General features: G+C 45.0%; 9 protein-coding genes and 2 long non-coding RNA genes across 15 annotated transcripts in view; 9 read left to right on the top strand and 2 right to left on the bottom strand.

The window, feature by feature from the left end:
• Positions 1-27,119: 27,119 nt before the first annotated feature.
• On the top strand, positions 27,120-57,075 carry LOC309525094 (uncharacterized protein). Of its 2 annotated transcripts, none has more exons than XM_082210482.1 (2): positions 27,120-27,170; positions 55,797-57,075. In XM_082210482.1, the coding sequence occupies exon 2, from the start codon at positions 55,887-55,889 to the stop codon at positions 56,931-56,933; it is 1,047 nt and encodes a 348-aa protein (XP_082066608.1). In that variant the 5' UTR covers positions 27,120-27,170; positions 55,797-55,886; the 3' UTR covers positions 56,934-57,075. The 2 variants fall into 2 exon arrangements, with proteins under 2 accessions (XP_082066608.1, XP_082066609.1); XM_082210483.1 differs by lacking the exon at positions 27,120-27,170 and adding an exon at positions 55,390-55,694.
• LOC309526207 (uncharacterized protein) lies at positions 28,348-50,126 on the top strand (the record flags this gene model as incomplete). Its single annotated transcript, XM_082212121.1, has 3 exons — positions 28,348-28,942; positions 45,174-46,098; positions 49,237-50,126. The coding sequence occupies exons 1-3, from the start codon at positions 28,445-28,447 to the stop codon at positions 50,124-50,126; spliced, it is 2,313 nt and encodes a 770-aa protein (XP_082068247.1). The 5' UTR covers positions 28,348-28,444.
• Positions 39,876-44,889, bottom strand: LOC309526353. Its single transcript, XR_014216730.1, has 2 exons — positions 41,648-44,889; positions 39,876-41,144 (listed from the first exon to the last, which is right to left on the bottom strand). It is a non-coding gene; the product is annotated as an uncharacterized lncRNA (long non-coding RNA).
• Positions 57,076-57,683: 608 nt separating the features above from the next.
• On the top strand, positions 57,684-59,762 carry LOC309526119 (uncharacterized protein). Its single transcript, XM_082212027.1, has one exon. The coding sequence runs from the start codon at positions 57,689-57,691 to the stop codon at positions 58,598-58,600; it is 912 nt and encodes a 303-aa protein (XP_082068153.1). The 5' UTR covers positions 57,684-57,688; the 3' UTR covers positions 58,601-59,762.
• A 5,896-nt stretch (positions 59,763-65,658) lies between these two features.
• Positions 65,659-70,318, top strand: LOC309526206 (uncharacterized protein; the record flags this gene model as incomplete). Its single annotated transcript, XM_082212120.1, has 3 exons — positions 65,659-67,017; positions 67,721-68,506; positions 69,432-70,318. Exons 1-3 carry the CDS (start codon positions 65,979-65,981, stop codon positions 70,316-70,318), a joined length of 2,712 nt encoding a protein of 903 aa, XP_082068246.1. The 5' UTR covers positions 65,659-65,978.
• Positions 70,319-87,521: 17,203 nt separating this feature from the next.
• Positions 87,522-91,487, top strand: LOC309526204 (uncharacterized protein; the record flags this gene model as incomplete). The annotated part of the gene is made up of 3 exons (XM_082212118.1): positions 87,522-88,292; positions 88,497-88,557; positions 89,254-91,487. The coding sequence occupies 3 exons, from the start codon at positions 87,522-87,524 to the stop codon at positions 90,570-90,572; spliced, it is 2,151 nt and encodes a 716-aa protein (XP_082068244.1). The 3' UTR covers positions 90,573-91,487.
• An 8,857-nt stretch (positions 91,488-100,344) lies between these two features.
• Positions 100,345-105,861, top strand: LOC309525157 (uncharacterized protein). The gene is made up of 3 exons (XM_082210618.1): positions 100,345-100,535; positions 102,583-102,709; positions 104,626-105,861. The coding sequence occupies exons 2-3, from the start codon at positions 102,589-102,591 to the stop codon at positions 105,387-105,389; spliced, it is 885 nt and encodes a 294-aa protein (XP_082066744.1). The 5' UTR covers positions 100,345-100,535; positions 102,583-102,588; the 3' UTR covers positions 105,390-105,861.
• Positions 105,862-109,948: 4,087 nt separating this feature from the next.
• DNAAF6 (dynein axonemal assembly factor 6) lies at positions 109,949-119,429 on the bottom strand. Its single transcript, XM_082213327.1, has 6 exons — positions 119,230-119,429; positions 117,134-117,188; positions 114,943-115,051; positions 112,792-112,888; positions 111,424-111,509; positions 109,949-110,396 (listed from the first exon to the last, which is right to left on the bottom strand). Exons 1-6 carry the CDS (start codon positions 119,335-119,337, stop codon positions 110,267-110,269), a joined length of 585 nt encoding a protein of 194 aa, XP_082069453.1. The 5' UTR covers positions 119,338-119,429; the 3' UTR covers positions 109,949-110,266.
• Positions 119,430-119,551: 122 nt separating this feature from the next.
• On the top strand, positions 119,552-137,949 carry LOC309524817 (nuclear pore glycoprotein p62-like). 4 transcript variants are annotated; one of them, XM_082209903.1, is made up of 13 exons: positions 119,552-119,751; positions 121,553-121,852; positions 123,677-124,071; positions 124,333-124,437; positions 125,675-125,803; positions 126,072-126,197; positions 127,886-127,988; positions 128,940-129,084; positions 130,380-130,429; positions 132,123-132,257; positions 133,449-133,560; positions 135,057-135,123; positions 137,755-137,949. In XM_082209903.1, exons 2-13 carry the CDS (start codon positions 121,569-121,571, stop codon positions 137,844-137,846), a joined length of 1,743 nt encoding a protein of 580 aa, XP_082066029.1. In that variant the 5' UTR covers positions 119,552-119,751; positions 121,553-121,568; the 3' UTR covers positions 137,847-137,949. The 4 variants fall into 4 exon arrangements, with proteins under 4 accessions (XP_082066029.1, XP_082066026.1, XP_082066028.1 ...); XM_082209900.1 differs by having other exon boundaries at positions 125,672-125,803; XM_082209902.1 differs by having other exon boundaries at positions 119,574-119,609; positions 125,672-125,803.
• LOC309525435 lies at positions 130,436-132,116 on the top strand. Its single transcript, XR_014216279.1, has 3 exons — positions 130,436-130,894; positions 131,350-131,475; positions 131,696-132,116. It is a non-coding gene; the product is annotated as an uncharacterized lncRNA (long non-coding RNA).
• A 3,412-nt stretch (positions 137,950-141,361) lies between the features above and the next one.
• The window catches only part of RBM41 (RNA binding motif protein 41), an 8,183-nt gene continuing 7,925 nt past the window's right edge, over positions 141,362-141,619 (top strand). The window contains exon 1 of the mRNA XM_082210470.1: positions 141,362-141,446. Within this exon, the coding sequence (XP_082066596.1) occupies positions 141,439-141,446 (8 nt within the window). The 5' untranslated portion in view covers positions 141,362-141,438. The remainder of the gene's footprint in view (positions 141,447-141,619) is intronic.

The raw sequence follows: 141,619 nt of genomic DNA, 5'->3' as shown, positions 1-141,619 counted from the left end.
GACTCTGGGATTGACCTTGAGTCTCTTAAGTGTTATGGCAAATGGAAAGGAAAAAATAGACGGAATGTCGACAGCAGAGACCTTAGCGGCCGTATTAGTGAAAATAAACGATTCACTGGAACAACTTCACAAGAAAACAGATGTTATGAATGTGAAAGTAAATGCTGCAAATATTAAAATAGACTTAATGGTAGAAAGTTTAAATAATCTGGGACAAAAGGTGAATACCAACACAGAAACCATCCAGAAATTGATACAGGAATCTACTCTGATACGGCAAACTGCGGATGAAGTTAAAGAGAAAACACTTGCCGCTGAATTTAAAGCAATTCAACTGGAGAGAGAGAGAGTTCCGTCCATACAAGGACAACTTGATGAACATAAGCTGACATTTGCTATGATTGAACTTAAAGAGAAACTGATGAATTTGAGGATCAGAGCCCCACCTGAGGAAAAGGAAAGCTTGACAGAGTTCCAGGAGGAGACAGGACTAACATCGGCTGAGAAAGAGAGGTTTTTGGGGGTTAGTATGACTGCCAGAAATGTGAATCTATTCAAGGACAACTGTGAAGGACATTGGGTTGAAGAGAAGGGGGATTTGGAAATATGGTCAAATCTGAAGTTGTTATTGTCGGGCTGAGTTGCTGTGGTGGGAATGAGGGTTGCTGTGTTGTTGGGGATGTTGCTTTTGTTTCAAACATTGCAAGCTTTGGATGGGATGGATTGTTTCAGGAGGTGGCAGAGGGACGTCTCTAGATTTGTCTGGCAGGGCAGGAAGCCACGAGTAAAATTCAAGATATTGACGGATGCCAAAGAAGGAGGTGGACTTGCCCTGCCAGACCCCTAAACTTTGTTGTGAACCATCTGCTTTTTGCTGGCTGAGAGAATGGTTGTTTTTTGAAAGCACTGAAGTGTTGGATAATGGCAGATGAAGTTGATGGACTATATGGAATTGGCGGAAATGATTGGCAAGATCCGAGACCAGGGAGAAGAGTCGGGGGAAGAAGACTGGAAAAAGTTTAGACTATGTATAGAAATAGGGTAAAATTAATGAATGTTAGAAGAATGTTGGAATGAAGTTATACGGCTTTAGTAGAAATGTTATAAGGAACTAAGTATAAATAGATTAATAGAGTATTAAAGGGAAAATAAGGTTAAAATGCGTTAAGATAATTATAGGATAGAAAACAGGAAGATGGAAAGGAATTGCTGAAATAATAAATAGAAGTGGAATACAAAAAGGGAGGTGTGAGGAGGTCGTTGGAAATAAGCAAATGAAAGAGAGGGTATTGAAAATGTTTGAGGTGTTTTTTTAATTGTTTTTGCATGTTTTTGTTTTGTTTTGTATGTAGAGTTTTTGTATTGTATTTGTATTGTTCTTTTTTTTCTTATTTCTTTTCTCTTTTTTCTTGTAGTGCTGTGTTCGAATTGTTTGAAAAGTAATAAATATCATTAAAAAAAAAAAGAATGCCACCCAAATCTGTTATCATAACCTTCCAAGTCTAGTAAATCCGTATTTTCCAATGTTATCCACTCTTTCAACCAACACAGGCAGGATGCCTCGTAATAGAGTTTCAAATCTGGCATTGAGACTCCACCTCTTTCTTTTTTTATCTATTAAAAGTTTAGATTTTATCCTTGGTTTTTTCCCTTGCCAGATGAACCTCGGTAGTACTTTTTCTCATTCCATAAATTGCCCTGGTCCTTTAATTACCAGAATCATCTGGAATAAAAACAGGAGCTTGATTTTTATATATATGTAAGGCTACTGGGAGAGCGTTCCGGGCTATCTGCAGCCCCCCCCCTCCCGGATCTCCGAGCGTCCTCTGGAAAGCATAGCTCTGGAAAATATATTCCCTTATTCTCCAGGGCGCTCCAGCGACATAAACCAACTTGATTTATGCATGCTAATCTTCTGGCAATGCACAGCAAGAAGAATGAACCATCCGTAGATCTAAACTATGTATTTATTTACACTATATTACACAGACACAGAATCATGATGCTCTCTCTCATTCAGCTCCAAAAGAGAACAGGCAAAAGTGAAAGTACATCACATAATACATATAGATAGGATTATATCTGGTTCTCACGCTTTATTATCTGTACAACCTATCTTACAGTGCAGAGTGTCACAAGTCCATGTCTGCTCAGTCGCTAGCAGAATCTGGGAGTGGGCAGTCCTTATACCTTACCCAGCATAACAGTCGTGTGACCCCCATCCTTCTCCTCTCTCTGTCTGTGCACAAACCTACTGTACACGTGGACACTGGCAAAGGGGTACTTGCCTCCCCTCCCCTTTGCTCAGGCTTGGTGTTGAGGCTCTCCCTAGCATCTTCTGATCCCTGCGCCCTGCACCCCTCTCCCACTGGAAGCAGGGCTTCCCTCCTTGCAGAGGAAGAACTGATTCACAAGATCTTTGGAGGCTCCCGGTAACACAACTGCTCTTCCACCACTCGCCTCTGAGCTGATGGCAGTTCCCTCACAGTTTCAATGCATCAAGAATCAGAAATCTTGCTCTAACCAGGATGAACAACATAGCTATGCTCCCTAAAGCCAATCTAAGCTTGCAATTGGAGACTGGTGAAACTTTGGCTCTGTCATAGAACCCACTCTATTTAGGTTCTGCTTGCTGGGGAAACAGCAGGACTCTTTACTGGGGAAACTGTACTGTTCTTGGGTTGTACACAGTGTGTGTGTGTGTATATACACACCGTATTTTTCGCTCTATAAGATGTACCAGACCATAAGACACACCTAGTTTTTGGAAGAGGAAAACAAGAGGGGGAAAATTCTGAATCCAGCCAGCGGGATCGCAGCACTTTTCCTCCTCAGGGAAAAGCCCCCAACACACACTCCACACGGCTCTTTAAGGTGAGCGCTGAGCAGAGCCTCCCACCTGCATTCGCTCCATAAGACACGCACACACTTCCTCTTACTTTTTAGGAGGGTGGAAGGGCATCTTATACAGCGAAAAATACGGTAAGCCTTGTAGACAAATTTTTCACTTTAGCTGGGTACTTTTTGGTTTTTTGTTATTTCTTCACAACTACTTTCCCTATGTTCATAGTCTGCTACTTTGGCTGTATTGTCTGCTCATGAGCACTAGAAAAGTTTCAAAGCACCAAGAATTAGAAATCTTGATCTAACCTCATGATGGACAAAAAATATAGCTATGCTTCCTGAAGCCAATGTAAGCTTCCACCTGCAGACTGAGAAAATATTTGCTCTAAAGATTAGGAACCTGCTGGTGAATCTGACGCAATGGCAAAACCAGACTCAGGATATTGAGCAGAGTGGAAAGAAAGGTCACCCATGATGGCAACTCATTGCCCGCTTTGGCAGCAATGGCCCCAAAAGTGTAACAAAATACAAAATATATTAGATTGAATCACTCTGTTTCCATCTCTCTATGACATCCATGTTTTCCTTCTCTCTTTATCCAGCAGGTGTTGTGCAGTGGAGACAGAACAGAAGGAAAACTTTGAAAACAGCACAGGATGAGATGGTGGAGCAGAACCTCCTGAGTCACCATGGACCAAGGAGGGAAAAGAGAAGCCACAGAAAACAGAAGACAGACAAATCCATCGTTCCTCAAAGTAGCTTCTTCACTGAGCAAGGAGAACAACCAGAAAACAGAGATTCTTTGAGAATATCCAAAAAGGAGAAAACAATTCAAACGGCAGAATCTGGAGAAATAAGCAGTGGGAGCAGAAACAATGGAAACAGCCCCACATGCCCTACAGAGGTGAAGCGATTTACTTGTTTGGAGTGTGGCAGGAGCTTCAGGAATCAGAGGCAGTTTGCTGACCATCAGAAGATTCACACAGGACAGAAATCACATAAATGTGCAGACTGTGGAAAGAGCTTCCGCAATAAATGGAACCTTAAAGTACATAAAAGAACCCACACAGGGGAGAAGCCTTTCAAATGTACAGTGTGCAAGAAAAGCTTTAATGTGAGATCAAACCTTACTGCACATCAAAGAATTCACACAGGGGTGAAGCCCTACAAATGTTCTGTGTGTGGGAAACGTTTCGCACGCAGCTCATACCTTAATGCACATCAAAGAACTCACACAAAGAAGCACTACAAATGTTCTCAGTGTGGGAAATGTTTCGCACACAGCTCATACCTTACAGTACATAAGAGAACTCACACAGGGGAGAAACCTTTCAAATGTTCAGTCTGTAATAAATGTTTTTCTAGGATGTCAACCCTTACTAATCATCAGAGCATTCACAAAGGGCAGAGACCCCATGAATGCTCAATATGTGGAAAGAGCTTCACCCGTAAATCAAACCTCAAGAGGCATCAAAAGCACCACACAAGGGAGACGCCCAACCAGGGTTCAAATCTCAGTCAGAGTTTAGATGATGAATTGAGACCTTATGTAGGTGAGAACACACAGCGGATTTAAACCATGTAACTTCAACTATGGTAAGAAGGTCGCATCCACACAATACTTTTAAAGCTTCCCCCCCCCCAAGGAATCCTGGGAACTTCAGTTCTTAAGGGAGCTGGCAATTGTAGGTCTATGAAGTACAAACTACTGTTTCCAGAATTATTTTAACAAACCATAGAAAAGCTATAAATGTGCTTTAAAGGGGTGGTGCAAATGTGACCTCAGCCTCGGTGTCCATCTTTTGGGCGTCACAGGAGCCACCCAGAGGCCTGTCCCCACCTGAACCTCCCAATACACACACATAATACATGCTTTGGGCAGGTTCTTGAGTCTTTTAAGTGACTAAAACTCATTGCCTCAACTGGCTTGTTGTTTATTGTTTGTGTGGATTCCATGTGATTGTTGAAAAGTTTTTTTACATATAATAAAGTGCCTTCATTTTAATAAGTTATGCCATGAAAATTGCTCTTGGGAGAATCTAGAGAAAACTCAGCTCTTTCCTTGGCCAGAGCAAAGTCAACCAGCACCTTTCTCTCTTGACCCTGGGAATTTCTCCCCAATAAATTCATCCGGCTGAATTAACCATGTTGGGGATAATTTACGTGATTCTTTAGGCTTTTGAAACCAAAGAGAAGGATTGACCCAAGGAAGGAAGGGAAGTTTGAAAGGCTTCAGAGGCTTCCCTGTTGGAAATGTAAAATTGGCACAGTAGCTGCTTCTGCTTTTTAGATTTGTTTTGAGACTACCAATCCTGAATAATAAAGTTGTATAAATATTACATTTTGTACTCTTCTGTTTTCTCTGGCTCCTCACAACAAAAAATGGATGCAGCTTTCCAATTTAGGTTGCAGTTTGCAGCACACTTAGCACACATTCACAACATAATAGTTATAAATAATAATAATAATTTTTTTTTTTATTTATACCCCGCCCATATTGCTGGGTTTCCCATACAGTGGAAGCAATGTGATACTGCTTTAAACAGTCATGGCTTCCCCCAAGGAATTCTGGGAGCTAAAGGTTAAGAGTGCTGAGATGGGTTAGGGGAGACCTGCTGTTCTCCTCACAGAGCTACAGTTTCCAGCATTACTGGGGGAGAAGAACTGATGGTTAAACCACTTTGCCCTAGATGCTCAAAGAACCCTAAAAGATTGGTGAATTGCAGAAGACAAGTTGGATTTTATTTAGTAAGACTCGGTCCTCTGAATATATGAAGATTTTATCAACCATAAATCATTGTCCGCACCTGTAACTGAAATTGTGGCAGACAGAATGAGAAAGCTTCCCCATAGTTCTATTTCCCTTTGAGAAATAGCTTAACCTGTTGAAATTCTGCCTGCTACACAGCTGTTAAAGGCACAAGGATCAGAATAAGTACACTCGAAGGGAGAAGCAGCTTTTGAGGACTCGGAGGATTCCTATTGCCTGGTATCTAAACCACTCACAAATCACTCCCAGCTCTGCATTCACTCATTGGCTGAAAGGCTGGTGCCTAAAAATAAGGAAGGAAGGCACCAGGAGAACCTCCCTGGGAAGAGCGTTCCAGGAGCGAGGAGGCACCTCAGGAAAGGCCTGTTCTCAGGTTCCCTAAATGGTACTGCTGTCAATAGCCCACATTTTTGCAACACCCTCTTACAGCCCAATTGATAAAACAAGGTCCAGAATGTGGCCGGCTACATGCCTCGGGCGGCGACATGTGGAGACAGACCCATGGTCATCATGACATCCACAGCCAGTTGCATTGGTGCTGATGGTTGGAAAATGCCCTGGGGGTACCTGCAAGCCCCCCGAACTCTGAGCGTCCTCCGGTACGCTCAGCTCTGGAAAAGGCATCTCTCTTCTCTCCAGTGTGCTTCTAGCGACATGCGTCATAATGATATATGCACACTAAGCTTTTGGCAAAACACAGCAAGAAGCGTGAGACATCGTAGAGCTAATCTACTATTTATTCACACACTAGGTACAGACAAAAGCATAATGACGTCCGTTCTCTCCAGCTCTGAGAGAACAAACAGAAAGAAATAAAAGCGAAAGTACAGTATAATAGGACCCACAGCAGAAGAGATAAGACTGTCTTCCTTTCCCACCATCGTCCCAAACAGGCATGTGATTTTCAACAATCTCATCTGCAGTATCGGAGGAGTGAAATTGCTCACATTGATGTCCCCCAAAACCAGCAGTTCTCTCAACCATCATCCATTCCCCAGGTTGGGGAACTCAGAGCGTCCTCCGGTACACCCAACTCTGGAAAAGGCATCTCCCTTGCGTGGCGAGTTCCCGCCTCCCACCAGTGGTAAATAACGACATAAGACACCATAATTAAGGTTAATGGGCTAAAATTGGCCACAACTTTATATGTTACAGGTAAGAGCGGTATTGGCTTAGGCATTGGTCCTATCCATCTATCTGGCTTCAGCCTGATGGCTTGAAGACCGGCAAGGGTTAACACCAGCAGGGGGAGCCGTGCTGATGCACATCAACTAGGCACTCCCCCGGGGTCACTGCTTGGGGGCGTGCTTTAGGCCCTGACCTCTATAGGCTTCGGACAAGGCAACGCCCCCCGGAATCCTTTACCGAACTACCCTTCAATATTTGGGGGATGGCACTCCTCCCCCCATCTCATCTACATAACAATCCCCCTACCAATGCCTAACTGCCAAGACCAGAGAAGTTGTGACGATTTGCTACGAGGTAGGCAAAAAACCAAATGGCCGGTGCCAATTTGCTAAGTGGAAAAAACTCCTACCAGGCCCCAAGGTAGGAAGTGGCTTTGCGTGGTGAGTTCCCGCCTCCCACCAGTGGTAAATAATGACACAAGACACCATAATTAAGATTAATGGGCTAAAATTGGTAACAACTTTATTGGTTACAGGTAAGAACAGTATTGGCTTAGGCACTGGTCCTATCCGTCTATCCGGCTTCAGCCTGATGGCTTGAAGACTGGCAAGGGTTAACACCAGCAGGGAGTGTGCCATCTGGGCATAACCCAGTCTCCCTCACCTCTCCCTACCCTGAACCACTATGGTGGGGGACTCTGCTATTCTTCCCAGCTCCTCTCCTTCCAGACACATCTCCACTCCCTCAATAATAACAGAGAACAACCAAACACACAAATGTCAAACAGTTAAAACCATTGGAGCAGCAGGCCTGTCTCCAGCTGCCTGAGCCCAAATAACCCTCCCCAGACCTAGACATTTCCTTTAAAAAGAAAGTCTTCCCAGGTTGTCATGTTGCGCCCCCAAAGAGGACATGTCCAGGTTTTCCCAGACATATGGCAACCCTACAGTGTATAAAATTCATTGCTACAAAAGGTTTGATGCACAATAGCACCATCATGTTCAGGACCCCTCAACTTCTCAACACCAGATTCTGGGTCTTCTACGTCCAGTAACTGGTCTTCCTAGAGCTATCCGATTGGCCACTGTAGAAAATAGAATGCTGGACTAGCTTATGGTCAAGCTAACATTATCAGGGTCAAAATCTTTTTTTAAAAAAACCACAAAAGTTGATGTTATTATATTGACAGTATGTGAAACTGGGCCACAGTTTAAACAAAAACAAAAAACAAGAAAGTTATAACTCAAAGTGCAGGAGGGGAAAAGAGGGCATTTTGGTCTTTCTCTCTCTGCTGTTTAATTTCTCTTTTCAGATCACACTTCCGGCCTGCCACAGTTTGTTTTTCTGTGAACTCCAATTCCCAGCAGCCTTTGCACTTCCCACATAAACGATCAACACCTGGATCCATTTCTCTGAGCAAACACCCAAGTGGGACAGTGAAGGGGCTTGAGATGAAGAAGGAAAGTCTGTGAATTCACCAATGTCTACCAGAACGGGTGAGCTGGAGCCTACCAAGAACTCAAGATAGGACCCATGTGAGTCAAAGGATGACAGGCCTTTGGAAGAATGAGAAAGTGAAAGCAAGGGATTTCTCATTGTGCAGGAGGAGGAATGTGGGTAGCAATCCTTATCTCACAATCACTGGTGTATGGCTCTCAATCTTGTTTAACAAAGCCCATATATCTGTTAACATGCAAGAGGCAAATTTTATTCCATGTTGATCTCTTTCAGTTGCTTTTAAAACACAGTCCTCCCAATGGCCCCTTCTTTCGCTCCACTGCTTTTAGCTCCAAAGACTCTGGGCTCTCTTCCATGACTCCTTCAACTGATAAATTTTATGACACGGCAATCTTTCTGATCTCTTAACCAGCCGATGTTTCACTAAAAAACAATGCCATGGAGCATACTTCACAATCAGTATTTATGTTTGAAATCAAACCTTTATTAGGCATTATGCAAATAAAAACCGTAAGAAGGATAATAACATGTAAAAGCCTTGAAATATATATAAAAAGGCAGCAGTTGGCTACAATCATATATATATATATATACATATAAAATCAGTGGGTTTCCTTGTTAACCTGCTCCTTGGAGGACTGCAGCCAAAAACTCGGCTACCCCCGCCGTTACCCTTTGGTCAACGTCGGATAGGCAGAATCCCGCACATTCACCTTGCTGGGGTTCCAGACCACCCAAAAGAGGGGACAGCACGCGTTGACGGAGCGTACTGTACAATGGGCAATGAAAGAGAATATGCTCTACAGTGTCCGGGACATTCATAGAGCATCTGCAGAATCTCTTGTTTCTAGGGATGTTTTGATATCTTCCCCGGACAAATGCTGAGGGAAAGACATTCAACCGGGCCAGCATAAAAGCCCTACGTTGGGCTGGGATTATTAATTTGGTGACGTAATTGACTCTGCTATCTAAGATATTTAAATCATAGAATATGGGGGAGCAAATTTTGTTTACAGCTGCCATAATATTTTGTCTCTCCACGTCCTTTAGTCTAGCTAGGATATTATGGAAAATGTATTGCTCATTAGAATTATACAGGGGCTCCAGCTCGATGCCTAAAGATTCAATCTTTTTTTCGAGGTACTGATACCATCTTGATTTATAGGAGTCTTTGAGCAGATCAGCGAGCAGGCTTGATGGAGAGCAGCGAAAATGGCAGCGTAACCAGTACTTTATTGAGGTGGACCAGGCCCAGTATTCCATTGTGTGTATGCCTATTTCTGCACACATTGTTTCATATTTGATCGCAGCTGGGAGTCCAAGAATACGTCTCAGAAAGCTGGAGTGAATCTTATTTAAATCACTGTTATATGCTTGAATCCGTAGCGGGATTCCATAGAATATCTGGGCTTGCACTTTTGTTTGAAAAATCTGATTGGCCGCAGGAATAAATTGATTACCTTTCTGATAATAAAAACGGGCAACTGCTGATGAGGTGCACTTTGCCTGTTTTATGGCATTTGTGCGATGACTTGCCCACCCTAGATTGCTCTGGAATAAGATTCCCAGATACCTATAGATTTTTACTTGTTGGATTTCTTGCCCTCTTATTTTCCATTTCTCTAGTTTCCAACCATTTGAGAAGACCAAAATTTTTGTCTTCTCGTAATTTATAGAGAGTTTATTACATTCGCAGTAAAGGGTCAGAGAAGATATAAGACGTTTCAGACCCAAGCTCGTTAATGATAGTAGGACTGCATCGTCTGCGTATAATAAGAGAGGAACTGGTTTCTGATTAAGTTTAGGGGCATGTGATTCTATTTTTTGAAGGTGATCTGGCAAGTCTGATAAGAATAAGTTAAATAGAAAGGGGGCAAGAATACATCCTTGTTTTACCCCTTTCGAGATTGGGATGTCTGATGAAAGATGACCTATGGTGTTAAGTTTGACTTGACAGACATTGGAAGAGTATAGATTTTGTATTAGAATCAATAAGCGCTGATCAATTTTTAGTTCTGCGAGTTTCCTCCACAGCTTTGGGCGGTCAATTGAGTCGAATGCACCACGAAAATCTACAAAAGCAGCATATATCTTAGATTGCCTTTGGGATCTATATTTTTCAACCAAATGCATAAGTATAAGGCAGTGGTCTAATGTAGAGCAACCTTTAGAGAAACCTATTTGTTCTTTCCCTGGTAAATTTAAATTTTTCATCCATATAAGGAGTTTAGATAGGAGGTGCTTAGCGTAGATTTTCCCTATCACTGATAGTAAGCTTATCGGTCTGTAATTCTTTGGTTCTTTTGGGTCGCCATTTTTAAAGATTGGGATAATTATTGATCTTAACCATATCTCCGGTATGATCCCATCTTTGTCTATGAGAGTAAACAATTGAGCTAGGGGTTCTGCCCACCAATCTATATAGGTCTTAAATAATTCTATTGGTAGACCGTCTGGCCCAGGCGATTTCCCCGATTTGAAATTTTTAACTATCTCTCTAATTTCCACTTCTTCTACCCTTGGCCACTCCTGGAGTTTATTGATTTTATTTATAGCGGTCTCATTTCCTTTAAGTTCACTGTGTAGATTGTTAAATACAGATGTAAAGTATTGGGACCATTTGGATTCTGCAATTGGTGGTTGGGTTAGTTGATTTTCGGCTTTCAGTCCTCCGTACACTAGGTTCCAGAACGCTTTGTTGTTTTTACTCTGAATTGAGTCAAATAGTTGTAGCCATTTTTGGGTTGCATATTTCTGTTTCTTTTCGGCCAGAATGTAATGATATTTTCTTTTTTCATCAAGATAAGAGGGCTCTAGTTTAATGCGATTATTTTTAAATGTTTGACGCAGTTTTCTTTTTAGCTGGAAACATTCATCGTCAAACCAGGGGCTAGCGCTATGTTTAAGTATCCAACCTTTAAGTGGAGTACTAAGCTCTACAAACATTTGGAAGATTTCATTATAAGTTTTCAGAATATCACTGCAGGGATTAGTGGTCTTTAAATTGGATAATACTTGTTTTCTCAGGTTGGCTGTAAGTTTTTGCCCCACTGCTGCACTCATTTCCTGAGACCATTTTAATTGAGTCATTTGTTTGTATTGCGAAGGTTCTATGATATTGTACTTAGTTATTTTGATTTCGTTCTTTAAGTTTATAGACAGCGATAGTGGCTGATGGTCGCTTTCAGTACGCGTTCCAATTTTGAGGTCCATGATCGAATTTATAATATTATAAGGGGCAAGAATATAGTCGATGACACTGCATCCTCGGGGGGAGAAGTATGTAAACTCCCCGCTTCTATCGCCTTCTGTTGAGCCGTTCACAATCTGCAAATTAAAGTTGTTACATAATTCAAGTAGGCGTAAGCCTTCGTTGTTTACAACCCTATCTCTGGAGAAACGTCCTATTTTCAGGGCATGTGCGATATCATTATCAGTATTCCAATTTAATTTGCTACATAGTTGTTCATTGTTGGTTCCCACTCTAGCATTAAAATCACCTGCTATTATCAGTGAAGCATTTGGGTATTTATCGGTCAAATTTTCTATATAGAGGGTTAGCTGTGACCAATTTTCACTGCTGCTGTTGTTTTTGGTTGGGGGGATGTAGACATTTACAAGTAGCAAGGTATCGTCTTTTTGTGTTAAAAGTAGAGCTTGTGCAAGTGGAAAGCATTTTTCTAGCTGCTTGATCTCAAACCCTAAGTTGTCTTTGATCATACAACAGAACCCTGCTTTCGGCCGGCCCTTCGTGTTTGTTTTCAAAGCGGGTTTCGTATAGGAGGTGAATCCATTAATTTTAATATCTCTAGTTGACCATGTTTCTTGTAGAAGTATTAATTCAAAATCTTTGAAGAAGTTCATTAGGTCTGGGTCTCCGCCTTTGTTTCCCCACCCTGCAATATTCCAGGACAGTAAGCGTAGAATCCGTTTTTGAGTTGGTGGCTGGTTAACAGCATTTAGTCATTCTAGTTCTGTTATTGAGTCCAGCGAGGAATTTTGTCTTTTGCAAATACAGCCATTTGTCGCTGCTTTCGGTGGGGAGGGTAATGGTGGGTCTTTTAGATTCTTTTTTAAAGTGCGGGGAATTATTTCCTCCCTTTCTTGATTTTCTTCCTTAGCTGTTCCTTGTTCCTGGGGGATTTCTGTGCTTGGTGGACTGTTATGGGCAGTAGGGCTGTTTTCGGTCTCTACTTCCATTTCTTTGGCCTCATTTGGCGTTAGGCTCAGTGTGCCAGGTCTGTTGGAGGTCATCTTTTGTTCGGCAATGTTAGAGTCCTTTGTAGTACTTAAATAAAGGGTACCTATTTCGTTTGGAGCTAGTATTTGATATCCCAGCCAGGAATTTGTGGTCTCTTTACTGGAGTTTTTCCTTGCCATTTCATATTTTAGAGGAGGCTGGATTTGAAGCTCTGCATCTATACATTTGAAAGTTCCATTAGTAGCTCTCTTTTGGACTATGCATTTTGGGGAGAGGGCAGGTAAGTGTAGAGTTTGATTGTGTATTGTTTCTACTGCATTTTGCTGATCTTGTTGGTGAATTTCGGTCAATCTGGCCTGTAGTTTCGTCAGTTTACTGAGTATGTTTATTTGTTCTTTATCTGGTAGCTTAGTAAAATTGCTTAGCAGATCTTCTTCTTCTGGGACGGTCCAGTCTATTGTGTCAAAAGCGAGGCTGTTATTTGATGCTACAGTCGCTTGGTTTGGGAGCTTGGGTTTTTCTTGCGTGATTTCCCGGGAAGCTGGCTGCGGCTTCACCCATCTATTGAGTTCTTCCACGGGAGTAGGGCAGGTGTCGGCTTCTGGTGGAATGGCCTTGTTCATCTTATTTTGTCTTTTAGATGCAATCAATGGACTGAGTGATATATCTTCGAAGTGTCGACGCGGAATAATTCCTTTCTGGACTAAATGAGCCTTTTCCCTTAAGATTTTGGTTGGGATTCTGTGACTACCAAATCTTAGTAGTACTTTTTTGGAGTATCCATCGTTAGTGAGCCTCTTGACTGCTTTTAAGTCAATACTTCCACCCTCAAGGCCTAGGAGCAGATTTAGATGATGTCTGGCCCAGAAGGATGACTCCCAGTAAGGTAGGGGCCCTCTATATGGAAAAATGTGGAGAACAATCTCACACGGCCTCAATATCAGGTTGAATGAATGAGGGGGGCTTCCTCTGGCTTTTGGCTGGTTTAGAGGTATAAATTTGTATTTGCTCTGTTTGCTTCCAGGGCTTGTTAAGGATGTCAAAAAAGGAGTGGGTTGCCTCCTTTCATCTGGGTTATCCAGCTTCTTGGAGATGTTTTGTAGTTGTTCAAAGATTTTTTGAACTGTTTGAGCAGTCAATAGGCAGCATTCCTCCAGCAGCTCCACCTTTCTACCAATTAGTACTTGTGCCTCGATTATGGGAGTAGTAGCCTTGTCCTCATTTATCCCTGAGGATATCTCTTCAACTGTCTCTCCGTGAAAAGAGTTGGGGAAAGTTTTGGGAGGGAATGTGTGCTGTTTTTGGGGTAGCAGGTAATTATCTAGATTACTCTGTTTGAAGCCAGAGGGCTCTGCGTCGGTTTCTATATCAGGGCACCTGGTTCTTTTGGCTCTTCTCATTGCTAGATTCTTCTTAAATCAATGAGATCAGACTTCTAAATAGAGTGATAAAGTGCTAAAGTTTTCAGGTCGCAATCTCATTCGATTCTCGTTCGGTCCTGGCTGGGCTGCTGCTAGGAGTTTTAAAGCTGGGTCCAATTAGAGCACTCCTTTAAGGTATCCCCCCCCCCTTCGTCTCAGTTTGTTGAGACAACTGGGTTGTTTGGGGGGTCCATGAAGTTTGAGGTGGGGAAAAGAATTTGTAGTTTTATGAATTTGTAGTTTTTAGAGTTGAAAGCCCACTAGAAGTCCTTAAAGATCCTTGGAGTAAATTTATCACGAAAAGTCAATGAGAAACTGGGAGGGAGTGCCTTAATGCCCGGGAGGGAATGGCTGGGAGCCTTCGTTAAGACTTCATTAACTTCATTGGGTCCTGGCACCGAGGAGGATAAAATAAGATGTTCAAAAGCACAGCGAGATAATGAAAGGAAATAAAATCCAAAGGAAGGAGGGGAGTCGGCAACAAAGGGCATTTAGTTAAAAGAGTTCTTTGAGCTCCGATAAGAGCGTCTTACCTCGGCGCCATCTTGAACATCCCTTCATCAGTATTTATGTAGAGACTGTTTTCAGTTCCTCTAAAATCCAAGCCAGCTTTCCACAGGCCTTAGGAAAGCCAGCAGAAATCCAGTAGTCACCGTCACTTTCTTCTTAATCCATATATGAGAATAATCCATTCAGACAAATCGAATTTTGTGTGGAATACCCCCCCTTTTTAGTCCATCAAATATCTCGAGCGCACACACACACCCCACCATAGGGGAGGCCGTTTATTTTTCTTCCTGTGCAACAGCAGTCTCCATTTTTTCCCCATCAGCCTGAGCCGCTTTCATATCTGATCTTGTTTTGCCAGTTCTAATTGGGGCTCTCTCCCGGGGACTGGGCAGCCATGTATCCAACTAATTTTTACACGTCCTCCTGCAATTCCTTTAGATATTTGATTATTTCTTGGCGCGGTTCGCCATATCATGAAATAGCAAATATAAAGAATGTACAAAAACGGCTGCTGCTCACCTCATAAATCAAAACACAAAGATGAGAGTCCTTTTCAAGTCCAAACCTTGGCATCCAGTGATTGGTTAGTTTAGCAGATCTTTTCTATCTCTTTCTTTCCAGAACATGCCTGTTTCTTAGTCCGAATTGAATAATTTTTAAAAACAGGGATTTCCTGGCTCATGCCGAATGGCTCTGGAGAGTTCCCAGTTCATGCAGGGCACACCCAGCGGCCCTGCCCCCACATTCTGAAGCGAGTGGCAGATAACGGATGATCTGTGGGTCATGGCCTGTCCCCCCTTACGCTGGGGTGTCAGCAGAGATAATCACTGCCATATCAACCCTTATAACCTGCACAGTTGAGGTCCGATGTTATAAGGAAAGCACCCATTTCCCAGGGCCAGGAAACCAGAATTCCAAGAGGGTGGCTTGTTTAAGGCAGAGCTACAGCCCAGAATCCACAAAGGAAAGGAAAAGTGGGACAAGATGTGCATTAGGGCTTCTGCACGTGGAGGTTGCAACATGTCCTGGAGCAAAGATCAAAAGAGTCTTAGGAGGAAGGAACACAGCTCAATGCTAGAGTGCCTGCCTTGCATTGCAGAAGGTGGCAAGTTCAATCCCCAGTATCTCCATGTAGGGCTTGGGGGAGGCTTCCCATATGAAACCCTGGAGAGCTGCTTCCAGTCAGTGTAGACAGTACTGAGCTAAGTGGCCTAAGTTACTATTCTCTTGTGTATATGAGGATCATGAAGGAAAACATTCATTTCTGAGCTATTTTCCTAAAACAGTAAGATGGAGAGTGTCTAGTGTGCATATGGGGCACACGATATATCCTCTGAAGGCTGAGCTGAACAGGATACTTCTTATGTTTCTAATTCTCTGCATCTCCTGTTTCTCAAGATGCCTTATTTCAAACAATCTACTTTCTCAAACAGGCAAAGGGAAAGTGGAAGCCAGTAAATGAAGCAGAAGACGCCCGTGCATACGAAGAAGGTTGCAAGGAGCCCAGTTGGACCACAGCCAGGATGATGATGTTTGATACTTGCAAGGAGCCAGACCTGTGCATTGTCTATGGGGAACCCTTTCGGCAAAAGCCCCTTATCCATATGAGAACAAAGGGACAGAAGAAAACCCACCCAGCCCATCCAGTTGAGGAGGGTGTATCCGTTTTTCCGGGAGGAAGTTGCAGAGCCTCCTGGGAAATCACGGTACAGACAATTCCTAGTGCTGCTAAGGAGCAGGATGTGTGCATTGTGGGTGAGGAGAACATCTGGCACCACCCCAACACCTGCGATCGAAAGACGTGTTTGCAGAAAATCAGCTCAGGGGAGGGTCCAGTTTACAGCAAAGGAGACTCCAGTGTACCAAGTAAAACGCCAGCCCAGGGTGTTGTTGATGCCACAGCCAGGATGATGATGCTTGATACTTCTAGGGAGCCAGACCTGTGCATTGTCTATGGGGAACCCATCAGGCCAAAGGCCATCGTCCATAAGAGAACTGAGGGTCAGCAGGAAGCCCGCCTAGTCGAGGAGGGGAAGGATGTACCCCTTCTTCGTGGAGGAAGTTGCAGATCCCCCTGGGAAATCATGTTGGAGACAGTTCCTGGTGCTGCTGAGGAGCAGGATGTGTGCATTGTAGGTGAGGAAAACATCTGGCAGAACCCCAACATCTGTGAGAGAAAGGAGTGGTTGCAGGAAACGCTCTCAGTGGAGAGTCCCATTCACAGCAAACTAGACTCCAGGGTCCCCAGGGAACCTCCAGCCCAGACTGTTGGTGATGCTGCTAAAGGACAAGACATCTGCATTGTGTCTGAGCAACGTGTCCTCCAAAAGCCCATCATCCATATCAGAACTGGGTTTCCTGAGGAAACACACCCAGGGAAGGATGTAGTTAAAGCTATTGCTGGTAGAAGAGATTGGAAAGGCCCCAAGGAATCCACCTTCCAGCCTGCTGCTGATGCCCCCAAGGAACAAGACTCCTGCATTGTGCGTGAGGAAATGGTTAGTCAGAAGCCCATTTTTGAAGGAACAGCCCCCTGTGAAGCCACAGCTCAGAGAGATATGGATGCTGGTAAGTAATGGGGCTCCTGGATAATGCATATTGGGGAGGGAAGCCCCAGGCAGAATTCCTCATGAGCTCCAGGTCTTAATGACAAGCACACAAGGCTATTTTTGAGGTCATCCCATGCTACACCAACTTACAGTAGACCCACTAAAAGTAATGGACATAGAACCCACTCTATGTAGGTTTTGTTTGCTGGGGAAACCGTACTGCTCTTGAGTTGTATATATTTATATATAAGCCTTGTGCAGAAATTTTTCAATTTCGCTTTGTACTTTTTGTTGTTTTGTTTGTTGTTCACAATGCCCATTCCGAACTTCAGGAGGAGGGGGGGTTGCGGGCTCACGACCCCGCCCACACTCACTCCCGCGAGGCTGCCGCCAGCCTCGCGGGAAGCAGGGAATTCCCTTAATTTGCATCCCCTGCAGCGCCAGCCAATCGGATGGCGGCAGGGGCGGGCCTCCCAGAGGCCACTTAAGGTCAGGGCAGCCTCGGCTCGCCCCTTTTCTCCCTAGCAGCTGATGCGGTTTCCCACCCACCCGCCCTTTAGTTTTTCTCACTGACCTTGCTATGGGCTTCGGGTGGTCGCCGCAAGGGGCCTGGTAGGAGTTTTTCCATTTGGCGAATTGGCTGGTTTTCGGAAGCCACTTGGTTTTTTCACCTACCTCGTAGCAAATCGTCACAACTCCCTCGGTTTTGGCGGTAGGCATTGGCCGGGGTATTGTTATGCAAATGAGGTTGGGGGGAGGAACGGCACCACCTCCCCCAATGCTTGAAGGGTAGTTCGTTAAAGGACTCCGAGGGGTGACGCCTCGTCCGAAACCTACGGAGGCTAGGGCCTAAAGCGCGCCCCCGAGCGGTAACCCCTCGGGGAGCGCCTAGGGATATGCATCTCGGGTGGCTCCCCCTGTTGGTGTTTAACCCTTCCCGGTTAGACCGGATAGTCGGTTAGGGGCCAATGCCTAAAGCCAATACCCTTCTTACCTGTAATCAATAAAGTTGTGGCCATTTACGCCCATTAACCTAAATTTCTGTGTCCGTTGTCTTTATTTATTCCACCTGTGGGGGGAAGGGAATAGCCATGCAACTACTTTCCCTATGCTCGTAGTCTGTTACTTTTGCTTTATTGTCTGCTCTTGAGCATTAGAAAAGTTTCAATGCATCAAGAATTAGAAATCTTGATCTAACCTCCTGAGGGACAAACAATAGAGCTATGCTTCCTAAAGCCAATGTAAGCTTCCACCTGCAGACTGAGAAAATATTTCCTCTCGAAAGTAAAATCTCTACAGGTAGAAACTGTGAGAAGAATCAGAACTTACAGGGTTAAACAGTTCTGTGTGACGTCTCACATTCTGAGGCGTGGTTATGTTCACATACGGAAATCTTTCTCTGTGTGTAAGTTCTCTTTCGTTTTTGGCTGAGAGACGAAAGGATGTCTGCTCTCTCGCCGGGCTGATTTATGATGTTTTCTTTCACATTAAAGACTGTTGGAGATTAGCAAGAAGTCTGCTTTCGGTCTGATTTATTACCCACACACGGCAACAGTTTCTCCCGCTGCTGAACTCTGCTAGGACTATGCTAAGAGAGCAAAAGAGAGCTCGGCACAGAAGCGCAGTGGCGCAGCAGAAACGTGCCGGACGCCATCTTATCTTCACAGAAAGTTGCTGGTGAATCTGACGCAATGGCAAAACCAGACTCAGGATCTTGAGCAAAGTGGAAAGAAAGGTCACCCATGATGGCAACTCATTGCTCGCTAAGACAGCAATGGCCCAAAAATGTATCAAAAAGACAAAACATATTACATTGAATGTCTCAGTTTCCATCTCTCTCTCTGACTTCCAAGTTTTTCTTCTCTCTTATCCAGCAGGTGTTGTGCAGTGGAGACAGAACAAAAGGAAAACTTTGAAAAAAGCACGGGATGAGATGGTGGAGCAGAACCTCCTGAGTCACGATGGACCAAGGAGGGAAAAGAGAAGCCACACAGAACGGAAGACAGCCGAATCCATCGTTCCTCAATGTGGATTCTTCACTGAGCAAGGAAACCAACCAGAAAACAGAGACTCTTTCAGAGCGTCCACAGAGGAGAAAACAATTCAAACGGCAGAAACTGGAGAAATAAGCAGTGGGAGCAGAAACAGTGGAAACAGCCCCACATGCCCTACAGAGGTGAAGCGATTTACCTGTTTGGAGTGTGGAAGGAGCTTCAGGAATCAGAAGCAGTTTGCTGCCCATCAGAAGATTCACACAGGACAGAAATCACATAAATGTGCAGACTGTGGAAAGAGCTTCTGCACGAAATGGAACCTTACAGTACATAAAAGAACCCACACAGGGGAGAAGCCTTTCAAATGTTCAAAGTGTGAGAAAAGCTTCACTGACAGCTCAAACCTTACAGTACATAAAAGAACTCACACAGGGGAGAAACCTTTCAAATGTTCAGAGTGTGAGAAAAGCTTCACTGTGAGAACAAACCTTACTAACCATAAAAGAACTCACACAAGGGAGAAGCCTTACAAGTGTTTGGAGTGCGATAAATGTTTCGCACAGAGCTCACACCTTACAGTACATAAAAGAACTCACACAAGAGAGAAACCTTACAAATGCCCTGTGTGTACAAAAAGCTTCCGTGAGAGCGGAGGTCTTTCCAGACATACAAGGTCTTGCCATACAGGGGAGAAACTGTACAAGTGTGAACAATGTGGAAAGAGCTTCACCCATAAATCAGACCTCAAGAGGCATCAAGAGCACCACACAAGGGAGACGCCCAACCAGGGTTCAAATCTCAGTGAGAGTTTAGATGATGAATCGAGACCTCATGAAGGTGAGAACGCACAGCGGATGGAAACCATGTAACTTCTTCAACTATGCTAAGAAGGTCGCTTCCACACAATACTTTTAAAGCTTCCTCCCAGGGAATCCTGGGAACTTCATTTCTTAAGGGAGCGGGCAATTGTAAGTCCATAGACTTACAGTACAAACTACTTTTCCCATTATTCTTTGGATGAAGCCATGGCAACAGTTATAAATGTATGGTGTGAATGTGACCTCAGTCTCGGCATCCATCTTTTTAGCATCACTGGAGCCACCCAGAGGCTACATTCCCCAAACCTTCAAATACACACACATAATCCATGCTTTGAGAGGGTTCTTGGGTCTTTTTAGTGACGAGAACTCATTGCCTCAGGTTTTGTTGTCCATTTGTGCTGTGGATTTCTTATGACTTTTTTTTTTTAAAAAAAAAAGAAGCTTAATCCACACGAAAGAGAAGCATTTTAAATGCTCAAAATGTGAGCAGGGCCTCCAGTTCAGCACACAGCTCAACACACATCAGAGAACCCATGAAGTGGAGAAAACATACAAATGCTCAAAATGCGACAAGGACTTTAATTCTCCTTTTGATCTCGTTAAATATAACAGGATGCACATTGAAGAAGGACCTCACAAATGCTCAGAATGCGGAGAGAGCTTCAGGTGCAGCACCTCCCTTATGGCACATCAGAGAATTCATAGAGGAGAGGAGCCAGATTTTGGCCTGAGCCATGCTTCTTGAACAAAATGTAACCCGCCCTGAAAAGAAATGTTTTGTATGTTTCAAGTGTTCCTGCGGAAGCCTTGGTTACATCAACTGAAGCATAAATAGGAGATATCGCAGAGCTTCTCAGGCTGATCCAAGACTCTTTTTAAAATATCCAATTAATCAGCACAAGGCAATTCCCACTGAATAACCCACAAGTGTGGGGAAAGCTTTTATGATTTCACGTCAGTTTAATCGGCACAAGACAGCAATGGAGAGGCAGAGAAATGTTGCAAATGCTTCTGTTTCTCCATTCTTCTACTTCAGTGTATTTTTCCTGTCATGGTACTTCTTTTTAAATGCATGTTTTATTTGGGACTTGCTTCAATAAGTATTTTAATGTGTTTGCTCTATTCATCAATAAATTTTGTATGTTTTTTATTCCTTTTGCTTCTCTTTTTATTACTCTTGCCTCCTGTCAAGGTTGCAGTTTTAAATATGCTTCTGCAGCATTTATTAAATTGTTAGTTTGGGGTTTTTGGTACGGCTTTTCTCATAGCACATGGCTGCAAAACCTCTGGCCTGCCAGACTTTAAACTTTACTATGAATCAGCAACTTTCTGCTGGTTGAAAGAATGGCTGCTTCTTGAAAATACAGATATTTTGGATCTAGAAGGTTTTAACAATGTATTTGGATGGCATGCATATCTGTGGTATGATAAGGTCAAAGCACATAAAGCATTTAAGAATCATATTGTCAGGAAAGCATTGTTTAATGTTTGGATAAGATATAAGGATTTATTGGAAAACAAAACCCCAAGGTGGTTGTCACCGATGGAAACAAAAGCACAGAAAAAGCTCAATATGGAGGCCAAGTGGCCGAAATATTGGGAAATTCTGGAACAAGAGGGAGATAGACTCAAATTGCAGAGTTTTGAGAAATTAAAAAACAAAGTGCGAGACTGGTTTCATTATTATCAGATAATTGAGGCATACAATTTGGACAAGAAAATTGGCTTCCAATTACAAAATAACCCAACAAGAAATTGAAGGTGCCATTCAGAATATGCAACTGGGCAAGTCTCCAGGGCCTGACGGGCTTACCTCCAAGTACTATAAGATACTGAAAGACTATCTGATACAACTATTAACGGAGGTTTGCAATGAGATTATGGAGGGGGAAAAGGCACCGGAATCGTGGAAAGAAGCTTTCATCACGCTGATACCCAAATCGGAAACTGAAAAGACACAACTCAAGAACTACCGTCCCATCTCTCTCCTGAATGTGGATTACAAAATTTTTGCTGACATTCTGGCAAGTAGACTCAAAAAAGTGTTAAATGAAGTAATTCATAAAGACCAGGCAGGGTTTCTCCCAGGTAGACATTTGTTTGACAACACTAGGAACATTATTGATATTTTGGAACTTTTGCAAACGAACATTAATACAAAAGCAGTATTGATTTTTATTGATGCGGAGAAGGCCTTTGATAATATTTCTTAGAAGTTCATGAAGAAAAACCTTGAAGGGATGGGAGTGGGACGGGGGTTCGAGAATGGTATAGAGGCAATCTATTCAGAACAAAAAGCTAAATTGATAGTTAACAATGTGGTGACAGAAGAGTTTAAGATTGAGAAAGGAACACGACAAGGTTGCCCTATTTCCCCTTTGTTATTTATTTCGGTCCTGGAGGTGCTCTTGAATATGATTAGAGGGGACCGGTTGGTGGAAGGAATTCAGGTCGGAGCCAAACAGTACAAACTTAAAGCTTTTGCAGATGACTTGGTTTTGACATTACAGGAGCCAGAATCTAGTACGAAAAGGGTTCTAGAACTGATTCATGAGTTTGGTCGGGTGGCGTGATTTAAATTAAACAAGCAAAAAACTAAGGTTTTGGGAAAAAAATTGACATCTTTGGAATCAGAAAGGTTTCAGAAAGAGACAGACTTAAACGTGGTTAAAAAGGTGAAATACCTAGGGGTGAACATGACTGCTAAAAACCTGAATTTATTTAAGGACAATTATGAAAAGTGTTGGTCAGAAATCAAAAAGGATTTAGAAAGCTGGTCAAGACTGAAACTTTCCTTGTTGGGCCGAATTGCTGCTATAAAGATGAATGTATTGCCAAAAATGCTGTTTTTGTTTCAGAGCCTACAGATTGTGGACAAGGTGGAATGTTTTAGAAAGTGGCAGAGAGACATCTCTAAATTTGTCTGGCAGGGCAAAAAGCCCAGAATAAAATTTAAAATACTAACTGATGCTAAGGAGAGAGAGGGGTTTGCCCTGCCAGACTTAAGACTGTATTATGAATCTGCAGCTCTCTGCTGGATGAAAGATTGGCTTCTTCTTGAGAACACTGATGTCCTGGATCTGGAAGGGTTTAACAATGCTTTTGGATGGCATGCTTATTTGAGGTACGACAAGGTAAAAATCCATAAGACTTTCAAGAACCATATTGTCAGGAAAGCAATATTTAATGTCTGGATAAAATACAAAGACCTACTAGAAAATAAGACCCCAAGGTGGCTGTCACCAATGGAAGCTAAGGCTCGGAAAAGAATATGGAGGCCAAATGGCCGAAATATTGGGAAATACTAGAAAAAGTTGGAGATACTTGGAGGTTGCAGAGTTTTGAGAAATTAAAGGATAAAGTGCAAGATTGGCTACATTATGCTCAGATTAGGGAGATCTTTAAACTGGATAAAAAAAATAGGTTTCCAGGTGGAAAAATCGAAACTAGAAACAGAATTGTTAGAACCCAAGACAAAGGTACTTTCAAAAATGTATAACTTGCTGTTAAAATGGAATACTCAAGATGAAACAGTTAAATCAGCCATGATAAAATGGGCACAGGACATTGGGTACAACATTATGTTTGCTGACTGGGAAAGGTTATGGACCACCGGTGTGAGGTTCACGGCATGTAATGCCTTGAAAGAAAATATTATGAAAATGATATACAGGTGGTACATGACCCCAAACAAGCTTGCAAAAATATATCATTTGCATGATAATAAATGTTGGAAATGTAAGGAGACTGAAGGAACATTCTTTCATCTTTGGTGGACTTGCCCGAGAGTTAAGGCCTTTTGGGAAATGATCTATAATGAGTTTAAAAAGGTATTTAAGTATACCTTCCCTAAGAAACCAGAGGCCTTCCTTTTGGGCATTGTCGTCCAGAAGGTGTTAAAGAAGGATCGAACTTTTTTTATGTATGCAACAACAGCAGCAAGAATATTCATTGCAAAACATTGGAAGACCCAAGATTTGCCCACGCTGGAAGAATGGCAGACGCAACTGATAGATTACATGGAGTTGGCTGAAATGACTGGCAGAATTCGAGACCTGGGAGAAGAGACGGTGGAAGAGGACTGGAAAAAGTTTAAAGACTACTTACAAAAACATTATAAGTTGTATGAATGTTAAGAAAATGCACGATAGAAAACAACATGGCATCAGTAATTCAGTTGAAAGATATATGAGAATAAGTGATGGTTAAGAAATTGATGTAATTTGAAGTAATATTATGTCTAAATTAAGCAGTTCAGTATTTGGAAAAATATTTAAAGTTTGGGACATAATATTTAAGAACTACAAAAAAAGAATTGAAATAAGGTAATAAATTGCTGCTTATAATTTTATTATTAAGAACGCAGGAAAGGGAGATGTGAGGAAGTCCAAAGGTTATGGAAATTTGATCTATGAACAGCTGTTTTTGTTGTACTTTTTCTATTCTATGTTTAATTTCTTGTTGCTTTCTGTCTTTCTTCGTTTGTTATATTGTGGTGACGGTGTTATGTATGTTTGGTGTTTTTCTTTTTTCTGTTTAAAAATTTGCAATAAATATCTTATAAAAAGAAAAAGAAAATTGGCTTCCAGGTGGAAAAATCAAAATTAGAAACAGAACTGCTAGAACCCAAAACTAAGATTTTGTCAAAGATGTATAACTTGCTGTTGAAATGGAATACTCAGGATGAAACGGTGAAATCTGCTATGATTAAATGGGCACAAGATGTTGGACATAATACTTATCACAAAATATTGGAAGACACAAGATTAATCCACCCTGGAAGAATGGCAGATGAAGGTGGTGGACTATATGGAACTGGCGGAAATGACTGGCAGAATCCGAGACCAGGGAGAAGAGTCGGTGGAAGAAGATTGGAAGAAATTTAAAGACTATTTACAGAAATATTGTAAAATTAATGAATGTTAGAATGATGTTGGATAGAAATTAAGTGGTTTTCAGCTGTAATACTATAAGGGAATATGAAAAATGGATTACTAACAGGTAAAAATTTAATGTTACAATATTTTAAGATTAAAAGACTAGGATAAACAAAGAGGGGAAGGATTTGCTGAACCAACAAACCGAACTGGAATACAAAAAAGGGAGGCGTGAGGAGGTCTGGGAAACAAGCTAATGAAAAATAAGTAATGGAAAGATTGAGTTCTTTTTAACAATTTTTATTTTGTATTTTTCTCTTTTTTATTTTTATTTTGTAATATTTTGAAAATCTTAATAAATATCTTATTTAAAAAAAGGAATGATGGATGTTGTGGTCATACAAACATTGGAAGAGCCACAGGTCCCTCAACACAAGTATATATGTTTACGCTCGTACTGTATGTACTGTTACAGGCTTTGCGGAAGTCAGTCTGGATGATACCCATGAGTGCCTTTCATTTTTTTAGAATAATTTTTATTGAATTTTTCCATATTTCATTTAATTCAATACACATATTCACAACTTGTATTATTTGCTCAAAATGAGCTTAGACTTCCTTCTATCTCTCTTTCTGACATCCCTATAGTCTATAAGTTATTTTTCGCATTCCCGAAGTCATTTCTTTATCGTATAGTCACCTTAAAATATCACATTCATGTTTACAAATCAACATCTTAATTTCATATTACAAAACATTTCACGTTAATGCTACAAATGTTTTTAAATGAGTACAATTTTCTTTCAGGTAAATAATAAATTTGCTCCAGTCCTTTTGATATTTTTCTTCGGGCCAATTCCTGATTCTCCCCGTCAGCTTCACCAACTCCACAAATTCTACCATTTTTATTCTCCAGTCTTCCAGTGTAGGGAGTTCTTGCTGCTTCCGCCTTTGAGCCAGGAGGGTTCTCGCTGCTGTTGTGGCATACATAAATAAATTTACATCTTTTTTTATAAATTTCTTCCTCAGTTAGCCCTAATAAAGATGCCTCTGGTTTTTTACTGAAGTTATATTTTAGTATCTTTTTTAGTTCATTGTAAATAATGTCTCCAAAAGCCTTAACCTTAGCACAGGACCACCACATATGTAGGAAGTTCACTTCCTTCACCTTACATTTCGAACATCATTTGTCCTGGCGCCTATACATTTTGGCCGGCTTACCCGGGGTGATGTACCAATGGTACATCATTTTCATTAGATTCTCTTGAAGAGCCACACATGCAGTAAATTTAATTGTTTTATTCCACATTACCTCCCATCTCTCAAAAGCAATATTGTGTCCCAAATCTTGTGCCCATCTTATCATTGTGCTTTTTACCTCCTCATCCTATGTGTTCCATTCTAATAATACTTTATACATTTTGACATCACTTTCTTTTTACTGCCCAACAATTCTGTTTCTATTTTAGATTTAGTATTGCTAAATCCATTACTTTTGTAATCTTTCCTGAAAACATCTTGTAGTTGATGATATTGTAGCCAATCAGTTAGTTTTCCCCTCAATTCTTCAAATGATTTTAGTTTTAGTTTGCCGTCAAATTCTTCCCCTAAGTCTCTATATGTCACCCACTCCTTCCCCATATTCTTCTTTTTTACAGCAAATGCCTCCAATGGCGAAATCCACCATGGAGTTTTTCTTTCTAACAGGTTTTTATGTCTATTCCATACTCATACAGGGATTTTCTAATAAAATGGTGCAGAACTCCTTTATGTACATTCACTTTCCTGTACCACATGCCATCCGAACCTGTTATCAAAACCTTCTAGATCTAATATCTCCTCATTGTCAAATGTCATATAATCTCTCAACCAACTCAGACAAGCTGCTTCGTAATAAATTTTTAGATCTGGCTGGGAAAAACCGCCTCTTTCTTTTGCATCAGTCAGGATTTTATATTTAATCGTGGGCTTTTTTCCCAGCCAGATAAATTTAGATATCCGCTTTCTCCAAGTTTCGAAATGCTTTGTTCCACATATTAACCCTTGAGTGCCTTTCAGGTCTACGATCCTGTACCTGTGAGTTTAAAATCTAGTAGAAGCTGCTGCCGCTGCTGAACCAGTCTGACCACTCTGTTTCTAAGGTAATGGACTAAGCTGGCCAGTTAAATACCGCCATCTACATGTCCAATGAGATGGCTGAATGCTGCATCATCCTAGGGTGGAGAACAATAGCCCTGGCAACAACAAATTCAAAACAAAACAAAACAAGAAGGCCATAAACCAATGTGCACAGGGAAAAGAGGATCTCTATCATCTATCTATCTATCTATCTATCTATCTATCTATCTATCATCTATCTATCATCTATCTATCTATCATCTATCTATATCTCTATCTCTATATCTCTTTTCAGATCACACTTCCTCCCTGCTGCAGTTGGCTTTTCTGTGAACTCCAATTCCCAGCAGCCTTTGCACTTCCCACATAAACAATCAACACCTGGCCTCATTTATCTGAGCCAACACCCAAGTGGGACAGTGAAGGGGCTTGAGATGAAGAAGGAAAGTCTGTGAATTCACCAATGTTTACCAGAAGGGGTGAGCTGAAGCCTACCAAGAAATCAAGAGAAGACATGCTGGGATTTGGGTAGAAAATTCTGAACTGGGGGTCCCTGTTTTCCCCCTCACCTTTGTGGCATTTAAATGCAGACTTGATCTCACAAGGGGCTGCTGCTCTGGGCCTCGAATGTAGACCTGCCTTAGTCCTAAGGGGACCTGGGTGAGTCAAAGGAGGAAGCTGGCATTCCTCCGGAGCAGACACGTCCAACAGGTAGAGTGTGATCTACCGAACGTCTGTGGTAGCTCACTGGTAGATCATGGGTAAACTGGGGTGGGGTCAAGAAGGTAGCCTCTTGCCTTTTGCATTAATTAAACATATCACTAAGGGGGAGCGTCCAAGTAGAAGCATGATTGCTTAAGGGAGAGTCCTTGGGGAGATGCGATCCAGAGTCAATAACAGAAGGGAAAAGAGGGAAAGGGTGTGTTTTAGGTCTTCTGCAGATGGAGGAATCTACATTTCTGGAGCAAATATCAACAGTGTCTTAGGGGGAAGTGAAAACAAGGGATTTCTCATTGTGCAGGAGGAGGAATGTGAGTGGCAAGGAAGGGTGCAAGAGAGAGATTTCTTCCCCTGGGAAGTTGAGATGGGGTGGGGTCCAGAAAGCAGCCTCTTGCCTTTTGTGTTCTGCGTTATTTACATTTTTCACTAAGGGGGAGCTTGTTTAAGGAAGAGCTGCAGCCCAGAATACACAACGGAAAGGAAAAGACGGACAGGATGTGTATTAGGGCTTCTGCAGGTGGAGGTTGCGACATTTCCTGGAGCAAAGATTAAAAGCGTCTTAGGCGGAAGAAACGCAGCTCAATGTTAGAGTGCCTGCCTTGCATTGCAGAGTGTGGCAAGTTCAATCCCCAGAATCTCCATGTAGGACTTGGGAGAGGCTTCCTGTATGAAACTCTGGAGAGCTGCTGCCAGTCAGTGTAGACAGTATGGAGCTAAGTGGCCAAAGTTACTATTCTCTTGTGTATATGAGGGTCATGAAGGAAAAGAATCATCTGTGAGATATTTTCCTAAAACAGTAAGATGGAGAGTGTCTAGTGTACATATGGGACACAAATGCATCCTTTGAAGGCAGAGCTGAACAGGATACTTCTTATGCTTGTAATTCTCTGTATTTCCTGTTTCTCAAGATGCCTTGTTTCAACCAATCTACTTTCCTAAATAGGCAAAGGGAAACTGGCAGGCAGTAAATGAAGCAGAAGACGCCCGTGCATACGAAGAAGGTTGCAAGGAGTCCAGTTGGACCACAGCCAGGATGATGATGTTTGATACTTGCAAGGAGCCAGACCTGTGCATTGTCTATGGGGAACCCATCAGGCAAAAGCCCATCATCCACAAGAGAACGGGGGGTCAGCAGGAAGCCCACCCAGTTGATAAGGAGGATGAACCCCTTTTTCATGGAGGAAGTTCCAGAGCCTCCTGGAAAATCACAGTACAGACAATTCCTGGTGCTGCTAAGGAGCAGGATGTGTGCATTGTGGGTGAGGAGAACATCTGGCACTACCCCAACACCTGCGAGAGAAATATGTGTTTGCAGAAAATCAGCTCAGGGGAGGGTCCAGTTTACAGCAAAGAAGACTCCAGTGTCCCAAGTAAAACTCCAGCCCAGGGTGTTGTTGATGCCACAGCCAGGATGATGATGCTTGATACTTGCAAGGAGCCAGACCTGTGCATTGTCTATGGGGAACCCATCAGGCCAAAGGCCATCATCCATAAGAGAACTGAGGGTCAGCAGGAAGCCCACCCAGTCGAGGTGGAAGAGGATGTACCCCTTCTTCGTGGAGGAAGTTGCAGATCCCCCTGGGAAATCACGGTGCTGACAGTTCCTGGCGCTGCTAAGGAACAGGACCTGTGCATTGTGGGTGAGGAAAACATCTGGCAGAACCCCAACATCTGTGAGAGAAAAGCGTGTTTGCAGGAAACCCACTCAGTGGAGAGTCCCGTTCAGAGCAAACTAGACTCCAGAGTCTCCAGGGAACCTCGAGCCCAGACTGTTGGTGATGCTGCTAAAGGACAAGACATCTGCATTGTGTCTGAGCAACGTGTCCTCCAAAAGCCCACCGTCCATATCAGAACTTGGTATCCTGAGGAAACACACCCAGGGAAGGATGTAGTTAAGCCTATTGCTGGCGGGGAAGATTGGAAATGCCCCAAGGAATCTACTTTCCAAGCCGTTCTTAATGCTACCAAGGAACAAGACTCCTGCGTTGGGTACGAGGAAATGGTTAGTCAGAAGCCCATTTTTCAAGGAAGGGCCCCCAGTGAAGCCACAGCTCAGAGAAGTATGGATACTGGTAAGTAATGGGACTCCCGGGTAATGCATATTGGGGAGGGATGTCCCAGGCTGAATTCCTTCTGAGCTCCAGGCCTTGCCTGTCATAGAACCCACTCTATGTAGGTTCTCTTTGCTGGGGAAACAATACTGCTCTTGAGTTGAGTTGTGTGTGTGTGTGTGTGTGTGTGTGTGTGTGGCTTGTGCAGAAATTTTAAAAAAGAAATTATATACAGTGGTACCTCAGGTTAAGTACTTAATTCGTTCCAGAGGTCCGTTCTTAACCTGAAGCACCACTTTACCTAATGGGGCCTCCTGCTGCCGCTGCACCGCCGCACAGTAATTTCTGTTCTCATCCTGAAGCAAAGTTCTAAACCCAAGGTACTATTTCTGGGTTAGCGGAGTCTGTAATCTGAAGTGTATGCAACACAAGGTACCACTGTATTACATCTCTGATAGCAATTTAACTTTGAGCTCCAACAATTCAGTTTGAAATCTAGATTTTTTATTTTCAAAATCTAAATTTCTTTTATCTCCATTAAATATATCATTTACTTGATGATATTGCAACCAACCCATAAGCACTTCTTCTATTTGATTATATGATTGAAGTTTTAATCCTTTATCGGTTTCCATCCATATCTCACCGTAGGTGGCCCACCTTACCTCCATATTTAATTTTTTAACACTCAATGCCCCTATTGGCGATAGGCACCATGGTGTTTTCCATTCTAACAGATTTTTATATTTGTCCCAAACGTCATAAATTGACTTTCTTATCGCGTGATTTAGAAACCCTTTAGAAACTTTTACTTTGTCATACCAAAGGTAAGAATGCCACCCAGATCTGTTATCATAACCTTCCAAGTATAAATCCGTATTTTCCAATGTTATCCACTCTTTCAACCAACCCAGGCAGGACCCCTCATAATAGAGTTCAAATCTGGCATTGAGAATCCACCTCTTTCTTTTTTTATCTATTAAAATTTTATATTTTATACTTGGTTTTTTCCTTTGCCAGATGAACCTCGGTAGTACTTTTTATCATTCCATAAATTGCCCTGGTCCTTTATTTACCAGAATCATTTGGAATAAAAACAGGATCTTGAGTTTTATATATATGTAAGCCTGCTGGGAGAGCATTCTGGGCTATCTGCAGCCCCCCCCCCCCCCCGATCTCCGAGCGTCCTCTGGAGAGCATAGCTCTGGAAAAGGCATTCTCTTCTTCTCCAGGGTGCTCCAGCGACATAAACCAACTTGATTTATGCACGCTAATCTTCTGGCAATGCACAGCAAGAAGAATGAACCATCTGTAGATCTAAACTATGTATTTATTTACACTATATTACACAGACACAGAATCATGACGCTCTCTCTCATTCAGCACCGAAAGAGAACAGGCAAAAGTGAAAGTACATCACATAATACATATAGATAGAACTATATCCGGTTCTCACACTTCCTCTCCGACAGACCGTGTGATTTCCACTAATTACAAAATGCAGCCTCAGAAGAGTGAAATTGCTAACAAAGGCTTGTGCAGAAATTTCTCAATTTAACTATGTACTTTTTGATGTTTCATTTGTTGCTCATAGTATTTTGCTGTATTTTCTACTCTTAAGAACTAGAAAAGTTTCTGTCAGGAGATGGTGTTGTTGCTCAAGAGCAAGCAGGCAAGACTCCAACCTGTCTTTTCCAGGCTTTATTATCTGTACAACCTATCTTACAGTGAAGAGCGTCACAAGTCCATGTCTGCTCAGTCGCTAGCAGAATCTGGGAGTGAGCGGTCCTTATACCTTCCCCAGCATAACAGTCGTGTGACCCCCGTCCTTCTCCTCTCTCTGTGTGCGCAAACCTACTGCACAACATGGACACTGGCAAAGGGATACTTGCCTCCCTTCCCCTTTGCTCAGGCTCAGTGTTGAGGCTCTCCCTAGCATCTTCTGATCCCTGCGCCCTGCACCCCTTTCCCACTGGAGGCAGGGCTTCCCTCCTCGCAGAGGAAGAACTGCTTCGCAAGATCTTTGGAGGCTCCCTTTAACACAACTGCTCTTCCACCACTCGGCTCTGAGCTGATGGCAGTTCCCTGACAGTTTCAATGCATCAGGAATCAGAAATCTTGCTCTAACCAGGATGAACAACATAGCTATGCTCCCTAAAGCCAATCTAAGCTTGCAATTGGAGACTGATGAAACTTTGGCTCTGTCATAGAACCCACTCTATTTAGGTTCTGCTTGCTGGGGAAAACAGCAGGACTCTTTGCTGGGGAAACTGTACTGTTCTTGGGTTGTACACAGTGTGTGTGTGTGTGTGTGTGTGTGTGTGTGTGTATACACCGTATTTTTCGCTCTATAAGATGTACCAGACCATAAGACACACCTAGTTTTTGGAAGAGGAAAACAAGAGGCAAAAAATTCTGAATCCCAGAAGCCAGGAAAGCAAGTGGGATCACTGTGCAGCCCTGGCTTATGGGGTAGCCACGCACAACCTCTGCCTGAGAGAGGCTGCAAGAAGCCAGGACAGCCAGCGGGATCGCAGTGCTTTTCCTCCTCGGGGAAAAGCCCCCAAGAGCCGCACACACGCTCCACACGGCTCTGTAAGGGGAGCGCTGAGCAGAGCCTCCCACCTGCATTCGCTCCATAAGACGCACACACACTTCCTCTTACTTTTTAGGAGGGGAAAAGTGCGTCTTATAGAGCGAAAAATACGGTAAGCCTTGTAGACAAATTTTTCAATTGTGCTGGGTACTTTTTGATTTTTTGTTATTTCTTCACAACTACTTTCCCTATGTTCGTAGTCTGCTACTTTGGCTGTATTGTCTGCTCTTGAGCACTAGAAAAGTTTCAAAGCACCAAGAATTAGAAATCTTGGTCTAACCTCATGATGGGCAAAGAATATAGCTATGCTTCCTAAAGCCAATGTAAGCTTCCACCTGCAGACTGAGAAAATATTTGCTATAAAGATTAGGAACTTGCTGGTGAATCTGACGCAATGGCAAAACCAGACTCAGGATATTGAGCAGAGTGGAAAGAAAGGTCACCCATGATGGCAACTCATTGCCCGCTTTGGCAGCAATGGCCCCAAAAGTGTAACAAAATACAAAATATATTAGATTGAATCACTCTCTTTCCATCTCTCTATGACATCCATGTTTTCCTTCTCTCTTTATCCATCAGGTGTTGTGCAGTGGAGAGAGAACAGAAGGAAATCTTCAAAAAAAGCACAGGATGAGATGGTGGAGCAGAACCTCCTGAGTCACGATGGACCAAGGAGGGAAAAGAGAAGCCACAGAAAACGGAAGACAGACAAATCCATCGTTCCTCAAAGTAGCTTCTTCACTCAGCAAGGAGAACAACCAGAAAACAGAGATTCTTTGAGAACATCCAAAAAGGAGAAAACAATTCAAACGGCAGAATCTGGAGAAATAAGCAGTGGGAGCAGAAACAATGGAAACAGCCCCACATGCCCTACAGAGGCGAAGCGATTTACTTGTTTGGAGTGTGGAAGGAGCTTCTGCAGCAAATGGAACCTTAAAGTACATAAAAGAACCCACACAGGGGAGAAGCCCTACAAATGTTCTGTGTGTGGGAAACGTTTCGCACGCAGCTCATACCTTAGTGCACATCAAAGAACTCACACAGCGGAGAAATCTTTCAAATGTTCAAAGTGTGGGAAACGTTTCGCACACAACTCATACCTTACAGAACATATAAGAACTCACACAGGGGAGAAACCTTTCAAATGTTCAGTCTGTAATAAATGTTTTGCTAAGATGTCAAACCTTACTAGACATCAGAGTATTCACAAAGGGCAGAGACCCCATGAATGCTCAATATGTGGAAAGAGCTTCACCCGTAAATCAAACCTCAAGAGGCATCAAAAGCTGCACACAAGGGAGACACCGAACCAGGGTTCAAATCTCAGTCAGAGTTTAGATGATGAATCGAGACCTTATGTAGGTGAGAACACACAGCAGATTTAAACCATGTAACTTCAACTATGGTAAGAAGGTCGCATCCACACAATACTTTTAAATTTCCCCCCAAGGAATCCTGGGAACTTCAGTTCTTAAGGGAGCTGGCAACTGTAGGTCTATGAAGTACAAACTATTGTTTCCAGAATTCTTTTAACAAACCATAGAAAAGCTATAAATGTGCTTTAAAGGGGTGGTGCAAATGTGACCTCAGCCTCGGTTTCCATCTTTTGGGCGTCGCAGGAGCCACCCAGAGGCCTGTCCCCACCTGAACTTCCCAATACACACACATAATACATGCTTTGGGCAGGTTCTTGGGTCTTTTAAGTGACTAAAACTCATTGCCTCAACTGGCTTGTTGTTTATTGTTTGTGTAGATTCCATGTGATTGTTGAAAAGATTTTTTACATATAATAAAGTGCCTTCATTTTAATAAGTTATGCTATGAAAATTGCTCTTGGGAGAATCTACAGAAAACTCAGCTCTTTCCTTGGCCAGAGCAAAGTCAACCAGCACCTTTCTCTCTTGACCCTGGGAATTTCTCCCCAATAAATTCATCCAGCTGAAGTAACCATGTTGGGGATAATTTACGTGATTCTTTAGGCTTTTGAAACCAAAGAGAAGGATTGACCCAAGGAAGGAAGGGAGGTTTGAAAGGCTTTAGAGGCTCCCCTGTTGGAAATGTAAAATTGGCACAGTAGCTGCTTCTGCTTTTTAGATTTGTTTTGAGACTACCAATCCTGAATAATAAAGTTGTATAAATATTACAGTTTGTACTCTTCTGTTTTCTCTGGTTCCTCACAACAAAAATGGATGCAGCTTTCCAATTTAGGTTGCAGATTCCAGCACACTTAGCACACATTCACAACATAATAATTATAAATAATAATATTAATAATAATTTATTCTTTATACCCCGCCCATATTGCTGGGTTTCCCATGCAGTGGAAGCAATGTGATACTGCTTTAAACAGTCATGGCTTCCCACAAGGAATTCTGGGAGCTAAAGGTTAACAGTGCTGAGATGGGTTAGGGGAGACCTGCTATTCTCCTCACAGAGCTACAGTTTCCAGCATTACTGGGGGAGAGAAACTGATGGTTAAACCACTTTGCCCGAGCTGCTCAAAGAACCCTAAAAGATTGGTGAATTGCAGAAGACAAGTTGGATTTTATTTAGTAAGACAGCTGTTAAAGGCACAAGGATCAGAATAAGTACACTCAAAGGAAAGGAGAAGCAGCTTTTGAGGACTCGGGGGATTCCTATTGCCTGGTATCTAAACCACTCACAAATCACTCACAGCTCTGCATTCACTCATTGGCTGAACGGCTGGTGCCTAAAAATAAGGAAGGAAAGAACCAGGAGAATCTCCCTGGGAAGAGCGTTCCAGGAGTGAGGAGGCTCCTCAGGAAAGGCCTGTTCTCAGGTTCCCCATTTTTGCAACCCCCTCTTAAACCCCAATTGATTAAGCAAGGACCAGAGTGTGGCCGGCCACATGCCTCGGGTGGTGACATGTGGAGACAGACCCATGGTCATCATGATATCCACAGCCAGTCACCTTGGTGCTGATGGTTGGAAAATGCCCTGGGGGTGCCTGCAAGCCCCCCGAACTCTGAGCGTCCTCCGGTACGCTCAGCTCTGGAAAAGGCATCTCTCTTCTCTCCAGTGTGCTTCTAGCGACATGCATCATAATGATATATGCACACTAAGCTTTTGGCAAAACACGGCAAGAAGCGTGAGACATCGTAGAGCTAATCTACTATTTATTTACACACTAGGTACAGACAAAAGCATAATGACGTCCGTTCTCTCCAGCTCTGAGAGAACAAACAGAAAGAAATAAAAGTGAAAGTACAGTATAATAGGATCCACAGCAGAAGAGATAAGACTGTCTTCCTTTCCCACCATCGTCCCAAACAGGCATGTGATTTACAACAATCTCATCTGCAGTATCGGAGGAGTGAAATTGCTCACATTGATGTCCCCCAAAACCAGCAGTTCTCTCAACCATCATCAATTCCCCAGGTTGGGGAACTCTGAGTGTCCTCCGGTACACCCAACTCTGGAAAAGGCATCTCCCTTGTGTGGCGAGTTCCCACCTCCCACCAGTGTCGGGGGCGTGAGCCTGCAACACCACCTCCTCCCAAGGTCGGAAGTGGCTTTGCATGGCGAGTTCCCGCCTCCCACCAGTGGTAAATAACAACACAACACCATAATTAAGGTTAATGGGCTAAAATTGGTCACAACTTTATTGGTTACAGGTAAGAGCAGTATTAGGACGCGGGTGGCGCTGTGGGCTAAAGCCTCAGCGCCTAGGGCTTGCCGATCGAAAGGTCGGCGGTTCGAATCCCCGCGGCGGGGTGCGCTCCCGCTGCTCGGTCCCAGCGCCTGCCAACCTAGCAGTTCGAAAGCACCCCCGGGGGCAAGTAGATAAATAGGTACCGCTTACCAGCGGGAAGGTAAACGGCGTTCCGTGTGCGGCTCTGGCTCGCCAGAGCAGCGTTGTCACGCTGGCCACGTGACCCGGAAGTGTCTCCGGACAGCGCTGGCCCCCGGCCAATAGATGTGAGATGGGCGCACAAACCCCAGAGTCTGTCAAGACTGGCCCGTTCGGGCAGGGGTACCTTTACCTTTACCTTTTAAGAGCAGTATTGGATTAGGCACTGGTCCTATCCGTCTATCCGGCTTCAGCCTGATGGTTTGAAGACCGGCAAGGGTTAAAACCAGCAGGCAGTGTGCCATCTGGGCATAACCCGGTCTCCCTCCACTCCCCCTACCTTGAACCACTGTGATGGGGGACTCTGCTATTCTTCCCAGCTCCTCTCCTTCCAGACACATCTCCACTCCCTCAATAATAACAGAGAACAACCAAACACACACAAATGTAAAACAGTTAAAACCATTGGAGCAGCAGGCCTATCTCCAGCTGCCTGAGCCCAAATAACCCTCCCAAAACCTAGACATTTCCTTTAAAAAGAAAAAGTCTGCCCAGGTGGGCATGTTGCGCCCCCAAAGAGGACATGTCCAGGTTTCCCCAGACATATGGCAACCCTACAGTGTATAAAATTCATTGCTAGAAAAGGTTTGATGCACAATAGTACCATCATGTTCAGGACCCCTCAACTTCTGAACACCAGATTCTGGGTCTTCTACGTCCAGTAACTGGTCTTCCTAGAACTATCCGATTGGCCACTGTAGAAAATAGAATGCTGGACTAGCTTGTGGTCAAGCTAACATTACCAGGGTCAAAAAATTTTTTTAAGAAAACCACAAAAGTTGATGTTATTATATTGACAATATGTGAAACCGGGCCACAATTTAAACAAAAACAAAAAACAAGAAAGCTATAGCTCAAAGGGCAGGAGGGGAAAAGAGGGCATTTCTGTCTGTCTCTATGCTGTTTAATTTCTCTTTTCAGATCACGCTTCCTCCCTGTTGCAGTTTGCTTTTCTGTGAACTCCAGTTCCCAGCAAACTTTGCACTTCCCACAGAAACGATTAACAGCCGGCCCCATTTCTCTGAGCAAACACCCAAGAGGGACAGTGAAGGGGCTTGAGATAAAGAAGGAAATTTTGTTAATTCACCACTGCCTGTCTGAAGGGGTGAGCTGGCCAGTTAAGTAGCGCCATCTACATGTCCAATTAGATGGCTGAATGCTGCATCATCCTAAGATGGAGGACAATAGCCCAGGCAACAACAAATTCAAAACAAAACAAAACAAGAAAGCAATAAATCAAAGTGCACAGGGAAAAGAGGATCTCTACCTACCTATCTATCTATCTATCTATCTATCTATCTATCTATCTATCATCTATCTATCTATCTATCTATCTATCTATCTATCATGATCTATCTATCTATCTATCTATCTATCTATCATCTATCATCTATCCATTGCTCTATCTATCTATCTCTGCTGTCTGAGTTCTCTTTTCAGGTCATGCTTCCTCACTCCAACAGTTTGTTTTTCTGTGAACTCCAATTCCCAGCAGCCTTTGCACTTCCCACATAAACGATCAACACCTGGATCCATTTAGCTGAGCAAAAACCCAAGTTGGACAGTGAAGGGGCTTGAGATGAAGAAGGAAAGTCTGTGAATTCACCAGTGTCTACCAGAAGGGGTGAGCTGGAGCCTACCAAGAACTCAAGATAAGACATGCTGGAATTGGGTAGAAACTTCTGAACTGGGGGTCCCTGTTTTCCCCCTCTTTCTTCCCCTTTGTGGCATTTGAAATGCAGACTTGATCTCACAAGGGGCTGCTGCTCTGAGTCTCAAATGTAGACCTGCCTTAGTCCTAAGATGACCTGGGTGTGTCAAAGGAGGCTGCCATTCCTCTGAAGGAATGAGAAAGTGACAACAAGGGGCTCTCCAGTTTTGTGGGAGGAGGACAATGGTCAGCAAGGAAGAGTGCAAGAGAGGGAATTCTCCCCGTGGATGGGTAAACTGGGGTGGGGTCAAGAGGGTAGCCTCTTGGCTTTTGCATTAATTAAATATTTCACTAAGGGGCAGTGTCCATGTAGGAGCATGATTGCTTAAGGGAGAGTCCTTGCAGAGCTGCAGCCCAGAGTCAATAACAGAAGAGGAAAGAGGGACAGGGTGTGTTTTGGGGCTTCTTCAGGTAAAGGTTGCTACATTTCAGGAGCAAATATCATCAGAGTCTTAGGCAGAAGGAATGAAGTTCAGCGATAGGCGGGGATCGTGAAAAAAGGTTGGCGTGTTTGTGTGTTGATCATGTGCAATATCCAGACTATTTATATTTCAAATAGCTTTACTTTCAGAAACGTAACTGAGAAGATCATTTATATACAATCTCACTGTCAGAGCTGCTTCAAGATCCTAGCTCACAGAGGATCACGCTAGCCAGCGATCATTAAGTAAAAGTCTTTATTGAGTTACAGTTTCCATTCTCAAGCTGCTGCGTGCAACTCTACGTCTAGTGGCTAGATCGGCGAAGCTCCGTCTGAGTCTCCGCCCCTTGTGCACCAACTTAATATCCTAGCCCTGCTCCACCTTTTCCGCCTGACTGTTCTCCTCTGGGTCCCTCTGCCCCCCGGGGTCTCTTCCTTCCTGGATTCTTCTGACGCCGACCCCCCGGACTCTCCTGTCTCCTTGCGCCGGGCTTTAGGACCTGGCTCTCTTTCAGGGCTGCCTACTGCGTCACTTCCCTGTGCATTTGAACTTGGCGCGCGCGCCCAACCTTCCACTTTCCGTCTGACCGTTTCTTCGCTCCCCGATGGAGGTGTGGCCACTCCTGACTCATGCCCTCCCCCCTGTTGTGAGCTGCCAGTGCTTAATCCCTGGCTCCCTTCCTCTTCCCTGCTCTCTGGCGGTGACGCTGGTCCCGATTTCCAACTGCTCTCCTCTGAGTCCCCTCTGGCTCTATCTCCCTGGGGTGTCCCCCTAGGCTCCCCCCTTGCCCTGGCCACTGGTGCTCCTTTCTGTGAATCTTCTGATTCACTGGAAAGACTCGGAGATCTCGGGTCGTCGTCATCACTCATCTTTTCCTCTGCCTCCTCCCCCTCGCTCTCTGTTTCCTCCCTTGCCCTTGCCTCTGCTCCTGAACCCCTGACATCCACGTTTAATCACTCTGTCCCTTGTAGAAAGCACAGATTTCTCCCTATTAACGATTAGGGATCTTCCTTTGTCTGTTTTACTTCAAACTTCAAATCACACGGACACAACACTGCCCTCGGCAGCATCCCTAAGGGGACCTGGGTGAGTCAAAGGATGACAGCCCTTTGGAAGAATGAGAAAGTGAAAACAAGGGATTTCTCATTGTGCAGGAGGAGGAATGTGGGTATCAAGGAAGGGTGCAAGAGAGAGATTTCTTCCCCTGGGAGGTTGAGATGGGGTGGGGTCCGGAAGGCATCCTCTTGCCATTTGTGTTTTGCGTTGTTCACATTTTTCACTAAGAAGGGGGATCTTGCTTAAGACAGAGCTGCAGCCTGGAGTCCACAACAAAAAGGAAAAGAGGGACAGGATGTGTATTAGGGCTTCTGCAGGTGGAGGTTGCAACATTTCCTGGAGCAAAGATTGAAAGAGTCTTAGGGGGAAGGAACGCAGCTCAGTGGTGGCGTGCCTGCCTTGCATTGCAGAAGGTGGCAAGTTCAGTCCCCAGTATCTCCATGTAGGGCTTGGGAGAGGCTTCCCATATGAAACCCTGGGAGCTGCTGCCTGTCAGTGTAGACAGTACTGAGCTAAGTGGCCAAAGTTACTATTCTCTTGTGTACATGAGGATCATGAAGGAAAAGATTCATTTCTGAGCTGTTTTCCTAAACCAGTGAGTGTCCAGTGTGCATACGGGGATGCTCCTGTGCTTCTAATCATGGAACTTTGGAGTGTCAGGCATAGCCCTATTGGCTTTAGCCCAAACGTAGCAGAGTTTTCCTGCACAGCAAAGAAGCTAGTTGCGGCGGTAATGACTAGTCAGCTAGACTCAGAATAACTATTTACAGGATTTATTAAAAGGAGAAAATAAAACCAGCAGAGTTTCTGCATACAAATAAAAGCAAAATAAATCCTCTCTTTCTCTCTCTCTCAAAACCATACACAGCACTTCTACTCCTAACACACCTCACATCAAACTGAGCTAGCAATCCCTAGATAAGAGTTGAGTGCTGGTCGTTAACCAATCAGAGTAAGCAGTTTCTAGGTCAAGCAGACCTGGGCTTTCTGCCAAGAGTAAATTGACACTGCCTTGAGTTAATTGTGTGACGCCAGAATCTGCAAGTTTCCCATGAGAATCAATTAACAGAAACTGAACACCCCCTCACAGATTCTGATGAACAATTAACATCAAATACACCTATGTAGGAGATCATTTTTCCAGCAAACCTAAACCTTTGCACATTCGCTTGTTCTTTACCTTTGCCAATGGTTTAGTTAATACATCTGCTACATTTTCTTCACTTGATACATAAGTACATGTGATTATATTGTCCTGTACACAGCAACGTACATTTTGGTATTTTACAGAGATATGTTTGGAACGCGATTTGAAACCCTCTGTTTTACTTAAGGTTATACAAGCTTGATTATCAATGTAAACTTGTACTGGTTCTTCACAATTTACATTTAAATCTGCTAACAAATGCTTGAAATAAATCACCTCGTTGCACAATTCACTCAATGCGGCGTACTCTGATTCCGTTGATGACACACTTACAACGTCTTGCTTGCGTGACCGCCAGCTGATTAAAGCTCCACCGACCATTATGACTAGTCCTGTGACAGATTTTCTATCCGGCAAATTTCCCCAGTCACTATCACAGAAGCAACTCAACATTTCATCCTCTGAAGAATTTAATTGTAACATATAGCCAATTGTCTGTTTGAGATACCTCAGAACTTGTTTTACCCCTTTCCAGGCATTTAGTGTGGGTTTTGAGACCAATCTACTTAATATGCCTACTGCATAACTAATATCAGGTCTGGACCACTGTGCTAGATACAATAAACTTCCAATTACAGAGTGATATACATCAGGATGTTCAAATTCAGGACTCTCATCTACATGAAGTGTTTTTATGAAACCTGGATCCATAGGCACCACTGCCCCTTTGCAATCCTGCATCCTGTATGTAGTCAGTAGTTGTTTAACTTTGTTCTGCTGACTAATTAGACAGCTGCCATCTTGGGCCCAGCACACTTCCAACCCTAGATATGTCCTAACCGGGCCTAAGTCTTTCACTTTGAACTTACTGGACAATTGCTTGGCAAACCTTTTAGTTTGTTTATCTGTTTTGCAGGCATACAATACATCATCTACATAAATCAGACAAAACTCTTGATCACTGCCTGTACCACGTACATAAACACAATTGTCAGCTGTACTCTGCTTGAAACCAAATGACACTAAGGCCTCATGGAAACATTTGTTCCAAGATCTTGCAGCCTGTTTGAGACCATATAGAGCTTTGTTTAATTTCAACACTCTATTGGAACCTGTCTCATAACCAGGCGGTTCGGCTAGATACAGGTCTTCTGATATTGATGCATGTAAATATGCAGTCTGGATATCAAAATGGTTTAACAGGAGTTTTCTCTTTGCTCCAAGCGTTAGGATCAGCCTTACACTGTCCCCCTTGGCAGTAGGGGAAAAAATCTCGTCATAATCTTTTCCAGGCCTCTGAGAATATCCTTGAGCCACTAAACGAGCTTTGTATTTGTACTCTCCTGTCACCAGAGGTTTAAGTTTGTACACCCACCTGCAGCCTACAATCTTTGCCCCCTCAGGCGCTGCTACTGGTGTAAAAACCTTGTGCTCATTCAGAGAGGACATCTCTTCCTCCATTGCCTGTTTCCAGCACTCTGCCTCCTCTTTTGGTAACTTTAACACTTCCTGAAAACTCTTGGGCTCTGCAATCACACTAAACACATTTGCAGCATCTGGAGAAAAACGCACCGGAGGCACTCCTTTGTTTTGTCTTTTAGATCTTCTGGGAGAAAATTTTTCTTCTGACCCACTTTCCTCCTCAGAACTACGACCTCTCTTTTGTTGCTTAGCAACTGGTCTTTGGCTAACTTCACTTTCCTGAGAGCTCTTATCTGAACTTTCCTCCCCCTCAGACTCTGACTCCCTGTGTCTACCTTTAGAGTCATGAAGCTCCTGGGAAGGTTCAAACCAAACCTCAGTATTGGCATGTAGTCTCTCCCAGCCACTATGTTCACAAAAACTGGCATTCCTGGAGATCACAATGCCATTTGTCCCTTCAGCAAAGCGGAAACCTTTTCCCAGCTCCTGGTAACCCACAAACACTAACTGTTTGGTCTTAGGATCTCCCTTCTTCCTCATTTGTTTCGGAATTAATACCCAGGCCTTTGATCCAAACACATGCAAATGGTCAATTTTGGGTTTTTTCTGAAACAATTTAAAGTACGGGGTTGTACCTATTGTTTGATGAAAGAGCCTATTTTGGAGATAACACGCGGTGAGCATGCTCTCCCCCCAATAAGACATGGGCAAATCAGCATCTTCAAGCATGGCAAACATCATATCTTGTAAAGATCTGTTTTTTCGCTCTGCAACGCCATTCTCCTCTGGGGGAAAAACGTTCGTTTTTCTATGCCCAATGCCACGCTTCTGTAACCAATCTCTAAAGGCATTTGACATAAATTCGCCACCTCTGTCCGTCTGAATCCTTTTAAGTTTAGTGGATAGAAATCTTTCCACAGATGCCACCCAGCCTTTAAACTTAGTGAACACATCACCCTTATTCTTCATGGGAAAAACCCAAGAATAACGTGTAGCGTCATCCACAATTGTTAGTGAAAAACGCGATCCACCCCTGCTTACAGCAAATGGACCAATTACGTCCATGTGAACCAGCTGTAGCGGTGACTCACTATCTCTGTCACTTCTGGGGTAAGAGACTCTGTGGGTTTTAACCTTTTTACACACATTACAATCAAGGTACTTGTTACAACTCTTTAAATTACCCCCATCAGCCAGTTCAGACATTTTTAGTACACTTTTCCAGCCAGCATGCCCCAATTTCCTATGCAATAAGTGCACACAGTTGTCATGTATAGCTTTGTTGTTCACTGCAGGCTGAGATTTACTGACTACTGCTGCAACTTGAGATCCTGCTTTAAGCCAAAACAAGCCTCCCTCTGACTTAGCAGTGCCTAAAATCTCACCAGCCTTCTTAATCATGCAACTGTCTCCTTCAAAATGCACTTTAAACCCAGCTTTTAGCAAACAATCTACAGACATCAGATTGCTCCTTAATGAAGGCACACACAGTACATTTTGCAGGCATTCACGAAGACAAGGAACAAAAACTGCACCCCCTGAAATCACTTCGGAAGTACTTCCATCTGCTAGAGCCACCTGGCTGCGCTGTGCTGAGTTCTTGGAAACAAACAAGTCATCTGAGTTCACGATGTGGCGAGATGCTCCCAAATCGACCACCCAGACAGCTTGTTTCTCATCAGCAATCTTCACCTCGCCGGTCACCAGCTGAGTCGACTGTTTTCGTTTGAAGAATTTCTTTTTACGCTGCTGCTGCTGCTGATCTCGTCTCTGCTCTTGCACCGGCCACTGAGACTTGACCAACTCCGGACATTGTCGTTTTAGATGCGCTGAGGACCCACATCGGAAACAACGCCTAACAGCAAACGCTGACTCCTCACCGGTACGCTGCTTTTGCTTCACCTCTGGCACGGCATGAGAACTCCTTCCAAACCGCCCGCCTGTAGAAGCCTCTGCAGCCAACGACCTTTCTTGCCTCTTCTGCCATTCTTCAATCAAACGCCCAGTAACGTAACTGACTGATAAATCATGCTCCTGTATGCCTTCTAGAGACAAAACTAAATTATCCCAGCTTTCCGGGAGAGAACTCAAAATAATAGCCACCTTCTCCTGCTGGTCTAACGCACAGTCTCTTTCCTGTAGCGCTGCAAACTTTAACTGTAAACTGTGTAGGTGTTCCTGCATTGTAACCCCAGGCTGTAACATTGCCTTGTACAATGCCTTGTGAATGAACAGCTTGGAAACCGCTGTCCCACGCACATGGAGTTCTTTAAGTGCTTGCCACACACCTCTAGCTGTATTGATTCCCCTCACATACGGCAACTGGGAATCTTCCAGCCCCAAGACAATTGTGGCCCTTGCTCTTTGGTCTTTATCGAGGTCTTCATCATCAGGCTTCGCAGGAAACTTACTCACCACTTGCCAGAGACGATCCCTCTGCAGCACTGCCTGCATGCGTTCCGACCACAGCAAGTAATTGGAGTCATTCAGACGCTCAAAAGCCACCTGAACTGGTTGTGAGGCCATCTTGAGAGCGATGTCCCTGGAACCCGGAACCAGCTACTCACGACCACCGAGAGAGAAAACAGGAACCACAGCACCCAGCACTCACACGCTGCAGCTGTTGTCCTTCTGTCCGCTGCGTCACCAGCTCACCACGGTCAGGAACCAGCCAGGAACAACAACCTCTGGAACTACTGGAACCAACGCCGTTGATGCTGACACCACCGCAACTCAGGCTGGCAGCACAATGCCCATAACCTCATGGAACTTTGGAGTGTCAGGCATAGCCCTATTGGCTTTAGCCCAAACGTAGCAGAGTTTTCCTGCACAGCAAAGAAGCTAGTTGCGGCGGTAATGACTAGTCAGCTAGACTCAGAATAACTATTTACAGGATTTATTAAAAGGAGAAAATAAAACCAGCAGAGTTTCTGCATACAAATAAAAGCAAAATAAATCCTCTCTTTCTCTCTCTCTCAAAACCATACACAGCACTTCTACTCCTAACACACCTCACATCAAACTGAGCTAGCAATCCCTAGATAAGAGTTGAGTGCTGGTCGTTAACCAATCAGAGTAAGCAGTTTCTAGGTCAAGCAGACCTGGGCTTTCTGCCAAGAGTAAATTGACACTGCCTTGAGTTAATTGTGTGACGCCAGAATCTGCAAGTTTCCCATGATAATCAATTAACAGAAACTGAACATCTAATTCTCTGTATTTCCTGTTTCTCAAGATGCTTTGTTTCTAACAATCTACTTTCCTAAACAGGCAAAGGGAAAGCGGCAGCCAGTAGATGAAACAGAAGACTCCTGTGGCTAAGAAGGTGGTTGCAAGGAGCCCAGTTGGACCACAGCCAGGATGATGATGTTTGATACTTGCAAGGAGCCAGACCTGTGCATTGTCTATGGGGAACCCATCAGGCCAAAGCCCATCACCCATAAGAGAACGGAGGGTCAGACGAAAGGCCACCCAGCCCACCCAGTCGAGGAGGAGGAGGAGCATGTACCCCTTTTTCCTGGAGGAAGTTGCAGATCCCCCTGGGAAATCACGGTACAGACAATTCCTGGTGCTGCTAAGGAGCAGGATGTGTGCATTGTAGGTGAGGAAAACATCTGGCAGTACCCCAACACCTGCAAGAGAAAGGTATGTTTGCAGGAAACCCACTCAGTAGAGGGTCCAGTTGATAGCAAAGGAGACTCCAGTGTCCCAAGTAAAACTCCAGCCCGGACCGTTGTTGATGCCACAGCCAGGATGATGATGCTTGATACTTCTAGGGAGCCAGACCTGTGCATTGTCTACGGGGAACCCATCAGGCCAAAGCCCATCGTCCATAAGAGAACTGAGGGTCAGCAGGAAGCCCACCCAGTCGAGGTGGAAGAGGATGTACCCTTTCTTCGTGGAGGAAGTTGCAGATCCCCCTGGGAAATCACGGTGCTGACAGTTCCTGACGCTGCTAAGGAGCAGGACGTCTGCATTGTGGGTGAGGAAAACATCTGGCAGAACCCCAACATCTGTGAGAGAAAAGCGTGTTTGCAGAAAACCCTCTCAGTGGAGAGTCCCATTCACAGCAAACTAGACTCCAGGGTCCCCAGTCAACTTCCAGCCCAGACTGTTGTTGATGCTGCTAAGGGACAAGACATCTGCATTGTGTATGACCAAGGTGTCCTACAAAAGCCCACCGTCCATATCAGAATTGGGTTTCCTGAGGAAACACAACCAGGGGAGGATGTAGTTAAGCCTGTTGCTGGCGGAGAAGATTGGAAAGGCCCCAATGAATCTACTTTCCAAGCCGTTCTTAATTCCACCAAGGAACAGGACTCCTGCATTGGTTACGAGGAAATGGTTAGTCAGGAGGCCATTTTTCAAGGAAGAGCCCCCTGTGAAGCCACAGCTCAGAGAAGTATGGATACTGGTAAGTAATGGGACTCCCGGGTAATGCATATTGGGGAGGGATGTCCCAGGCTGAATTCCTTCTGAGCTCCAGGCCTTGACTGTCATAGAACCCACTCTATGTAGGTACTCTTTGCTGGGGAAACAATACTGCTCTTGAGTTGTGTGTGTTTGTGTGTGGCTTGTGCAGAAATTTAAAAAAAGAAATTATATACAGTGGTACCACAGGTTAAGTAGTTAATTTGTTCCAGAGGTCCATTCTTAATCTGAAACTGTTCTTAACCTGAAGCACCACTTTAGCTAATGGGGCCTCCTGCTGCCGCTGCACCGCCACACAGCAATTTCTGATCTCATCCTGAAGCAAACGTCTTAACCCGAGGTACTATTTCTGGGTTAGCAGAGTTTGTAACCTGAAGCGTATACAACTCGAGGTACCACTGTATACATCTCTGATAGCAATTTAACTTTGAACTCCAACAATTCGGTTTGAAATCTAGATTATTTATTTTCGAAATCTAAATTGCTTTTATCTCCATTAAATATATCATTTACTTGATGATATTGCGACCAACCCCTAAGTACTTCTTCTATTTGATTATATGATTGAAGTTTTAATCCTTTATCGGTTTCCATCCATATCTCACCATAGGTGGCCCACCTTCCCTCAATATTTAATTTTTTAACAGTCAGTGCCCCTACTGGAGATAGTCACCATGGTGTTTTTCGTTCTAACAGATTTTTATATTTGTCCCAAACTTCATAAATTGACTTTCTTATCACGTGATTTAGAAACCCTTTATAAACTTTACTTTGTCATACCAAAGATAAGAATGCCACCCAAATCTGTTATCATAACCTTCCAAGTCTAGTAAATCCGTATTTTCCAATGTTATCCACTCTTTCAACCAACACAGGCAGGATGCCTCGTAATAGAGTTTCATATATGGCATTGAGAATCCACCTCTTTCTTTTTTTATCTATTAAAAGTTTAGATTTTATCCTTGGTTTTTTCCCTTGCCAGATGAACCTCGGTAGTACTTTTTGTCATTCCATAAATTGCCCTGGTCCTTTAATTACCAGAATCATTTGGAATAAAAACAGGATCTTGAGTTTTATATATATGTAAGGCTGCTGGGAGAGCGTTCCGGGCTATCTGCAGCCCCCCCCCCCAATCTCCGAGCGTCCTTCGGAGAGCATAGCTCTGGAAAGGCATTCCCTTCTTCTCCAGGGCGCTCCAGCGACATAAATGAACTTGATTTATGCACGCTAATCTTCTGGCAATGCACAGCAAGAAGAATGAACCATCCGTAGATCTAAACTATGTATTTATTTACACTATATTACACAGACACAGAATCATGACGCTCTCTCTCATTCAGCTCCAAAAGAGAACAGGCAAAAGTGAAAGTGCATCATATAATACATATAGATAGGATTATATCCGGTTCTCATGCTTCCTTTCCGACAGACCGTGTGATTTCCACTAATCACAAAATGCAGCCTCGGAAGAGTGAAATTGCTAACAAAGGCTTGTGCAGAAATTTCTCACTTTAACTATGTACTTTTTGATGTTTCATTTGTTGCTCATAGTATTTTGCTGTATATTCTACTCTTAAGAACTAGAAAAGTTTCTGTCAGGTGATGGTGTGGTTGCTCGAGAGCAAACAAGCAAGACTCCAACCTGTCTTTTCCAGGCTTCATTATCTGTACAACCTATCTTACAGTGCAGAGCGTCACAAGTCCATGTCTGCTCAGTCGCTAGCAGAATCTGGGAGTGGGCGGTCCTTATACCTTACCCAGCATAACAATCGTGTGACCCCCATCCTTCTCCTCTCTGTGTGTGTGCAAACCTACTGCACAACGTGGACACTGGCAAAGGGGTACTTGCCTCCCCTCCCCTTTGCTCAGGCTTGGTGTTGAGGCTCTTCCTAGCATCTTCTGATCCCTGCGCCCTGCGCCGCTTCCCCACTGAAAGCAGGGCTTCCCTCCTCGTAGAGGAAGAAATGCTTTGCAAGATCTTCGGAGGCTCCCTCTAACACAAATGCTCTTCCACCACTCGCCTCTGAGCTGATGGCAGTTCCCTGACAGTTTCAATGCATCAAGAATCAGAAATCTTGCTCTAACCAGGACGAACAACATAGCTATGCTCCCTAAAGCCAATCTAAACTTGCAATTGGAGACTGATGAAACTTTGGCTGTCATAGAACCCACTCTATTTAGGTTCTGCTTGCTGGGGAAACAGCAGGACTCTTTGCTGGGGAAACTGTACTGTTCTTGGGTTGTACACAGTGTGTGTGTGTGTGTGTGTGTGTGTGTGTGTACACACTGTATTTTCCGCTCTATAAGATGTACCAGACCATAAGATGCACCTAGTTTTTGGAAGAGGAAAACAAGAGGAAAAATTCTGAATCCCAGAAGCCAGGAAAACAAGTGGGATCACTGCGCAGGCCGGGCTCATGGGGTAGCCACGCACAACCTCTGCCGGAGAGAGGCTGCGTGCGGCTAAGCCAGCGGGATCACAGCGCTTTTCTTCCTCGGGGAAAAGCCCCCAAGAGCCGCACACACGCTCCACACGGCTCTTTAAGGGGAGCGCTGAGCAGAGCCTCCCACCTGCATTCGCTCCATAAGATGCACACACACTTCCCCTTACTTTTTAGGAGGGGGAAAGTGTGTCTTATAGAGCGAAAAATACGGTAAGCCTTGTAGACAAATTTTTCAATTTAGCTGGGTACTTTTTGATTTTTTGTTATTTCTTCACAACTACTTTCCCTATGTTCGTAGTCTGCTACTTTGGCTGTATTGTCTGCTCTTGAGCACTAGAAAAGTTTCAAAGCACCAAGAATTAGAAATCTTGATCTAACCTCATGATGGACAAAAAATATAGCTATGCTTCCTAAAGCCAATGTAAGCTTCCACCTGCAGACTGAGAAAATATTTGCTATAAAGATTAGGAACTTGCTGGTGAATCTGACGCAATGGCAAAACCAGACTCGGGATATTGAGCAGAGTGGAAAGAAAGGTCACCCATGATGGCAACTCATTGCCCGCTTTGGCAGCAATGGCCCCAAAAGTGTAACAAAATACAAAATATATTAGATTGAATCACTCTCTTTCCATCTCTCTATGACATCCATGTTTTCCTTCTCTCTTTATCCATCAGGTGTTGTGCAGTGGAGAGAGAACAGAAGGAAATCTTCAAAAAAAGCACAGGATGAGATGGTGGAGCAGAACCTCCTGAGTCACGATGGACCAAGGAGGGAAAAGAGAAGCCACAGAAAACGGAAGACAGACAAATCCATCGTTCCTCAAAGTAGCTTCTTCACTGAGCAAGGAGAACAACCAGAAAACAGAGATTCTTTGAGAACATCCAAAAAGGAGAAAACAATTCAAATGGCAGAATCTGGAGAAATAAGCAGTGGGAGCAGAAACAATGGAAACAGCCCCACATGCCCTACAGAGGCGAAGCGATTTACTTGTTTGGAGTGTGGCATGAGCTCCAGAAATCAGAAGCAGTTTGCTGCCCATCAGAAGATTCACACAGGACAGAAATCACATAAATGTGAAGACTGTGGAAAGAGCTACCGCAATAAATGGAACCTTAAAGTACATAAAAGAACCCACACAGGGGAGAAGCCTTTCAAGTGTACAGTGTGCAAGAAAAGCTTTAATGTGAGATCAAACCTGAATGCACATCAAATAACTCACACAAAGAAGAAGCCCTACAAATGTTCTAAGTGTGGGAAATGTTTCGCACACAGCTCACACCTTACAGAACATAAGAGAACTCACACAGGGGAGAAACCTTTCAAATGTTCAGTCTGTAATAAATGTTTTGCTCAGAAGTCAAACCTTACTAGACATCAGAGTATTCACAAAGGGCAGAGACCCCATGAATGCTCAATATGTGGAAAGAGCTTCACCAGTAAATCAAACCTCAAGAGGCATCAAAAGCACCACACAAGGGAGACGCCCAACCAGGGTTCAAATCTCAGTCTGAGTTTAGATGATGAATCGAGACCTTATGTAGGTGAGAACACACAGCGGATTTAAACCATGTAACTTCAACTATGGTAAGAAGGTTGCATCCACACAATACTTTTAAAGCTTCCCCCCCAAGGAATCCTGGGAACTTCAGTTCTTAAGGGAGCTGGCAATTGTAGGTCTATGAAGTACAAACTACTGTTTCCAGAATTCTTTTAACAAACCATAGAAAAGCTATAAATGTGCTTTAAAGGGGTGGTGCAAATGTGACCTCAGCCTCGGTTTCCATCTTTTGAGCGTCGCAGGAGCCACCCAGAGGCCTGTCCCCACCTGAACCTCCCAATACACACACATAATACATGCTTTGGGCAGGTTCTTGGGTCTTTTAAGTGACTAAAACTCATTGCCTCAACTGGCTTGTTGTTTATTGTTTGTGTGAATTCCATGTGATAGTTGAAAAGTTTTTTTACATATAATAAAGTGCCTTCATTTTAATAAGTTATTCCATGAAAATTGCTCTTGGGAGAATCTAGAGAAAACTCAGCTCTTTCCTTGGCCAGAGCAAAGTCAACCAGCACCTTTCTCTCTTGACCCTGGGAATTTCTCCCCAATAAATTCATCCGGCTGAAGTAACCATGTTGGGGATAATTTACGTGATTCTTTTGAAACCAAAGAGAAGGATTGACCCAAGGAAGGAAGGGAAGTTTGAAAGGCTTCAGAGGCTTCTCCGTTGGAAATGTAAAATTGGCACAGTAGCTGCTTCTGCTTTTTAGATTTGTTTTGAGAATACCAATCCTGAATAATAAAGTTGTATAAATATTACAGTTTGTACTCTTCTGTTTTCTCTGGCTCCTCACAACAAAAATGGATGCAGCTTTCCAATTTAGGTTGCGGTTTCCAGCACACTTAGCGCACATTCACAACATAATAATTAATAATAATAATAATAATAATAATAATAATAATAATAATAATTTATTCTTTATACCCCACCCATATTGCTGGTAGTAGATAGGTAGCCGTGTTGGTCTGCCATAGTCAAAATAAAAAAAAATTCTTCCAGTAGCACCTTAAAGACCAACTAAGTTAGTTCTTGGTATGAGCTTTCGTGTGCATGCACACTTCTTCAGATACACTGAAACAGAAGTTGCCAGATCCTTCTATATAGTGAGAAGGTGGGGAGGGGTGTTACTCAGAAGGGTGGTGGGAATGGGAGATTGGCAGATAGCTGAGAGAGCCTGTTGACGACTCTTAACGACTGTAATAGGTCTTACAGGAGAAGGCAAGGGGTGAGGAGGTGAGAAATGGTTTAGTCATGTATAGTGAGATAAGAATCCAATGTCTTTGTTCAGCCCAGGTTTTTCCATTGTTTTAAGTTGGTAATGAGTTGTAATTCAGCAGCTTCTCTTTCCAGTCTGTTTCTGAAATTCCTTTGTAGTAAAACAGCTACTTTGAGATCTTAAAACAATGGAAAAACCTGGGCTGAACAAAGACATTGGATTCTTATCTCACTATACATGACTAAACCATTTCTCACCTCCTCACCCCTTGCCTTCTCCTGTAAGACCTATTACAGTCGTTAAGAGTCGTCAACAGGCTCTCCCAGCTATCTGCCTATCTCCCATTCCCACCACCCTTCTGAGTAACACCCCTCCCCACCTTCTCACTATATAGAAGGATCTGGCAACTTCTGTTTCAGTGTATCTGAAGAAGTGTGCATGCACACGAAAGCTCATACCAAGAACTAACTTAGTTGGTCTTTAAGGTGCTACTGGAAGAAATTTTTTTTATTTTGACCATATTGCTGGGTTTCCCATGCAGTGAAAGCAATGTGATACTGCTTTAAACAGTCATGGCTTCCCCCAAGGAATTCTGGGAGCTGAAGGTTGTTAAGAGTGCTGAGATGGGTTAGGGGAGACCTGCTATTCTCCTCACAGAGCTACAGTTTCCAGCATTACTAGGGGAGAGGAACTGATGCACATCAACTAGGCACTCCCCCCGGGGTCACTGCTTGGGGGCGTACTTTAGGCCCTGACCTCCATAGGCTTCAGACAAGGCAACGCCCCCCGGAATCCTTCACCGAACTACCCTTCAATATTTGGGGGATGGCACTCCTCCCCCATCTCATCTACATAACAATCCCCCTACCAATGCCTAACTGCCAAGACCAGAGAAGTTGTGGCGATTTGCTACAAGGTAGGCAAAAAACCACATGGCCGGTGCCAATTTGCTAAGTGGAAAAAACTCCTCCCAGGCCCCTTAACGGCGACCAACCAAAGTCCATAGCTAGGTCAGAAGGAAACCTTGAAGGGCGGGCGGGTGGGAAACCGGTCAGCTGAGCGATCTGAAAGAGGGCGATCCCCGGGCTGCGCTTGCCTTAAATGGGGCAAACCACACACCCCGAGCCAGCCAATTGGCTGGCTCAGAGGATGACGCGGCCCGAGGATTCCCCAGTTCACGTGGGGCTGCAAGCCAGCCACCGCGCACGTGTTGGGGGCGTGAGCCTGCAACACCACCTCCTCCCAAGGTCAGAAGTGGCTTTGCGTGGCGGGTTCCCGCCTCCCACCAGTGGTAAATAACAACACAAGACACCATAATTAAGGGTAATGGGCTAAAATTGGTCACAACTTTATTGGTTACAGGTAAGAGTGGTACAGGGACGCGGGTGGCGCTGTGGTTAAAAGCCTCAGCGCCTAGAGCTTGCCGATCGAAAGGTCGGTGGTTCGAATCCCCGCGGCGGGGTGCGCTCCCGTCGCTCGGTCCCAGCGCCTGCCAACCTAGCAGTTCGAAAGCACCCCCGGGTGCAAGTAGATAAATAGGGACCGCTTACTGGCGGGAAGGTAAACAGCGTTTCCGTGTGCTGCGCTGGCTCGCCAGATGCAGCTTTGTCACGCTGGGCACGTGACCCGGAAGTGTCTGCGGACAGCGCTGGCCACCGGCCTCTTGAGTGAGATGGGCGCACAACCCCAGAGTCTGTCAAGACTGGCCCGTGCAGGCAGGGGTACCTTTACCTTTACTTAAGAGCGGTATTGGCTTAGGCACTGGTCCTATCCGTCTATCCGGCTTCAGCCTGATGGCTTGAGGACTGGCAAGGGTTAACACCAGCAGGGGGTGTGCCATCTGGGCATAACCCGGTCTCCCTCACCTCCCCCTACCTTGAACCACTGTGATGGGGGACTCTGCTATTCTTCCCAGCTCCTCTCCTTCCAGACACATCTCCACTCCCTCAATAATAACAGAGAACAACCAAACACACACAAATGTAAAACAGTTAAAACCATTGGAGCAGCAGGCCTGTCTCCAGCTGCCTGAGCCCAAATAACCCTCCCAAAACCTAGACATTTCCTTTAAAAAGAAAAAGTCTGCCCAGGTGGGCATGTTGCGCCCCCAAAGAGGACATGTCCAGGTTTCCCCAGACATATGGCAACCCTACAGTGTATAAAATTCATTGCTAGAAAAGGTTTGATGCACAATAGTACCATCATGTTCAGGACCCCTCAACTTCTGAACACCAGATTCTGGGTCTTCTACGTCCAGTAACTGGTCTTCCTACAGCTATCCGATTAGCCACTGTAGAAAATAGAATGCTGGACTAGCTTGTGGTCAAGCTAACATTACTAGGGTCAAAAAAAATTTTTAAGAAAACCACAAAAGTTGATGTTATTATATTGACAGTATGTGAAACCGGGCCACAGTTGAAATAAAAACAAAAAACAAGAAAGCTATAACTCAAAGTGCAGGAGGGGGAAAGAGGGCATTTCTGTCTTTCTCTCTCTGCTGTTTAATTTCTCTTTTCAGATCACACTTCCGGCCTGCCACAGTTTGTTTTTCTGTGAACTCCACTTCCCAGCAGCCTTTGCACTTCCCACATAAACGATCAACACCTGGCCCCATTTCTCTGAGCAAACTCCCAAGGGGGACAGTGAAGGGGCTTGAGATGAAGAAGGAAAGTCTGTGAATTGACCACTGCCTGTCTGAAGGGGTGAGCTGGAGCCTACCAAGAACTCAAGATAGGACCCGGGTGAGTCCAAGGATGACAGGCCTTTGGAAGAATGAGAAAGTGAAAACAAGGGATTTCTCATTGTGCAGGAGGAGGAATGTGGGTAGCAAGGAAGGATGCAAGAGAGAGATTTCTTCCCCTGGGAGGTTAAGATGGGGTGGGGCTTGGGAAGGGCGTCTCTTGCCTTCGTGTTTTGCATTAATGAAATATTTCCCTAAGGGGGGACTTGTTTTTTGTTCACTCATTTACGATTAAAAACCTTCTAATTGGTGACAAATCAAATCTTGCCAAATCATAATACAAACAGTACAGCCAAATATACAGTGCAACTTAAAAAAAATTCAGAAGGGGACCTCCTATGTTCTGGATCTCAAGAGAAAATGTCTTTTATTTTCTGCTTTCTTCTCTCTTGTTGTTTTCCAATTTCATATTTCCGATCTTAACCATCCTTATCTCACAATCACTGGTGTATGACTCTCAATCTTGTTTAACAAAGTCCATATATCTGTTAACATGCAAGAGGCAAATTTTATGCCATGTTGTTCTCTTTCAGTTGCTTATAAAACACAGTCCTCCCAATGGCCCCTTCTTCCGCTCCACTGCTTTTAGCTCCAAAGACTCTGGGCTCTCTTCCAAGACTCCGTCAACTGATAAACTTTATGGCATGGCGATCTTTCTGATCTCTTAACGGGCCAATGTTTCAGTAAAAAACAATGCCATGGAGCATACTTCACAATCAGTATTTATGCAGAGACTGTTTTCAGTACCTCTAAAATCCAAGCCAGCTTTCCACAGGCCTTAGGAAAGCCAGCAGAAATCCAAGAGTCACCTCACTTTCTCCTTAATCCATATATGAGAATAATCCATTCAGACAAATCCAATTTTGTGTGAAATACCCCCCTTTTATAGTCCATCAAATAGCTCCAGCCCCCCCCCCCACGCCCGGTAGGGGAGGCCATTATTTTTTTCTTCCTGCACATCAGCCATCTCCATTTTTTTTTCCCTCAGCCTGAGCCGCTTTCATATCTGATCTTGTTTTGGCAGTTCTAATTGGGGCTCTCTACCGGGGACTACGCAGCCATGTATCCAATTAATATTTACAGTTTCTCCTGCAATTCCTTTAGATATTTGATTGTTTCCTGGTGAGGTTCGCCATATCATGAAATAGCAAATATAAAGAATGTACAAAAAGGGCTGCCGCTCACCTCATAAATCAAAGCACAAAGATGAGAGGGTGGCTTGTTTAAGGCAGAGTTGCAACCCAGAGTCCACAACGGAAAGGAAAAGAGGGATAGGATGTGAATTAGGGCTTCTGCAGGTGGAGGTTGCTACATTTCCTGGAGCAAAGATCAAGAGTCTTAGGAGGAAGGAAGGCAGCTCAGTGGTGGCATGCCTGCCTTGCATTGCAGAAGGTGGCAAGTTCAGTCCCCAGTATCTCCATGTAGGGCTTGGGAGAGGCTTCCTGTATGAAACCCTGGAGAGCAGCTTCCAGTCAGTGTAGACAGTACTGAGCTTAGTGGCCAAAGTTACTATTCTTTTGTGTACATGAAGGAACATGAAGGAAAAGATTAATTTGGGAGCTATTTTCCTAAAACAGTAAGATGGAGGGTGTCTAGTGTACATATGGGACACACAATGTATCCTTTGAAAGCTGAGAAGGATACTTCTTATGCTTGTAATTCTCTGTATTTCCTGTTTCTCAAGATACCTTGTTTCAAACAATCTACTTTGCTATATAGGCAAAGGGAAAGTGGCAGCCAGTAAATGAAGCAGAAGACACCCTTGCCTACGAAGAAGGTTGCAAGGAGCCCAGTTGGACCACAGCCAGAATGATGATGTTTGATACTTGCAAGGAGCCAGACCTGTGCATTGTCTATGGGGAACCCATCAGACCAAAGCCCATCATCCACAAGAGAACGGGGGGTCAGCAGGAAGCCCACCCAGTTGATGAGGAGGATGAACCCCTTTTTCATGGAGGAAGTTCCGGAGCCTCCTGGAAAATCACAGTACAGACAATTCCTGTTGCTGCTAAGGAGCAGGATGTGTGCATTGTGGGTGAGGAGAACATCTGGCACTACCCCAACCCCTGCGAGAGAAATATGTGTTTGCAGAATATCAGCTCAGGGGAGGGTCCAGTTTACAGCAAAGGAGACTCCAGTGTCCCAAGTAAAACTCCAGCCCAGGCTGTTGTTGATGCCACAGCCAGGATGATGGTGCTTGATATTTCTAGAGAGCCAGACCTGTGCATTGTCTATGGGGAACCCATCAGGCCAAAGCCCATCGTCCATAAGAGAACTGAGGGTCAGCAGGAAGCCCACCCAGTTGAGGAGAAGGAGGAGGTACCCCTTCTTCATGGAGGAAGTTGCAGATCCCCCTGGGAAATCATGTTGGAGACAGTTCCTGGTACTGCTAAGGAGCAGGATGTGTGCATTGTAGGTGAGGAAAACATCTGGCACAACCCCAATATCTGTGAGAGAAAAGCATGTTTGCAGGAAACGCTCTCAGTGGAGGGTACTGTTCACAGCAAACTAGACTCCAGTGTCCCCAGGGAACCTCCAGCCCAGACTGTTGGTGATGCTGCTAAAGGACAAGACATCTGCATTGTGTATGACCAAGGTGTCCTACAAAAGCACACAGTCCATATCAGAATTGGGTATCCTGAGGAAACACACCCAGGGGAGGATGTAGTTAAACCTATTGCTGGTGGAAGAGATTGGAAAGGCCCCAATGAATCCACCTTCCAGCCTGCTGTTGATGCCACCAAGGAACAAGACTCCTGCATTGTGCATGAGGAAATGGTTAGACAGAGGCCCATTTTTCAAGGAAGAGCTCCCAGTGAAGCCACAGCTCAGAGAGGTATGGATACTGGTAAGTAATGGGACTCCCGGGTAATGCATATTGGGGAGGGAGGTCCCAGGCAGAATTGCTTCTTAGCTCCAGGTCTTAATGACAAGCACACAAGGCTATTTTTGAGGTCATCCCATGCTACACCAACTTACAGTAGACCCACTAAAAGTAATGGACATAGGACCCACTCTATGTAGCTTTTGTTTGCTAGGGAAACTGTACTGCTCTTGAGTTGTATATATTTATATATATGCCTTGTGCAGAAATTTTTCAATTTCGCTTTGTACTTTTTGTTGTTTTGTTTGTTGTTCACAACTACTTTCCCTACGTTCATAGTCTGCTACTTTTGCTGTATTGTCTGCTCTTGAGCATTAGAAAAGTTTCAATACATCAAGAATTAGAAATCTTAATCTAACCTTTTGATGGACAAACAATATAGCTATGCTTCCTAAAGCCAATGTAAGCTTCCACCTGCAGACTGAGAAAATATATCCTCTCGAGAGTAAAATCTCTACAGGTAGAAATTTGCTGGTGAAACTGAGGCAACAGCAAAACCTGATATTGAGCGGAGTGGAAAGAAAGCTCACCCATGATGGCAACTTACTGCCCGCTTAGACAGCAATGGCCCAAAAGTGTATCAAAAAGACAAAACATATTACATAGAATGTCTCAGTTTCCATCTCTCTCTCTCTCTGACATCCATGTTTTCCTTCTCTCTTATCCAGCAGGTGTTTTGCAGTGGAGACAGAAGAGAAGGAAATATTTGAAAACAGCACAGGATGAGATGGTGGAGCAGAACCTGCTGAGTCACGATGGACCAAGGAGGGAAAAGAGAAGCCACAGAAAATGGAAGACAGACAAATCCATCACTTCTCAAAGTGGCTTCTTCACTGAGCAAGGAGAACAACCAGAAAACAGAGGTGCTTTGAGAACATCCACAAAGGAGAAAACAATTCAAACGGCAGAATCTGGAGAAATAAGCAGTGGGAGCAGAAACAATGGAAACAGCCCCACATGCCCTACAGAGGTGAAGCAGTATGGAAAGAGCTTCAGGAATCAGAAGCAGTTTGCTGCCCATCAGAAGATTCACACAGGACAGAAATCACATAAATGTGCAGACTGTGGAAAGAGCTTCCGCAAGAAATGGACCCTTACACTACATAAAAGAACCCACACAGGGGAGAAGCCGTACAAATGTTTGGAGTGCGATAAAAGCTTCAATTACAGCTCACACCTTACTAGACATCAAAGAATCCACACAGGGGAGAAGCCTTTCAAATGTTTGGAGTGTGAGAAAAGCTTCACTGACAGCTCAAGCCTTACAGTACATAAAAGAACTCACACAAAGGAGAAGCCTTACAAATGTTTGCAGTGCGATAAAAGCTTCACTGACAGCTCAAACCTTAGAGTACATAAAAGAACTCACACAGGGGAGAATCCCTACAAATGTTCTGTGTGTGGAAAACATTTCTCACATATCTCGAACCTTAAAGTACATGAAAGAACTCACACAGGAGAGAAACTGTACAAGTGTGAACAATGTGGAAAGAGCTTCACCTGTAAATCATACCTGCAGAGGCATCAAAAGCACCACACAAGGGAGACACCCAACCAGGATTCAAATCTCAGTGAGCGTTTAGATGATGAATCGAGACCTCATGAAGGTGAGAACGCACAACGGATGGAAACCATGTAACTTCCTCAACTATCCTAAGAAAGTCACATCCACACAATATATTTAAAGCTTCCCCCTAAAGAATACTGGGAACTTAAAGGTGTTCGTAAAGGTGTCCGGAATTTAGACCTATGAGGTTGAAACTACTGTTTCCAGAATTCTTTTGAGAAAGCCATATAATAGCTACAAAGGAGCTGTAAAGGTTTGGTGCGGATGTGACCTCAGTCTCGGCGTCCATCTCTTGGGCATCGCAGGAGCCACCCAGAGGCCACATCCCCCCTGAATCTCCCAATACACACACATAATCCATGCTTTGGGTGGGTTCTTGAGTCTTTTAAGTGGCTAAAATACATTGCCTCAGGTTTTGGGTCCATTCTTTGTGTGGATTCCATGTGATAAGTGTGTGTGTGTGTGTGTGTGTGTGTGTGTGTGTGTGTGTGTGTGTAATAAAGTTGCTTTATCGTAATCACTTAGGCTATGAAAATTGCTCTTGGGAGAATCTAGAGAAAACTCAGTTCTTTCCTTGGCCAGAGCACACTCAACCAGCACCTTTCTCTCTTGACATTGGGAATTTCTCTTGGCACCCCAATAAATGTGAGGGCTCTTCTGTTCATCCGGCTGAGTTACCCAAGTTGGGGATAATTTAGGCTCTTGAAACCAAAGAGAAGGATTGACTCAAGGAAGGAAGGGAAGTTTGAAAGGCTTCAGAGGCTTCCCCGTTGGAAATGTAAAATTGGCACAGTAGCTGCTTCTACTTTTTAGATTTGTTTTGAGACTACCGATCCTGAATAATAAAGTTGTGTAAATATTATGCTTTGTGCTCTTCTGTTTTCACTGGCTCCTCAGAACAAAAATGGATGCAGCTTTCCAATTTAGATTGCAGTTTCCAGCACACTCAGCCCCCATTCACACCATGCAGTAAAAGCAATGGGATACCGCTTTAAACAGTCATGGCTTCCCCCAAGGAGATCTGGGAGCTGAAGGTTGTTAAGAGTGCTGATATGGATTAGAGGAGACCTCGTATTCTCCTCACAGAGCTACAGTTTCCAGAATAACTGGGGGGGTGGGGAGAAACTGATGGTTAAACCACTTTGCCCGAGCTGCTCAAAGAACCCTAAAAGATTGGTGAATTGCAGAAGCCAAGCTGGAGTTTATTCAGTAAGACTTGGTCCTCTGTATAGATGAAGACTTTATCAACCATAAATCAGTGGTTGCACCTGCAACTGAAATTGTGACACCATGTGAAAGCTTCACTAAAGTTATATTTCCCTTTGAGAAATAGCCTAACCTGTTGAAATTCTGCCTGCTACACAGCTGTTAAAGGCACAAGGATCAGAATAAGTACACTCAAAGGAAGGGAGAAGCAGCTTTTGAGGCCTCGGGGGATTCCTATTGCCTGGTATCTAAACCACTTACAAATCACTCGCAGCTCTGCATTCACTCATTGGCTGAATGGCTGGTGCCTAAAAATTAGGAAGGAAGGAACTAGGAGAACCTCCCTGGGAAGAGCGTTCCAGGAGTGAGGAGGCACCTCAGGAAAGGCCTGTTCTCAAGTTGCCAGGCTCCTGGCGTCTCGTGTCGGAGGCACACGGAGGAGTCTTTTTTTAAGAAAACCACAAAGGTTGATGTTATTATGTTGACAATATGTGAAACCAAGCCACAATTTAAAAACAAAAGCAGAAAGCTATAAATCAAAGTGCAAGAGGGGGAAAGAGGGCATTTCTTTTTCTCTCTCTGCTGTATAATTTCTCTTTTCAGATCACACTTCCGCCCTGCACCAGTTTGTTTTTTTGTGGACTCCAATTCCCAGCAGCCTTTGCACTTCCCACATAAACGATTAACACCTGGCCCCATTTAGCTGAGCAAACACCCAAGTGGGACAGTGAAGGGGCTTGAGATGAAGAAGGAAAGTCAGTGAATTCACCAGTATCTACCAGAAGGGGTGAGCTGGAGCCTACCAAGAACTCAAGACAAGACATGCTGGGATTGGGTAGAAAATTCTGAACTGGGGGTCCCTGTTTTTCGCCTCTTTCTTCTCCTTTGTGGCATTGGAAATGCATACTCGATCTCACAAGGGGCTGCTGCTCTGGGCCTCGAGTGTCGACGTTCCTTATCCCTAAGGGGACCTGGGTGAGTCAAAGGAGGAAGAGTGCAAGAGAGGGAATTCTTCCCATGGATGGGTAAACTGGGGTGGGGTCGGGCAGGTAGCTTCTTTCCCCTTGGCTTTTGCATTAATTAAATATTTCACAATGATTGCTTAAGGGAGAGTCCTTAGCCCCAAGGGGACCTGGGTGAGTCAAAGGATGACAGCCCTTTGGAAGAATGAGAAAGTGAAAACATGGGATTTCTCACTGTGCAGGAGGAGGAATGTGGGTAGCAAGGAAGGGTGCAAGAGAGAGATTTCTTCCCCTGGGAGGCTGAGATGGGGTGGGGTCCGGAAGGCAGCCTCTTGCCTTTTGTGTTTTTATTAGTTTTTCAATTAGATACTCCACATACACATATTGTGCTACATTTTTCATTTATACTTGCTCTTCAGTGCTGACTTGCCTCCTTCTTTCTTCTGCTTTTTTATACCACATATAATGTTATCGCATTATTTTCTTCCATTTTATATATTGTTATCATTTTCCATTTTTGAGCATAGTGTCCTCAGGTTTATACAATTCTTGTTGTCAATCTGTATTCATTTACCACTACTGTTAGTTATAATAGTTTCCTTATACATTTTGCTTCTTAATATTTTCATTATCCATCAGAGCCAGTGTGGTGTAGTGGTTAAGAGCGGTAGTCACGTAATCTGGGAAACCGGGTTCGTGTCTCCGCTCCTCCACTTGCAGCTACTGGGTGACCTTGGGCCAGTCACACTTCTGTGAAGTCTCTCAGCCCCACTCACCTCACAGAGTGTTTGTTGTGGGGGAGGAAGGGAAAGGAGAATGTTAGCCGCTTTGAGACTCCTGAAGGGGAGTGAAAGGCGGGATATCAAATCCAAACTCTTCTTCTTCTTCTTCACTTTTCTTAATCTTTCCCATTATGAGGTTTGTTTCCAATTCTACTAGTTTTACTATTTCATCTTTTCTTTTTTAAATGATATTTATTCACAATTTCAACAATACATAAAGGATCCCCGACCCTAGCCCCCAAAAAAGAAAAAAATAGAAAAAAGAATAAAAAGAAAAAATACAAATCTCCAATTACAGTTTTTCAATTGCTTAGTTCTTGAACCTCCTCACACCTCCCTTTTTGTATTCTAGTTTAGTTCGTTATTTCAGCAAATTCTTCCCATATTTCTCAATCTTAATTTATATAGTTAATCTCCACATTCTATCTTACATTATTAAGCAACATTCCCTTTCCCTCTTTTAAAATAATCTATTATTCAATTTACCTTATCCCATTCAACCTTATCTTATGTTAAAAATCTTAAAATTTCAAAAACACAACATATCCATACATTTTTCTTTAGAAACATTTCTACTAAAGCCAATTTAGTTCCTTTCCGGCAAATCCCTCAAATTTCAGTAATATTGCATTAATTCCAAAATTAACATAAACAATTTCTAATTTTCATCCCAACGTCCCTTCATCCTGGTTTCGGGTCATATCAGTCCTTTCTGTCCATTACTTAGTCCATCAATCCGGTGTTCTGATGTCCGAGGCTCTTAAATCTCTTGTAGGCCCCTTCTGCAGATTTTTTTGTTCTTGTTTGTACTTACGCAGTTCTTTGACTGTTGTTAGTTTCTGGGGGAGTGGGTCTCTGGAGGGTTCTATCCTGTAATAATTTCCATTTTTCTTCATCTGGTTGTCTCCTTCCCCCCAGTTCCACTCCCCATCCTCATCTTTATAGTCCAAAAAGTATTTGTCCAAGTAGTTGATCACCTGTATCAGAGTCCCACTAGAGTAGAAAACTTCCTTGACTTCAAGTGCTTCCCAGCACTCTCCAAATTCCATCATCCAAGGCAAAAGCTTTTGTTCCTGTAGAACTTTGGGTCTTACCATTTGTGTAGTATAGGAAATAACTGCTGCCTCTTCCTTCTCCGTCTGCCCTTGAACTTGCTTTGTCAAGCCGGATTCCTGAGTTGATCGCTGTGTAACTTCTTTATCCTTGGTCCCTGTTAAATCATATTCACTGGCCACAGCACTCATAAGGTCTAATTTTTCGTTCATCAGGCTCATTTTCCCAGACAGCTGCTCAAGGAGAGCATTAGTCCTGTCAAGGGCAGACACCAAACCTTCCTGCCAAAACATTACTGTTCAAAAACAAAGTCAGACGGGTTCCCACGGTGCAAAGGCTCACGTATGTTAGCTGAGACCACAAACTAACAAGCTCCCTCTAGGGGACACAGTTTCTATTTGTATCCATTTTTCCGGAGAGTATCAAACAAAAAAGTTACTTTCGATTTCAAAGTCCCTTAAGTTTCTAATACTTTCTTTCTTTAAAGCAAAAAAGCAGAAGGTGGCGTTGAAGTTAATTTGTTTCTCTTTTCTTTTATTTTTCCCTATCTGTCAAAGTTCTCCACTTTCAGTCGATGGACGTCTCAAGCAAATTCTGTCCCGATACACCGTCCCCAGGTTTGGGACGGTAGAAACTTATATTCCTTCTCTCACTTCCTGCAGGATTAAACAGTCAAATTTCTCCCCCCCCCTTTTCCTGCTTCCAAGGGGGGTTTTGTTGATTATGGGTGCAGGAAAATTCCAACTTTAAAAAGACTTTTTAAGCTATTAGATTGCAAGGTCTTTGCTTCAATCCGTATACAAAAACGGGAGGTGGACTTCCTGTTTACACCTTCCCGCTTCGTGCCTAATTCATAAAATTTGTAAGTTCTTAATCCAATTCTCCATTTTTACTCACGGGTACTTGATTTAGAGTCCAAATGTCATCAGGAAAAAGTCAGCACTCTCCGGCGATGGCTGCGCGGCTTCCCTCCATGGAAATCACATGACCACCGCAAGTGAAAGAAATCACCTTCTTTCACCCCACACTTCCAGCAATTCTTGTTTCCTGTTTTGTACATCCTTAACAGTTTAATTGGAGTGAGGTACCATCTGTACATCATTTTTAACAGATTTTCTTTTAACAAAGTACATGCTGTGAATTTTAGTCTAGTGTTCCATAGTTTTATCCACTTCTCATATTCAATGCTATGGCCAACATCCATTGCCCACTTAATCATGACGCTCTTGATTTCTTCGTCTTTTGTACACCATTCTAATAAAAACTCACAGACCCTTGACAATATTTTTGTGTTTTGTAATATTGCAGTTTCTAATATTGATTTGGTTTGTTCGAAACCTCTTGCTTTTTTATCTTTTGAGAAAATGTCATTCATTTGGTGATACTCCATCCAACCTGATAATTTATCTTTTAGTTCCTCCTAAGGCCTGATCTTTATTACATTATTTTCTTCTATAAATATGTCTCTGCATGCTAGCCATTCTCCCTTCATATTTAATTTTTTCATTGAGAAGGCTTCTTGGGGTTACAGCCACCATGGTGTTTTCCTTTCAAACCACTCTTTATATCTCTTCCAAACTTCATACAATGATCTTTTTATAATATGATCTAGAAAGTCTCGGTGTACTCCATCCTTGTCATACCAAAGGTATGCGTGCCACCCGTATCTATTTCCAAACCTCTCTAGATCTAATACGTCTGTGTTCTTCAAACTAAGCCATTCTTTTAACCATGTTATAGAAGTGGCTTCATAATATATTTTAAGATCCGGTAACGAGAAGCCTCCTCTTTCCTTTTTATCCGTCAGAAGTTTAAACTTTATTCTAGGTTTCTTCCCTTGCCATACAAACCTAGAAATCATTTTTTGCCACTCATTAAATTGACCTAATCCAGCAACAATAGCACAGTTTGGAATAAAAAAAAGCATCTTAGGTAAGACACTCATCTTGACAGCTGCTATCCTTCCCCCGAAGGACACTTTAAATCTGTCCCATATTTCCAAATTTGTCTTTCTTTCTTTCCATGTTGTTTTATAATTGTCCTTGAATAGGTTTGTGTTTTTCGGGGAGAGCCAGACCCCCAAATATTTTCTTTTCTTTACCACTGTTATTTCCGTTTTACTTTGCTGGTGATCTGATGGTCCACATTCATGTTTTTCACCATCATTTTTGTTTTACCCTTATTAATTTTCAATCCTGCCAACATGCCAAATTCTTCAATTACTTTTAATGCTTCCGCTGTCAAAGTTAAAGGTTCTTGTACTGTCAAGACTATATTGTCGGCGAAGGCGTTAACCTTATATTCTTTTTCGCCACACTTTATCCCTGTAATTCTTTCTGTCTCTCTTATATTTACATTTTTCACTAAGGGGGAGCTTGTTTAAGGCAGACCTGCAACCCAGAGTCCACAACGGAAAGGAAAAGAGGGACAGGATGTGTATTAGGGCTTCTGCAGGTGGAGGTTGCTACATTTCCTGGAGCAAAGATCAAAAGAGTCTTAGGAGGAAGGAAGGCAGCTCAGTGGTAGAGTGCCTCCCTTACATTGCAAAAGGTGGCACGTTCAATCCCCAGTATCTCCATGTAGGGCTTGGGAGAGGCTTCCTGTATGAAACCCTGGAGAGCAGCTTCCAGTCAGTGTAGACCAGGGGTCTGCAACCTTTAAGACAATAAGAGCCACTTGGACCTGTTTCCGAAGAAAAATAATCCGGGAGCCGCAAAACTCATCATTATAAAAATAACTTTTTTGTCACTTTTTTATTATTTCTTTGTTTGACCCCTCAGAATTACTCCTCCTCATAGAAATAAACGTTAAATTAACAAGTTACCTTTTTGTGTGTGTGTGTTCTTCACTCCCCTTCAAAACAGTGACCAGCGGTACATGCCCCTTACAATGTAGCGGGCGGGCGGGTGGGAAGGTGACATCGGGACAATGCGTGACAAACGCACGCACCGCCCCCATGCGAAGTCACAGCCAGTACAGCGCCTGCCACAGTGGGGAGTGTCGGGGCGCACAATGCACCTCCTCCCCTCGCTAGTATCTGCCCCGGAGCTGCAGCAAAGGTGTAAAAGAGCCACATGCGGCTCCGGAGCCCCGGGTTGCAGACCCCTGGTGTAGACAGTACTGAGCTAAGTGGCCAAAGTTACTATTCTTTTGTGTACATGATGGAACATGAAGGAAAAGATTCATTTGTGAGCTATTTTCCTAAAACAGTAAGATGGAGAGTGTCTAGTGTACATATGGGACACACAATGTATCCTTTGAAGGCTGAGCTGAACAGGATACTTCTTATGCTTGTAATTCTCTGTATTTCCTGTTTCTCAAGATGCCTTGTTTCAAACAATCTACTTTCCTAAATAGGCAAAGGGAAAGTGGCAGTCAGTAAATGAAGCAGAAGACGCCCGAGCATACGAAGAAGGTTGCAAGGAGCCCAGTTGGACCACAGCCAGGATGATGATGTTTGATACTTGCAAGGAGCCAGACCTGTGCATTGTCTATGGGGAACCCATCAGACCAAAGCCCATCATCCACAAGAGAACGGGGGGTCAGCAGGAAGCCCACCCAGTTGATGAGGAGGATGAACCCCTTTTTCATGGAGGAAGTTCCGGAGCCTCCTGGAAAATCACAGTACAGACAATTCCTGGTGCTGCTAAGGAGCAGGATGTGTGCATTGTGGGTGAGGAGAACATCTGGCACCACCCCAACACCTGCGAGAGAAATATGTGTTTGCAGAAAATCAGCTCAGGGGAGGGTCCAGTTTACAGCAAAGGAGACTCCAGTGTCCCAAGTAAAACTCCAGCCCAGGGTGTTGTTGATGCCACAGCCAGGATGATGATGCTTGATATTTCTAGAGAGCCAGACCTGTGCATTGTCTATGGGGAACCCATCAGGCCAAAGCCCATCGTCCATAAGAGAACTGAGGGTCAGCAGGAAGCCCACCCAGTTGAGGAGAAGGAGGAGGTACCCCTTCTTCATGGAGGAAGTTGCAGATCCCCCTGGGAAATCATGTTGGAGACAGTTCCTGGTACTGCTAAGGAGCAGGATGTGTGCATTGTAGGTGAGGAAAACATCTGGCACAACCCCAATATCTGTGAGAGAAAAGCATGTTTGCAGGAAACGCTCTCAGTGGAGGGTACTGTTCACAGCAAACTAGACTCCAGTGTCCCCAGGGAACCTCCAGCCCAGACTGTTGGTGATGCTGCTAAAGGACAAGACATCTGCATTGTGTATGACCAAGGTGTCCTACAAAAGCACACAGTCCATATCAGAATTGGGTATCCTGAGGAAACACACCCAGGGGAGGATGTAGTTAAACCTATTGCTGGTGGAAGAGATTGGAAAGGCCCCAATGAATCCACCTTCCAGCCTGCTGTTGATGCCACCAAGGAACAAGACTCCTGCATTGTGCATGAGGAAATGGTTAGACAGAGGCCCATTTTTCAAGGAAGAGCTCCCAGTGAAGCCACAGCTCAGAGAGGTATGGATACTGGTAAGTAATGGGACTCCCAGGTAATGCATATTGGGGAGGGAGGTCCCAGGCAGAATTGCTTCTTAGCTCCAGGTCTTAATGACAAGCACACAAGGCTATTTTTGAGGTCATCCCATGCTACACCAACTTACAGTAGACCCACTAAAAGTAATGGACATAGGACCCACTCTATGTAGCTTTTGTTTGCTAGGGAAACTGTACTGCTCTTGAGTTGTATATATTTATATATATGCCTTGTGCAGAAATTTTTCAATTTTGCTTTGTAGTTTTTGTTGTTTTGTTGTTCACAACTACTTTCCCTACGTTCATAGTCTGCTACTTTTGCTGTATTGTCTGCTCTTGAGCATTAGAAAAGTTTCAATACATCAAGAATTAGAAATCTTAATCTAACCTTTTGATGGACAAACAATATAGCTATGCTTCCTAAATCTAATGTAAGCTTCCAGCTGCAGACTGAGAAAATATATCCTCTCGAGAGTAGAATCTCTACAGGTAGGAACTTGCTGGTGAATCTGAGGCAACGGGGAAACCAGACTCAGGATATTGAGCAGAGTGGAAAGAAAGGTCACCCATGATGGCAACTTACTGCCCGCTTAGACAGCAATGGCCCAAAAGTGAATCAAAAAGACAAAACATATTACATTGAATGTCTCAGTTTCCATCTCTCTCTCTGACATCCATGTTTTCCTTCTCTCTTATCCAGCAGGTGTTTTGCAGTGGAGACAGAACAAAAGGAAAACTTTGAAAAAAGCACAGGATGAGATGGTGGAGCAGAACCTCCTGAGTCACGATGAACCAAGGAGGGAAAAGAGAAGCCACAGAAAATGGAAGACAGACAAATCCATCACTTCTCAAAGTGGCTTCTTCACTGAGCAAGGAGAACAACCAGAAAACAGAAATGCTTTCAGAACATCAACAAAGGAGAAAACAATTCAAAGGGCAGAGTCTGGAGAAATAAGCAGTCGGAGCAGAAACAATGGAAACAGCCCCACATGCCCTACAGAGGTGAAGCGATTTACTTGTTTGGAGTCTGGAAGGAGCTTCAGGAATCAGAAGCAGTTTGCTACCCATCAGAAGATTCACACAAGAAAGAAATCATATAAATGTGCAGACTGTGGAAAGAGCTTCTGCAATAAATGGAACCTTAAAGTACATAAAAGAACCCACACAGGGGAGAAGCCTTTCAAATGTTCAAAGTGTGAGAAAAGCTTCACTGTCAGCTCAAACCTTAATGCACATCAAAGAACTCACACAGGGGAGAAGCCCTACAAATGTTCTCTGTGTGGGAAACATTTTGCACATATCTCAAACCATAAAGTACATAAAAGAGCTCACACAGGAGAGAAACTGTACAAGTGTGAACAATGTGGAAAGAGCTTCACCCGTAAATCAGACCTCAAGAGGCATCAAAAGCACCACACAAGGGAGACACCCAACCAGGATTCAAATCTCAGTGAGCATTTAGATGATGAATCAAGACCTCATGAAGGTGAGAATGCACAACAGATGGAAACCATGTAACTTCCTCAACTATCCTAAGAAAGTTGCATCCACACAATATATTTAAAGCTTCCCCCTAAAGAATACTGGGGACTTAAAGGTGTTCATAAAGGTGTCTGGAATTTAGACCTATAATGTTGAAACTACTGTTTCCAAAATTCTTTTGAGAAAGCCATATAATAGCTACAAAGGAGGACTCCCAGGTAATGCATATTGGAGAGGGAAGCCCCAGGCAGAATTGCTTCTTAGCTCCAGGTCTTAATGACAAGCACACAAGGCTATTTTTGAGGTCATCCCATGCTACACCAACTTACAGTAGACCCACTAAAAGTAATGGACGTAGGACCCACTCTATGTAGGTTCTGTTTGCTGGGGAAACTGTACTGCTCTTGAGTTGTGTGGGTGTGGGTGTGGGTGTGTGGGTGTATGCATGCATGCGCCTTGTGGAGAAATTTTTCAATTTCGCTTTGTACTTTTTGTTGTTTTGTTTGTTGTTCACAACTACTTTCCCTGTGTTCGTAGTTTGCTACTTTTGCTGTATTGTCTGCTCTTGAGCATTAGAAAAGTTTCAATGCATCAAGAATTAGAAAACTTGATGTAACCTTTTGATGGACAAACAATACAACTATGCTTCCTAAAGCCAATGTAAGCTTCCACCTGCAGACTGAGAAAATATTTGCTCTCGAGAGTAGAATCTCTACAGGTAGGAACTTGCTGGTGAATCTGAGGCAACGGGGAAACCAGACTCAGGATATTGAGCAGAGTGGAAAGAAAGTTCACCCATGATGGCAACTTACTGCCCACTTAGACAGCAATGGCCCAAAAGTGTATCAAAAAGACAAAGCATATTACATTGAATGTCTCAGTTTCCATCTCTCTCTCTGACATCCATGTTTTTCTTTTCTCTTATCTAGCAGGTGTTGTGCAATGGAGACAGAACAGAAGGAAATCTTCAAAAAAAGCACATGATGAGATGGTGGAGCAGAACCTTCTGAGTCACGATGGACCAAGGAGGGAAAAGAGAAGCCACAGAAAACAGAAGACAGACAAATCCATCGTTTCTCAAAGTAGCTTCTTCACTGAGCAAGGAGAACAACCAGAAAACAGAGATGCTTTGAGAACATCCACAAAGGAGAAAACAATTCAAAGGGCAGAGTCTGGAGAAATAAGCAGTGGGAGCAGAAACAATGGATACAGCCCCACATGCCCTACAGAGGTGAAGCAGTATGGAAAGAGCTTCAGGAATCAGAAGCAGTTTGCTGCCCATCAGAAGATTCACACAGGACAGAAATCACATAAATGTGCAGACTGTGGAAAGAGCTTCCGCAGGAAATGGACCCTTACAATACATAAAAGAACCCACACAGGGGAGAAGCCTTTCAAATGTTTGGCGTGTGAGAAAAGCTTCACTGTCAGCTCAAGCCTTACTAAACATCAAAGAACTCACACAAAGGAGAAGCCTTACAAATGTTTGCAGTGCGATAAAAGCTTCACTGACAGCTCAAACCTTACAGTACATAAAAGAACTCACACAGGGGAGAAGCCCTACAAATGTTCTGTGTGTGGAAAACATTTCGCACAGATCGCGAACCTTAAAGTACATGAAAGAACTCACACAGGAGAGAAACTGTACAAGTGTGAACAATGTGGAAAGAGCTTCACCCGTAAAGCAGACCTGCAGAGGCATCAAAAGCACCACACAAGGGAGACACCCAACCAGGATTCAAATCTCAGTGAGCGTTTAGATGATGAATCGAGACCTCATGAAGGTGAGAACGCACAACGGATGGAAACCATGTAACTTCCTCAACTATCCTAAGAAAGTCGCATCCACACAATATATTTAAAGCTTCCCCCTAAAGAATACTGGGAACTTAAAGGTGTTCGTAAAGGTGTCCGGAATTTAGACCTATGAGGTTGAAACTACTGTTTCCAAAATTCTTTTGAGAAAGCCATATAATAGCTACAAAGGAGCTGTAAAGGTTTGGTGCAGATGTGACCTCAGTCTCGGCGTCCATCTCTTGGGCATCGCAGGAGCCACCCAGAGGCCACATCCCCCCTGAATCTCCCAATACACACACATAATCCATGCTTTGGGTGGGTTCTTGAGTCTTTTAAGTGGCTAAAATACATTGCCTCAGGTTTTGGGTCCATTCTTTGTGTAGATTCCATGTGATAGGTGTGTGTGTGTGTGTGTGTGTGTGTGTGTGTGTGTAATAAAGTTGCTTTATCGTAATCAGTTAGGCTATGGAAATTGCTCTTGGGAGAATCTAGAGAAAACTCAGCTCTTTCCTTGGCCAGAGCACACTCAACCAGCACCTTTCTCTCTTGACATTGGGAATTTCTCTTGGCACCCCAATAAATGTGAGGGCTCTTCTATTCATCCAGCTGAATTAACCAAGTTGGGGATAATTTAGGCTCTTGAAACCAAAGAGAAGGATTGACCCAAGGAAGGAAGGGAAGTTTGAAAGGCTTCAGAGGCTTCCCCGTTGGAAATGTAAAATTGGCACAGTAGCTGCTTCTACTTTTCAGATTTGTTTTGAGACTACCGATCCTGAATAATAAAGTTGTGTAAATATTATGCTTTGTGCTCTTCTGTTTTCACTGGCTCCTCAGAACAAAAATGGATGCAGCTTTCCAATTTAGATTGCAGTTTCCAGCACACTCAGCCCCCATTCACACCATGCAGTAAAAGCAATGGGATACCGCTTTAAACAGTCATGGCTTCCCCCAAGGAGATCTGGGAGCTGAAGGTTGTTAAGAGTGCTGATATGGATTAGAGGAGACCTCGTATTCTCCTCACAGAGCTACAGTTTCCACAATAACTGGGGGGGGGGGGAGAAACTGATGGTTAAACCACTTTGCCCGAGCTGCTCAAAGAACCCTAAAAGATTGGTAAATTGCAGAAGCCAAGCTGGATTTTATTCAGTAAGACTTGGTCCTCTGTATAGATGAAGACTTTATCAACCATAAATCAGTGGTTGCACCTGCAACTGAAATTGTGACACCATGTGAAAGCTTCACTAAAGTTATATTTCCCTTTGAGAAATAGCCTAACCTGTCTGACAACAAATGTTGGAAATGTAAGGAGGCAGAAGGGACTTTTTTCACCTCTGGTGGACCTGTCCAAAAGTGAAGGCCTTCTGGGAAATGATATATAATGAATTGAAAAAGGTATTTAGGTATACCTTCCCCAAGAAACCAGAGGCCTTCCTGCTGGGCATGGTGGACCAGAAGGTGTTAAAGAAGGACAGAACTTTGTTTATGTATGCTAGTACAGCAGCAAGAATACTCATCGCAAAGCATTGGAAGACACAAGATTTACCCACGCTGGAGGAATGGCAGACGCAGTTGATGGACTATATGGAATTAGCTGAAATGACTGGCAGAATCCGAGATTTGGACGAAGAAACAATTGAGGTGGATTGGAAAAAATTTAAAGATTATTTGCAAAAATATTATAAGTTGTATGAATCTTGAGATAGTGCACGATTAGAAAATGTTATGCTATAGCAATATGATTAAGTAAAGAGCCAGTGTGAGAGCCAGTGTGGTGTAGTGGTTAAGAGCGGTAGTCACGTAATCTGGGGAACCGGGTTCGTGTCTCCGCTCCTCCACATGCAGCTGCTGGGTGACCTTGGGCCAGTCACACTTCTCTGAAGTCTCTCAGCCCCACTCACCTCACAGAGTGTTTGTTGTGGGGGAGGAAGGGAAAGGAGATTGTTAGCCGCTTTGAGACTCCTGAAGGGGAGTGAAAGGCGGGATATCAAATCCAAACTCTTCTTCTTCTTCTTCTAAACGGTAAAATAAGTTATAAAAGAGAAAAAGAGACAATGTGAATCAAACATATTATGTTTATATTAAAGGTATTAAAACTGAGTTACAACATAATGAATTTGGAAACATAATAACTGAAAGTTACAATAAGGTATGAAACAAGGTAACAAATTGCTGACATTGTTCAATATAAAGAACGCAGATTTGGAAGGTGTGGGGAAGTCCAACAGGGATTTATGGACAGTTGAATTATCACATATTCATAATCTTTTTTGTATCTTTTTGTTAAAAAAAAAATTGTTTCTTGCTTTGTGTTTTTTGTATTTTCTGGAATGTATGAACCTATGAAAAGAAACGCAATAAAAAACATTATAAAAAAGAGAGAGAGAGAAATAGCTTGACCTGTTGAAATTCTGCCTGCTACACAGCTGTTAAAGGCACAAGGATCAGAATAAGTACACTCAAAGGAAGGGAGAAGCAGCTTTTGAGGCCTCGGGGGATTCCTATTGCCTGGTGTTACGGAAAATCTGGGTGCGTATTTACCCTGCCACCCAGCCAATCGGACCAAGTCCGTGGATCCTAGCGGAGGAAAAGGAAGCTCAGCCGGACGCAGGAGCAAAGTACGAAGATCCAAGTTTATTGCGCAACAGGTTCAAAGTGGGATTGAACCCCGAGAATGGGGCGACATAAACTTTTAAAAGTTCCCTCAAAGTCCCAGAATACAGTGAACGAAACGTCATGAATACATTATGGGAAGGTTGGGTTTCATGGATTACATCATGAATATATTACACACGTCATGAATATCTCAGAGAAAGGTGGGGTTACACTAATTAACATTTGAGATAAGGGAGGGGGGAATGTGCAGAGCGAGGGATGTGCATAAATATACATTTCCTGAGTACCGGTGGCGGCGGGACAATGGGTTGGTGATATGCATCGTCTGCCACCTGGCATTGCCCGGAGGAAGGGCTGGGCAGAACGATCTGACAGGATTAAGGAGTTCCTGTGTACGTGACCTGTCGTCTTGGGGATTATGGAGTCGGGGTAGCATCATGGAGTCCAGAGGAAACTGAGTTGAACGACACCAAGAGCAAGGAAATCGGAGTTGTGGTTGATTTTATATGAATTTCCAAAGGTTCTGATAGCTTCCAGCCTATTCCGTAGTGTTGATCAAAAGCGGAAATAGAATGTATCCATTCTTGCAAAAATGGATACATTGTAACAAGATTTTGACAGTTTTACGAGGTCAGGGGTTTCGATTCCATTGTTCTCGCAGCGGGGGGCCGTCAGCAGCTTGTCAGAAGTGAAATGAGGCGTGCAGTAGCTCCCTGAGCTCATCTCTGCAGGATGAATGCATGGCCGTGATTGGCTAAAACGCAGGCATAGGAATAAGCGGGGATACAGGGACACCCGGTCTACTCGTTCTAAGTATGGAGCGCAAATAGGCATAGGGAGAGATAGGGGAATATATTTATATATATAAGCTTATTTCGCTCGTGGAAGGAAAAAGAAAAGGGGTTTTGGGAAAAGTGTGGTGCTTGTGCAACGGTGAGGGGGACTGAGGGTGGGTGTACAGTGGGGACCCTCGAGGTCATCGCCTCGGTCGTTCCAGGGAGAGGGGAAGAGGAGGTACCCCCCCCTTCCGATCCGTATCACCTGGTATCTAAACGACTTACAAATCACTCACAGCTCTGCATTCACTCATTGGCTGAACGGCTAGTGCCTAAAAATAAGGAAGGAAGGAACTAGGAGAACCTCCCTGGGACGAGCGTTCCAGGAGTGAGGAGGCACCTCAGGAAAGGCCTGTTCTCAAGTTGCCAGGCTCCTGGTGTCTCGTGTCGGAGGCACACGGAGGAGTCTTTTTTTAAGAAAACCACAAAGGTTGATGTTATTATGTTGACAATATGTGAAACCAAGCCACAATTTAAAAACAAAAGCAAAAAGCTATAAATCAATGTGCAAGAGGGGAAAAGAGGGCATTTCTTTTTCTCTCTCTGCTGTATAATTTCTCTTTTCAGATCACACTTCCGCCCTGCACCAGTTTGTTTTTCTGTGGACTCCAATTCCCAGCAGCCTTTGCACTTCCCACATAAACGATTAACACCTGGCCCCATTTAGCTGAGCAAACACCCAAGTGGGACAGTGAAGGGGCTTGAGATGAAGAAGGAAAGTCAGTGAATTCACCAGTATCTACCAGAAGGGGTGAGCTGGAGCCTACCAAGAACTCAAGATAAGACATGCTGGGATTGGGTAGAAAATTCTGAACTGGGAGTCCCTGCTTTTCCCCTCTTTCTTCTCCTTTGTGGCATTTGAAATGCAGACTTGATCTCACAAGGGGCTGCTGCGCTGGGCCTCGAGTGTCGACGTTCCTTAGTCCTAAGGGGACCTGGGTGAGTCAAAGGAGGAAGAGTGCAAGAGAGGGAATTCTTCCCATGGATGGGTAAACTGGGGTGGGGTCGGGCAGGTGGCTTCTTTCCCCTTGGCTTTTGCATTAATTAAATATTTTACAATGATTGCTTAAGGAAGAGTCCTTAGCCCCAAGGGGACCTGGGTGAGTCAAATGATGACAGCCCTTTGGAAGAATGGGAAAGTGAAAACAAGGGATTCCTCACTGTGCAGGAGGAGGAATGTGGGTATCAAGGAAGGGTGCAAGAGAAAGATTTCTTCCCCTGGGAGGGTGAGATGGGGTGGGGTCCGGAAGGCAGCCTCTTGCCTTTTGTGCTTTTATTAGTTTTTCAGTTAGATACTCCACATACACATACACATATTGTATTACATTTTACATTTATACTTGCTCTTCACAGCTGACTTGCTTCCTTCTTTCTTCTGGTTTTTTATATCACATATAATTTTATCGCATTATTTTCTTCCATTTTATATATTGTTATCATTTTCCATATTTGAGCATAGTGTATCCATAAACAAATAAGTTCTCAGGTTTATACAATTCTTGTTGTCAATCTGTATTCATTTACCACTACTGTTAGTTATATTAGTTTCCTTATACATTTTGCTACTTATTATTTTCATTATCCATCACTTTTCTTAATCTTTCCCATTATGAGGTTTGTTTCCAATTCTACTAGTTTTACTATTTCATCTTTTCTTTCCTTATACAACATAAATTTTTCCAATTCTTTTTGAAAATTTTCCTCACCCTGTTGTCAAATTTTCCCTGTTAATTTGGCTATTTCTGCATATTCCATTACCTTCTGTCTCCATTCTTCTACTGTTGGTAATTGCTTCTGTTTCCAAAACTACGCTAACAGGAACCTCGCCGCTTTTGTTGCATATAAAAACAGTTTCTGGTCGTTCTTAACCAGATCTTCTCCTAACATTCCTAACAAGAATGCCTCTGGCTTTTTCAAAAACATATATCTAAATATCTTCTTTAGCTCATTGTATATATTTTCCCAGTACGTTTTTACCTTATCACATGACCACCGCAAGTGAAAGAAATCACCTTCTTTCACCCCACATTTCCAGCAATTCTTGTTTCCTGTTTTGTACATCCTTAACAGTTTAATTGGAGTGAGGTACCATCTGTACATCATTTTTAACAGATTTTCTTTTAACAAAGTACATGCTGTGAATTTTAGTCCAGTGTTCCATTATTTTATCCACTTCTCATATTCAATGCTACGGCCAACATCCATTGCCCATTTAATCATGACGCTCTTGATTTCTTCGTATTTTGTACACCATTCTAATAAAAACTCACAGACCTTTGACAATATTTTTGTGTTTTGTAATATTGCAGTTTCTAATATTGATTTGGTTTGTTCGAAACCTCTTGCATTTTTATCTTTTGAGAAAATGTCATTCATTTGGTGATACTCCATCCAACCTGATAATTTATCTTTTAGTTCCTCCTAAGGCCTGATCTTTATTACATTATTTTCTTCTATAAATATGTCTCTGTGCACTAGCCATTCTCCTTTCATATTTAATTTTTTCATTGGGAAGGCTTCTTGGGGTTACAGCCACCATGGTGTTTTCCTTTCAAACCACTCTTTATATCTCTTCCAAACTTCATACAATGATCTTTTTATAATATGATCTAGAAAGTCTCGGTGTACTCCATCCTTGTCATACCAAAGGTATGCGTGCCACCCGTATCTATTTCCAAACCTCTCTAGATCTAATATGTCTGTGTTCTTCAAACTAAGCCATTCTTTTAACCATGTTATAGAAGCAGCTTCATAATATATTTTAAGATCCAGTAACGAGAAGCCTTCTCTTTCCTTTTTATCCATCAGAAGTTTAAACTTTATTCTAGGTTTCTTCCCTTGCCATACAAACCTAGAAATCATTTTTTGCCACTCATTGAATTGACCTAATCCAGCAACAATAGGCACAGTTTGGAATAAAAAAAAGCATCTTAGGTAAGACACTCATCTTGACAGCTGCTATCCTTCCCCAGAAGGACACTTTCAATCTGTTCCATATTTCCAAATTTGTCTTTCTTTCTTTCCATGTTGTTTTATAATTGTCCTTGAATAGGTTTGTGTTTTTCAGGGAGAGCCAGACCCCCAAATATTTTATTTTATTTACCACTGTTATTTCCGTTTTACTTTGCAGGTGATCTGTTTGTTCCACGTTCATGTTTTTACCATAATTTTTGTTTTACCCTTATTAATTTTCAATCCTGCCAACATTCCAAATTCTTCAATTACTTTTAATGCTTCCGCTGTCAAAGTTAAAGGTTCTTGTACTGTCAAGACTATATGGTCGGCGAAGGCTTTAACCTTATATTCTTTTCCGCCACACTTTATCCCTGTAATTCTTTCTGTCTCTCTTATATTTACATTTTTCACGAAGGGGGAGCTTGTTTAAGGCAGACCTGCAACCCAGAGTTTACAACGGAAAGGAAAAGAGGGACAGGATGTGTATTAGGGCTTCTGCAGGTGGAGGTTGCTACATTTCCTGGAGCAAAGATCAAAAGAGTCTTAGGAGGAAGGAAGGCAGCTCAGTGGTAGAGTGCCTCCCTTACATTGCAAAAGGTGGCACGTTCAATCCCCAGTATCTCCATGTAGGGCTTGGGAGAGGCTTCCTGTATGAAACCCTGGAGAGCAGCTTCCAGTCAGTGTAGACCAGGGGTCTGCAACCTTTAAGACAATAAGAGCCACTTGGACCTGTTTCCGAAGAAAAATAATCCGGGAGCCGCAAAACTCGTCATTATAAAAATAACTTTTTTGTCACTTTTTTATTATTTCTTTGTTTGACCCCTCAGAATTACTCCTCCTCATAGAAATAAACGTTAAATTAACAAGTTACCTTTTTGTGTGTGTGTGTTCTTCACTCCCCTTCAAAACAGTGACCAGCGGTACATGCCCCTTACAATGTAGCGGGCGGGCGGGTGGGAAGGTGACATCGGGACGATGCGTGACAAATGCACGCACCGCCCCCATGCGATGTCACAGCCAGTACAGCGCCCGCCACAGTGGGGAGTGTCGGGGCGCACAATGCGCCTCCTCCCCTCGCTAGTATCTGCCCCGGAGCTGCAGCAAAGGTGTAAAAGAGCCACATGCGGCTCCGGAGCCCCGGGTTGCAGACCCCTGGTGTAGACAGTACTGAGCTAAGTGGCCAAAGTTACTATTCTTTTGTGTACATGATGGAACATGAAGGAAAAGATTCATTTGTGAGCTATTTTCCTAAAACAGTAAGATGGAGAGTGTCTAGTGTACATATGGGACACACAATGTATCCTTTGAAGGCTGAGCTGAACAGGATACTTCTTATGCTTGTAATTCTCTGTATTTCCTGTTTCTCAAAATGCCTTGTTTCAAACAATCTACTTTCCTAAATAGGCAAAGGGAAAGTGGCAGTCAGTAAATGAAGCAGAAGACGCCCGAGCATACGAAGAAGGTTGCAAGGAGCCCAGTTGGACCACAGCCAGGATGATGATGTTTGATACTTGCAAGGAGCCAGACCTGTGCATTGCCTATGGGGAACCCATCAAGCAAAAGCCCATCATCCACAAGAGAACGGGGGGTCAGCAGGAAGCCCACCCAGTTGATGAGGAGGATGAACCCCTTTTTCATGGAGGAAGTTCCGGAGCCTCCTGGAAAATCACAGTACAGACAATTCCTGTTGCTGCTAAGGAGCAGGATGTGTGCATTGTGGGTGAGGAGAACATCTGGCACTACCCCAACCCCTGCGAGAGAAATATGTGTTTGCAGAATATCAGCTCAGGGGAGGGTCCAGTTTACAGCAAAGGAGACTCCAGTGTCCCAAGTAAAACTCCAGCCCAGGGTGTTGTTGATGCCACAGCCAGGATGATGATGATGCTTGATATTTCTAGGGAGCCAGACCTGTGCATTGTCTATGGGGAACCCATCAGGCCAAAGCCCATCGTCCATAACAGAACTGAGGGTCAGCAGGAAGCCCACCCAGTCGAGGAGGGGAAGGATGTACCCCTTCTTCGTGGAGGAAGTTGCAGATCCCCCTGGGAAATCATGTTGGAGACAGTTCCTGGTGCTGCTGAGGAGCAGGATGTGTGCATTGTAGGTGAGGAAAACATCTGGCACAACCCCAACATCTGTGAGAGAAAAGCGTGTTTGCAGGAAACGCTCTCAGTGGAGGGTACCGTTCACAGCAAACTAGATTCCAGTATGCCCAGTGAACCTCCAGCCCAGACTGTTGGTGATGCTGCTAAAGGACAAGACATCTGCATTGTGTATGACCAAGGTGTCCTACAAAAGCACACTGTCCATATCAGAATTGGGTATCCTGAGGAAACACACCCAGGGAAGGATGTAGTTAAACCTATTGCTGGTGGAAGAGATTGGAAAGGCCCCAAGGAATCCACCTTCCAGCCTGCTGCTGATGCCCCCAAGGAACAAAACTCCTGCATTGTGCGTGAGGAAATGGTTAGACAGAGGCCCATTTTTCAAGGTACAGCTCCCAGTGAAGCCACAGCTCAGAGAGGTATGGATACTGGTAAGTAATAGGACTCTCGGGTAATTCATATTGGTGAGGGAGGTCCCAGGCAGAATTGCTTCTTAGCTCCAGGTCTGAATGACAAGCACACAAGGCTATTTTTGAGGTCATCCCATGCTACAGCAACTTACAGTAGACCCACTAAAAGTAATGGACATAGAACCCACTCTATGTAGGTTCTGTTTGCTGGGGAAACTGTACTGCTCTTGAGTTGTATATATTTATATATAAGCCTTGTGCATAAATTTTTCAATTTCCCTTTGTACTTTTTGTTGTTCTGTTTGTTGTTCACAACTACTTTCCCTATGTTCATAGTCTGCTGCTTTTGCTGTACTGTCTGCTCTTGAGCATTAGAAAAGTTTCAATGCATCAAGAATTAGAAAACTTGATCTAACCTTGTGATGGACAAACAATAGAGCTATGCTTCCTAAAGCCAATGTAAGCTTCCACCTGCAGACTGAGAAAATATTTGCTCTCGAGAGTAAAATCTCTACAGGTAGAAACTTGCTGGTGAATCTGAGGCAATGGCAAAACCAGACTCAGGATATTGAGCGGAGTGGAAAGAAAGGTCACCCATGATGGCAACTCATTGCCCGCTTAGACAACTATGGCCCAAAAGTGTATCAAAAAGACAAAACATATTACATTGAATGTCTCAGTTTCCATATCTCTCTCTGACATCCATGTTTTCCTTCTTTCTTATCCAGCAGGTGTTGTGCAGTGGAGACAGAACAAAAGGAAAACTTTGAAAACAGCACTGGATGAGATGGTGGAACAAAACCTCCTGAGTCACGATGGACCAAGGAGGGAAAAGAGAAGCCACAGAAAACGGAAGACAGACAAATCCATCGTTCCTCAAAGTAGCTTCTTCACTGAGCAAGGAGAACAACCAGAAAACAGAGATGCTTTGAGAACATCCAAAAAGGAGAAAACAATTCAAACAGCAGAATCTGGAGAAATAAGCAGTGGGAGCAGAAACAATGGAAACAGCCCCACATGCCCTACAGAGGTGAAGCGATTTACTTGTTTGGAGTGTGGAAGGAGCTTCAGGTATCAGAAGCAGTTTGCTGCCCATCAGAAGATTCACACAGGACAGAAATCACATAAATGTGCAGACTGTGGAAAGAGCTTCTGCAGGAAATGGAACCTTAAAGTACATGAAAGATCCCACACAGGGGAGAAGCCTTTTAAATGTTCAAAGTGTGAGAAGAGCTTCACTGACAGCTCAAACCTTACCGTACATAAGAGAACTCACACAGGGGAGAAGCCTTTCAAATGTTCAAAGTGTGAGAAAAGCTTCACTGTGAGCTCAAACCTTGCTAACCATACAAGAACTCACACAGGGGAGAAGCCTTACAAGTGTTTGGAGTGTGATAAATGTTTCGCACACAGCTCACACCTTACAGTACATAAAAGAAAGCACACAGGAGAGAAACCCTACAGATGCCCTGTGTGTACAAAAAGCTTCCGTGAGAGCGGAGGTCTTTCCAGACATACAAGGTCTTGCCATACAGGGGAGAAACTGTGCAAGTGTGAACAATGTGGAAAGAGCTTCACCCAAAAATCAGACCTCAAGAGGCATCAAGAGCACCACACAAGGGAGACGCCCAACCAGGGTTCAAATCTCAGTGAGAGTTTAGATAATGAATTGAGACCTCATGAAGGTGAGAATGCACAGCGGATGGAAACCATGTAACTTCCCCAACTATCCTAAGAAAGTCACATCCACACAATACTCTTAAAGCTTCCCCTCAAGGAATCCTGGGAACTTCATTTCTTAAGGGTGCTGGCAATTGTAGGTCTATGAAGTACAAACTAATTTCCCATCATTCTTTGGATGAAGCCATGGCAACAGTTATAAATGTATGGTGTGAATGTGACCTCAGTCTCGGCATCCATCTTTTTGGCATCACAGGAGCCACCCAAAGGCTACATTCCCCAAACCTTCAAATACACACACATAAGCCATGCTTTGAGAGGGTTCTTGGGTCTTTTTAGTGACGAGAACTGATTGCCTCAGGTTTTGTTGTCCATTTGTGGTGTGGATTTCTTGTGACTTTTAAAAAAAAAAATAGCTTAATCCACACGAAAGAGAAGCATTTTAAATGCTCAAAATGTGAGCAGGGCTTCCAGTTCAGCATGCAGCTCAACGCACACCAGAGAACCCATGAAGTGGAGAAAACATACAAATGCTCAAAATGCGACAAGGACTTTACTTCTCCATTTGATCTCATTAAACATAACAAGATGCACATTGAAGAAGGACCTCACAAATGCTCAGAATGCGGAGAGAGCTTCAGGTGCAGCACATCCCATGCTTCTGAACCAAGTCTTGTTGAACATAATGTAACCCGCCCTGAAAAGAAATGTTTTGTATCTTCCAAGTGTTCCAGCGGAAGCCTTGGGTTACATCAACTGAAGCATAAATAGGAGACGTCGCAGAGCTTCTCAGGCTGAAGCAAGACCCTTTTTAAAATATCCAATTAATCAGCACAAGACAACTCCCACTCATTAACCCACAAGTGTGGGGAAAGCTTTTATGATAGTGCACTCATTTCACGTCAGTTGAATCGGCACAAGACAGCAATGGAGAGGCAGAGAGATCTTGCAAATGCTTCTCTTTCTCCATTCTTCTACTTCAGTGTATTTTCCCTGTCACCGGTACTTCTTTTTAAATGCATGTTTTATTTGGGACTTGCTTCAATAAGTATTTTAATGTGTTTGCTCTATTCATCAATAAATTTTGTATGTTTTTTATTCCTTTTGCTTCTCTTTTTATTACTCTTGCCTCCTGTCAAGATTGCAGTTTTAAATATGCTGCTGCAGCATTTATTAAATTGTTAGTTTGGTGTTTTTGGTACGACTTTTCTCATTGCACATGGCTGCACAACCTCTGGCCTGTGCGCCAATCTGTATTCCCCAAGCCATGGCTTCCCAGTGATGAAGAAAGGCTAACCGGCAACCGGGGTAGGGCATATCGCCAGCGACACATGCGTGGCATCGCTATGTATGGCACAGGCGAGTGGAGCCACGCATGTGCTGTACGCAGCGGTTGGCCACTGCTTGCACTTGAGCACCTTATGGATGGTGGCAGGATCCTCCGCTTGCAGCTGTAGCGATGGCAGAGGGATCCCACCGCCACCCGTAGGGCGCTTGAGTGGCGTCGGGGGCAAACCGCTATGTATGGCACATGTGCAGCACTGCTTGCATGCCCTGTACAGAGAGGCGCTGTGTATGCCCTATACGTAGTGATGCCACACATAGCAGTTTGCCCCCAGCACCACTTGAGCACCGTAAGGACACTGGCGGGATCCTCTGCACACAGCTGCAGCGGTAGCTTGCACCGTCACGGCCAAGGGCGGCTGGGCGAGCACCCTGCAGAGTGCCTTCTGGTCGCTCCCCTCAAACATGGCACCTGGGGTGGCGCACGCCCACCCCACCCCCTCCTCCGCCACTGTGCCTGCCTAACCATAAACTAGCAGCTAGTGAGCAGGAAGAAAGCGTTTAGTTAAATCATAGGAAGCTCATGGGAGGTAGCTCAAAATCATCAGCACAGGAATGAAACTAAGAGACTGGACGCTCCAGCCCTAGCAGTGCTCACTGTTGGCGCATGATGCATGCCATGCGCCTTGGACACACCTACCACACGCTCCGCCTGTTGGCATGCAGCCTCAGCATGGCACAAGTAAATAAATGCAGCGGGACCACACCCTATGTTCCTCGTTGCAGAACTGGCAAGGACCCCCAATGCGCACACTCTCCCACAGAGAGATGCCAAAGGACAGCCTAGGGAAAGTTCCCTGTGAGAGACGTACAGCTAAAGGGGCAGCACAGGCATAAGAGCCTGCTGGATCAGGTCAAAGGCCATCTAGTCCAGCATCCTCTTTACACAGAGGCCACCCTGATGTCCTCAGGGAAACCTTCAAGCAGAACCTCAGCCCAAGAGGATTCTGGTACAGTCAAACCTTGGTTGACGAACGCAATCCGTTCTGGAAGCCCATTCAGCTTCCGAAACGTTCGACAATTGAGAGGCAACTTCTGAGTGGCTGCAAGAGCTTCTTGCACACAAGCAGAAGCCACGTCGGACGTTGGGGTTCTGAAAAATGTTCGAAAACCAGAACACTTACTTCCGGGTTTTCAGCATTCGGAAACCGAAACATACGATAACAGAGGCACTCATTGAACTGTATTTGATAGCATTACTGCCTCCAACCAAGGGGCAGGGCATAGCTATCATGAATAGTAGCCATCAATAGTTTCATCTGTCATAAATGGGTGCAATCCTCTTGGAAAGCCATTGCGTGACTGAGCTCATGATCCTACCAGTTACTCTAGGCTTCCGATTTGGAGAGGATGCCTAAGGGTTGTTCTCCTCCTTCATCCAGCCACTCTGCAAGTACAATGTGAAAATGCTCATCATCTATTACCCACCTAAAGGGAAGTTCTCTTTCTGCACATAACTGTGGCATTATGGGGAAGTATTGCTTCTTTTCTCTTGCATTCTGGGAAGTCTCGCTTATCATCTTTTCTCTGCTTCTGCACATGAGTCTGAGAATGTTCTGATCAGTTCCCATTGAGTTCATGAAACAGTGTACCCTGACCTATTCTTAATGCATTGCTGACCACATCTACGGAACGTGATTGTTGTATTCTTTCATGTTATGATCAATCATTAGTTATAATTTAATTAGGAGGTTTCATGCCTGTCTAGTTCCAGCTTTGTTTCCCAGCCTTTAATCTATCGGTGATTAATGTTCACATGTAATTCCCGCCTTGTACTTATGTTAACCAATCAGCAACAAGTTGCTTTGTGTTTGTATCAACCAATCAGCCACAAGCACACCTGTGGCAATGTTTGTAATATTCAATAAAAGAGAGTTCCCAGGGCTCGCCCCGGCAGACGCCTCTCATATGACACCTGCCTCCCGTCTGTCATGGATTCATTCCAACACCCACCCAAACCACACATTATGTTTTTGGTTTCTTTGCTGGATAAACAAACAACCAATTGTGTGGAATGATGGGTGTTGTGGTCCTACAAACATTGAAAGAGCCACAGGTCCCTCACCACAAGTATATATGTTTACGGATCCCTGATATGTACTGTTACGGGCTTTTGGGAAGTCAGTTTGGCTGATACCCTTGAGTGCCTTTCAGGTCTACAATCCTGTATCTGTGAGTTTAAAATCTAGTAGAAGCTGCTGCCGCTGCTGAACCACTCAGACCACTCTGTTTCTAAGGTAATTGATTAAGCTGGCCAGTTAAGTACCGCCATCTACATGTCTAATGAGATAGCTGAATGCTGTATCATCCTAGGGTGGAGAATAATAGCCCTGGCAACAACAAATTCAAAACAAAACAAGGAGGCCATAAATCAATGTGCACAGGGAAAAGATGATCTCTATCCATCTATCTATCTATCTATCTATCTATCTATCTATCTATCTATCTTCCTCCCTGCCACAGTTTGTTTTTCTGTGAACTCCAATTCCCAGCAGCCTTTGCACTTCCCACATAAACGATCAACACCTGGCCTCATTTATCTGAGCAAACACCCAAGTGGGTTAGTGAAGGGGCTTGAGATGAAGAAGGAAAGTCTGTGAATTCACCAGTGTCTACCAGAAGGGGTGAGCTGGAGCCTACCAAGAACTCAAGAGAAGACATGCTGGGATTTGGGTAGGAAATTCTGAACTGGGGGTCCCTGTTTTCCCCCTCACCTTTGTGGCATTTAAATGCAGACTTGATCTCACAAGGGGCTGCTGCTCTGGGCCTCGAATGTAGACCTGCCTTAGTAATAAGGGGACCTGGGTGAGTCAAAGGAGGAAGCTGGCATTCCTCCAGAGCAGGCACGTCCAACAGGTAGATCGTGATCTACCGCTAGATCACCGAACATCTGTGGTAGATCATGGGTAAACTGGGGTGGGGTCAAGAAGGTAGCCTCTTGCCTCTTGCATTAATTAAACATATCACTAAGGGGGAAACGTCCAAGTAGGAGCATGGTTGCTTAAGGGAGAGTCCTTGGGGAGATGCGATCCAGAGTCAATAACAGAAGGGAAAAGAGGGAAAGGGTGTGTTTTAGGTCTTCTGCAGGTGGAGGAATCTACATTTCTGGAGCAAATATCAACAGTGTCTTAGGGGGAAGTGGGAAGAAGGGATTTCTTATTGTGCAGGAGAAGGAATGTGGGTAGCAAGGAAGGGTGCAAGAGAGATTTCTTCCCCTGGGAGGTTAAGATGGGGTGGGGCTTGGGAAGGGCGTCTCTTGCCTTCGTGTTTTGCATTAATGAAATATTTCCCTAAGGGGGAGCTTGTTTTTTGTTAATTCGTTTTCAATTAAAAACCTTCCGATTGGTGACAAATCAAATCTTGCCAAATCATAATACAAACAGTACAGCCAATTATACAGTCCAAATTTTAAAAAATTCAGAAGGGGACTTCCTATGTTCTGGATGTTGAGAGAAAATGTCTTTTATTTTCTGCTTTCTTCTCTCTTGTTGTTTTCCAATTTCATATTTCCGATCTTAACCATCCTTATCTCACAATCACTGGTGTATGACTCTCAATCTTGCTTAACAAAGCCCATATATCTGTTAACATGCAAGAGGCAAATTTTATTCCATGTTGATCTCTTTCAGTTGTTTTTAAAACACAGTCCTTCCAATGGCCCCTTCTTTCGCTTCCGCTGCTTTTAGCTCCAAAGACTCTGGGCTCCCTTCCAAGACTCCTTCAACTGATAAAATTTATGGCGTGGCGATCTTTCTGATCTCTTAACGAGCCAATGTTTCAGTTAAAAACAATGCCATGGAGCATACTATACAATCAGTATTTATGTAGAGACTGTTTTCAGTTCTTCTAAAATCCAAGCCAGCTTTCCACAGGCCTTAGGAAAGCCAGCAGAAATCCAAGAATCACCGTCACTTTCTCCTTAAACCATACATGAGAATAATCCATTCAGACAAATCCAATTTTGTGTGAAATACCCCCTTTTATAGTCCATCAAATAGCTCCAGCGGGCCCCCCCCCCCAATAGGGGAGGCTGTTCTTTTTTCTTCCTGAGCAACAGCCATGGCCATTTTTTTCCCCTCAGCCTAATCCGCTTTCATATCTGATCTTGTTTTGCCAGTTCTAATTGGGGCTTTCCACTGGAGACCGGGCAGCCATGTATCCAATTAACATTTACAGTTCCTCCTGCAATTCCTTTAGATAACTGATTCTTTCTTAGTGGGGTTCGCCATATCATGAAATAGCAAATATAAAGAATGTACAAAAACGGCTGCCGCTCACCTCATAAATCAAAGCACAAAGATGAGAGTCCTTTTCAAGTCCAAACCTTGGCATCCAGTGATTGGTTAGTTTAGCAGATATTTTCCATCTCTTTCTTTCCAGAACACGCCTGTTTCTTAGTCTGAATTCAATAATTTTTAAAAACAGGCATTTCCTGGCTCATGCCGAATGGCTCTGGAGAGTTCCCAGTTCACGCAGTGCGCACCCAGCGGCCCTGCCCCACATTCTGAAGCGAGCGGCAGATAATGGACGATCTGCGGGTCATGGCCTGTCCCCCCTTACGCTGGGGTGTCTGCAGGGATAATTACCCCCATATCATCCCTGATAACCTGCACGGTTGGGGTCTGATGTAATGGGGAAAGCAGCCATTTCCCACGCCCAGGAAACCAGAAGTCCATGGGTGAGGGGGCTTGTTTAAGGCAGACCTGCAACCCAGATTTCACAATGGAAAGGAAAAGAGGGACAGGATGTGTATTAGGGCTTCTGCAGGTGGAGGTTGCAACATGTCCTGGAGCAAAGATCAAAGGAGTCTTAGGGGGAAGGAACGCAGCTCAATGGTAGAGTGCCTGCCTAACATTGCAGAAGAAGTTCAATCCCCAGGATCTCCATGTAGGGCTTGGGAGAGGCTTCCTGGATGAAACACTGGAGAGCTGCTAACAGTCAGTGTAGACAGTACAGAGCTAAGTGGCCAAAGTTACTATCCTCTTGTGTATATGAGGATCATGAAGGAAAACATTCATTTCTGAGCTATTTTCCTAAAACAGTAAGATGGAGAGTGTCTGGTGTGCATATGTGGCACACAATGTATCCTTTGAAGGCTGAGCTGAACAGGATATTTCTTATGCTTCTAATTCTCTGTATTTCCTGTTTCTCAAGATACCTTGTTTCAAACAATCTACTTTCCTAAATAGGCAAAGGGAAACTGGCAGCCAGTAAATGAAGCAGAAGACGCCCGTGCATACGAAGAAGGTTGCAAGGAGTCCAGTTGGACCACAGCCAGGATGATGAGGTTTGATACTTGCAAGGAGCCAGACCTGTGCATTGTCTATGGGGAACCCATCAGGCAAAAGCCCCTCATCCATATGAGAACAAAGGGTCAGAAGAAAGCCCAGCCAGTTGATGAGGAGGATGAACCCCTTTTTCATGGAAGAAGTTCCAGAGCCTCCTGGAAAATCACAGTACAGACAGTTCCTGGTGCTGCTAAGGAGCAGGATGTGTGCATTGTGGGTGAGGAGAACATCTGGCACTACCCCAACACCTGCGAGAGAAATATGTGTTTGCAGAAAATCAGCTCAGGGGAGGGTCCAGTTTACAGCGAAGAAGACTCCAGTGTCCCAAGTAAAACTCCAGCCCAGGGTGTTGTTGATGCCACAGCCAGGATGATGGTGCTTGATATTTCTAGGGAGCCAGACCTGTGCATTGTCTATGGGGAACCCATCAGGCCAAAGCCCATCGTCCATAAGAGAACTGAGGGTCAGCAGGAAGCCCACCAAGTCGAGGAGGAGGATGTACCCCTTCTTCGTGGAGGAAGTTGCAGATCCCCCTGGGAAATCATGGTGGAGACAGTTCCTGGTGCTGCTGAGGAGCAGGATGTGTGCATTGTAGGTGAGGAAAACATCTGGCACAACCCCAACATCTGTGAGAGAAAAGTGTGTTTGCAGGAAACGCTCTCAGTGGAGAGTCCCATTCACAGCAAACTAGACTCCAGGGTCCCCAGTGAACCTCCAGCCCAGACTGTTGGTGATGCTGCTAAAGGACAAGACATCTGCATTGTGTATGACCAAGGTGTCCTACAAAAGCACACAGTCCATATCAGAATTGGGTATCCTGAGGAAACACACCCAGGGGAGGATGTAGTTAAACCTATTGCTGGTGGAAGAGATCGGAAAGGCCCCAAGGAATCCACCTTCCAGCCTGCTGCTGATGCCACCAAGGAACAAGACTCCTGCATTGTGCATGAGGAAATGGTTAGACAGAAGCCCATTTTTCAAGGAACAGCCCCCAGTGAAGCCACAGCTCAGAGAGATATGGATGCTGGTAAGTAATGGGGCTCCTGGATAATGCATATTGGGGAGGAGTAGAATTGCTTCTTAGCTCCAGGTCTTAATGACAAGCACACAAGGCTATTTTTGAGGTCATCCCATGCTACACCAACTTACAGTAGACCCACTAAAAGTAATGGACATAGAACCCACTCTATGTAGCTTTTGTTTGCTGGGGAAACTGTACTGCTCTTGAGTTGTATATATTTATATATAAGCCTTGTGCAGAAATTTTTCAATTTCGCTTTGTACTTTTTGTTGTTTTGTTTGTTGTTCACAACTACTTTCCCTATGTTCATAGTCTGCTACTTTTGCTGTACTCTCTGCTCTTGAGCATTAGAAAAGTTTCAGTGCATCAAGAATTAGAAATCTTGATCTAACCTTGTGATGGACAAACAATAGAGCTATGCTTCCTAAAGCCAATGTAAGCTTCCACCTGCAGACTGAGAAATTTGCTCTCGAGAGTAAAATCTCTACAGGTAGGAACTTGCTGGTGAATCTGAGGCAACGGCAAAACCTGACTAAGGCTCTTGAGCAGAGTGGAAAGAAAGGTCACCCATGATGGCAACTTACTGCCCGCTAAGACAGCAATGGCCCAAAAGTGTATCAAAAAGACAAAACATATTACATTGAATGTCTCAGTTTCCATCTCTCTATGACATCCATGTTTTCCTTCTCTCTTATCCAGCAGGTGTTGTGCAATGGAGACAGAACAGAAGGAAATCTTTGAAAAAAGCACAGGATGAGATGGTGGAGCAGAACCTCCTGAGTCACGATGGACCAAGGAGGGAAAAGAGAAGCCACAGAAAACGGAAGACAGACAAATCCATCACTTCTCAAAGTGGCTTCTTCACTGAGCAAGGAGAACAACCAGAAAACAGAGATGCTTTGAGAACATCCAAAAAGGAGAAAACAATTCAAAGGGCAGAGTCTGGAGAAATAAGCAGTGGGAGCAGAAACAATGGAAACAGCCCCACATGCCCTACAGAGGTGAAGCGATTTACTTGTTTGGAGTGTGGAAGGAGCTTCTGCAGGAAATGGAATCTTAAAGTACATAAAAGAACCCACACAGGGGAGAAGCCGTACAAATGTTTTAGGTGCGATAAAAGCTTCACTTACGGCTCACACCTTACTAGACATGAAAGAACTCACACAGGGGAGAAGCCGTACAAATGTTTGGAGTGCGATAAAAGCTTCACTGTCAGATCATACCTTACTAGACATCAAAGAATTCACACAGGGGAGAAGCCTTTCAAATGTTCAAAGTGTGGGAAAAGCTTTACTGCGAACTCAAACCTTACAGAACATATAAGAACTCACACAGGGGAGAAACCTTTCAAATGTTCAGTCTGTAATAAATGTTTTGCTAAGATGTCAAACCTTACTAGACATCAGAGGATTCACAGAAGGGAAAGACCCCATAAATGCTCAGTGTGTGGTAAGTGCTTCAGTCAGAAATCAAATCTTACTAAATATCTAAAACTTCACAGGAGGAAGACACCTTTTAAGTTATCACTGGGTAGAAAAAGCTTTAGTAAGAGCTCAAATCTTCTTAGTCAACAGATAATTCGCAAAAAAATGTATAAATGTTCAGCTTGCAGGAAAAACTATACTAAGTGGTCATACCTTACCAAACATAAAAGAGTACCACAGAAAGCAAAGAAAGCTTATAAATGCTCAGGGTGTAGAAAATGTTTCAGCAACAGGTCAGTCCTTACTAGACATAAGAGAATCATACACAGATGGAACAAAGTCTATGTATGTTCCAAGTGCAGTCAATGTTTCCGTTCAAGGAGACTTTTTATTACACATCAAAGAACCCACACAGCAGAGAAACCTTTTCAATGCTCAGAGTGTAGAAAAGCCTTTAGTCAGGAGGCAAATCTCCTTAGACATCAAAGAACTCACACAACAGAGAAACCCTACAAATGCCCGGTGTGTACAAAAAGCTTCAGTGAGAGCGCAGGTCTTTCCAGACATACAAGGTCTTGCCATACAGGGCAAGTGTGAACAATGTGGAAAGAGCTTCACCCATAAATCAGACTTCAAGAGGCATCGAAAGCATCACACAAGGGAAACGCCTAACCAGGGTTCAAATCTCAGTGAGAGTTTAAATGATGAATCGAGACCTCATGAAGGTGAGAACGCACAGCGGATGGAAACCATGTAACTTCTTCAACAATGCTAAGAAGGTCGCATCCATACAATACTCTTAAAGCTTCCCCCCAAGGAATCCTGGGAACTTCAGTTCTTAAGGGTGCTGGCAATTGTAGGTCTATGAAGTACAAACTACTTTTCCCATCATTCTTTGGATGAAGCCATGGCAACAGTTATAAATGTATGGTGTGAATGTGATCTCAGTCTCAGCATCCATCTTTTTGGCATCACTGGAGCCACCCAGAGGCTACATTCCACAAACCTTCAAATACACACACATAATCCATGCTTTGAGTGGGTTCTTGGGTCTTTTTAGTTGCCTCAGGTTTTGTTGTCCATTTGTGGTGTGGATTCCATGTGACATTTAAAAAAAAAAAAACCTTAATTGAGGGCTCCTCTGCTCATACAGCTGAATTAACCATATTGGGGATAACTGAGACGATTATTTAGGGTCTTGAGTCCATAGAGAAGAAGAGACCTGAGGAAGGACAGGAAAGTTTGAGAGGCTTCAGCGAGTTACCCTTCATCCGCCTGAAACGTAAAACTGGTACTGTAGCTGCTTTTGCTTTTTAGTTTTGTTGTGAGACTGCCTGAATAATAAAGTTGTGTGTATTTTAAGCTTGGTACTCTTCTGTTTTCACTGGCTCCTCGGAACAAAAACGGATGCAGGTTTCCAATTTAGGTTGCAGTTTCCTGCACACTTAGTCAACATCTGCTCCATGCAGTGAAAGCACTGTCATGACTTCCCCTAAAGAATTCTGGGAGCTGTAGATTATTAAGGGTGCTGAGGGGTGTTAGGGGAGGTCCCTATTCTCACAGAGCTACAGCTCCCAGAGTTCCTAAGGAAGAGAGGCTGATAGTTAAACCACTCTGTCTAGACACTCAAAGAACCCTTAAACGTTTTTGCTGTTTAGTTGTGTCCGACTCTTTGTGACCCCATGGACCAGAGCATGCCAGGCACTCCTGTCTTCCACTGCCTCCCACAGTTTGGTCAAACTCATGTTAGTAGCTTTGAGAACACTGTCCAACCAGCTTGTCCTCAATCTTTCCCAATATCAGGGTCTTTTCCAGTGAGTCTTCTCTTCTCGTGAGGTGGCCAAAGTATTGGAGCCTCAGTTTCAGGATCTGTCCTTTCAGTGAGCACTCAGGACTGATTTCCTTCAGAATGGAGAGGTTTGATCTTCTTGCAGTCCGTGGGACTCTCAAGAGTCTCCTCCAGCAACATAATTCAGAAGCATCAATTCTTCAGCGATCAGCCTTCTTTATGGTCCAGCTCTCACTTCCATACATCACTACTGGGAAAACCATAGCTTTAACTATATGGACCTATGGCGGCAAAGTGATGTCTCTGCTTTTTAAGATGTTGTCTAGGTTTGTCGTTACTTTTCTTCCAAGAAGCAGGTGCCTTAATTTCATGACTGCTGTCACCATCTGCAGTGATCATGGAGCCCAAGAAAGTAAAATCTCTCACTGCCTCCATTTCTTCCCCTTCTATTTGCCAGGAGATGATGGGACCAGTGGCCATGATCTTCATTTTTTTGATGCTGAGCTTCAGACCATATTTTGCGCTCTCCTCTTTCACCCTCATTAAAAGGTTATTTAATTCCTCCTCACTTTCTGCCATCAAAGTTGTGCATAGCTGTCAACGTTTCCCTTTTTTTAAGGGAAATTCCCTTCTTACGAATAGGATTCCTAGCAAGAAAAGGGAAAAGTTGAGAGCTATGAAGTTGTGTCATCTGCATATCTGAGGTTATCTTAATTCCGGCTTGGGATTCATCCAGTCCAACCTTTCGCATGATGAATTCTGCATATAATTTAAATAAACAGGGAGACAATATACAGCCTTGTCGTACCCCTTTCCCAATTTTGAACCAATCAGATGACAGGTGCTCTGAGCCCCAAAAACCCATCCCTCATGGAAATACAGCCAGAGTGGAGACAGAATTTAGTTTAAATGTTAATGGGCAAATTTTGGCCACAACTTTATTGAATACACAAATGTGACTGGTATTGACTTAGGCATTGGTATCAAAACTATAACTGGCTCCTGCCCCACCCTGCAGGAAACCTGTAAGGGTAAACAACCAGCAGGGGGATCTCCGTCAGTGTATATTGACTTGTGCTCACCCTCGGGGTTCCCAGGGGTCCTGGCATGGCCCTAGCCCCTCTCCAGGCTTCGGACGAGATCCAGACCCCTGGATTCCTGTAACGGAATACCCTATTCATTGGAGGGGCAGGTGATGGCCACACCTCCCCTCCCCACATTCCCTAAACCAATGCTTAACTGCCACATGAGCCAATCGCTCACCACCAATACTGTCACTCCCGCAACCAATCTAATAAACTTTTTTCAATTCCAGAGAGCCATACATCACTATCGCAATCCGACTGTTGGTTTCTATTTCCCTCACTGTGCAGCAAAATGCTTTTGCCACAATTGTTTACATTCCACAGTCAGAGTTACTGTTGGGTTCCCACGGGAATGGGAGACTGGATGTGACGTACACTGATTTCCTGTTTTTCAGTGTTCTCTCAGTTCTTTGTGTCAAGAGGAGTTGCTTCTCTGCTCTCACAGAGGCAGGATGTATGTTTGTATGCTCTCAGCATAGCTTGTAAATAAAGTTAGCATGTAGCACATTTACCTGCTTATCCTTCTGCTGTGTGACAACGCTCTGCTTGGGCTCAAGATAAGACGAGCCTGTACCCGTTCCAGATGGGCTGGAGCTGGTCAAATCTCACACCAACAGGTGCACACCATCCACCCTAAACAGGGCCACATTTCTGAAAATACCATCTGGGTGGGGAATCAGCCTGCTACCCAGCAAGCACCTTCCGTGCTGCGGCACGATCCCCACGCCTTCTGGCTTTGTCCATAGCAGCTGGGCACACACTCCCGCGCCAAGCGCGCCTTGAAAGGAGCTGTAACCAAAAAATGGTTGGACCCTCGCTAGCTCCTCCAAGTACTTCATATTTTCTTTTCTTTTATTTATTTTGGTTTAAGGTTAATATAATGCGAGTCCATAAGTCCAAGCCTTTTAACAAAGGCAGGTCATTTTCGCCCAGCTGCACAACTAAGGCAGAAGGTGGGCCCCACAAGAGGCAACAGTACATCCCAGCGCACCCTGGGCCTGGACAGCTAGGAAGCTCTCACTTGGGAGGTGAAGCTGGAGATCCACACCAGACTCAACAGCCCGTACGCTGGCCCAGGTCATTCTCCCCCAATTGGATCACAAGTGCAGAAGGCAGTCCCCAAGCCACCGCCTTAGCTATTCCACCTGGGGAGCAAACCCGCAAACCTGGCACCACCAGCACCAAGCTCCAACCAACTGAGATATCCCTTGATCTCAAGCCAAGGAATAAAACCATACTCACGGCCAGGTAAATTATATAGAATAAGGCAACAATTAATTAAAGGTGTACTTCACCCAAGTGTAACCCCATTAAGCACAATTAGTGCCGGCAGGTCCTAAAAATCACTAAATATAGGTCTTGAAGCTGCTGGCAAAATTGAATTAAAACCCAAACCCCTAATTCCAATAACTGATAATCCCTAAACAGTACAGTGAAAAGAGGTGGATCAACGGCCTCGTGACTGGTCACAGAAAAACTGGAAGCCCTGGCCCCAGAGACAGGTATAATGATCTGGGAAGGCAGTAAACCTTCAGCCTGAACCAACCCTCATGGTTGACTCAGTAAAAGGATAAAACCAACTTTGCAAGGGAATTGAATTGGCATAAAAGTTTGTACACCTATTTACAGGTGGTGTCATGGAATCAAAAATCTCCCTGCCACAGTTTGTTTGCTGCCAGGGGAAGATGCTCCATTTGGGCAAAGCAGGGCAGTGGCTAACCTTCAGTCTGACTTTTGCCAAACCCCACCTGCCTACTTTCTTGCTTACAACCAGTCCAGGGGGCGGGGAGTGGCATTGCTCATCAGCTTCCACCAACTGAGTCTCAGCTGTCGCACTTCCACAGCCCTGCAAGGAAAAGGAGGGGGACAAAACTAGAAAGTAGTTGTCTCTAGCGCCACCTGCTGTTGGACTCCCTGCCTTCTGCCCCAGTGGGCACCAGCCAAAGCTGCTTGCTGGGAACTGCAATCCCCAGCAGCCTTTGCTAATCCCACTGAAATCACCAACAGCTGGCACCATTTATCTGAGCAGATGAACAGCTGGGAGGGAGGAGGATACAGGAGGTCAGTCATAAATTCACCACCACCACCTGCCTACAATGTGTGGGGTTTGAAGCTACCTAGAGGTGAGGGGAAAACTCAGTGGGTTCTAAATGGGGTTTTCCTGTTTCTGCTCTATGTTCCTCCCTGGAAATTGATCCTCTGGCTTCAAATTGTGCTCCTGTAGTAGCTGCTATTTGGGGGCTGGTTTCTAGAGCTTCCTTGGTTCTAAAGAGATCTAGGTGAATTAAAGGAACCTTTTTTCTTCCTTCAGGGGGAAAAAGAGCGAAGCTGAAATCAGGAGATTCTCGATTGTAGAGGAAGAACTTTGGGAGACAGGATTGGGTAAGCGAAGGGAGTTGGTTTGCTGCCTCCTGCATTCAGTATTTTATAGACTACCTTTGCAGGAATGTGATTCTTTTTTTAAGGCAGATTCTTTTTTTTAAAAAAAAATGTGTAAACTGCCTTCGATTCCTGGTTTGAAGAAAAAGTCAGGATAATGATGATGACAATAATAAATGCACATTGGATGCATGGTGCGGTTCTGCAGCTTGAGCTTAAATAGCCTGGAGAAACTGCTTGATCATCTGCAAGAACTGCCACCTTCTGTTAGCAGGGCAGTGTAAACAGAAGGTTGTAATGGAGAAAATAGGTGGGGTGACATTGTAGCATCTGGAGAAAGTGCCATTAACTCAGTGCTCTTCCTAATTTCTAATAGCTGTGCTGGAGATCGATGGAAGATGGAAAGCTCCTGGATCCTGTCTTGCGGGGTGAGCTGGAAGGTAGGGGGCACCTCCATTACCATTTACTCCTGTGTTGTAAGAAAAACCTGCTCCTTCTTCCTTATGGGGTGTTCTGGAGCCTGTATAGAGTCCCTAAGTGGGTTCCCTATTGGTAGTCGAAACTAAGAGACCAACCAGAGTATACTGAGAAGCAAAGCGGCTAGTAAGCCTGATCTTTATTAAAGGAAATGAACTGTTGCACCAGGGTCCCCACTCACCACACGCAGGAGGAAGGAGAACCCTGAACAATGGTGCACAAGCCCTTATATAGACTTTTGAAATTGCCCACCCTGTAGCTGAAGACCACCCCCCAAAACATCATACATACATCACAGAAGGTGGGGGTCTACAGCAGAAATCCTGTCTGCCAGGATACCTGATAATGGTCACTGATTGCTTTACCTGGGCAGCCTGGCCATTCTTTTGTGATGGTTAATACCAAGGTTAGGCAACCTAAGGCCCGTGGGCCAGATGCGGCCCAATTGCCTTCTCAATCCGGCCGGCGGATGGTCCGGGAATCAGCGTGTTTTTACATGAGTAGAACGTCCTTTTATTTAAAATGCATCTCTGGGTTAGTTGTGGAGCAAAGGAATTCATTCATTCCCCCCCCCCACAAAATATAGTCTGGCCCACCACACGGTCTGAGGGACGGTGGAACAGCCCATGGCTGAAAAAGGTTGCTGACGCCTGGTTAATACTTTAGTTCCTGAATCCAGGTGACAGGTTCAACCTGTTCATACACAAATACACCCTTAAGATAGGATTCGCCAGCAAAAAGACAATGGGAAAGCTTTCCCCATTTGCCTCCCTTACTGCAAAGGAATATCTGAGGTCATTGGGAGAGTCAAAATGGCTTCAGGATTGCTCTCCTGTGCTATTTTAGATACATGGTTCATATATTTAGATGTGTGCATTTATGAATATCTATTCTATATTTGAGACCCTAACATTCTTGTAACACCTGTGTTTTGCTGGAGGGCTGGTGATGGGAAAGGGCTCTCTCTCCATCTTACGTATTTATATATAGTGTTTATATCCCATCTTTTCCTCCAAGGAACTCAATGTGGCCTACTTAGTTCTCCCCTCCTTGTTAGATCCCACCACCCCAAACAACCCTGTGAGCCACATCAGGCTGAGAAGCAGTGACTGTGCCAAAATTCCCTTACTTTTTTACACGTCCACCACATATGGAAAAAAAGTTCCCTCCATTTCTTTACATTTCCAACACATATCTGATTCTACTTTGTACATCTTAGCCAACCTAGGTAAAGATAAAGGGACCCCTGACCATTAGGTCCAGTCATGGAAGACTCTAGGGTTGCGGTGGTCATCTCGCTTTACTGGCCAAGGGAGCCGGCGTACAGCTTCCGGGTCATGTGGCCAGCATGACTTAAGCCGCTTCTGGCAAACCAGAGCAGCGCACGGAAACGCCGTTTATCTTCCGCCGAAGCAGTACCTATTTATCTACTTGCACTTTGACGTGCTTTCAAACTGCTAGGTTGGCAGGAGCAGGGACCGAGCAATGGGAGTTCACCCCATCACGGGGATTCGAACTGCCAACCTTCTGATCAGCAAGTCCTAGGCTCTGTGGTTTAACCCACAGCGCCACCCGTGTCCCTCCTTAGCCAACCTACTTGGAGTTAAATGCCATCCATGAATCATTTTCAGATAGTTCTCTTGCAGTAAATTTCAAATCACTTTTCCAGAGTTTCTCCCAGAGGTTTAAGTCTATGTTGTGTCCTATATCTATTGCCCAGTGTGTCACTGAAGCTTTGACTAGTTCGTCTTTTGTTTCCCACTCTAATAGAAGGTAATACATTTTAGACAGGATTCTATCCTTATTTTGTAAAAGTTCTTTTTCAAATTGTGAGCTTTGGTCCAAAACCCCATTTTTAAAGTCTTACTTAAACATATCAGATATCTGGTGGTATCGTAACCAATCTGTAACTTGGCTTCTTAAGTCTTCCATAGGCTTCAAACTGGGTTCCCTCCCTGTAAAGTCTAGCAGTTCCCTAAGTTGTGCATTGTCTATCCATATTAACTCTTTTAATTGCTTCAGTGGGGTATAACCATAAAGGTTAATTGTAATTGCTTCAGTGGGGTATAACCATAAAGGTTTTTTCCTTCCAGCAAATTTTTATATTTCTCCCCAACTTTTTTTTCATAAGTGGTGAACATGTTAAAAAAAGTAAAAGAATTTTGGGAAATAATTTATAATGAGCTGAAAAAAATATTTAAAACTACCTTCCCAAAAAGACCAGAGTCCTTTCTATTGGGGGTGTCAGAAATGTTTATTTGTGTACACAACAACAGTGGCTCATGCTTTGTTAGCCCCAAAATGGAAAGTGAGCAAGGACCCCTGTAAAGAGAATTGGCAACTTAAGATGTTAGAATATGCAGAACTTGCAGGTTTTACATATAGAATAAAAGAGCAAGAAGAATGTGTATTTAAGGAAAAGTGGAAAATACTTACTGAATATATGGAAAATAACTGTAAGCAGGTGAAAACGTTGGCAGCATTAAGATAAACTCAACAGTGTAAGTAATAATTGATTGTTGTGAAAGTGGAAATCTGATTTGAATGGTTAAGGTAAAATATGCAGGAATAAAGGATATACGAAATGAACCATGGAAGGATAAGAAGTGAAGCCATGGGATACCTTAACGTGTGTAAAATGTTTATTTTGAAATGTAAATTGAAAATCTAATAAAAATTATTTTGAAAGAGAGAGAGGAGAAGCAGCAACTGTTCCATGATCACCCAGTGAACTTCATGGTCGAGTAGGGATTTGAACCCCAGTCTCCCAGCTCCTAGTCCAACGCTCTAACCACTACAACACCCTGCCTCCCTTTTTGAGAATAAGGAAAGCTACATGCCAGTATAGTTAAAACTATGGTTTTTCCAGTAGTGATGTATGGAAGTGGGAGCTGGACCATAAAGAAGGCTGATTGCCAAAGAATTGACGCTTTTGAATTATGGTGCTGGAGGAGACTCTTGAGAGTCCCATGGACTGCAAGAAGATCAAACGTATCCATTCTGAAGGAAATCAGCCCTGAGTGCTCACTGGAAGGACAGATCATGAAGCTGAGGCTCCAATACTTTGGCCACCTCACGAGAAGAGAAGACTCCCTGGAAAAGACCCTGATGTTGGGAAAGATGGAGGGCACAAGGAAAAGGGGACAACAGAAGACGAGATGGTTGGACAGTGCTCTCGAAGCTACCAGCATGAGTCTGACCAAACTGCGGGAGGCAGTGGAAGACAGGAGTGCCTGGCGTGCTCTGGTCCAGGGGGTCACGAAGAGTTGCACACGACTCAACGACTAAACAACAACAACAACAGGCCTTGGGGGAGGTTGTCATTTATCCCCATATTGTTGATCTAATCTTCAAGGGGCTGAGTAGGCAACTTTTTCAGGCTCTGGAGGGCCTGAGAAATGTCTCTTGCCTCTTTCAAGGCTTAATACAGTACTGAACATCTAAAGCCCCTTAAAGCAGGCATGGGGGGGACCTATGGCACTACAACTCCCAGCATGGCCAGTAATTGGGGTGATGGGAGTTGTAGTTCACCAACATACAGAGGGCCACTGCTTCATCATCCTTTCCCTTAAATACTTCAGTGTTTTCTTTTTTCAAAAAAAAATGTTGTTTTTTTCAACATAATATATCAAAACATATCATATTCATTATTTCCCCCGCCCCTTTTTCCCCACCCCCCTCAAACCCTCCCTCCCCACAGAGACTTCCCTCAGCTCCTCTCTGATTTCTCAACCCATATTATTCTCTGCATGTTATATAATTATACAAATCCTCACATTATCTGTCTACCATGTTATCAATCAATAAATTTGTAAATGTTTATTCAAAGCCTGCCAAGGTTTCATTTTTAAGTAATTTGTGAAAAGTTCCCATTCTTCCTTAAAATCACAGTTGTCCTTTATCTCACAGTTTGTATGTCGGTTTAGCCAGTTCTGCATAGTTCATAAATTTCTCTTGCCACTGTTCTTTTGTCGGGGTTTCCTAATTCTTCAATCCGCCACCGCAAAAACAAGCAGGCCGCCCCTGCGGCCTAACCAGGGGCCCAGCAGACCACCCTTGCAGCCTAGCCAACAAAAGCTGAAAAGGGCCACAAAAACGCGGCCTAGCGAAAGAAAGAAGGCCGCAAAAATGTGGCCTAGCGAAAGAAAGAAGGCCGCAAAAACGTGGCCTAGCGAAAGAAAAAAGGCCGCAAAAACGTGGCCTAGCGAAGGAAAAAAGGCCACAAAACCGCGGCCTAGCGAAAGAAAGAAGGCCTAGCGAAGGAAAGAAGGCCGCAAAAACGTGGCCTAGCGAAGGAAAGAAGGCCACAAAAACGTGGCCTAGCGAAGGAAAGAAGGCCGCAAAAACGCGGCCTAGCAAAAGAAAGAAGGCCGCAGAAACGCGGCCTAGCGAAGGAAAGAAGGCCGCAGAAACGCGGCCTAGCAAAGGAAAGAAGGCCACAAAAACGCGGCCTAGCGAAAGAAAGAAGGCCGCAAAAACACGGCCTAGCGAAGGAAAAAAGGCCACAAAACCGCGGCCTAGCGAAGGAAAGAAGGCCACAAAAACACGGCCTAGCGAAAGAAAGAAGGCCGCAAAATGCGGCCTAGTCTCGTGGAGGGGCCAAGCCACACACACACACACACACACACACACACACACCCGATCCAGGCAAAATGCGGAGGCCGGTTACTTACCTCAGTCCGGCCACCTGGACACACTCCGGATGATCCTGATCCTGGAAGGAAGAACGGCAAAAGAAGCTTGGGCCCACCTCCGGCCGGCCATCCATTGTCCTCCCTGGTGAAGGGCGGGTCAAAGGCCAGCCCAAGCAGGTGGGTGGCACCCGCCCAGGTGAGCCTTGCTTGGTGCCACAAACCCCGCCCACCCGTGGGGAAGGGAGGGCGGATATTCTTCCATCCTTGTGCTCTTGCCGCTGTTGTTGCATACATAAAGTCTTCGTTTTCTTTGGCAGGTCTTGTCCTACAATCCCTAACAAAAATGCTTCTGTTTTTTTAACAAATGTCCTTTTAAACATTTTCTTCAATTCATTATATATCATTTCCCCCAAAAAATTTAACTTCTCTACATTCCCACCACATAGGATAAGAAGTCCCTTCTTTTTTTTACATTTCCAACATGTATTTGACCCTGTTTTGTACATTTTTGCTATCTGTACTGGTGTTATATACCATCTATACATTGTTTTCATATAATTTTCTTTCAAAAGAGAACTGTCTGTAAATTTTAAATCTGTTTTCCACAATTTTTCCCAATCCTCAAATTGTATGTTATGTCCTATATCTTGTGCCCATTTGATCATGACTGATTTTACCTCCTCGTCCTTTGTTTCCCATTCTAGCAGAATACTATATGCACTCTTCAGCAGCTTCACATCTTCATCTATAACTTCCTTTTCAAATTTGGAATTGCCTGTAATGTAACCAACTCTGAAAATGATCTTTTATTTCCTCATAATCTTTTAGTTTCCATTTTCCTTCTTGGTCCTTTAATAAATCTCTGTATGTAAGCCACTTCCCCTTTTTACCAAGTGGTTTTGAAGGAAGGTGAGGACAGGTGACCTCACCTAGGCCCGAAGTCAAACCCCCCCCCCCCCAAGCAGGCTCAAAGCTTCTCAAAGCTTTTCAAAATCATTTTCTCAACAGCTAAGCATCAGAAACATTCCGCTTGCTGTAACTAAAAAGATTGCAACAAGGTAGAGAACAGAGCCCATTGTCTTCTCAGGCCTTTCTCAGAACCACATTGCAACTTGCTTTCTCTCCGGGAACCATGCCAAAGCACAAGAATGAAACAACGGGAACACTCTGAAAACCCCCTCACCCCCTTTCCTGCCAAGAGTCCACAATAGTCCCAAGACAGCTTTCTGTACATGCTCAGGAACCTCAACATGGGGCAGGACTCCTGAGGGAGGAGAAAGGGGGAGGGAACTAGAAAGGGGTATATATGTTTGTGCACATCACTGTGAACTCGTGCATGCTTTTTGTGACTTATCACACTTGCTCCTTCTACCAGTTCATGGATGGTAGAAATAAAAGCCTTTTCTCCGAAACTATTCCTTGAGTGTCTGTTGACTCCCACTTCCCTTTCCCAGGCGCAATATTTTTCCCACCCGAGGGCAAAGCCTCATAAGGCTACAGTTTGAGCAACAAAGCTTCAATTGGTGACAGCCGCCAAAGTGTCTTTTGTTCAATACTTTGATGTTTTCACATTCTGTAGAATTTTACGTGCCATATTTTATCTGAACAATCGGGATGAATTTCAGGAACCAAAAAGTCATATTGAAAAATACAGCTTTCGAACCCGTCTGGCCCCCAAAATGGCAACTAGGCATTCCATTTTGTCGACCGTAACCCTGGCTTAAGGAGCCATTTGGCTACCTGGCTTAGATATATTGAGTTTTCAAAGTGTTGGTGCTGACCTTTAAAGCCCTAAACGGCCTTGGCCCAGTATACCTGAAGGAGCGTCTCCACCCCCATCATTCTGCCCGGACGCGGAGGTCCAGCTCCAAGGGTCTTCTTCTGGTTCCCTCCCTGCGAGAAGTAATGCTACAGGGAACCAGGCAGAGGGCCTTCTTGGTGATGGCGCCCACCCTGTGGAACGCCCTCCCACCAGATGTCAAGGAGATAAAGAACCACACAACTTTTAGAAGACATCTGAAGGCAGTCCTGTATCGGGAATTTTTTATGTTTGGCGTTTTACTGTTTTTACATGTGCTGTAAGCCGCCCAGAGTGGCTAGGGAAACCCAGCCAGATGGGTGGGGTAGAAATTATAAAATTATTATTATTTATAAAACTGATCTGGTTGGCCACTGTGAGAACAGGATGCCATTGGCTTGGTCCAGTAGGGCTGTTTTTAATGGATGCCTTTCTGATGTTTCAGGCGTCTATGGAGAAGGAGGAGGCTGCAAATACCTCTGAGGCCTGCCAGGCTCAGGCAGCTGTGAAACAGAGGCAACCATGGCAGGAAATGGAAGGAGAAGTTGACAATGAAGAGGCCAGGTGTCTGAGTAAGGAGAAGCTCTGCTTTCTGAGCCTGCATTTTTGATGCCCCCCAGTTTCTGTCTTCTTTTTAATACATACCGTATTTTTTGCACCATAACACTCACTTTTTTCCTCCTAGAAAGTAAGGGGAAATGTCTGTGCGTGTTATGGAGCGAATGCCTGCGGGTGGCGGGGGGGATCTGCTGCAGTCGTGAGCAGAGGATCCATGGCTCCCCTTCCTTCCCTCCTCCATGGTTACAAAGCATGGATCCACATGGATCCTCAGGATTTTTGCATTGGGCTACTCCAAACTCACTGTCAGATCACATGTCTGTGGCCACAGCATGAACCACAAAAATCATATATCCACTATTTCGTTTAGAATATTTTTTCCCTTGTTTTCCTCCTCTAAAAACTACGTGCGTGTTATGGTCGGGTGCGTGTTATAGAGCAAAAAATACGGTATATTTTAATGAAATATTCTGTTTTACAATTTAGAGTATTCATTTAAACAACCTAAAAATATCAATGACTTCTCTTCTTCTCTTTCCATGGTTCATTTTGCATAGCATAAATCCCTGCATGTTTTATATAAACTAAACCATTCAGCATTCCATGATTACATCCATCAAAACTTATTTACACTGTTGAATTTATCTTAATGCTGCCCGTGTTTTTAAGCGTACAGAATTCCCCCCCCCATATATTCAATAAACATTTTCCAATCTTCTTTAAACAAATATTCTTCTTGTTCTCTTATTCCATAAGTTAGATCTGCAAGCTGCACATATTCCATCAGCTTAAGTTGCCCTTCTTCTTTAGTTGGGACCTCACTCGTTTTCCATTTTGGGGCTAACGAAACACGAGCCACCGTGGTGGCATACATAAATAACCTTTTTTGACACCTGGGAATTTCCATCTGAATTATCCCCCCCAAAAAGGACTCTTGGCTTTTTTGGAAAGGTGCTTTTAAACATTTTTTTCAATTCATTATAAATTATTTCCCAATATTCTTTGACCCTTTTACGTCATCAAAAGGGTAAAAGAGGGAGCCCCACAGTTCCTAGCCTTGCCTTTTAGTTTCACATCTATTGCTGTTAGTGCTTGTGTAATGGGGTAGTTTTGTTGACAAATTTATCGTATTTTCAGCTCTATAGGACGCACTGGACGATAAGACGCACCTAGTTTGGGGGGGAGGAAACAAGAAGAAAAAAATTCTGAACCCCAGAAGCCAGAACAGCAAGAGGGATCTGGCTTCTGGGATAACCTCTTGCTGTTCTGGCTTCGGGGACAGCCTTTGAAGCCACTGCAAGGCAGTGGGGTGAAGGCACCCTGCTGCCCTGTGGAGGCTTTGCACACCTAACCCCAAGCTAGAACAGGGAGACGGAGCGCTGCGCAGTACTCCGTCTCCCTGAACTGGCTTTGGGCTTAGCCGCACACCCTGCATTCGCTCCATAAGACACACACACATTTTCCCTTACTTTTTAGAAAGGAAAACGTGCGTCCTATAGAGCGAAAAATACGGTACTTTGCAGGCTCCCATAAACATCTGGTTGATCACTGTTGGTAGAAGATTCTGGACCAGATGAGCTTTTAGTCTCACCCAGCAGGGCTCACCTTAAAGCATTACAGTCCAGGAAAACCAAACAAAAATCTCCAGCAGCTGGGTCCTTCAGAGGGGATGCAATGTTTTCTTGTAGGAAAGGTTCCCAAAGCATTCACCTTATGACAATGGGTTTCACTGAATCATTGGTGAGCTCAACCCCTGGAGTTTGGGGACAGGGAACATTGCAAATTTGGAATGCTGGAGCAGGTGGGTGAAGTGGACAGCTAAGTTTTCCCACCAGCCTTTCCAGAGGGGAGAATATGACTCACGATGGGGGAAGAGAGAGTAAACTGTGGTCTTGCTTGTCATTTTGGGTCTTCCTCTTTATTCCGACAGGTGATGTGCAGGTAGTTGAGAATGAGGTAGAACCATGTGCGATTCTGCCAGGACTTAAGCATGAAGATGTAAAAGAGAACTTGAAACACAAGAGAGTTCCTACAAAAGAGAGACCCCATAAATGTGAACAGTGTGGGACAAGCTTCAATTGGAAGTCAAACCTTATTGCACATCGAAGACTCCATGCAGGGGTGAAGCCATATACACACTCCAGGGGTGGAAAGAGCTTCTGTTGTACATCAAAAGTTGCCAGAAGTCAAGGAATTTGCACAGGAGAGATGCTCTATAAATGTGACGTGTGTGAAAAGAGCTTCAAGAGGAAGTCAAACTTGACTGCACATCGAAGAATCCACACTAGAGAGACATTTCATAAATGCTCAGACTGTGACCACAGCTTCAGTAACAGCACAAACCTTACTGCACATCAGAGAACCCATACAGAGAAAAAGCTAGACAGTGGCACCAGTTATGCTTCTCAAGCAAGCTCTATTGAACATAAAACAATCCGCACTGAAGAGAGACCTTATAAATGCTCAGCATGTGAGCATAGCTGCAGTAGCAGCACAAACCTTATTGCACATTGGAGAGTCCACATAGAGAAGCCAGATTGTGGCATAAGCTCTGTTCCTCCATCAGACTTTGTTGGAGATGGCACAACCCGCTCTGTAAAGAAACATTTTATATGCTCCAAATGTCAAACATGTTTCATGTCTCCCTTAAGCCTTGGAATACATCAGCTGGGTCACAAAGAGCAGGTACCGTAGAATTTTTCAGAACGTGTTTGCTAAATCAAAGGAAATAAAGGAATTCACACAGGAAATGCTTGGAGTGTGGGAAAAAGTGTACACCTTCTTTCACACCAAAGTGACGTGCAGCGTAAATTAATAATGCAGAGTTTTAAAGAATAAAAGCTTTACTGAATTAAAATAAACTTCTTCATAAACAACATGGTTCCAAACAGTTTGAATGAGATTACATACTGACTCTGCTCACAACTGAAACAAACAGTTTCTCACTGAAATTTTACAGAGAGCACAAGAGAAACTGGCTGCTAAGTCACATGTCAGAGTGACTCAACACTTAGCAGTTAGTCCTGAATAACTTTAGTAGGCCCAAATGATTGTGCAGTCCCAGCACTTTCCAGCCTGCTTTGCTGCTTCTGCTCTCATGTGTCTTTGTCACATGACACAAAGAACCCACAGAGGGGAGAAATCATAATGAGAGAATATCCCAATGCCTGTACAGTGGTGCCTCGCAAGACGAAAAGAATCCGTTCCGCGAGTCTCTTCGTCTTGCGGTTTTTTCGTCTTGCGAAGCAAGCCCATTAGCGTCTTAGCGGATTAGCGCTATTAGTGGCTTAGCGGATCAGCTGTTAAGCGGCTTAGCGGTTTAGGATCAGCTGATAAGCGGCTTAGCGGATTAGCTGATAAGCGGCTTAGCGGATCAGCTGTTAAGCGGCTTAGCGGCTTAGGATCAGCTGATAAGCGGCTTAGCGGCTTGGGAAAAGGGGGGGGAGGGAAAAAAAACCCCGCAGGAACTCGCAAAACATTTTCGTCTTGCGAAGCAAGCCCATAGGAAATTCGTTTTGCGAAGCACCTCCAAAACGGAAAACCCTTTCGTGTAGCGGGTTTTCCATCTTGCGAGGCATTCGTCTTGCGGGGCACCACTGTAGCTCGCGAGATGGGGTTCTGCCTTAAGGTTTCTGAGCCTTTGAATACAGTCACAATGCCCTGCTACATTTAACTGGTTATCTTATGTGTAATTGCCTGCCTTTCGTGGGCACATGGGATATTTTGATTATTTAAAACTACATAAAAACTATACTTGCGAAGTATATGTTCTCCCCACCCCTCAAGTTCTGGGCACTGTGGTTTGTTAAGGGCTGCTGGGAATCCTAGTGAACTACAATCCACGGAATTCTCAAGGGGCGAGGAATGTGCTTTGCAGTTATAGTGTATACGTGGCCTTGTTGAACAATTGTAACAAAGTAGAGTTTCTCATTTAAATGTCCATTAAATGACACTGTTCTCACTCAACACAGTTAACAAACATTCTTTGTTTAGATGTCAGTAGGGTCCAATATTAAAAGTAGTAGTAGTACAGTGGTGCTCCGCAAGACGAACGCGCTAGACGAAAGAGTTTTCCGTTTTGGAGGTGCTTCGCAAAACGAATTTCCTATGGGCTTGCTTCGCAAGACGACAATGTCTTGCAAGTTCCTGCTGGGTTTTTTCCCCTCCCCCCCCTTTTCCTAAGCCGCTAAGCCGCTTATCAGCTGATCCGATCAGCAGATAAGCCGCCAAAAGCCGCTAATAGCGCTAATCCTCTAATCCGTCAATGGGCTTGCTTCGCAAGACGAAAAAACCGCTAGACGAAGAGAATCACAGAACGGATTCTTTTCGTCTTGCAAGGCACCACTGTAGTAATAGTAGCCAGTCTATATAAGGCCTCAGTCACACTTGGACTTTTAATGTGGACTTGAAGTTTCTTGTTTCTCTTTTTTAACATCTTTTACCCAGAACTGCTCTGGCAGAAACTGCTGTACTTAATTGAAACACAAACGTTTTAAAATGTGGGGTGGGGGTGTTACTAGGTTGTTGCTTTTTTTGTTTTTATTATGTACTTTGAGTTTCTATATTGTAATTTTATCCTGTGAACTGTCCTGAGATCTGTGGGTAAATGGAAGTATATACATTCAATAAATTATACTAAAATCAGGCCAGGGAAAAAATGTTACAAGTTCCAGGGACAGCCCCTGCAAAAGGTTTTCCCATGTTTTAGGGTTTGCCTTGACCCCAAGCTCTATGGGGAGACTAAGGAATGTCACCCACCTGCCCAAGTTCACTTTTAGGGAGAGGAGCAGGAGAAAGGTCTGCCCTTCCATTGGGAAAAGATTTCCTACCCCCATACAAAGGGGGAAAGACCTATAAATGCATTGTTTTAGCGGAAAAATATACAGGAATGCAAGAACTATAGGAAATGTAAATATATGGGGAAATACCCTTTGCAAAAGCATGTACATTAGGAGATATCTGCACCACAATGCTGACCAATTTTCAAGAGGTCTTTAAAAATAATAAGATGTGAAAATCTGGACAAACTGGTAACTAGAAAAAGAAGACATGGAAAAAAAACTTAAAATTGAAATGGTTTGCTTAATGGGTTTTTAAAAATCCCTCCCCATACTCCCTCCAGCAGGAGCACCCACCCCCTACTAATAAGAATACATAATAATATGACCCACCTGCAGTGCCTCCGCGAGGCCAAGCCCAGCATCTTCCCCGGGGAAGCGGGACAGAAATGGAAGCAGGAGCCTCTGGGCTTCTCCGGGCAGAGAGCGAGGAGAGGCACTGGTCTCGCCTCCGGAAAGCCCCGCTGGATCAGCTGCACGGGCGCCCCAAATAGTTTTCTAAACACAAAGAATCCCAGGTGTCACAAGTTCATGTAGGGTAGAACTTGAACCCAGAGCTTCAAGGGACAATGAAGAAGACCCAACATCAGGAAGAAGTGCTTTCTGGCAGTCAGAGCTTCTGAACAGAGAAACCAGATCCCCCTCGGGAGGAGGCGGCCTCTCCTTCCTTGGAGGTTGATGAGCAGAGGTCGGATGGCCATCTGTCATGGATGCTGGAGCTGAGATTCCTCCATTGCAGGGGGTTGGGCTAGATGACCCCCGGGGTCCCTTCCAACTCTATGATTCTATGATAGGGTTTCTGTGACCCCCTCTCACCTTCCTCCTTGTGTGTGGATGGTGGATTAATAGCAGCACACGCAGGAATCCAGAACTTAAGCATCCAGGACCGATGGGCATCCCACCTCTGCTTCAAAACATCCCAAGAAGGAGAGCCCACCCCCTTCCACCCCACTGTCAGGCAGCTCTTACTGTCAGAAAGTTACAGATAGGTAGCCGTGTTGGTCTGCCATAGTCAAAATAAAAAAATTCCTTCCAGTAGCACCTTAAAGACCAACTAAGTTAGTTCTTGGTATGAGCTTTCGTGTGCATGCACACTTCTTCAGATACCTGTTTAGAGTAGAGAACGCTGATCAGATGTTTGAGCAGCTTCTTAGAGAAAGTGTTGCATAGTTTTCTTGCATATTCAGTGGGATACGTGGATTGTAGAGGGTTCTTAATTCTAAGACCCTTGGGTATAATGTCCAGGTTCTTGCATTTAGTAAGAAAGAAGATATCAGTCTGTACCTGTGCAAGTTTCTTGGTGAGGTTGATGGACTTCCATTTCATGCGGCTCAATGTGGTGCCTTCCATGGCTCCAGTTACAGATAGGTAGCCGTGTTGGTCTGCCATAGTCAAAATAAAAAAATTCCTTCCAGTAGCACCTTAAAGACCAACTAAGTTAGTTCTTGGTATGAGCTTTCGTGTGCATGCACACTTCTTCAGATACCAGAGACCAGAAAGATACCAGATGTCAGAAAGTTGTTCTTGAGCAGGGGTCAGCAACCTTTTTCAGCCATGGGCCGGTCCACTGTCCCTCAGAGCATGTGGTGGGCCAGACAATATTTTGGAGAACGAATTCCAATGCCCCACAAACAACCCAGAGATGCATTTTAAATAAAAGGACACATTCTACTCATGTAAAAACACCAGGCAGACCCCACAAATAACCCAGAGATGCATTTTAAATAAAAGGACACATTCTACTCATGTAGAAACACACTGATTCCCGGACCGTCTGCAGGCCGGATTGAGAAGATGGCTGGACCGCATCTGGCCCCTGGGCCTTAGGTTTCCTACCCCCATTCTTGAGGTTGAGTCGGAATCTCCTTTCTTGTCACTTGAAGCCATGGGTTCGAGTCCTACCTTCCAGGGAGTATAGAAAACGTTTGGGGGTTTTTAAGTTTAGCAGGGGAAAGGCAATTAAGAGGCAACACAATAGGAATTTGTACAATTATTCGCAGCATAGAGGAAAGTTTTGGTCCCACTCTCCTAACACTAGAACTGGGAAGCTGGATGCGGGGAGAGCCAGCTCTTCTTCAAAACACAGAGTCCAACTCTGGGACTCGCTCCCCGAGGAGACAGGGATGGCCACTGTTATAAGTGATAAAACTGGTCCTTTCCTCTTATGGGGCACCCAAGAGCCCATACAGAGTCCTTCTGTAGGTTCTCTATTGGTAGGAGAGAATAACAGCCAACCAGAGAATATTGAGAAGCAAAGCAGCTAGTAAGCCTGATCTTTATTGATCTGTTGCAACAGGGTGCTCCCCTCACTCGCAGAAGGCAGCCTTGAAAACAAACCTTTATCAAATGCAAGGAAACCTCTTTTTCTGCTTATATGTGCAGATCTTCTCAAAATAATATTGATGTACACATGCATTAAGGAATGGAAAAGAGAGTTTAATTATTCACAAAATAGGTGTGCAATTGTCAGAAATAAGAGCAGACAATGGTCCCGGCTGCGAATCTGAAAGTTCAAAGGTTGGACTATAATGTACCTCAATCACCACTCTGTCCAAAAGTACAAGGCTCATCTCCTGCTGGGACACCTCCCCAGCTAGATTTCCATCTCAGAGTCCTGGTGAGAGCTCTAAGGAATGGGAGCTGCAGCAGGAAGGATCCCACCCTTCCTGCTCAGTCCAGCTTTTGTGGTTGCTCACTCAACGACCATTTCTATGGAGCTGCTTCCTTTCCTCTTCAGGCAAAATTGATGAAATCAAGCTCTCGTTTCATCCTCAAGGTGACTTCCAGAGTGCCCTTTTCGGAGAGGAAAGAGGCCTTGCCACTCTTGGTATCCACAGGGTGAGGCAGGTGCAAGAGAAGCTTCCTGGGAAACAGAAAAGTAGAAGCTGTCACCTGAAGCTGCCATATGAGGGAAGGAAGGAAGGAAGGAAGGAAGGAAGGAAGGAAGGAAGGAGAGGAGGAGTTTGGACTTGATATCCCGCTTTATCACTACCCGAAGGAGTGTCAAAGCGGCTAACATTCTCATTTCCCTTCCTCCCCCACAACAAACACTCTGTGAGGTGAGTGGGGCTGAGAGACTTCAGAGAAGTGTGACTAGCCCAAGGTCACCCAGCAGCTGCATGTGGAGGAGCGGGGAGGCGAACCCGGTTCACCAGATTACGAGTCTATTGCTCTTAACCACTACACCACACTGGCTGAAAGAAGAAAGAAAGAAAGAAAGAAAGAAAGAAAGAAAGAAAGAAGGGAATCTTTGTGGCCAAGGCTGAGGGGAGCCTCTGCCTCAAACATTAAAAACTTCCCATCAGATGCCAAGGAAATAAACATCTATCTGACTTTTAGAAGACATCCAAAGGGAAGTTTGAGGTTTTTTGTGTTTTCAATATTTTGTCAGAAGCTGCTCAGAATGGCTGGGGCAACCCAGTCAGATGGGCGGCATATAAATAATAAAATTGTTGTTGGGGGGGCACACAAAGAGTTCAGAAACTCTCCCCACCAAAAACAATAATTTCCTTCCTTCCAGATCTTTGGCAGCCACTGATTCCCACTTTCAAAGCTTTTTCCTGCACACAAAGCTTGCGTGCATCTTTCTGAAAGCGCTAGCCAAGACTCAAGGGTGTACTAAGAAAAAGGCAGAGAATAGAGAGCGTTACCAGACACCAAAAACAGCCAGCCCCTGTCACCAACCCTGAAGTGCCACACTGGAGGCCACAGGCCGGCGGAAAGTCTGCCTTTCTACCCAAGAATCTTCACCCAAGAATCAGCCGACCAATCAGCCAACTAAGCAAGGTTCATTCCTCGTGTGTGCAGGAGTTCCGTCATGAGCAAGCGGCTGCTGCCAAATTGGGCCAAAATAATTGAGGGGAACTTCCACACCCCTCCTGCCAGCTTACTTCTCTGGGCTCCGGAGATCAAGAACCTTTTCCCGGATATCAAGGGTAATGTCTGAAGCCTTCGTATCTGGAAGTTTGATTTTAATCTGAAATGAAAAACAGAGGTGGTTACCAGGGAGCACCGTTACAGCTCCTTGCTGGGGACACAAGGGATGCTAGGTGAAAATATTATTAATATTATTATTTATTATTAATGCAATTTATAATAACAGATAATGATAATAATAATAATTATAATAATAATGATGATGATGATGATTTGTATACCACCCTATACCTGTAGGTCTCAGTGTGGTTCACAACATAAAGTTACAATTTAAAGCCCCAAAATACATAATAAAAATAACTAAAACAATTAGCGTGACTAATGTATACAAACTATTCAAAAATACACTCCGCAACAAAAGCCCCAAAACACTAGCCCAGCCCACAAAAACTACCGTATTTTTCACCCTATAGGACGCACTTTTTCCCCTCCAAAAATGAAGGGGAAATGTGTGTGCGTCCTATGGGGCGAATGCAGGCTTTTGCTGAAGCCTGAAGAGCGAGGGGGGTCGGTGCGCACCGACCCCTCTCGCTCTCCAGGCTTCAGGAGAGCCCCACCGCCAGCCCCACAAGCTCGGGGGATAGCGGGGAGGCGCAGCGCACCTTTCCCGCTGTCCCCTGACTTGGTTAGAAGGCTGGCGGAGGGCTTCCCCCTCCTCCAGCCCCGCAAGCTCCCAGAGTGATGCCAAAGCTGCATGCAGCTTGGGCATGGCTCTGGGTCCTGTTCTGGGGGCTGGGGGAGGGGGAAGTCCGAGCTTCCCCCGCCCCAGCCCCGCGCCTGGGGGGGGGATAATTTTTTTCCCTTTTATTTCCCCCTCAAAATCTAGATGCGTCCTATGGGCCGGTGCGTCCTATAGGGAGAAAAATACGGTAAATACAAATGAATATATAACACTTAAAAGCAATTTTGAAGAACCCCACCCCCAAATAAAACTGCACCTAGCCAAGTCAAAGGACGCCTGGACAGTTGTCCAACTGAATTCAATTCATGGGGTGCGAATGAGGGGATTGTCGCTTTTCTAGGTCATGTGGCCAGCATGACTAAACTGCTTCTAGCTCACAGAAACGCCGTTTACCTTGGCGCTGCAGCGGTACCTGTTTATCTACTTGTGCTGGTATGCTATCGAACGGCTAGGTTGGCAGGAGCTGGGACAATGCAATAGGAGCTCACCCCGTCAAGCAGATTCGAACTGCAGACCTTGCGATCGGCAAGCCCAAGAGGCTCCACAGTTTAGTCCACAGCACCACCCACGTCCCCGTTAAAACCCCATCCCCGTTAGAATAATGGGCCAAATACGTTAAGAGGGAGAGCCGCCTTCTTACCAGCATATCCTCACAGCAAGCCGTAGACGCGTCCTTCCTGCTCATTCCCAGGAACATGTCCTCGGCACTCACATGCTGCTTGAATAATATTTCGTATCTGTGAAAGACAATGTTTGCCAGCAAGGCTGAAAGCCCCTGGGGTGGGGCACCTCTTTTCATCAGCTGCTGCCTGGCAGCCCCTACACTCCCAACGGGGCAGAGCCCGCTGCTTTCAGTTCCTGCTCAGCCACTGCAACCCCAGAAAGCAACTGGAGGGAGCTGGACAAGCATTGGCCTCCAGCTGCCAAGCAATTATGTAGCAAGCTGCTTCTGGCTGTGTCCTTCTTTCCCATCCACAATTTCTTCTTGGAGCCTGAACCTCACAGAGCTTTTCTAACCAATTTCAATTAATTTTCCATTGGCGAACCATTCTCTCTCTCTCTCTCTCTCTCCCCCCCTCCCTTTCCCTCTCAATGCCAATTTATTTAATTTGGAATGATTTTAAGATTTTAAGAAATGCAAGAACATAGCTGGGTATTGCATTTCAAGCATGTAATGCCCCTAATCAGCGGCGTAGCGTGGGTTGTCAGCACCCGGGGCAAGGCAAGTAATTTGCGCCCCCTAACCCCTAACCTGCCGCCGCTGCCAGCTTCTTCTTGCTGCTGCCTGGTCTGGTCTGGTGTGGTTCTCTCCCGCGCTCAGCGCTGCGCTGGGCGGCCGCTGCACTGTCCCTCCCCCAGATAGTCCCTCGCTCTCTCTCCGCACCGCACGCCTGGCACCCACCCCCTCCACAGTGGGCGGCGACCCAGCGGCTCGGATCGGATTCGCACAGCCAGCACTGCAGTGAGAGAGAGTGAGCCAGGTAGGGGCAGAGAGCTGTGAGTGCGAGCGCCCCCCCCCAGATGTTGCGCCCGGTGCGGCCGGCCCCCCCTGCACCCCCCACGCTATGCCACTGCCCCTAATATAATTGAGCAAAGTAAATTGAGTTATTTCCCTACAGGAAAGAACTTGGCCTCTTGGGAGAAACTGTGGAAAACAACAATAAACTTCTCGGCATGCTATACTCTAGAATAGAACCTACGTAAGATGTTATATAGATGGTACCTCACCCTTAGTAAACTTGTAAAAATGTATAAAAAGGGAACCATGTTGGAAATGTGAAGAGATTGAAGGGACATTTATACATATGTGGTGGGGGTGTAAGAAAGCCAACGTGTATTGGGAGATGATATACTCAGAACTAAAAAAGATGTTAAGAGTCTCATTTCCCAAGAAACCAGAGATGTTCTTATTGAGTATAGTAGAGGGGGAAATACACAATAAAGTACTTAGTCTTTTCCTCTATGCAATAACAGCGGCCAGAATAATCTGTGCCCCAAAGTGGAAGGACAAAAATAGTCTCGCAAAAGCAGACTGGCAGAATAAGCTAATAGAATACACAGAGCTAGCAATGTTGACTGCAAAGATAAGAATTTAGGATGAGTCAGATATAAAAGAAGGGTGGGAATACTGTACTTTGATGAATATTTAAAGAAATATAACAATCAGATAAACTTCCAAGTGGGGTTAGATACTGAGCCGCAGTTAAAAATAAGCAGAAGAGGGTTGGCAATTAAGGAGATGCAACTTAACAAGGACTAAATAAGAGGGATGTGTGTGGTAACCAAAGAGTGTAATATAAATGACGACAACTGTATAATTGATGTACTAAGATATGTAAAATGTATTTTTTAAAAAATTAAGAGAACTTTGTCTATAGATTTGGTAGCAGCGCCTGTTTGAAACAGCAGAAGATTTAATTGCCTCCTTCTCTCTGCCAGGACGGTGCCTGCCCTGCCTGTCAGCTGCTCCAGAGCTACTCATGTGTTGCAGCAATTTCAATGCAATTTATAAAGCTGCACTCCTAACCCCACTTCCTGACTGGCACGGTATGGCAGCAGCAGCCAGCCAGATGTTAGTCGTCAAATCTTGCGACCAGACATCTCCACTTACTCGCAAAAGGCCTGTCGCCTGTGGTGAAATGCAACTGGTGCCCGGTTAATTTCAAACACTGAACCAACCCATACAAGACTGTTTAAGATAACTCCCTCATCCAAAGGCAAATCAGAGCACGGATTTGGAAGAGAGAGGGAAGCGCTCCTGGCAGGGCATGTGGAGCTCAGATAGGCTTACTCAGGCTGTTCCCTGGAGTCCAAGGCATCATCATTGTACTCAGAATCCTCCGGCACGTCCTCTGCATTCCAGATCTCTTTGCTGTTCCCATATTTCACTTGAGTGGCAGCTGCAAGCAGGAAGACAGAATCACCTGGTTTATTTGTCGTTGCAGAGCACACACAGCTCCCTGGCCTTTTGATACTTGCAGGGCAACAGGCCACGTCTGGCTCATAACACACTCATGGCACAAGGGAGCATCTAAAAAAGACAGTGTCTGTAAATCAACAAGCACCTTGGTTTTCAAGTTATAAATCCCATTCATCACCGGCTGAAATCCCATTAATCAGAGATGTTCGTACATCACTACAAATAATGATTTAGTACCTGTTATGATGCCATTGGGGAAATTGCTACTGATGTTAGAAAGGATGGGCTTATATATAGGCCAGTGCTTTTCGTTGTTGTTGATGATCATGATGATGTTAATTAAATTTGTATACTGCCCTATACTCTTAGATCTCACGGTGGTTCACAACATTATTGGTAAAAAATTAGGTGCCGGTATTCATACATTAAGGGGCGTGGGTGGCGCTGTGGGTTAAACCTAGAGCCTAGTTCCCGTTGCTCGGTCCCTGCTCCTGCCAAAAAGCTGGTCAAAGTGCAAGTAGATAAATAGGTACCACTCCGGCAGTAAGATAAACAGCGTTTCCATGTGCTGCTCTGTTTGCCAGAAGCGGCTTAGTCATGCTGGCCACACGACCCGGAAGCTGTACGCTGGCTCCCTCGGCCAATAAAGCGAGATGAGCGCCGCAACCCCAGAGTCGGCCACGACTGGACCTAATGGTTACGGGTTCCTTTACCTTTACCTTTACTCGAACATTAGTAAGAGTCCTGTGCATTGCTGCAATTCCAAGTTTTATTATTATAAGGCCAGCCTCACTTTAAATAGAGGGAGCTCAAAGAGGATCCATGGACATTCTGTTCCCCAAAGGCTCACAAAACCCTCGACCTGGCTGTATGTGCTCCTTGCAGGCCTCCTGTTAAGGGAGCTACATCAGTGCTGGCCACTGAGTTCTCCTCACTCCTCTTTCTGTGTCTTCTTGCCCTAAGACAGTGGTTACAGGGAGCCTAATGGGATCTGAAGGCTGCGGCTGCCTATGCCACCAGGGCTCACAGGGCAGGAACACTGTTGTGTGTTCTGTGTGATGCATGGAGGTGCCTTGCAGCTCTGTCCTTGTCACCAAGTTCACTGATTCCTTCCATGTGTGAGCGGCATCACTGGGGTTTGTTGTTTCGACGGATGCCGAGGGTGTGCCTGCTATTTTCAGATTTCCTGAGTGATACATGGACAGGACGCTGCAGGCAACCTTTTGATGGCATATCAGTGACGTCCCTGTGCACCCTGCTCCCCCCCCCCACGAAAAAATCTCCTCACTCCTTGCTTGGTGGCATAATGATTGTTGGACATGGGAGAGCTGGGTTTGAAACCCCACTCAGCCGTAAAGCTCATTGGGTGTCCTAGAGCCATTCACCATCTCTTAGCCTAACCTACCTCACAGGGTACTGAAACAACAGGGGAGTGTTATATGTATAACAACTGTTTGTTTTCTTCTCTGGATCACGCTTTGCTTGCAACGCACATTGATACTTTTGGGGGAGTATGTTACGGAAAAGCAGCAATGCGAGAGCGAGCTGCAGGTGGCTGGAAAGCAAAACAGGATGTTGATGTTTGGGACTGTACCATGGGAACAAAGGGGCAGTCTATTCACTGTGCTGAGCACCGGATGTTAGCTCAGAGTGTCATCTGACCTGTACTGGAAGTACAGGGGTGGAGTATATCTCTCTCTGCTGTTGGAGTTTGAACTGTGCAGACACATTTCTCTGTACTGCTGCAAAGACAGAAATAAAGCGATGTAAATACATTTCTGTCTGTCTCTCTCTCCTTCCTGGGGGAGGCAAGGAGGAGGGGTGAGTGGTGTGTTCTTCTCACGCTTGAGGAGGATCGCTGATAGTGACCTTGCCTGTATCCTGCCGGGAGACGCAGACGGGGAGGTCAACAAGGAGCTTAAGCCGAGTGCCTGGAGAGTGGCCAGTTTCCCTCTGATAAGGCTTAAGAATCCGACAAGGTGAACCATGTCCACCACTTTGAGCTCCTTGGAAGATAAAGGTGGTACATAAATGTAATAAATCATTGTAATGCCCGGCTTACCTGTGGGCGCTGCTGCCTTTGGGGGGCCAATGTTCCCTGGGCCTGCACTGCTCACCTGCAAAAAGATTGCATTCAGCCCTTGTCCGTTAGCTGCCCTGAAGAAGGCAGGTCTAAAGCACATTGAAAGCGCAGAGGCTTATGAAGATGATGGAATATGCTGAGATGACTAGATTGACTGTTAGAATTAAAGATGAGGAAAAAATTCTTGAGGAATGGAAACATTTTGTGGAATTTGTCTTTTAATAGCATGGTTATGTGAAAACATATGCAGCATTTGAATTATAGCAACAGATGAGAATGGATAGTTTAGCAAGTTAGAATTAATGTATATAATGGGTAAAATATAATAGCAGCTTTATTTGGTTAGAAAAGAACACTGTGGAAGGGTGGATGGGAGTTCAATTAATAGGAAAGATTTGTTCTGAATGTTGTCTAGAGATATAAGAGCCATTTCCCAATATCTCAAGAGCTGTCACATGAAAGAGGGAGCAAGATTCTTTTCTCCGGCTCCGGGAGGGGGTAGGACTCAAACCAATGGCTTCAAGTTACAAGAAAGGAGATTCCTGATGTTTACATCAGGAAGAACATTCTGACAGTGAGAGCTGTTTGACTGTGGAACAGTCTCTATTGGAAAGCCTCTATTGGAAAGCCTCCTGCTTTTTAAGCAGAGGTTGGATGGCCATCTGTCAATGAGACTTTAGCTGAGATTCCTGCCTTGCTCTTCTTAAAAAAACTAATAATTTGGTTTTACATATTTAACATTATAATCACACCACAACATATCCACAGTTTAAAGATTCCTCCAAGTCTCTGGACCTTCCCACATTCCCCTCCATGGGTTCTGTTGTTAAACCTTTTCGACTGCATCTTTTTTCAATAATCCAATTTTTTTATCACTCCATTATGTCCATATTTCTCGTTACATTACAAGTGTCACTGCAGTCCTGCTAATGTTTTCAGCTGCTTTCTCTTCAGATCGTATAAATCTTCCGCCTTTTACTAAAGATCCCTACATTTCAGGGGGTTTTCATAGATGACCCTCGGGGTCCCTTCCAACTCTACGATTCTAGGATTCTAAAAGAAATGGTCAAAATCTGAAAATTTAATAAAAAGGTCATGTTTAAAGAGAGAAATAAACCCCCTGGAGGGGGAGGGGGTCTCCCCACCCCCGGCCTTCCTCTCACCCAGGGTCGGATTTAGGTTTGATGAGGCCCTAAGCTTCTGAAGGTAATGGGGCCCTTTATATGTCCAGCTGTCAACAACAAATTGTCGCTGTTTTTTGTGTTGAATATATGCTATATGGTACAGTGGACGCTCGGGTTGCGAACGTGATCCGTGCGGGATGCACATTTGCAGCCCGCAGCGTTTGCAATGTCTGCACACGAGCAGGTTGCGATTCGGCGCTTCTGCGCATGCGCAAAGCTCAATTTAGCGCTTTTGTGCATGCGCAACCACCGAAACCCGGAAGTAACCCGTTCCAGTACTTCCAGGTTTCGGCGCGTCCGTAACCTGAAAAACGCAAACTGAAGCGTCTGTAACCCAAGGTATGATTGTAATTTATGGACCTAATAGGTATCTAAAGCCATTTGCACAGAACAAGATATGTATTTTTTCAAAATAAAAAAAATCCTTCCAGTAGCACCTTAAAGACCAACTAAGTTAGTTCTTGGTATGAGCTTTCGTGTGCATGCACACTTCTTCAGATACACTGAAACAGAAGATTGGCAGAATCTCCCATTCCCACCACCCTTCTGAGTAATACCCCTCCCCACCTTCTCACTATATAGAAGGATCTGGCAACTTCTGTTTCAGTGTATCTGAAGAAGTGTGCATGCACACGAAAGCTCATTGCAAGAACTAACTTAGTTGGTCTTTAAGGTGCTACTGGAAGGATTTTTTTTATTTTGACTATGGCAGACCAACACGGCTACCTATCTATTTTTTCAAAGTAATTGTTGAACTGAAATACAATTAAGAAGAAGTATATTCATATTGAAACATAACTAAGAATAAGTATATTGGGGGGGGGGGGCAAGAGAGTGGGGCCCTAAGCTATAGATTGCTTAGCTTATACATAAATCCGGCACTGCTCTCACCCCTATCGCTCTTCCTCCGTCCTCGTCCTCCTCCTCCGGCGGCGACAGCAACTGAGAGAGAGCCAGCAAGGAGGAGGCCGAGCAGAGTTCCAGCTCCGGGGGCTCCATCGCCAGGGCGGCTACAAAGGAACTCGCAGCAGCGCCCAGAAAGCCAGCTGCCCGCCTGCCACCGCCAGCGTCTCCCGCGTCGCCACGGCAACGGCCCGATGGCGCCTGCGCGGGTGCAAGGAGGCTGCGGCGCGCCCATTGGCGGAGGAGCGCCAAGACGACATCGGGAGGCGCCGGAACCTCCGCGCGGGACGGGCGCTGGTATCGCGTCATAGGGACGCGCGGCCGAGGAGCATTAACTGCCGCGCAGCGGAGGAGACGCCGCCAGAGAGGTGAGGCGAGGAGGGAAGGGGAGATTGACAGTTGCTCTTCGCCGGCCCCGCAAGACCCTCTCGCGGACGCAGGAGACGACTGCCGTTAGCGCTGAGAGCAGCAGCACGAGGAGGAGGAGGAGGAGCAGGGTTAGAAGCGCAGGTATGGAGTCGAAGTCAATCCGCTCCTTGCGGCGAGATCTGGCATGAGGCGCCCACGGGGGACGGTTCCCTTTGGTCGCTGGAGCCCTTAACTTGACGGGCTGGAAGTAGTGGGTGGGGAGCGTTAGAAATGATGATGATGATGATATTATTAATAATAATAATAATAATAATTTATTACAGTGTTACCTTACAGTGTTTTAATGTTGTATTTTAATCTTGTTTTTAAATTGTATTCATTCAACTTGTTTTTATTATTGCTTGTTAGCCGCCCTGAACCCGGCCTTAGCTGGGGAGGGCGGGGTATAAATAAAATTTATTATTATTATTACCTCGGGTTACAGACACTTCAGGTTACAGACTCTGCTAGCCCAGAACTAGTACCTCGGGTTAAGAACTTTGCTTCAGGATGAGAACGGAAATCGCATGGTGGCAGCAGGAGGCCCCATTAGCTAAAGTGGTACCTCAGGTTAAGAACAGTTTCAGGTTAAGAATGGACCTCCAGAACAAATTAAGTACTTAACCCAAGGTACCCACTGTATTTCTACCCGGCCCATCTGGCTGGGTTTCCCCAGTCACTCTGGGCAGCTTTCAACAGAACATTAAAAACAGAATAAAACTTCAGACATTAAAAACAGGGAATGATGATGATTTATTTTGTCTTCCATAAACACGGTTTTAGCAGTGAGTCCATAATTGACTGTGGAGGCCAATTCTGGATCCACACGTCCTTCCACAGTGGGGACATTGGTTTCTGGATGGGGGTTGATCATGGTGAGGGTTTGCCAAGCGTGCCTTCCTCTTAGCATGTTTCTCCCTTTCGTCCTGAGTTCCAGCGTCTTCAAAGCCCATGACACCTTTGGTAAAGGCTGTTCTCCAATTGGAACGCTCACAGCCCAGTGTTTCCCAGTTGTCGTTCTTTATACTACTTTTTTTTTTAGATTTGCCTTCAGAGAGTCTTTAAACCTCTTTTGTTGACCACCATCATTAATCTTACCATTTTTAAGTTTGGAATAGAGTAGTCACTTTGGAAGACGTTAATCAGGCATCCGAACAACATGACCAGTCCAACAAAGTTGATGTTGAAGAATCATTGATTCGACACTGGTGGTCTTTGGTGGGCAGTGTTAGAAACTTATATGATGATGTTGGTGATTTATTATGTATATGCTGCCCATCTGACTGGATCCCAACGCAGCATTAAAAACACAATAAAACATCAGCCATTGAAAACTTTCCTAAGGGCTGCCTTGTAAAAGTCAAATATTTGTTTATCTGTCTGACATCTGACGGGAGGGCATTCCACAGAGTGGGTTCTGCTACCGAGAAGGCCGTTCAGATGCATAAGCTAATCGCCAAATAGCACCTTAAACCGTTTATGGTTGCCACAGCAGTATGCCTAAGCACCTTTTCCACTCCCACTAGAGTGTAGTAGTAGTAGTAGTAGTAGTAGTATCCATTTCTAGACCACTTTATATTTTAAAGGGGAAATCTCAAAGTGCTTGGCATCACATTGAAACCTCAAATAAAACAATCCAGAATAAAACAAATACAAGCTTTGAGGAAAATATTTCAGTTCCTTCTCTAAGGGGCATTTAGACCCCCCCCCCCCATATTTACTGTGGGGTTATCTTTGTAACCAAGGTGGCATTTGCAAAGCTTCTGAAACAGTTTGCCTTTGCTTCAACACCCCACCCCTCTTGTGCTCTTGGGTTGCTTCGCCTACCGAGATCTCCAGCCTCCACAGATCAGCATCAGCCCTGGAGCCAACGAGACAGCTCTTTTTCTCTGTTTCCTCACAGGAGCACAGCCATCATCATGAGCCAGTTCAACTTTGGCACACCTGGCACTCCTGGGGGAGGCTTCAGCTTCGGGACTCCGAAAACCGCAGCCAGCGCAGCCCCTGCGGGGTTCTCCTTCTCTTCAGCCACCACAGGGGGAGGCTTCAGTTTCGGGACACCTGCTCAAAACCCAGCAAGCACCCAGCCTGCAGGCCTGTTCTCTTTCGCTCCCCCAGCGACATCGGCACAGACCTCTGGATTCAGCTTCGGCACACCTGCCACGTCAGCAGCAGCTGCTGCTGGAAATGTGTTCACACTGGGGTAAGGATGGCACAATCCCATGTGGGTGGGAGGCTTGTTGAGCCCTAAGGATCAGACGTTCGGCTTCTGAAAACCCAGAACACTGATTGATTGATATTTATTATGGCCATTGGCCCGTCACACGACAGTTTCCCACCACCAACATATATATACTTAAACCTCCAAATTTAAAACAGCCAAAAACTTACAAAAACAGACAAGAACCAAAGCAAAATAAGCAAAAGACCAACACATACATTACAATAAATTTGCAACATAAACATCGCCCTCTGCTCATAAATTAATAAAAGCCATCAGTGGTGATATCACCTAGATACATCCTAAAACATAGATCATAGTTTAAAAGGGTTATCCGAGACTCTCCTAATAGAGGCTCAAGAAAGGATTCATGCACCCCGCCTAGCACTTTATCGTTGCCCTTTGTTACTATATGCGGATGACGCAGTCATCCTTTCCTTTTCTAGAGTAGGTCTCAGGAGGGCCTTAAAGATTTTTGGATCATATTGTAACACAAATTCCCTTACAATTAATTATGGGAAATCTAGGATCCTAGTTTTCTCATAGAGCCGGAAACTCCACAATTGGAGAATTGATGGGAGAGTCATCGAACAAGTTTATAGATTCCAACCCAGAACACTTACTTCCGGGTTTTTGGCATTTGAGAACCACGGTACCACTGTGTTGTACAATCTGTAGCCTTAGGTGGGGGAGCTGGTGCCCAGGGTGGTTCCCAGCAATGTCACCAAATGGCACCTTGAACCTAGGTTACAGCCACCACAATGGTGTGTCTAGGCACCATTCCTTCCCATTGGAGATTTATTATTATTATTATTATTATTATTATTATTATTATTATTATTAAAGCAGTATAGAAATTAAATTATTATTATTATCAATCATAATAATTTAATTTCTGTACCGCTTTATATTTTAAAGCAAACAATCTCAAAGCGGTTGACAGTACATGAACATAAAATAAAACAATGCAGAATAAAACAAATGCAAACTTCCAGGAAAATATGTCAGATCCTTCTCTAAGGGACATTTGGCTTTCCCCATATTTATTGACCTCCTTAATTTCTAGAGCTGCCCCGTAGCAGAAGAACTCCAGGAAACCAGAGTGGTGTAGTGGTTAGTTGGACCAGAACCTGGGAGATCAGGGTTCAAATCCCCACTCATACAGGAAGCCTTGGAGTCATTCACAGCCGCTTAACTTACCTCACCAGGTCATTGTAGGGATTAACTGAGGAGGGGGCTGAACCATGTACATTCATACCTTGGTTGTCGAACGCCTTGTGACTCGAATGTTTTGACTCCTGAACTCTGCAAACCCAGGAGAGAGTGTTCTGGTTTGTGAATGTTCTTTGGAACCCGAACGTCCAACGTTGCTTCCGTGTCTTGGTTTTTGAACGTTTTCGGAAGTCGAACAGACTTCTGGAATGGATTCCATTTGAGAACCAAGATATGACTCTACTCCTTGCCGGAAAAGGTGGGAAATAAATGCAATGAATAAGTTATTCTGCTTACTTCCTTCCAAAAACTGGAGGGGCCAGCCAGATGGAAATGGTCTCAGTTGGACCCGCGCCAGTCGCAAAATGCGCCTGGTGCCTGGCTAATTCCTAACGCCGGTTGCCAGTCTCCTTGGGCTCAGCTGGAATGTTAAAAATCCTGTGGTAAATGGGCAAACAACCTACCCTGAGACTTTAGTCAGAAATGAAATGATGCAGAAGTAGCAGCAAAAAAATGGCACAAGAGAACTTGGGATGCTTTGAATATCTGCCCAAAATCCACCCTGGACCCTTTTGCTCTTTTTTATTTATTTAGGGGAAACGCCCCCAAGCTGAACTTGAGCAGCACCAACACAACACAATCGGCTGGCATTACGGGGGCGCTTGGGCTCGGCAGCGGCGGACTGGGCACATCCACACCCAGTAGCGCCCCTGCCAGCCAGCCAGTGGCTCCTTCCGGCTTTGTGTTTGGCTCCAACACCGCTACCCAGCCTGCCACAACCGGAGGCTTCAGCTTTGGAGGCGTGGGAGCAACGCAGGCTGCGGCCCCCAGCTTCAGCCTTGGCTCCATAGGGAATACGACGCAGCAAGCAGCACCCGCCTCCACTGGCTTGGCGTTCGGAGTTCCTGCATCCGCGGCCGGCCCTGCTACAACCACGGTATCCACAGCGCAGCCAGCTGTGGCGTTTGGCCTTGGGGCGCAGACAACAGGTGAGACGCCAGGCCCCGTGCAAAAGCACTTCTGGCAAGGCAGAGTTTCTTTGTAGACAAGTTGCCTTGCAAGCTTTGTGAGGACAGATGCCCTCCATACGCAAAGTTGAGTAATTGTATATAGGTGAAGGGTTGAGTCCCTTTGCGCCGACGTAACGCAGATTTGTCTCACGTTACCCCAAAGATGCCATTCTACTCAAGAACAGACTGGAGAAGGAATTCAAGGTGATAACTGCTTCTCTTAACCATTTTCTGTCCCAGCTCCAGTTTCAGGCTTTGGGCTGCTGACGTCAACACCTGCCACCTCTGCCTCCACAGGAACACTCGGTCAGGGGCCAGCCTTGTCTTTTGGAGCGAAACTTGGAGGTAGGCGATTGTGCCTCGGGAAGAGGGAAATTGGGCCGTTCTTTCTAAGAAGTGAAGTGAGATAGGGCAGGTCAGTTGTGCTCGTGTCCCTCCTTGCTTTGCTGGCCTTCTAAATTAACTCTGAAATACAGTGGTGCCCCGCAAGACGAATGCCTCGCAAGACGGAAAACTCGCTAGACGAAAGAGTTTTCCGTTTTGGAGGTGCTTCGCAAAACAAATTTCCTATGGGCTTGCTTCGCAAGACGACAATGTCTTGCGAGTTCCTGCTTTTTTCCCCCTCCCCCCTTTTTCTAAGCCGCTTATCAGCTGATCTGATCAGCAGATAAGCCGCTAATAGCGCTAATCCGCTAATCCGTAAATGGGCTTGCTTTGCAAGACGAAAAACCGCTAGACGAAGACAATCACAGAACGGATTCTTTTCGTCTTGTGAGGCACCACTGTACCTTGGCACAGTTGGGCCTTTCTCCTCACTCTGTTTCAAGCTCCAGACCTTCCCCTCCGAATCCTGCCTGTTCCCTTTTGTGCTTATACACACACAACACACACACACACTCCGGCCAAGCTGATCTGCCACAGCCACCTTTTGGTTCTTTTCCTTCCCGTGTTCTGCTTCTGCTCTTGGACACGCTCTGCCTGCCAAGCTGCAGCTGCTGCTGCTGTCATCTCACCACTGCCGCTTCCCTGTCCTTCCTTGAACAACCACCGCCCATTCTTTTTCTTCAGTTGCTGTTTAACTTCTCCTCCCGCATCGCCACAGCTCCTTCACCAAGTTTTGCCATAGCCTTGTGCCTTTGCATAGTGTGTCTGGGAGTAGATGGTTCTCCTCTTTGTACAGCACCTAGCACACAGGGACTGGCATAGCAGCAGTGGTGGCGGCAGCTGCTTCCCCTACTTGGCCATAAGAGGGGGGCAGGGGTTGTGGGAACTTCCAGTTGCCTTTGGCTTCTTGGAAAACTGCTCCACCACCAGTCCAGAGGTGTCAAGAGACTCTGTGTCTTCCTTGGCCCTGTAGACGGGTGCATAGAATCCTAGAACTGCGGAGCTGAAAGCAACCCTGAGGGTCATCTAGTCCAGCCCGTTGCAATACAGGGATCTTTTGCCGAATGTGGGGCTCAAACCCACAACCCTGATATTAAGAGTCTCATGCTCTTACCAGCTAAGTATCTTCTGTGAGGAAAGTGTGTTCTCCTCCTCCTGGTTGTAACTGAACCCAGAATGCATCTCTTCCCCGAAACAGGTACAGCGGCAACTTCCACAGCACCTTCTAGCACAGCTGTGAACTCCATCCTCGGGATGTCCGGGCCGACGTTGTTTGCGTCCATTGCAAGCTCTTCCGCGCCAGCCTCGTCTGCTAGTGGCCTCTCACGTAAGCGACTGGGGCCCTGCCTCCCTTCTTGATGGGGAAGTGGAAAGAGGGGGGCTTGGGCAGCCTTGGCTCTGCCCACTGCCTGCTGATGGTGCAAAACGGACCACTTCTCTCTCCCCCTCAGTCCAGGATATTTTGTACTTCACCAGGTTTTGCCTAAAGGTCTGTTGCACCAAACCACTTAACTTAACTGCCGGGGCTGTTCTTTTGAGCAGGAGGCAGCCTTGCCAAGCCGCACTCAGGCGCTCTTGTTTTCTTCCTTCTGTAGTTGGTGTCACCTCAACGGGGACAGCGCCTGCTGGGACTTTAGGGTTTGGCGCAAAAGCCCCTGGGACGACAGCAACAGCACCCACGGCCACGGCGACTGCAGTGGGAGGAGCCCCCGCAGCAACCAGTAAGGCTCAAAAGAGAAAATAGGAGGGAGGGAGGGAAGGCAAGGATACACACAACTGCCACTGACTTTTTTCTCTTCGGGTAGAATATCATAGAGTTGGGAGGGATGATCTGGGTCATCTAGTCCAACCCCTTGCAATTCAGGAATCTTTTGCCCAACGTGAGGCTCGAACCCGTGACCTTGAGATTGAGAGTCTCCTGCTCTACCGACTGAGCTATCAGGTAGAATGCTGCAGGCACCGTGGAGTTGCTTGCTGTCGTTATATTATTTGAAGGGCTCTGCAGCTTTCACAATTCGTGAAGCACATAAAGCTGTTTACATTGCTCTGATCAGCTTTATGGAACAGAGCAATTCAGCATCGAAACAGGGATTTAAAAAAACAAACGTATTTTAACCCACGCTAGAAACTTGGTGAAATGAAAAGGTCTTTCCTGAAGCTTGGAAGAAGGAGCCGATGGAATCTTTCAAGGCAAGGAGTTGCAGGGTTCCAAGGTGCCACATTAGGAAGGACCCTGCCTTGCATCCCAGTTAGCCGTGCTCCTGGAAGGGGGTGTTGTGCATAGCAGAGCCCGCAAGGTTGAAAGCTGCGGGTAGGCAAGATTACGTTGGAGACAGAGCTGGCAACTTCAGATATACTGGTTCTATACCATTTAGGGCTTTGCAGGTCAAAGCCAGCAGTACCAGGAAACGAAGGAGGATGCTGTAGTTGAAGTGGAACTGTGTGTGTGTGATGGATTGTCCACAAAGCAGACTCCAGAAGTCTGTCTGGCTCGCATCTTTTTGCACTAGGTCCTGCCTGGGCCACTGATGGTTCTGGAGTTCATGCAGTATTGAGTAACACAGCACTGTCTGCACGTGATCTGGAGGGTCAATCGCTCTTCTTCCTCCTGCTGCCAGAGCTGGAGACTCTGAAGAAAAGGGATTCCTGAGCAGGGCAAGTGGGTGGTATTTGCACCCCAGTCCCAAATTCTCCATGTCAGAAATGCTCCTTCATCTGCTGATACCTCCTCTCTTGGCATCGCGAAAATGATTGCTAACAAGGCGGAGTGGATATTTTTCTTTTAATTAGTTGTTATTAACTATAGTGGTACCTCGGGATGCAAATGGGATCCGTTCCGGAGCCCCGTTCGCATCCTGAATAAAACGTAAGACGCGACAGCGTGTATGTGGGTCGCGTTTCAGCACTTGCGCGTGACGTCATTTTGACCGTGTGCGCATGCGCAAGCGGCAAAACCCAGAAGTAACACGCTCCGTTACTTCCGGGTCGCCGTGGAGCACAACCCGAAAATACTTTTCCTGAAGCATATTTATCCCGAGGTATGACTGTATTATTTTTTGTGTTGCAAAGCAGACAGATGAACAGGAAAAGGTACATCTATCATCAGTTCACAGAGTCTTTTTAACAGTTAGTGAGAGACACTTGTCATAGACATCGTTCGGTTGGGGGAAAAGAGGCGGGTTGAGAGGGGGAGCAGGGATCTATTGCCTACTGTTAGTGTAGGGGGTTGTGTCTATATCACATGGGAAGGTTGTGTCTATATCACTTCCCATCCCTGGCTCTTCCATCGCAGCTGAGGTCAGGCCCAGGAGTCTCCCATCCTGGGACCAGCTCCAAGCAGGGACTCTGTTGCCCTGCATCCCTGTTGACTTCCTGCTGTGGTTTGACCCAGCATTTATTTTCTCTGCAGGTATCGCCTCCACCCCAAGTACGGGATTCATGCTGAACCTGAAGCCTCTATCCACCACTGCTTCGGTGGCCTCCACGTCCACTGCGGGCACCACAACAGTCACGTAAGTTCCCTGCGTGTTCCACCCCGTCGTTCAACCCGGACACTGAAGTCCAGCTCTGAGGGTCTTCCAGCGGTTCCCTCCCTGCGAGAAGTGAGGTTACAGGGAACCAGGCAGAGGGCCTTCTGGGTAGTGGCACCCTCCCTATGGAACACCCTCCCACCAGATGTTGAGGAGATAAAGAACTACACAACTTTAAAAAAACACACACAACATTTTTATTGATTTTACAGATACAAAGCACAAATAAACACAAACTGGTAAAGGTATATCTGTATAGATTCTCTGAATCTCGGGACTTCCCCCCATTCCCTCCATGGAGTCTCATTTTAAGAATCTGCACCTGCATGTTCATAAGTACTCCAATTATTATATCAGACCATATTATCCATAGTATTTTTACACTACAAATGAATCACAATCCTGCTCTTATTTCCATCAGCTTGCAGTGGTCTCCTAAATAGCTTATAAAAAGTTCCCTTTCTTTTGTAAAGTTTTTGTCCTCCTGGTTTCTGAGTTTTCCAGTCAGCTTTGCCATCTCGGCATAGTTCATCAGCTTGATTTGTCATTCTTCTCTGGTAGGGACTTTAACTCAGAGTTGGAAGGAAATACACAAATTTTAGAAGGCATTGAAAGGCAGTTTATAATGTTTGATGTTTTATTAAGCTTTTATGTGTGCTGGAAGCTGCCCGGAATGGGTGGGGAAACCCAGACAGATGCATAGAGTATAAATGTTGTTGTTGTTGTTGCTGCTGCTGCTGCTGCTGCTGCTGATTGCCATATGCTGGGCAAGCCATGGGTTTGGGGGTGTAGAATGGAGTCCCCCCCCCCCCACGGAGGCAAGGAACTGCAGTTTGCTGGATGCAGGTCTCCCTCCTTGAGCCCAGTGTAGGGGTGGAGCCGTGGGCTGGCTCAGCTCTTTCGCCACCCAGCACACTCCTCCTGTCTTTGCAGAGCTCCCCCGTCGATGACCTACGCCCAGCTGGAGAGCCTGGTTAACAAGTGGAGCTTGGAGCTGGAGGACCAGGAGAAGCACTTCCTCCAGCAGGCCACCCAAGTCAACGCCTGGGACAGGAAACTGATCGAAAATGGGGAGAAGGTAGGGACCCATTCTGCCGGCAAGATTTTTTTTAGGGAGCTGTGCTGCCTAGGTCAGAGGGGGAGCCAAGGTATTGCCTCCTGTGCCCTGCAGGGGCTGGCTGTAACTAAGCTTCCTCTTTCCACACAATTTTAACCTTAACAGTACAGTGGTACCTTGGTTCGTGAGCAGCTTGGCTCCTGAACAAATTGGCTCCCAAACGCCGCAAACCCAGAAGTGAGTGTTCCGGTTTGCAAATGTTTTTCGGGAGCTGAATGTCCAACACGGCTTCCGTGGCTTTTGCTTGAATGCAGGAAGCTCCTGCAGCCAATCGGAAGCCGTGCCTTGGTTTTTGAATGCTTTCGTGAGTTGAAACTTATGGATTAAGTTTGAGAACCACGTACCACTGTATAGCAAAAAAAAAAAAAAAAATGCAGCTTCTGTATATTTATGTATTTTATAAAAAATGATACACTGCTCGGTTTTCTGGGGGGGGGCACTCAAAGTGGTTTACAAATAAAGAATAGAACAGTAACATTATTAATATTATTTATTTATTTCAGTTTAAATGCCACCCTTCATCGAAAGGTCACAGGGCAACATTAAAAACACATTACAGATCATCAGTGATTGAAACATAGTAAAGAGCATACTTCTGAGTGAAAACAAGTATTTAAAACATTGAAATAGTCATTAAAATAAAGCAGATCAAAACACTTGTCAACATTCTGCAGGCTTCGGTGGGCTTGCCTAAGTGAAACTGTTTTTTAGCAAGGGCTGAAAACAGTACAGCGAAGGGGGTGTCCCTGGTGTCAGGGTGCCGGGCGTTCCAAAAGGTGGGTGCTGCCACATGGAAAAATGGTGCCAGTTCTGCCAATGGAAGCGGTTGAGTGGGCACATGGAGGGCAAGGTGATCTCATAGGTAAACTGGTCCCAAGTTGTTCCGCGTTCCTATCAGTGAACAGTGTTAGTTAATAGTGTTAATGTTAGTTTACAAACTCTGAACTTGGCCTGGTAGCAGATCAGCAACCAGAGCAGACCTCTGATCCCAGGTGTTACTTTCTGCCAAGGCCTCGTTCCTGTCAGCAATCGTGCTGCAGCATCCTTCACTAACTGCAGCTTCTGTATCCATCATGAAGGAAGCCCCACAGAGAGCGCGTTGCACTAACTCTTTTTTGCTCAGTGTCTTCTTCAGCCAGTTCTTTTCTAGTGTTCCGGAAGCCCTGATTTCCCACTGTCCCTCGAAAAAGACTGGGGCTTTTATTGTCACTCGTAGATTCCCGTCCCACTTTGTAAACCCTGTCTCTGCCTTACAGATCACATCTCTGCACCGAGAAGTGGAAAAAGTGAAACTGGATCAGAAAAGGTAGAAGGAAAAGGGGCTGCGTAGCATGTTATTGGCGGGAGGCTGAGTACTGTAAAGGAAGCCTTGAGATGGTTGTGAATGGGAGGGGACGTTGCAAGGGGCAAAGGTCTTGGAAGCAACCCCCCTCAGTCCCACAGTCATAATTTATATGCCACCCATCTGACTGGGTTTCCCCAGCCAATCTGGGCGGCTTCCAAGAAATAATTACAAAACCACAGTAAACCAACACATGTTAAGAACTTCCCTGTACAGGGCTGCCTTCAGATGTCTTCTAAAAGTCAGGTAGTTATTTCCTTGACATCTGATGAGAGGGCATTCCGCAGGGTGGGCACGACTACTGAGAAAGCCCTCTGCCTGGTTCCCTGTAACTTCGCTTCTCGCGATGAAGGAGCTGCAGAAGGCGGTTCAAGTGCCAAGAAAGGAGATTCCAGCTCAACATCAGGAAGAACTTTCTGACACAGACAGGTAGCCGTGTTGGTCTGCCATAGTCAAAATAAAAAAATTCCTTCCAGTAGCACCTTAAAGACCAACTAAGTTAGTTCTTGGTATGAGCTTTCGTGTGCATGCACACTTCTTCTGATACACTGAAACAGAAGTTGCCAGATCCTTCTATAGAGTGAGAAGGTGGGGAGGGGTATTACTCAGAAGGGTGGTGGGAATGGGAGATTGGCAGATAGCTGAGATGAGCCTGTTGACGACTCTTAACGACTGCAATAGGTCTTACAGGAAAAGGCAAGGGGTGAGAAGTTGCTGAATTGCAACTCATTACCAAACTTAAAATCATGAAGAGACCTGGTATGAACAAAGACATTGGATTCTTATCTCATTATACATGACTAAGCCATTTTTCACCTTCTCACCCCTTGCCTTTTCCTGCTACTGGAAGGAATTTTTTTATTTTAACTTTCTGACAGTTAGAGCTGTTCAGCAGTGGAACGGACTCCCTTGGGAGGTGGATGGCCATCTGTCACAGATCCTTGAGTTGAGATTCCTGCATTCCGGGGGGGTTGGTCTGGATGACCCTCAGGGTCCCTTCCAACTCTACAGTTCTATAATACAGTAGTACCTTAGGTTACAGACGCTTCAGGTTACAGACTCCACTAACCCAGAAATAGTACCTTGGGTTAAGAACTTTGCTTCAGGATGAGAACAGAAATCACGCAGCGGCAGTAGCGGGAGGCCCCATTAGCTAAAGTGGTGCTTCAGGTTAAGAACAGTTTCAGGTTAAGTACGGACCTCCAGAACGAATTAAGTTCTTAACCTGAGGTACCACTGTGCTGATTTAGATGGTGACGCTGTCTTGGGCAGGGAGCCCTTCCTCAGAAGTGCTTCCTCTCCACACCTCCTTTCAGCTCCAGCTAATAGAGATGTCGGCGTCTTCCTCGTTTTCTGTAGTACAGGGGTGGGGTGCAGGATCTAGCCCATGTGCCAGATCCTGACCTCCCCCCTTCTCCCACTTATCAAATCACATTACAATTATGCCAGGTGACCCAAGGTAACCATTTTCTTCCCTGTGTGTGCCGGTACCTGAAGAGGAGGCCCTTTTGGCGTCCTCAGGTTGACTTCAGGCAAAAGTGCAAATATCCTTTTGGCTATCCTGCCTGAATTCCACCTGAGTTCTTCTCCCAGACAATGCTGCCACATGTTGCCTGCTTATCTATAACCTCCCACCTTCCCTTTTTTCCTTCTATAGGTTGGACCAAGAACTAGATTTCATTTTGTCCCAGCAAAAGGAGCTGGAGGACTTGCTGGTGCCCCTGGAAGAGTCCGTAAAGGAGCAGAGTGGGACCGTCTACTTACAACATGCAGATGAGGAACGGGAGAAGACGTAAGACGATGCCAGGGATGGCCGTGGTGGAGCCCCGGTTGCGTGGGCTGCGGGTGGTCCCCAGATAGACAAGTTTAAAAATAAAAAGCAAAGGTTTGGAGGTCAGCTGTGGAGATCAGCCTATGTTGAGCCATTCTAAAGGGGGAAATTTGCTTTCTGGATAATTCTGAGCATGTCGGACTGGGAGGTGGGTGCTGTCCCGCAATTCCTGCAGAGTCCACTTTTAAGCCAGAAGACCAAGCTGTCTCCTAAGAGTGCTTCTGCTCAGCCCCTAACATTCACAGGTCTAATTGAAAGTAGTAGTAGTAATAATAATAATAGTAATAAATTTTTATTTATACCCTGCCCTTCCCAGTTCAAAAACTGGGCTCAGGGTGGCTAACAACAAATTTAAAACTCTTAATTGGTGCAACAAAGAACAGCATAAAATACAGTATAAAACGTGAAGAACAATCAATTCAGAATTCAAAATCAATTTAAGGGGGATATCCATCCAATAAGCATTAGATGATCACCAGGGCTAGCTGGCTAAATTAGTTCTATTTGGGCCAGCGAGGAGACCAGGGGAGAATTAGCTGTCGGATCCCAGAACAGGTAATCTTCATAAAAAGGGATGGGGGAGGGAAGGAAGGGGAATAAAATATGAGGCTAAGTTCAAGTTGAAAGCCAGGCGGAATAGCTCTGTCTTACAAGCGCTGAAGAAGAAAGTTAAATCTTGCAGGGCCCTGGTCTCAAGGGACAGAGCATTCCACCAGGTTGGAGCCATCACTGAAAAGGCCCTGGCCCTGGTGGAGGCGCTGAAGAAGGAAGTTAAATCTTGCAGGGCCCTGGTCTCAAGGGACAGAGCATTCCACCAGGTTGGAGCCATCACTGAGAAGGCCCTGGCCCTGGTGGAGGATAATCTAACTTCCTTAAGGCCCGGGACCTCTAAACTATGATTATTCATGGACCTTAAGGTCCTCAGCGGCGCAAATTAGAGTCCACTGAGAAACCCAGCAGCTCCCCTTGATCGTCACAGCTTTGCACATGCCTGCCAGTTCCATGGGAGAGGTTTAAGGGTCCCTCATGGCAGCCGAAGAGCCTTTAGGATTCCCCCCCCCCCCAAGTGTTTGGCCTTGGCTTGGCAGGCTCCCTGGGGAGAGAGAAGGAGGGAGATCGATACCTGTGACAACGTGTTTTCCTGTGCTGCAGGTACAAACTGGCAGAGAACATTGATGCCCAGCTGAAGCGCATGGCCCAAGATCTGAAAGATATTATTGAGCACCTGAACACCTCTGGAGGCCCTGCTGACACCAGTGACCCGGTGAGTACAAACTGGACGAGATGCATGGGAGGAGGAGAGGAGAGGGTCAAGACCCTCTCTAAGGATGCTCCTTCCTGGTTTATGAGGACCGCTCTGTCCTGCTCTTCCCCCTCCAGGCAGCTGTCTGCCGCTGTGGCCTTGTTCAGCAGTGCTTTTCAGCACAGCCAGGCTTCAGGAGCAGAAAGCACCATTCTTCAAGGCTGGCCTGCTTTGCTTTCACCTGACTCATAGAATTGTAGACTAGGAAGGGACCCTGATCTAATCCAACCCCCTGCAAGACAAGAACCTCAACTGAAGCATCCAAGGAAGGAAAGTCCACCACCTTCCATCCCACAGTCAAAACAGCTATCACAATCAGAAAATTATTCCTGATGTTGAGTTGGAATCTCCTATTGCAACTTGAAGCCATTGTTTCAGGTCTTACCCACTGGAGAAAACAAGCTTGCTCCATCTTCCATGTGACAGCCCTTGAGATATTTGAAGATGGCTCTCCTATCTCCTCTCAGTCTCCTCTTTTCCAGGCTCAACATACCCAGCTCCTTCAACCATTGCTCATAAGGCTTAGTTTCCAGACCCTTGACCATCTTGGTTGCCCTCCTCTGCACACCTTCCAGCTTGTCAATGTCCTTCATAAATTGTGGTGCCCAGAACTGGACACAGTATTCCAGGTGTGGTCTGACCAAGGCAGAATAGAGCGGGACTATGGCTTCCCTTGATCTGGACACCAGACTTCTGTTGATGCAGCCTAGAATACAATTACCATAGCTTGTTTTGTTTTGTTTTGGCTGCTGCTGCTGCATCACATTTTCAGACCACACCTAAGAGCTGTTTGACAGTGCAACAATTCTTTCGGGAGGTTGTGGACTCTCCTTCCTTGGAGATTTTTAAACAAGTTGGATACCCATCTGTCACAGATGCTCTAGGTCAGATTCCTGCATTCCAGGGGGTTAGAATAGATGACCCTCGGGGTCCCTCCCAATTCTGTGATTTCAAGGAAGGAGTCATATCTGCCTTGAGCAGATCGCACCACCAGCCTTGATGTGCCTCAGCAAGATGGGGGGGGGGAGGCGGGTTAGTACCCTTGGACACCAAGACATCATCTGTGTGAATTTGCCTTCCTCTTCCACCCACATTTGTGCCTCGCAGGACCAGCACAGCCATCTCTGCAGGCCCAGGCAGGGCTGTGTGCTCTCCCACTGACAGCTGGGCCACTCAGAGCAGGAAAGGGACTGCTGCCAACCTGCCATCTTGGGGCCAGAGTACATTGCTACCTGCCTGGGCTGGGCAAAGGCCTCCTTTTTAAATCATGGCAGTTACGCTCGGTTTCCCTTCCGATGGTGCCGTTCCTGGCTCAGCTTTTCCTGCAGAACATTAACATCCTTCAGTCTTGAAAAATGACTGCCGGTGTGAGTGCTGATCTCGTGGTCTTTGCAAGGGCTTCGAGAGATCCAGACCAGGGTCGGCAACTACTCATGACATTCTCTAATCTCTTCCAGCTTCAGCAGATCTGCAAGATTCTGAATGCGCACATGGACTCCCTCCAGTGGATTGATCAGAATTCAGGTATTTGGCACTTTTCCTTTCTAGGGAGTCGTAGGGTCCTTCCTTCAGTTTTAAGATGAGCTGCTTTGAGGCAGGTTGACTAGGGAGAGAATAATAATAATAATAATAATAATAATAATAATAATAATAATTTATATCCCACCCTCCCCAGCCGAAGCCGGGCTCAGAGCGGCTAACAACAGTAAAAGACCGTTTACATAAAATCACAATCTATTAATTGAAATACATTCTAAAATCAATTCATAATCAAATTAATGGCAACCATTGGGCTAAAGTGAAGCATCAAGGTGGGAAAGGAGCAATCCTTGTCCTAGAATCGCCTGGAAGAAGCGGACCATTTGGATCCCTTCCAATCGGGATTCAGGCCTCATCACGGGACTGAAACTGCCTTGGTCGCACTGGTTGATGATCTCCGGCGGGCTAGGGACAAAGGTGAGAGCTGTTTCCTAGTTCTGCTGGATCTCTCAGCGGCCTTTGACACCATCGACCATAGCATCCTTCTGGACCGTCTTGAGGGGCTGGGAGCTGGGGGCACTGTTATACAGTGGTTCCGCTCCTTCCTCCTGGGCCGTGTCCAGAAAGTGGTGGTGGGGGATGAGTGTTCAGAGCCCTGGGCTCTCACTTGTGGGGTGCCTCAGGGTTCTGTCCTCTCCCCCATGCTTTTTAATATCTATATGAAGCCGCTGGGAGAGATCATCAGGGGGTTTGGACTGGGTGTTCATCAGTATGCGGATGATACCCAGCTCTACCTCTCCTTTAAATCAGAACCAGTGAAGGCGATGACAGTCCTGTGTGAGTGTCTGGAGGCGGTTGGAGGATGGATGGCGGCAAACAGATTGAGATTGAATCCTGACAAGACAGAAGTACTGTTTCTGGGGGACAGGAGGCGGGCAGGTGTGGGGGATTCCCTGGTCCTGAATGGGGTAGCCGTGCCCCTGAAGGACCAGGTGCGCAGCCTGGGAGTCATTTTGGACTCACAGCTGTCCATGGACACACAGGTTAAATCCGTGTTCAGGGCAGCTGTGTACCAGCTCCATCTGGTACATAGGCTGAGACCCTATCTGCCCGCGGACTGCCTCGCCAGAGTGGTGCATGCTCTGGTTATCTCCCGCTTGGACTACTGCAATGCGCTCTACGTGGGGCTACCTTTGAAGGTGACCCGGAAACTACAACTAATCCAGAATGCAGCAGCCAGACTGGTGACTGGGAACGGCCGCCGAGACCATATAACACCGGTCTTGAAAGACCTACATTGGCTCCCAGTACGTTTCCGAGCACAATTCAAAGTGTTGGTGCTGACCTTTAAAACCCTAAACGGCATCGGTCCAGTATACCTGAAGGAGCGTCTCCACCTCCATCGTTCTACCCGGACACTGAGGTCCAGCACCGAGGGCCTTCTGGTGGTTCCCTCACTGCGAGAAGCCAAGTTACAGGGAACCAGGCAGAGGGCCTTCTCGGTAGTGGCGCCCTCCCTGTGGAACGCCCTCCCACCAGATGTCAAAGAGAACAACAACTACCAGACTTTTAGAAGACATCCCCAGCCACTCTGGGCGGCTTCCAAAAGAATATTAAAATACTTAGGGAAGCTTTTAATGTTTGATGTATCATAGTATTTTAATATTCTTTTGGAAGCCGCCCAGAGTGGCTGGGGAAACCCAGCCAGATGGGCGGGGTATAAATAATAAATTATTATTATTATTATTATTACTAGAATCATAAAGTTCAAAGAGACCCGGAGGATCATCTAGTGGAGCCCCCTGCAAGACAGGGAAATAGGCAGCTGTCCCATATGGGGATCAACCCCTGCCACCTTGATGTTATTAGCACTGTCCTCGAACCTACTGAGCTATCTGCTTGGCACATGTTGAGATCCTCTGCAGCAAACATGGCAACCGTGGGGGGGGGAATCGCAGCCTCATATTTGGGGGGGAAGGATCCATTTTGTGGGTCTCCAGACTGCGAAATCCATCTCCTGCTCAGGTTTTACTAGCTATCTGTTGGATGTTGTGTTGTTTATTTGTTTAATTTGCACACCGCCCTTCATCCAAAGATCACAGGGCAGGCCACCGCATAAAAACACAAGAAAGAAAACACAAAATGCATAATGCAAACCAAAGCAAGTCAAACCAATAGCCCCCTTCCCACAAGGCAGGGAAGGAGGGTCAGCACAACAAGGACAGCCCCAGGAGTATAGGTCCATCTAGTTTAGTGTCGTCGACACTGACTGGCAGCAGTGGTTCTCCAGGATTTCAGGAAGAGGTCCCTCCCAGCCCCAAGTGGAGACGCTGCAGTTGGGGGCTGAACCCCAAGACAGGTGCTCTGCACGAGTGAGCCTAGCCCACTGCAGCTCCAGCCCAGTGAATTTGCTGGTGGGAGAAAATGCAATTTGCCGTGGAGCTGCAGCCCGATGCAGCTTGAGATTTCTAGTCCAGACTGAGCTGGTGGGGGTGGCTGCAGCCCTATTAGAAACACACCCCACTCAGCCCCATTGTGCTTCCAGCGAGGGAGGGGGAGGAAGCGACTGCTGTGCCACAGGCGGACAGAGTCTGCTCTGCCAGGGGTTTCTCTCCAGGGGTGTACGCTGGGATGCTAAGCCCTCTGACATTCTCCTTGTTGTCATTCCGCCTTCAGCCCTGCTTCAAAGGAAAGTAGAGGAAGTGACCAAGGTTTGCGAAAGCCGCCGCAAGGAACAGGAGCGCAGCTTCCGGATTACGTTTGACTGACTGCCTCACCGCCGGGGGGCAGGGGGAATACACGCACGATGCCCAAATGTTTTGTTACTAGTTGAGTTTTGTGTTTGACAATAAAGGCCTTTTCTGTGCAGAACTGCGTGGCCAGAGGAGTTATTGGGTGTCGGGTTTCCTCTTCTGCTCCCAGGTGTGGATTGAGCATTGATTGTGCTCATCTCATGGTGGTGGGTTCAAGCCCCACATTGGGCAAAAGGTTCCTGCGTTGCAGGGGGTTGGACTAGATGACCCTCGGTTCCCTTCCAACTCTAGAAATCTAGGATTCTACTCTGCAGTTTCAAGGGGCGGAGCGGATGCTATTTTAAGCTCCGGAGCCTTAGAGTATGGCTGGCTAACCCAGATCTGAAAAGTCAAGGCCCACACTAACAAAACGGTAGAGTTGGGATCCATCTAGTCCAACCCTCTGCAATGCAGGGATCTTCTGAGCAATGTGGGGCTGGTACCCACAGCCCTGAGATTAAGTCTTGTTCTCCGCCAACTGAGCTATCCCAGCTGGACTCAAACATCAGGCCAATGGGCAGGGATGGTGATTATTGTTATTACTGTTTATTAAATTTATATACTGACCTTCAAGAGAGCTCAGGGGTGTTTGCAACATAGAACACTGATTCCTGTATTGCAAGGGGTTAGGCTCGATGTGACCTGCATTATCCCTTCCCACTCTGCAAATCTGTGAACAGATGATAATAAAAATGACACACGCACAATCATTGCTTTAGTAGGCTGAAGACTGAGCAATTGTCCAAAGGCCTGGGAGAAGAGGGACGTTTTTGCCTAGTGCTGAAAAATATGCAGTGGAGGCAAAGCCCCATTGGGGAGAGTGTTCCGCAAATTGGGAGCCACCACAGGAAAGGCTCCTTGTGATTCAGGGATGGCAGGGTCCAGGTCAGTTCCTATGGGGAGAGGCGGTCCCATAACAGTTCAGAGCCCCCAAAACGCAAGTCCGCCCCTGCCCCCATCCCAATGCGAAACTCTCATCCCTGTTGGCCAAAGCTACAGCTTGTGGGAATGGGGGGGTTGCCCCAATGGGATGGGATGGGGGGCTGCAGGGCGCTTCATCTGCAAGGCCTAGCGGTACAGAGTCAGGTCCTGTCTCCAGGAACGTGTATTGGGGTTGCCAACTTCAAAAATAAAAATGGGACAGAGTGTATGACTCGCCTCATAAAGAATCATAGAAGTGTAAATATCACAACTGGAAAGATACCTCTTGGAATGTACAGTGGTGCCTCGCAAGACGAAAAGAATCCGTTCTGTGATTCACTTCGTCTAGCGGTTTTTTCGTCTTGCGAAGTAAGCCCATTGGTGGATTAGCGCTATTAGTGCTTTTAGCGGCTTATCTGCTGATCGGATCAGCTGATAAGCGGCTTAGAAAAAGGGGGGAAAGGGGGAAAAAAACAGCAGGAACTCGCAAGACATTTTCGTCTTGCGAAGCAAGCCCATAGGAAATTCGTTTTGCGAAGCACCTCCAAAACGGAAAACTATTTCGTCTAGCGAGTTTTCCGTCTTGCGAGGCATTTGTCTTGCGGGGCACCACTGTAATGTAAAAGTGCTGTCTAAAATGTATAAAATATCATTGGAATGGGAGACAAAGGATGAGCAACTAAAATCCGCAATGATACATTAGGCAATAGATATTGGTCATAATATAGACATGAAACCATGGGAACGATTGTGGAATATGGATATAAAATTGACAGCATGCTATGGTTAAAGAGAAAATTATATAAAAATGTTATATCGATGGTATCTAACACTGAATAAATGGCAAAAATGTAGAAATCTAAATCAAATAAGTGTTGGAAATGTAAAAAGAAAGGTTATTTTTATCATATGTGGTGGTCTTGTATTAAGGTTAAGGCTTATGGGAAATTATTTATACTGTAATGAAAAGGATGTTTAAAACAATGTTTGTAAATTTTCTTTGGGGAATTACAGGGACAGAACTATCTAAACTGTATAGAAGCTTATTCATGTGTGCTACTACAGTGGCAAGAATGTTACTTGCCCCAAAATGGAAAGAAGCAGAGGTCCCAGCAAAGTAAGAACGAATACATAAACTTACAGAATATGCAGAAATGGCGAGACTTACCTGAAGAATTAAGAAATAAAGATAACAAAACTTTTAATAAAAATAATGGAAACAGATGATTGAATATTTACAGATATGATTGTAAACAGAGAAGAACATTGGGAGGATTAGTGTAATAACCTACAGTTTTATAAGCGTATATACAGTGGTACCCCGCAAGACGAACGCCTCGCAAGACGGAAAACCCGCTAGACGAAAGGGTTTTCCGTTTTGGAGGCGCTTCGCAAGACGAATTTCCCTATGGGCTTGCTTCGCATGACGACAGCCCATAGGGAAATCTCTGGGACAGCGGGGAAGCGCAGCGCGTCTTCCCCACTGTCCTCGGACCTCCTCCAAAGCCTGGCGGCAGGGCGGGAACACCTCCCACCGCCGCCCGGCTTCGGAGCATCGTTCCGAAGCCGGGCGGCGGGGCCGCGAAGCCTGGGCGCGCTGATCTCAGCGCGCGCAGGCTTCGGCATGCTGGCAACTCTCCGCAAGCAGCGGGAGAGGTCCGCGAAGCTTGTCCAGGACAGCTTTTGAAGGCGGGGGGGGGAGCAAAGACTTTCGCCCCCCACCCGCCTTCAGAAGAGGTCCAGGACCTCTTCTGAAGGCTGGCGGGGGGCGAAAGTCTTTGTCCCCCCTGCCTGCCTTCCCAGAGGCTTTTAAATCGGCCCGGACAGCGGAGAAGTCCTCCGCTGTCCCCGGGTTTTTTAAAATGCTGGGGGTGGGAAGAAAAGCCCTTGTCCCCCCCCCCCAGCCTTCAGAAGAGGTCTGGGGACAGACTGTCCCCGGACCTGGTCTGAAGGCGGTTTCCATAGGAACGCATTAATTGATTTTCAATGCGTTCCTATGGGAAACCGTGCATCGCAAGACGAAAAACTCGCAAGACGAAGAGACTTGCAGAACGAATTAATTTCGTCTTGCGAGGCACCACTGTATTTAAGTTAACTTTGTGTTCAATATGTATTGTAATTTGTAATGTTTTATTTTGAAATCTTTAAGATAATATTTTAGTTTTTCGTTAATTATGTTGCTTTGTTTTATTGATGTTTTAATATTCTGTGAACCGCTCTGAGGTTTTTCTTAAAAATATAAAGCGGTATAGAAATGAAATGAAATATGCAGAAGACGTTAAAAATAAATTTTAGGGACCGCAGAAAGGGGGGGGGAAGGAAGTCGAGTTTTGAAGTGTAAAAATGATTGTAAAATGAGTGAAATGTATAAACCTGAAAAGCATAAATCATTTTTAAAAAGAAGTGTAAACTTGGAAGGGTCTTCTAGTCCAACCCCCCAGCAATGTCCATCAACTTGGCGGGGCGGCGGCACCCTCACATATTTTATGGGGTCGCGGCGGAGAGGCTCTCCTCTCTGCTGCCCGCTCGGAACGACATTTCCCAGCAGGCACCGCGCCCCGCCCCGCCCCCTTTCCTTCCTGCTCCGCGCGGCGCCTCTTGGGAGTTGAAGTCCGAGGAGGAGTTTCCGTTGGTGCCGTTGAAAGCGATGAGGAGGTAAGTGGGGGGGGCGCTGCGAGGGGGGGAGTTGCTGCGACCCCCGAGGGGAGTTTGGGGGGGTATACGTGGGGGGAGGGGGTAGCCATCCCCCACTGCCCTGCCTGCTTCCCACAGCGGCGTGTGGGTCTCCGGCGTCGCCTCCTTCTCCCCGCGCCCCTTTGCTGCCCCCT

This window comes from Podarcis vaucheri (genome assembly GCF_965113315.1).
Source record: "Podarcis vaucheri genome assembly, chromosome: 2".
Taxonomy (NCBI): Eukaryota; Metazoa; Chordata; class Lepidosauria; order Squamata; family Lacertidae; genus Podarcis; species Podarcis vaucheri.
This window is presented reverse-complemented; position numbering and strand designations above follow the sequence as displayed.

What these genes read in the sequence shown, in the direction of transcription:
- LOC309525094 (XM_082210482.1), top strand. Translation starts at nt 55,887, where the DNA reads ATGATGATGTTTGATACTTGCAAGGAGCCAGACCTGTGCATTGTCTAT.
- LOC309526119 (XM_082212027.1), top strand. Translation starts at nt 57,689, where the DNA reads ATGGTGGAGCAGAACCTGCTGAGTCACGATGGACCAAGGAGGGAAAAG.
- LOC309525157 (XM_082210618.1), top strand. Translation starts at nt 102,589, where the DNA reads ATGGAGAAGGAGGAGGCTGCAAATACCTCTGAGGCCTGCCAGGCTCAG. An exon ending in TGAAGAGGCCAGGTGTCTGA is followed by an intron (nt 102,710 to 104,625) that starts GTAAGGAGAAGC and finishes TTATTCCGACAG; the next exon opens with GTGATGTGCAGGTAGTTGAG.
- DNAAF6 (XM_082213327.1), bottom strand. Translation starts at nt 119,337, where the DNA reads ATGGAGCCCCCGGAGCTGGAACTCTGCTCGGCCTCCTCCTTGCTGGCT. An exon ending in GACTCCAGGGAACAGCCTGA is followed by an intron (nt 112,889 to 114,942) that starts GTAAGCCTATCT and finishes TGTCTTTCACAG; the next exon opens with ATACGAAATATTATTCAAGC. An exon ending in CTTGCTGTGAGGATATGCTG is followed by an intron (nt 111,510 to 112,791) that starts GTAAGAAGGCGG and finishes TTTTCATTTCAG; the next exon opens with ATTAAAATCAAACTTCCAGA.
- LOC309524817 (XM_082209900.1), top strand. Translation starts at nt 121,569, where the DNA reads ATGAGCCAGTTCAACTTTGGCACACCTGGCACTCCTGGGGGAGGCTTC. An exon ending in CCTTGGGGCGCAGACAACAG is followed by an intron (nt 124,072 to 124,332) that starts GTGAGACGCCAG and finishes TTTCTGTCCCAG; the next exon opens with CTCCAGTTTCAGGCTTTGGG. An exon ending in GATGAGGAACGGGAGAAGAC is followed by an intron (nt 132,258 to 133,448) that starts GTAAGACGATGC and finishes CCTGTGCTGCAG; the next exon opens with GTACAAACTGGCAGAGAACA.